Source organism: Rhinolophus sinicus, linkage group LG05, assembly GCF_036562045.2.
Source record: "Rhinolophus sinicus isolate RSC01 linkage group LG05, ASM3656204v1, whole genome shotgun sequence".
Lineage (NCBI taxonomy): Eukaryota > Metazoa > Chordata > Mammalia > Chiroptera > Rhinolophidae > Rhinolophus > Rhinolophus sinicus.
The window spans coordinates 127,855,091-127,999,269 of NC_133755.1; the positions used below are offsets into that span (position 1 = coordinate 127,855,091).

The following is a 144,179-nucleotide window of genomic DNA, read 5'->3' on the forward strand; positions in this document are numbered from 1 at the left end:
CCATGGGGGAACCAATCTAGAAGGTGATGAGCAGTATGTACTCCAGGATCTTGGATTGGACCCAATATCTTGGTAAGGTCTATCTCCTTCTCTTCCTCTAAACTATTCTCTGCTGGGGTTAAGTCTTGTTCATTGCCTATCCAATATCCATTCTGTCCTTTTTTCTTAGTAACGGAGATCTGCTTTTATTTCCGGGGTAGGGTAGTGAACCCTGGTAAAAGGCCACGTTTCTAAGACTCCCTTGCAGCTGGGTATGGTTAAGTGACTCAATTACATTCAATCACATAAGAGCATAAATTGTTGAATGCTACTTCCCAGAAAATTCCTTTAACAAGTAGCTGGAGGAGCAACCCTTGTCCTTTCCAAAATTCCCTGCCACCACCTTCTTTCTACTTCCTGACTGGGATTCAGACAAGATGTCTAGAGCACAACAGCCATCTTTAATTATAAGACTATAAAATATGAGGATAAAAGCCAGAATATTGAGTGAGGATGGAAGCCAGCAATAAGGATGGTGGAGCAAAAACAAATAAATAAAATGAAAAAATGAAATAAGGAATCTGGCTCCAACAACTGGCTCAACAGTTGTTGAGTCACATATGAGCCCAGGAGTCCTTTTACAGAAGAGAGGAGCAAAGCTTTGTCTTGTTTACAGAAATGTTATTTGAGCTTTCTGTTTTATACAGCTAAATCTGATCCTAAATGGCATACGATTTTGTATATGTCTGTGGCTCGTTGAAATGGAGGCAGGGAAAAGGAGGGCTGTAGGCATAAATGTTTGCATAGGCCTGGGAAATAAGGAGAAGAATCTTTATCGCTACTTCCAAAAGTGAAACGGGTGCTGCTTTTCTGGCAAGATCAACCCCAAGGATCTTGTGGGGTGGAGACTATTGTAATAATAAATGGTAATTAGGAGCAACTAAAGGCTACTATTAGTTTAACGTGTTAGGAAGTTCTCAACAAGAATTTGATAAACAAGAGAGCATTTACACTTTAAAAATACATTAGGATCATGTACAAATTAATTTTCAAAAACAAACAAGCCAATTAAAAATGAGCCAAAGATTGAGAACAGGCATTTCACAGAAACACAAATAGCCACTAAGCATATATAAAGATGCGCAACCCTATTAGCAAGGGGGAAATGCAAATTAAAAGATGCTGTTAATATTTCCAGGCAAACTTTGTAAATCTAACAGTAGCAGGTGTTACCGGTAATGATGTGCCAGCCCAGTCCATGTGAAATAGATTTATGCACAGATGAATCTCAAAACCTGAATTTGTACTGAAACAAATGCAGCATGATTCATTAAATAAAATACAACACCAGGACAACTTATTTTTATATAAGCATACATATATAACTATTTTCAAAAAAAGCAAGGAAATGAGTAATCCAACATTCATCATGATGGTCATTTCTGGGTGGGAGGGAAAGAGATACTTTAGGAGAGTATCTTCCTAGAAGGCTTCAAAACCACTGCTTTTTCTGTATCTTCAGCTTCGTAGTGGTACCTGGATATTATTTTTATTATTCTTCTTTAAAATGTGCAAATATGAGATACATTTATATATGTACATTACACAATTAAAATTTGTTTAAAAAATTCAGTGAGATCTTAAAGAGAGCCCTAAAATGTATACATACGCAAGTTCTAGACTACGTCAGGATTTTCTTGTTACTATGTAACCAAGCAAAATAGAGAATTCTCTCGGCTTCTGAGGATGATGCAAGATGGAAACCTTCAGCTGTAACCGCTGTTTCAAAAGTTCTTGTTTTTCACACCTGCCTCATCGTTATCAATTATTTCTATAAGTATTCCAGTACAAAGGTGATTTTATATAATACATCTTCAAATTAAAAATGCCATCTTTTATATGTCTACTTTCAGTCTTCCAAGTAAAGTTCCATTTTTTTCCAAAGGCAAAATAGTTCCTCAATTTAAAAAGTTTGAAAACAACCGGTGTACTCGATCGAGTTCGATGCAACTTCTGAATGCTTGCTATCAAAAACAGCTGTCCTTTATTAGGGAGAGCGTCCCTAATAAACGGAACCTTAGACGACCAACAGTTTCTAAAAGAGGGGCGGGCCCTTGCAGAAAGAGGATGGGACTTCAACCCGACTCTGCTCTTTTTCTCCACTAGTACAGGACAGCCTGAAAAGCCCTTCCCTCTTTCATCCACGCCCCTCCCACCTCTCAAAGATAAGAGGGGCCTGTGCCCGGGGACCCAGAGCCCCGCCCACCCAGTAAGCCCCGCCCCCCGGGGCTCCCGGAACTCGCCGCGCTTGTCTTTTGGGAGGCGCGGTTGCTTGAGCTTGCAGCCGGGAGGCCCTGGGTGCTGTCTCGCTGTACTTCCATCCTCAACAGCTTTGGCGGCGGAGTCCCTGCTGGTGACCGGACTCCCAGACCCGGGTGAGTAAACTGAGGGCCTCAGGGCCCCGCAGACGCGTTTGCGGCGGGCACGGGGCCCACTCCCAGCGCCTGTGCGCTCCTGCGCCAGCCAATCTGCTCGCCGCTCCCCTGCCCACGGCCTTTGACCCGGCGCCCCTCGGGCCAGCGGCGGGAGGCGGCGAGCTGCGAGCCTGGGGATCCCGGGCCGCCCTCTCCGTCACTCCTACCCTTGTTTTTGTCTAGCTTAGTCCTGTTGCCTTGTACCCTGCCTTATCCCAGCCCCGCCGGCCTTGTCTCCGCCACTTTGGAACGGAACCTCTGGTCGCCTCGGTTTCTTTCTTCTCTCCCCACCGCATTGGGATTTCGGGAGTGGCGGAAGCCTTTCAACACTTGGCTTTTTAAACCCAGACTGCTGCTGGGCCTGGAGCCTCTGCCAAGGGGGAAGGGTCGAGGCCTACCCGGCTCGGGTTGCAACGCGAAGGTCGAGGTCGCGGGTCTCCCGGTGCCATGGGGCGTCCGGAGCTTAGAGCGAGGATGGGAGGCCCCGCAGAGATGGTTTTTCCGTTCACCTGTTAACTTGTTCAGCACTATCATCGTAGGCTTATCTTTGGCTAAGTCTCGGGGTGCAGCCGTGCTGGACTAGTCTTTTTCCATTGTCTAGAGGAGCACGTTGAAATTCAGGGAGTTACGATAGTTTGTTTTGGTTTTATGGCAAGACCTTACAGATAAGTGTTAAAGGAAAATGGAGTAGTGTTGTTTTTTAAATGGAGGATAATATGTGAATTTTAAAACAGACAAATAGTACTGGAATGGGTTATGTTAACGTATTTAAACAATAGTTTGAAAAAATACAAAATAAAAAGTATTGGTAATATTAAGTAACATGGTTTGCAAATCGTTTTCATAATCTGTTAACCCGTTCATATTAAGCTATATGTAAACTCTGGAAAAAAAACAGTCCAGTGAATCTTAGGATTTTCAGGCTCCACGCATAAAACAGTTACATTATGAATAGTAAGAGTATGATCAGAAAATAAGCTGTCTTGAGATTAAATTGGGGCTACAATTTATGAGTAGGTAAAAGATAATCATTGTTTGTTGAGTCCATGCTGTTTAAATGAAAACATGACCACATGTCAGCAGTTTTTATCTGTGTCACAAAAATCACGGTGTTATATTCTCTAAACTTGGTTTGTCTAATGTGTTACAGGAAAGTGGAATAGGAGTTCTAGAGCCAGACTTGCCCTGCTCCTTGCTACTTGCTTAACCTCAGACAGGTTGCTTACTGTTGGCTAGCTCAGGTATTTGGATCAAGTAGCCAATTGCTCTGTACCTTATTTCCATCACCTGTAAAATGGTGTTAAAAAGTTCTACTTCATAAGTTGTGTTGAAAATTAAAATGAAAGGATGAGATTATACTTAATTTTTGTTAACCCAAGGGTGCAGGTGTTTCCATTAAAACGACTTGGGTGGGATTCTTGCTACAGAAACTGATTTTGAAAGTTCCAGATGTGTCTTCTAGTACTAGTTGTTTATTTCCAGTGGCGTCTTAGAAAATAAAATTAAAGGAAACAATACCAAAAAAAAAGCACCAGAAGTCTGTATAATAATAGTTAAAGGTGAAATTCTTTTGGCTTTTGAGTGACAGGATAATAGCAAATACTTTTTGAGATGATGTTTGACATCATACTGCTTCTGGATCACTTAGACCTCCCTAGACCTCCAAGTCAAAAACTAGCATTTCAAAGGTTAAATGCACAAAACACAAAAATAGAAGCCATAAAGTTGCAAAAGAACCTATTATGTAAGGTAAACTGCCCTTTGAAGATAACAGATTTTTAATAGGTAGTAGTACCTTGAGTAGGTTCTTGTTTTGAAAACCTATACATCTGCAATTAACTTGCAAAGTTTTTTTTCTCTCAGGTGACTTCTGAAACGTCTTTCTTTTGTTGAAGCCAAATAAATAGTTCCCCTACTCCTTTCCTGTGAGATCATTAGACATTTTAGGCATCTCAAGGGTTATTATGGTTTGCTATGTTGGACATGATAGTTTTTATTAAAATTGATTTTTTAAAAATTGGATCTATTTATTATTGCTCGTGTATAAGTTCCGTATAGACTATAAACATGTCGAGCATATGTATTGTCAGTAGAATCTGTTTATATACCCATTGCCCCAAGTTTACACCAATGTCCAAAATAGGAGAGCCAGAAATTAAATTGTTTAAGCTGAACACTTAATGGTCACTGACTATGTATAGGATATATTGGGCCTACTAGAGTGTGACGATAAGGACTCCATTTCTGGACCTTAAGGAGCAAAGTAGTAGGGGATATAATACATATAAACAAATAGCATGGTGCAAGACATAAAGAAATGCCAATTTAAAAAGCATGTAATGCTGTGACAATAGAACATAGGAGAAAGACATATCAAGAAGAGACAACATTTGAGTTGTGTCTTGAAGAATGAGTAGTATTTCAAAAGTTAGCCATATAACAAATAGGCATTTCGAGAGAATAAATGTTTTGGTTATTGATTGTTTGCCAGACACCCATCTTTCATAGTAATCATCATCATAAATCCTGTTCATAATTATTCAGTATCACAATAAGCCAGAAATGATTCTAAGCATTTTATAATATTATTTCATCCTCAAGAAAAATTCTATGAATGAGTTAATAACTCGTACAGATAGGGAAAAAAACAGGGAAAGATAAGGTCACTTGAATAGGTGAAAATGATTTAAAAAATGGCAAAGCTGGAATTTGAATTCAGGTATTGGACCTGCAGAGCCCATACTTTTAATCACAATGATCTGCCTTAATTTTGGTTGTGATAACTTGCAGTCCGGAGATTGCTGTAGAACCAGTGGATCATCTAACATGATATGATAAAAAAAAAAAATTCTTAAGTGAATGAATTAAGTAATGTAAAAAGAAAAGAGTGACCAATTTAAGAAGCTACATTGACAGAAAAGGGAAAAAAAGGCAGCGACTTTAATGAATCGATATTTTATGTTTTATGTTCTTGTGTAGATCTGAGAAATGAATATACCAAATGTGAAAGAAGTTTCAGAACTAGTTGTTGCCTTACATTTCTTTACTTTTTATTTATTTTTAAATCTAGTTAGTATTTACCATTTGATTGAAGCATTGCCCTTTTACATTTTCTTTCACATACATTATCATGCATCATTCACAGAACAACTTTGTTAGAAAACAAAACACGTAATATGTTTTTTTTAAGAAGAGATGAAGTGACTTTCTTGGGGTCACACACATCATGGCTGATTTGAACTTAGATCTTCTATTCCAAGATCAATATTATTTCCATTATATATCCTGACTCATGCATTTCACCACTCAGCTGATCGCATCTCAAAAATCAACGTCTTACTGATTTCTAAATCCAGTAGTTATCTCTCCCGTTCGTTGTGACTCACCAGTGTTTGTTACCATAGATTATTTTCTTATAAAATATCTACCCCAAACAAAATTTTCTTCTTTATGAAGGATTATGTTGTAATTTTAAAAGGCAGTGCTAAGAATATATCACTATTTTCACACCTAGAGGTAATCATTATGTTTACATTATTTCCTTCCTCTGTGTGTATCTTTAATATAGTTGAGATCATATGTTCGTAACTTTCTTTTTCTTCTTTATGGGAATTTCAGGACAACAAGTCAGAGGCAGGCTATCATGGTCATGTCATTCCTTTATTCCTATCTATAGGACTGTCACATTGCACAGGTAGGAATTTCATTCTCTGGAGTCGTGCAGTGCAGAGCTTGAAGGACTATGAATTGACCCTTCCCAGATTAGCAGGTATTAGGTTATCTAGCAGCTCAAGTCCTCCATTGTGCAGGTGGGATTCTTTATAAATTTTTCCCTTATTAATTTTTGAATAAGTGTAGACTTACAGAAAAGTTTCAGAAATAGTGCAAAGAACTCAATAATCCTTGTATGTTTTCCTACAGATTGATCAAATGGTAATATTTTACATTTGCTTTATCATTATACACACACATACACACTTATATAGTACATTGTATACAATTACGTATACATTATGTGTAATGTATATGTATGTGTATAGATCAGTGTGTGTCTAATGTTATCTAATATTTTCTCATGATTAAATCAGATTTACATTTTTGACAAATACTATGGCAGTGATTCTGTGTCCTTAGGGCATTCTCTCAGGAGGCTCATATCTACTTCCAAAATTAAGTGATGGAGTTAATTTTGATCACTAGTTTAAGGTGGTGTCTGCTAGGTTCTACACTGTTAAGTTACTATTTTTCCCTTTGTAGTTAATTAGGTATCTTTTGGGAGATACTTTGCCAATATGTAGATATCCTGTTATCAAATTTTTTCTCCCGCATTTAATATACATTGATGATTTTTGCCTGATACAGTTATTGTGGTAGTTGCCAAATGGTGATATTCTAATTTCATTATTCTATTTAAATGTATTAGTTGGCATTCTTTATTCCATTTCTTTGTTTTTGCATTTTAAAATATATCAGTATGGATTTATGAATTCTTTATTTTAATGCCTATAATTTATTATTCCTCTTTGTTATTTTGATACTGAAATTGTCCCAGATTTAGCCAGTGTTTGCCCCTCCAAGCTGGTTCCTGTGTCCTATGGATGTGCCCCCTACATTTTTTAGTATTTCCTTACTTGCAAGATGTTCTAGGCTCATCTTATACTTTCCCATCCACAGTCTTAGAATCAACATTTCTCCAAGGAACCTGATTCTTTTCAGTGGATATGGGTAGTATTTGAAAACCAAAATCTTGATGTAAGATGTGTTCATTGCTGCTGGAGTTTCTTTGGTTCTAGACTCCCGCTGTGGACAGAGCAAGGAAATAATGTGAATATATTTATGGGTACACACACACACATACACCCCTACACCTGTTTATTGATCTGATAAAAGCCACACATCCATACTGATACTGCCAATTACAATCTGACAACACGTTTCATTCTGGCTTCCCACTTTCTATAGTTACAACCCACGTTTTTTGTCATTGAAAACCCTGGGCCCCATTTTCCAGCATATAGCTTATTTGCTTACTTTTAGGATATATATTAAATATTTTAAGAATTGCTAACCTGTACCCTTGCAAAAAAAACAGAGAATTTACTAACTAGAGTTCAACATGCAATATTTGTTTGTTTTGAGTGTGAAATCTAACGTGGCTCAAAAAGACAAAATTAGGCCAAAAGGTATACTCAGAGAAGAGTCCTTTCCATTCCCCAACCCTCTTATTACTCTACATTCTCATCCCCCCATGTTTTCTATCCTGTTTCTCTAACCCTTGTAAATAATCAACCTATTAGATTCTTGTTTATTCCTTCTGTGTTTCTTTGGCTCACTTATATATTTTCTAACTGCATTTTGCTTTTTTCACTTAGGCGCAGTATATCCAATACATTATGTGAATTCAAAGAGCTCATCCTCATTTTTTCACCTAAATACTCCAATATTTTACAATTACAAACAATGCTATATATGAATTTATGTACTATTGGTTGTGTATTTTCAAGGTGAATTCTATGAAGTAGGATTGCTGACTCAAAAGGTAAATGAGTGTGTAATTTTGTTACATAATATATTGCCAAATTCCCAAGAGTTGTACCAATTTGCATTCACTCACAGTGCATGTGAGTGTTTTCTCTTGCCGACAGGATGTATTTCATACTTTTTATTTTTTGCCAACATCATAGATAAGAAAGGATGTCTTTGTGTAGTTTTCATTTGCATTTTTCTAATTTTGAATGAGGTAGATCTTGCAAATACATTTTCACTCAGTTTGTCAATTGTCCTTCCCCTTTGTTCATACATAGTGTTTTTTGATACATATGTTTAACATTTTATGTATTTAAATTAATCTCTTTTCCTTTGTTGCTTCTGAATTTTTAGTGATAGTTATAAAGTTACTACCCTCAGGTGACAAGGGAATTGAGGTGGGATTATTTAAGCATTTGAATAATTCTGAGCCCTACAATGTGTATTATTATTCTTTGGGAGATTGGGGTAGGAAGTAGAGAGGTTGTTTAAAACCCTTGATTCAAAAGTGGCAAAGAAGCCTAGACTGTCAGTGGATTGTGGCAGCTGAGAAAATGAACAGTTTTTGGCAGTTGCATGGCTTTGTGTGGATCAGAATTGGAATTCAGGGCCCTTCCTGTGGCCATAAATGAGACGGGATCTTGAGAAATACCTGTGGCTTTGATTTCAGAACCCGTGGTTGTCAGGGAGTAAGGATGAATGAGGAATAGACCAAATATTCAGAGGGACTTAAACCCAGTTTTGAAGATGTTAATTTGTGATTAGATAATCTTCCTCTACTCTAGCAGGCTTTGAGAAGCAAAAATAAGCTTTCTCTGAATGAAAATAATATATAGACCCTCTCATTGTCTCTAAAAAATTTCATATACAGTGTCCGACATTCAGTGAAAATAAACCTAGCTTAACACCCACACAAATAAAAGATAGCGACTGTCCAGATATTAAGAGAAAAACAACAAACAAACAGGCAATAGAAACAAAACAACATCAAACTCGGGTTATTTGAGGTGGACTTTAAATAAATGGGATTAAAATGTTCAAAGAATTAAGGACTAAGATGGAAAATTATAGCGGAGTACTGATGTTCTTGGACAGAGTCAAATGGAAATTTTAAGACTAAAATTATACCTGAAATTAAGAAGTTACAGCTGAAGAGAATTAAGAAACTGAAAGAATATTCAGAATTAACTATTCAGACTGAAGTATAGAAAGAAAAGGAAGGAAATAATTTAGTTTTTAAGAACTAAATGGGACATAAAATTCTAACATATATGTAATATAGTCCAAAATGAGATATGAGAGCAAGACAGCAATAAATAATGGAGCAAAAGCAATATTTGAAGAGATAATTGACAAGAATTTTACAAAGCTATGGAAAGATATCAGCCCAGAAATTTCACCATTTGAACCTAAAGCAGCTTAAATATTAAGAAAACCGTACTATATACACGTTTCATGGGAAAACAGCTGAAAACAAAAGATGAAAAAATATTAAAAGTAGCCAGAGAAAAAGAAAATGTGTTGTCTTTACAGAATCGGGGGGGGGGGGGGGGACCCACACAGGTGAGTTTTCAACAGAACTAAAGATAGAAGATGATGGGTGGTGCTAAAAGAAAATCATTGCCAATTTAGAAGGCTATACATATTTGTCAGAGGGCAGGAAAAATAAAGGTATTTTCAAGCAGATTAATGAGACAGTTTATCAGCAGCAGACCTACACTAAAAGCCCTATTAAAAGAAATTATTTCTTCACTCTAAGGAAATTATTTTGAACGGAAGTATGGAGTTGCAGGAAGACATGACGAGCAAAGGAAGGGATAAAAATAAAGAACATTGACTCTACAAAACAATATGATATCTGGTGTGGTTTACAATATATGTAAAAAATAAAATACCAAAATGAGAGCACAAAAGTTGGGAGTTAAAGTCTTCTAAGTGTGCTTTCATTGTTTGAGAAATAGTGAAGTTCTAATTCATACTATATTTTGACAAGTAAGAATACATTCTGTAATCACTAAAATAGTAGCAAAAAGAATATATAATTAACAAGCAAATAAAGAAAATTGAAACAATTAGAAGGTAAGAGAAAATAGACTATGTAAGAAAGGCCCATAGGAAAGTAGGATAGATTTAAGGCTTTAATATCCCTATATGCAAAATTTTAAATGTACTGAATACTACAATTATTGGACAAAGATTATAAACAATAACAATAAAACTCATTTCAAAAAAACCTAATTATTCAAGGTAACAATAAAATGATGAAAATGACACTCACTGCCAACATGAACCAAATGAAATGTTATAGCTATATTAATATTAGAGTAGAATTTAAGTCAAAACCCATCAGTAGAGAAAGAAAGGAACATTTCATTATAAACCAAAATTTAATACTTCAAGAAAATAGAACAGTACTAAATGTCTCCACCTAATAACATCAATTAAAGTTATATAATATAAAGTTATAGACATGCCACAGTGATATTGGGGGTTTTTAACACTAGTAGAAGAAAGTAGTGAGGATATGAAACATAAACAACATTCTTATTGTATTTGATCTGATAGACACACAAAACTCAGTAACCACTAGCTGCAGAGTATTCTTTTCAGGTGCATATGGGACACTTATTGAAATTGGTCGTAGGTTGAGCCTTAAAGCAAGTCTCCACATATTTCAAAGGATTCTAATCATACTGGCATTGTTTCCAGTAGATTCACACTGAAAATGAGTAACAAAAAGATGACTAGAAAATCCCCTTAATATTATACATTTATCAATAAGTCATCAAAGAATAAGTCATAATGAAAATTATAATACATTTTCAGCTAAGTAGCCATGAAAATACAAGAGTACAAAACTCATGGGATACTGCTAAAAATGTGCTTAGAGGTAAAGTTATCGTATTAACTCCATTTTTAGGAAAGTACAAAGGAGAGTTCAGGGATGATGGCAGCAGCAGAGATACAGTGTTTGAATCTTCCTGGAATAATAACAGAGCAGGAAAATAGTAAAACCAAAAGGAACATCTGCAACAAAACTGAACTGACAAGTTATTCCTACAGATCACAAAGTCTGAATGGATGGAGACAGCTCACTAACCAGGTACAAGATTTGTATTGCGGTCGTTCTCTGTGCAGAAGAAATCAGAGGGAAGCAATAGTGCATCTGCTTGATCTTAACACAGGAAAATCTCTAAATACAGATATTAGCTGGAAAGAGTGACAGTCTAATTTGAGAATAGTGGCTGAATTGGAGGTGGGGAGTGTCTTTGATCCTAACAAGAGGCTGGAGCATCTTGCTTTCTAAGAACTCTGTGAAACTAAGCTAAAACTTGTTTTTCAAGAAAAAACTCTATATTGAAGAATAAGGTCTGGAAATAACTTTCAACTTAAGCAGGGGGGAATAAAATAGAATCTAAGGAAATAAAAAATTCCACATAAGCATGGGAATAGAGAAAAAAACCCAACTGATTTCAGGAAAATTTCCAGATCATATTAAAACTTCACAAAAACAGCAGAAGAAAGATCTTGAGAGCTGTGAAGCTGTAAGAACTACCACGATTCAATATCACTGCCAAAAATTAAGGGGAAATTATTTCATGTAATACAGTAAGTCCTCACTTAATGTCAATAAATTCTGCAACTTTAAGCAAAACAACTTAGAACAAAACCAGTTTTGCCTAAGGGTAATTGATATAAATGAGTTAAGTTCCTACATCTCATCAGTTTTATAGTGAAACGACATTGAATAAAATGAAAACATGTGAGGACCTGCTGTCTTTACCAACAGAAAAAGATTGCAGCCAAGTCCCATACAAAATAATTTCAAGCAAAAAAGTTAACACCAAAAGCATGCACAAAATACATGACAACTGTAATCTAATATCGAAACAGTAAAAATAATTATATGAGATAAATGAATAGGTAAATTACAAATATGCAAACTGAGAAATGAGGTTATCAGAAAATAATTAAAATCAACAGAAAAATTACTTCATAAATTATTTCATAAATGAATACTAGGAAACAAATACAAGAGATAATCTCTTATGAGAAATAGAGATTGAAGAGAAAGTTAAAATATTAAAATGAAGAAAGTGATAAAAAAATGCGGTTGTAAAAACAGCAAAAATTCAATAAAAGTAATGGGACTTGCTATAGAAGAAAAGCAAAGCAGTGAAACAACAAAGTAAAATTGAAAATATTTGCTGACAAAGAAGTTGTCAAAGGTTTATTTATTTTATTTTCAATTACAATTGGCATTCAGTATTATATTAGTTTCAAGTGTACAGCATAATGGTTAGACATTTATATATTTTATGAATTGATCCCCCCGATTAGTCTAGTACCCACCTGGCACTGTACATAGTTACGTTATTGACTATGTTCCCTGGGTTAGCTAACTTCTTAATAAGAGAGTTCCTATATGATTGTGTTTTCTCTGAGTTGTAAGGCATGGCTGTCTGAAGAGAATAGAAGTTGGTGATGGAGTAGCACGTTTGATTTAAAAAATGAGAAGGAACAAAATAATTCTTTTGAGGTTAGAAAAGTGAACCTACTGGGGTGTAGTAATAGGATTGTTAAGCAGTCTGAAGTGTTGGTTTGAATATTATGGTCATGAATTTGAAGTGATGAAAAGTCAACATGGTTGTGCGTTTTTTCTCCAATACTCTGTGATTCTGGCTCAAGATCAAGATAGGTATCATTTATTTGAGGTTTTCCCAGGTAACTACTATGAAAGGAGAGAAGTAAAGAGAGTTAAGGGTATTTGCAAGTGAGGAATTGCATTGCTGGACTGTGGTGTCACTAGAGACAAAATGTAAAGAAAAGGAGAAATACAGAAAAAGTGATAGAGTCAGTGGAATGGACATCCCAATGAGGTCAAGGTATTGCTAGAATAATACTAGTTAGAGGAGCTTCTAGTAAAAAGGTTATGTTTACAAAATGAAAGAAAAACATGAAATAGAGATTTTGGAGTAGTAAATGATTGTAAATGACAAGATCAAGAGTATGAGTATGACGTTTGAGTTAGTGAAATGGGTGGAACAGATCATTAGAAGCGAGGCAGTCAAGGATTGTGCTTCTAAACTACTGAATGGATCATCCAAGTTGGTAAAGTCACTACTGATTAGTAACAAGTAGGGTAGGAGGGAAGACAGTAAGTCAGCTTCTGTAATCATCAGTGAATGGGAGGGAGATGGTTAGATTCAGAACATGGTAAAGTTAGATGCCTTGAATGTCATTTTTATTGGTGCTTCATCCTGATCTAAACTATGCCAATATTTTGTTTACAAGTCTTCAGTGGTCCCCTGGTGACCCAAATAAGAACTGTCCTCTCATTTAGGTACAATATGGGTTCAACATGCCACTACAGCTTTGCTTTATCACACCACCTATTCTGTGCTACAGCCAAAAGATGCCTTATTTTTCATGTCCAGTATATCTCTGGGCATACTGTTTCTGACACTTATGGCTATTTTCTTTTTCCTATCTTTTCCACCAGCTTATGCATATTATACTCATTCTTCCAAGATTTTACTGTTTTTCCTAACAATTTTTCCCCAACTCTTTGATTTATATGGCATTTCATTCCTTTATATGCCTTCCACTTCTCCTTTGGCACTTTTCTTTGAGTTTAGTTTTTTATCTTTTTGTTTTCTAGAGTTTTTTCCCCCATATTCTAACTAAAAGAAATAAAATTTTGTTTGTTCCTTGGAGAACGATAAGGATTCAATTGTTTCTTATTTTAAAGTCATTTATGTCAACTTTTATAATGCTTGTTTTAGCTTTTGTATTATTTATTGACTACGTGACATACTTTAATGAGTTCAGCTTGTTGATGTGGTTACAGTATATTCACATAATAGCAGTATTAAAATATAATAAAGGCTTTATGGGGAGGGGATCCCTAAATTAGAGTACTAGTAACAACAGAAAGTGTTATTTTAATAATCTTATTTTCCAAGTTTAGGAAGGAGAATATTTGACATAAAACCAGAGAATTTAATATAATTCTAAAACAAAATCCCCAGAAACATCTGCCTATTCCTTTGCTAAATGTCCATTTTCATGAGTTTTTATGAGAAAGAAGGAACTGATGTGATGGAATGCAGGGATGGCGAAGAGGCAGGACAGCAGGTAAAGTGTCAGAGTAGCCTTAGTAATCGGTACTGTTCCCAAGAATTTTGTATATTTTATATACATCTAATTATATCTACAATTATACATATTTATATTGTTTGTAAATACATATAAAGCTTACATACATCTATATATGAGATTAATATACATATTATATATTTGTGTGTGTGTATACACGTATGGTGTATATATGGATATACCACATCTTCTTAAACAAAATTTTGAAAACATAAAACCAAATTAATTTTAGTTAGGTATGTTAATGTTTTGGAAAAACTGTAAATAAAGGAGGGAATGGTAAACATTAAAGTGACTGCCCTTAAGGAAAGAGAAGGGGTAGGCCTGGTGACTGGCAGAGTGCACAAAAGGTGGAGATGGGCTTTTAAAAGCTGGCAGTTTTCTTTTTTATGTGTTTCAAAAACTAATATATACGTCTTTTATAGTAATCTTTAGGTGTGATATATTTCACAATTAAATAATGTTGACTTTGAGGAGAATCTCTGAATTTCAGCCCTAAAAGATATATGCTTGCTCATATTGGTGTTTCTTACATATATGCATAATAGAAGAATCAGTTTGTAGAAAGTTTATCTGTGTGTGACAGAATTACTTGCTAATTAGATTAAGTTTTACTCATCTATCTTTTCTCTTAGGGTTAGTTTAACTTAATGCTCCAGAATAACAACAGCATGGTATATAGTAGAAAGTTATATTTTGTAAGTATAATCAATGTCAACTTTTCACCAAATACCTTTTTAATAAAAAACTACATAAAAATTTAAATATTTTATCTATGTGTATGTATATGTATTTATCCTCATGTATATGTACTCACCTATCTATACATACATGTATATACACACACTTATTAGAATATAAAAACACACTGAAACAATTTTAGAAGCTGTCAATATATTACTTTTATAAGCTCTGTTCAATAAGATTTTGAAAGTTATAGAGTAATGATGTTTTTAAAAATTAGATATCTCTAACTTATCATTTTTAAAAATTTTATCTCATTCTAGTTTGTCTAAAAACTGTCATTTAAAATGTGTGATTACTGCCTTCTTGTGAAATAATTATTTTAGTTAAATGAGTTTGTTGAAAAATCCATTTAAAGACTAAGCTTCTCGCGCTTTTAAAGATTTCCTTTTTAAAATAATGACCTTTAATTTCATATTTATATTTAGAACATTTTCGTCCATTTCCTTAGAATATTCTCTTTATATTCAGTATATGCAAAATCTGCCCAAATGAAAAATATATTTGTTTTGTTAAGTAAAATTTCTAAAATGTATATCTGACAACATGTATTTGTGGTATTGTCAAATAAATACCACCCTTTAGTCTAGCCATATATAGATCCTGTTGTAGATACCAATATAGTGATTAACATCCTCATGCACTTTAAAATTGTTTCAGTGTAATGAACTTGATGGATTTGAGTTTTTGTTTTGAATACATTGGAAAATATTGTTAATACCAATTACTAATTACTGTTTTTCAATAAATTACAGCTAAACATTTATCATTTGGGAATTTAAAGTATGTCATCATGGCAAAGTTTCGAAGAAGGACTTGCATCATTTTGTCACTTTTTATTCTGTTTATTTTCTCTCTGATGATGGGTTTAAAAATGCTGAGACCAAATAAAGCTGCTTTTGGAGATCCTTTTGGACTTGACCTTCTTCCAGAAGTTCGTCAGCGAACTCCTCACTTGGTGAAAAATGTTGATTCCCCAAAGAGTGACAAAATCAACAGTGAAACAAATATCAAGAATTTAAAAAGTGTTGAAATTTCTGTGAAACCTTCCAAAGCCTCTGAACCTTACCTGGAAGAACTGCCACCTTTGAATTATTACTTACATGCATTTTATTATAGTTGGTATGGGAATCCACAATTTGATGGTAAATATATACATTGGAACCATCCAATTCTGAAGCATTGGGACCCTAGAATAACCAAGGATTATCCACAAGGGAAGCACAACCCCCCAGATGACATTGGCTCCAGTTTTTACCCTGAGTTGGGAAGTTATAGCTCTCGGGATCCTTCTGTCATTGAAACTCACATGAAACAAATGTACTCAGCTTCAATTGGTAATTATTTTATTTTATATGTGTGTGTGTTTAGATATGTGTGTTTAGGTATGTGAGTGTGTATGTGTGTGTGCATATATATATATATATATATATATATATATATATATATAATTTTTGTAGAACATTAAATTACTAACCAGTCTTCATAGTATTAATTATAACTGTAAACTTATAAATTCCAAATTAAACTGTATGTATGTTCTTAAACATTCAGACAACGGTGTTTTAACACTATAGTATGTTGTTTAATTTTTAAATTTTGTAGGATTTCTGGATATATTATTTTGATTGATTTCTAATTTACTACTGCTCTTTCCGAATTTTATTAAATTATGATTTGCATCACAGACAGTGAATTCTCCTACTTTCAGTATACAGCTCAATAATGTTTTTCAGAGGTATACACCTGTTGAAATACTACCCCAGTCATGAAGTGTAATACTTTATAGCCCAAAAAGTTTTGTCGTGCTTCCCTTATTCTGCCCTTCTTCCACCCCAGGAAACTATGAATCTGATTTCTATCACTGCAGAGTAGTTGAGAATGTTCAGTTACTATATAAAAATAGAATTATCCAGTGTGTGTGGAGGGATGGTCTTTTGTTCAGCCCAATGTTTTGAAATTTACCCAACTTAACTATATCAATAGTTTAGTCATTATTATTGCTGAATGGTATTCTATTGTATGATTATAGCAATTTGTTTCTGCATTCATCTTCGTGGACATTTTGGGCTGTTTCAAAATTTAGGCATGTAGCATATAATTTGGTCTTGGTTTTCTGTTTTTAAAATTAGTCTGACAATCTCTTCTTTTTTAATTTCTGTGTTTATTTCCTTTATATTTGGATATGGTTGATTTTAAATGTTTCATTTTGCTTTTTTCTGTTTATCCTATCCTGTTCCTTTTCCCCATTTTCTGCCTTCTCTTATATTAAATATGTTTATTCCATTTAATATTCTCTTCTGGTTTATTACATGTATTCCTTCATTTTATTTATTTTATGATTCCTCAAAAGTTTACAATATGCACCTTTAACTTAACGGATGAGAAATCACCAGTTATTCTTATTCTTGTTCTACCTTGCCTTCAACTTTCTCCTCCCTCTAACTTTCCCATTCCAGTTACACATGTTTAGATAGAGTGATATTATCCCACAAGTAAATAGTACTAAAATAATATAATTTGATACCTGATAATTCTTCAATTCATTAACATACCCTTTATAAAAACCTCCCTGGTTTGGTTCTCTCAGTCTTGTTAATGTTCCTAGCGTTAGGGCCATAAGAAGGAATTGGGTGTTCACACATTTTTCTAGCTCTTGCACAAACTCAAAATCGAGCTGATACGTATTATATAGAGAGGCATGCAAGGCTCTTTCATGAACAAAATAATACAGAGTTTTGTGAATCTATAGCAACTATGTGCAAGATGGCTTGTTTTTCTTCTGTGAGGTATTTGTTTTCAGCTATTTAAAACAAATTTACATTTCTAGTATATGCTGTGTTTCACCAAAAATAAGACTGTGTCTTATATTAAGTTTTGCTCCAACAGACGCATTGGGGCTTATGTTCAGGGGATGTCATCCTGAAAAATCATGTTAGGGCTTATTTTCCAGTTAGGTCTTGTTTTCGGGGAAACACCGTACTTACAGCTCTAGTTTCTATATAACATAAAATAGGATTGGTAAATTTAGACAGCATTAACTGCTGCATGTGAATGATGTATCTATTTACTATTTACTTTTGGGAGAAAGACCTTTCAGATGACTTTTTCCGGTTTTCAAAAAAGGATTTGTATCACATTCAATTCTTTTTTGTTATTTCAAAGTTGACTTGTTGGTGTCTATAAAAGTTATGCTTGATTGACAGAAAAGAATGGATATTCATGGGAGTTTTAGTTTTCTCAATGCAAACTGAATTGTATACAATGAGGATTTTCCCCCTAAGATCAGATATATAACTTTGTATGTGTGTGTGTGTATATATATATATATATATATATATATATATATATATATATAAACACACACACACATATATATATGTGAGTGATATGTAAATGGCATACTGCATATATTATAGTTTAATTGCAAATAGGGAAAAAAGTTTCAGTTAATATTTAGTTTTATGCCTATCTAATGTTTATGAAGACCTTTCCCCTATAAATTATTTACTACTACAATACAGATATGAGCATGAATTATTTCAAAACATTGTCAACAAACAATTACTTTAATTTTAAATGTTGACAATTTCACTATTGATGCAAATATTTTATTTGTTTGGTAGATTTTCTGCTGGGGACGATAAAAAAATACATGATTGTGAAAAAAAGTGACGTTACAATCCATCTGTAAATTATTTCCTTATTAGTTAAATATTGAATTATTTTACTTATTGTTTTTTATTGAATATAATTGACAATTAACATTATATAAGTTTAAGGTGTATAGCATATTGATTTGATACATTTATATTTCAATATGATTGCCATTGTAGCATTAGTTAACGTCTCTATCACATCACATAATTATCATTTATTCTAGTAGGGGGAACAGTTAAGATCTAGTCCTTAGCAAATTTAGTGTTTATAATACGGTCTTGTTTATAATCACTGTCTATTACATCTCTAAGTTGTCTAATTTATATACTAGTTGCAAGTGTGTACCTTAAACAGCATAGTTCCCATTTCCCCATTCCCAAGTGTCTACCTAGTAACCACCATTCCACTTTCTGTTTCTTTAAGTTTGTTTGTTTTTTCAGAGTCCACATATAAGAGATATCATAATATTTGTCCTTCTGTGTCTGACTTATCTCACTTGTCATGATGTCCTCAGGATTCATTCCTGTTGCGCAAATAGCACGGTTTTTTTATGGCTAAATAGTATTTGTGTGTGTGTGTATGTGTGTGTGTACCAATATCTTTGTTCACTCATTGATAGACAGTTAGATTTTTTTCCCCATATCTTGGCTGTTGTGAACAATGCTATCGTAAGCATGTGAGCTATATATCTTTGATAACCTGTTTTCATTTCCTTCGTATATACCCAGAAGTAGAATTGCTGGATTATATGATAGTTCTATTTTTAATTTTTTGAGGAATCTGTATAGCAGGGGTGTCCAAACTTTCTTCAACGTTTTTCACCAAGGGCCATATGCAGTAAAATACACAGACAGCTGGGCAACTCACTCGAGGTGAAGTACGTATTGCCTCACCTGGTTTATTTAAATAAACTAAATATATTTTTGGAATTTGCTGCGGGCCACAGTTTGGACACCCCTGCTCTATACTGTTCTCCATAGTGATTAAACCAGTTTACATTCCCATCAAGACTGCACAAGGGTTCCTTTTGCTCTACATTCTTGCCAACAACTGTTGTCTTCTGTGATCTTGTTTATAGCTATTGTTATGGGTATGAAACAGTTTCCATTGTAGTTTTGATTTGCATTTCTATAGTGATTAGTGACTTTTTGGATTTTTTCATGTACCTGTTGGCCATTTGCATGTGTTTGTAAAAAGGCCTCTTTAGTTCCTCTGCCCATTTTTTACTTACATTGTTTTTCATTTCCTTTAGCTATTGACTTACAAAATTTGGATATTAAACCCTTGTCTATTACATGGTTTGCAAATAACATTTCTCATTCTGTAGATGCCTTTTCATTTTGTTAATTTTTGCTTTTGCAGTGTAGAAGCTTTTAACTTTAATGCAGTCCTACTTGTTGAATTTGTCTTTTAATATTTGTGCTATGAGCATCATATCCAAAAAATCATTGCTAAGACCAATGTCAAGGATTTTTCTCCTGATGTTTCCTTCAGATGTCATTATGGTTTTAGGTCTTATGTTTAAGTCTTTGATCTATTTCTTTTTTTCGTTTTTTTATGTTTTCAATTTTTTTAAAAATTAAAGTATATTGGAGTGACAATTATTAGTAAAGTTACATAGATTTCAGGTGTACAATTCTGTAATACATTTTCTATATCTCACATTATGTTGTTCACCACCCAGAGTCAGTATTTTTCCATCACCATATATTAGACCCCATTTACCCTCTTCTAGAGCCTCGCTCCCCTCCTTTCCCCTTTCCCTCTGGTAACCCCTAAACTATTGTCTATACCAATGAGTTTATTTTCTTTCAGTTGTTTGTCTTATTCCTTTGTTGTTTTGGGTTTATATATCACATACCAGTGAAATCATATGGTTCTGTACTTTTTCTGACTTATTTTGCTTAGCGTTATAATCTCAAGATCCATGCATGTTGTCACAAATGGTCCTATTTCATCTTTTCTTACCACCGAATAGTATTCCATTGTGTATATATACCACAACTTCTTTATCCATTCATCTATCGAAGGACATTTTGGTTGTTTCCATGTCTTGGCCACTGTCAATAAAGCTACAGTGAACATTGGAGCACACTTGTCTTTATCGATAAGTGTTTTCCAATTTTTTGGGTAGATACCGAGGAGAGGGATTGCTGGATCATATGGTAATTGTATTCGTAATTTTTTGAGGAACCTCCACACTGCCTTCCATAATGGCTGCACCAGTCTGCATTCCCACCAACAGTGTATGAGGGTTCCTTTTTCTCCACAACCTCTCCAACATTTGTTACTATTTGTCTTGTTGATGATAGCCATTCTAACTGGGGTGACATCTCAATGTGGTTTTTATTTGCATTTCTCTGATGATTAGTGATGTAGAATATTTTGTCTTATGTCTATTTGCCATTTGTATGTACTCTTTGGAGAAATGTCTCTTCAGTTCCTCTACCCATTTTTCAACTGGGTGGTTTGTTTTTTCTGTTGTTGAGTTGTAGGAGTTCCTTGCATATTTTGGATATTAGCTCCTTATCGGAGGCACTGTTTGCAAAAATCTTCTCCCATTCAGTTGGTTGCCTCTTTATTTTGTCGATGATTTCTTTTGCTGTGCAGAAGCTTTTAAGTTTGATATAGTCCCATTCATTTATTTTAGTTTTTACTTCCCTTGCCTTTGGCGTCAAATTCATAAAATCCTCTTTGAACCCAAGGTTCATAAGTTTAGTACCTATATTTTCTTCTGTGCAGTTTATTGTTTCAGATCTTATGCTTAAGTTTTTGATCCATTTTGAATTAATTTTGGTACATGGTGATAGATAGCAGTCCAGTTTCATTCTTTTGCACGTGGCTTTCCAATTCTCCCAGCACCATTTAATGAAGAGGCTGTCTTTTCCCCATTATATGTTTTTGGCTTCTTTGTCAAAAATTATCTGTCCATATTTATGTGGGTTTATTTCTGAGTTCTCAGTTCTGTTCCATTGGTCTACGTGTCTGTTTTTCTGCCAGTATCAATCATGCTATTTTGATTATTGTTGCCCTGTTGTACAAGCTAAAGTCAGGGAGTGTCATACCTCCAGCATTGTTCTTTTTTCTTAGGATTGCTTTGGCTATTTGGGGTCTTTTGTGATTCCAAACAAATCTGATGATTTTTTGTTTTATTTCTTTAAAAAATGCCATTGGGATTTTGATGGGGATTGTATTGAATCTGTATATTGCTTTGGGTAATATGGCCATTTTAACTATGTTGATTCTTCCAATCTATGAGCATAAAATGTCTTTCCATTTCTTTGTGTCTTCTTCAATTTCTTTTAAAAATGTTTTACAGCTTTCAGCATATAGGTCTTTCACATCCTTGGTTAAGTTTATTCGAAGGTATTTTATTCTTTTTGTTGCAATTGCAAAAGGAATTTTTTTATTTCTTTTTCTGAGATATTTCATTGTTAGTATATAGGAATGCAACCTACTTTTGTACGTTGATTTTGTAGCCGGCAACTTTACTGTATTCGTTGATTGTTTTTAATAGCTTTTTCGTGCAGTCTTTAGGGTTTTCTATATATATCATCATGTCATCTGCAAAGAGTGACAATTTAACTTCTTCATTCCCAATTTGGATGCCTTTTATTGCTTTGTCTTGCCTGATTGCTCTGGCGAGGACTTCCAACACTATTGAAAAGCAGAGGTGATAGGGGACAGCCCTGTTGTGTTCCTGAACTTAGAGCCAAGGGCTTTAGTTTTTCCACATTAATTATGATATTAGCTGAGAGTTTGTCATATACGGTGCTTATTATGTTAATTTGTTTTCTTTCTATACCTATTTTGTTAAGTGTTTTAATCATAAATGGATGTTGTATCTTGTCAAATGCTTTTTCTGCATGACTTGATATAATCCTATGATTTTTGTCCTTTATTTTGTTTATGTGATGTAGCACATGGATGGATTTTTGTATGTTGAATCATCTTTGTGCCCATGGAATGAACCACACCTGGTCGTGATGAATAATCTTTTAAACATATTTCTGCATTTGATTTGCTAGAATTTTGTTTAGGATTTTTGCACCTGTATTCATCAGAGATATTAGTCTGTAGTTTTCTTTTTTTGTGTTATCCTTCCAGGTTTTGGTATCAGGGTAATGTTCACCTCATAAAATGAGTTAGAGAGTAATGTCTCTTCTTCAATTTTTTGGAAGAGTTTGAGCAGGACAGGTATTAGATTCTCTTTGAAGATTTGGTAGAATTCACTAGTGAAGTCTTCTGGTCCCGGACTTTTGCTTTTGGGAAGGTTTTGGGTGACTCATTCAATTTTGTTACTGGTGATCAGTCTATTTAGATTTTCTAGTTCTTCATGGTTCAGCCTAGGAAGGCTATATGTTTCTAAGAACTTGTCCATTTCTTCTAGATTATTGAATTTGGTGGCATATAGTCCTTCATAGTATTATTGGATGATTTTTTGTATTTCTGTGGCATCCGTGATAACTTCCCCTCTTTCATTTCTGATTTTGTATATTAGTGTCTTTTTATCTTAGTGAGTCTTGCCAGTGGTTTGTCAATTTTATTAATCTTTTCAAAGAACCACCTCTTTGTTACATTAATTTTTTCTGTTGTCTTTTTGTTCTCTATTTCATTTAGTTCTGCTCAGATTTTTATTACTTCCTTTCTTCTGCTGACCTTGGGTTTCATTTGTTCTTCTTTTTCTAGTTCTTTAAGGTGTAACGTGGAGTTATTTATTTGGGATTTCTCTTGTGTCTTGAGCTAGGCCTGTAATGATATGAATTTCCCTCTTAAAACTGCTTTTGTTGCATCCAAAAATTTTGGTAGGATGTATTTTCATTCTCATATGTTTCTGCATATCTTTTGATCTCTCCTCTTATTTCTTCTTTGACCCGGTCGTTCTTTAAGAGTATGTTGTTTAATCTCTACGTATTTGTGGTTTTTCCTGCTTTGTTTTTGCAGTTGATATCCAATTTCAAAGCCTTGTGATCAGAGTATATGCTTGGTATTTCAATCGTCTTAAATTTGCTGAGGCTAGTTGTATGTCCATGTGTCGTTTATCGTTGAGAATATTCCATGTACTCTAGAAAAAAATGTATAGTCTGATGTTTAGGATGAAGTGCTCTATGAATGTCAATTATGTACATTTCACCTAATGTGTCATTTAGGGCAGCTATTTATTTTTTGTTTGGATGATCTATCCATAGCTGTCAATGATGTATTTAGGTCCCCTAGTATAATTGTGTTTTGATCAATTTCTCTGTTTAATTCTGTTAGTAGATACTTGGTATATTTCAGTGCTCCCTGATTGTGGGTATAAATATCGATGACTGTTATGTCTCCTTGTTATATAGTCCCCTTTACTATTTATAAAATGTTCATCTGTCTCTTGTTACCTTTTTTATCATGAAGTCTGTTTCATCTGATATCAGTATTACTACATCTGATTTTCTCTGGATACCATTTGCTTGGAGTGTCAATTTCCACCCTTTCACTTCGAGTCTGTGTTTGTCCTTGTAGCTGAGATACGTCTATTTGGAGGCAGCATATGGTTGGGTTTAGTTTTTTGATCCATTCTGCTGCTCTGTGCCTTTTTGTTGATCCTTTTACATTTAGGGTGATTATTGATATGTGAGGATTTCCTATTATCCTATCTTTAGTTTTCTGGTAAGACTGTGTCTCCATTGTTTCTTTCCCTTTTGTTATTGTCTGTTATTTCTGTGTGGCGGTACTCTATGACTTTTTCCCTCTGTTTCTTCTTTTATTATGTTATATATTTTAGTTCTGAATTTTTTTGAGTGTTTACCATTAAGTTTATGTAAAATAAAGTTTGATATTTAGAGTATTCCATTTTCTTCAGCATGCTTACTTTGTCCAATCCCATATTCCAGTTCAGGCCTTTACTGCCCCCTTTTGTGTTTTGGTTGCCACAAATTATCCCTGTTGATGGTGGTGGAATGACCTCCTTTAGTATTTCTTGTAGTGAAGGTCGTGTGTTAGAAAATTTCCTCATCTTCTGTATGTCTGGAAAGGTCTTTATTCCTCCTTCATATCTAAAGGATATCTTTGCTGGATATATTATTCTTGGCTCATAATTTCTCTCTTTCAATTGTTTGAATATTTGTTTCCACTTCCTCCTGGCTTGTAGAGTTTCTGCTGAAAAATCTGATGATATTCTAATAGGCTTTCCATTGTTAGGTTACTGTCTTCTTTTCCCTGGCTGCCTTGAGGATTCTTTCTTGGCTGTTAACTTTTGACAGCTTCAATACAATGTGCCTTGGAGAAGACCTGATGGGGTTCAGGTAGTTAGGTGTTCTATTTGCTTCTTGAATTCGAGGATCTAGTTCTTTCGACAAGTTTGGGAAGTTCTCGTAGACTTTGTTTAAATATACTCTCTGTTCCCTTCTCCCTTTCTTCTCCTTCTGGTATGCCCATTATTCTAATGTTGCTCTTTCTGATGGAGTCAGAAAGTTCTTGTAGAGTTCTTTCATTTCTTTTAAGTCTCAAGTCTCTTTCTTCCATCCGTGTCATTTCCAGATTTCTGTCTTCAATGTCACTGATATTTCCTCCATCTGGTCAACTCTACTACCTACGCTGGCTATTTCATTCTTCATTTCTTTTATTGAGTTCTTAATTTCCAGAAATTCTATTTGGTTCTTTTTTAAAATTTTAGTCTCTTTGGTAAAATGTTCATTTTGGTCTTTGATTGTGTTTCTGAGTTCATTAAACTGCCTCTGTGTTTTCTTGCATTTTGTTGAGTTTTTAAAGAACTGCAATCATGAATTTGCTGTCATTTAAGTCACATTGTTCCATATTTTTAAGTTCCTTTTCTGGAGACTTTTCACTTTCTTTCTGAACTGTCTTGTTGCCTTGGTTATTCATGCAATTAAGGATTTATTATTCCTCTTCCTAGACATCTACAGGAGTGGGTTCTACAACAGGTTGATAGGAAGAGGTCTTTGATTTTCCAATAGGTGTTGGTAGAATGTTTTATTTTCTCAGTGACTTCAGCCTTTTATTTTTTCTTACACTGTAGTGTTATTTTTTCTCTGCACTATTCTGGCTTCTCACATAATGTGGGGGATTCCCTGGAAGGCGGCCTTCTCCTCTGAACAGTTCACATGGGTCTTAGGGTGCCACCTCTATTTGGGGATGTGGAGAGCTCCTGAATTTCCTAAGCTCTTCCTGCACCAGATTCAGAGCCTGTGTGTTTCAGCAGTTCTGTTTACTCCTGCAGGGAACCTCCCAGATCGGTGAGGACAGGGACGGGTTAGGTTGTGAGAGGTGGCCCAGAGCAATGGCGGCGACCACCATCACAGCCAGTCCTGCTTCCACTGTTCCCTCTTCTTTGCCAGAACTAGTTGTACTGTGACTCTGTGTCTGCGGACCACAGTTCTCAGAACTGCAAATTTTCTGTTGTTTTGCTCTGACACTGCTACTCTTCCACTTCTAACACTGGGCAGGTGGGGGCGTGTGAGCTCTGGGAGGGTAGGAAGGGGGTGGCTAGTCTTAGTGCCAAAGGCTTCTGTTCTCTGCTAGGCACTGAGGGCTTAAACCACTTTTTTCAGCCTTCTTCCCTCAATCTTTGCTCCAAGGTCTCTGCCGTGAGCGTTGGGTTCAACCGTGTTATATGGTATCCCCTCAGTTCTTGGGCCATAAGCAGAGCCCTAGCAGTCCGAGTTCTCTCCTCTCCCGCAGCTGCGGTAGTTCCGGGATGCAGCCAGCTTCGATCACTGAGCTAGGTCTGCGTCCTACTCCCGCACGGCTCTGTCTCCGCACTTCTCCTTTCCCTCTTCCCCTGCTCGTGCAATTTGCCCACCTTTAGGTGATTTCAGTAGTGAGCCTCTGAGTCTTGCCTGTCTGCTGCTCAGGGAGTTCTTTGTGGAGTTATAGTTCAATTTGTTGTAAATTCAAGTGGAGATTTCCGGAGGCTTCCTCATGCTGCCGTTTTTATGACGTCATTCATCTTTGATCTATTTCAAGGTGATCTTTATGAGTGGTGTAAGATAGATTTTCTTTTTCTACATATGGTTTTCCAGTTGAAGAAACTATCCTTTATCCATTGGACATTCTTGACTCTTGTCGTATATATTAGTTGGCAGTATATGTGGGGTTTAATTCTGGGCTCTCTATTTTGTTCCACTGTTCTATGTGCCTATGTTTATGCCAGTACCATAGTGTTTTAATTACTACAGCTTCATAATGTAGTTTGAATTCAGGAAATATGATACCTCCAGTTTTGTTTATTCTTTCTGAAAATTGCTTTACATATTAAGGGTCTTTATATGGTTCCATATAAATTGGAGGACAGATTATTTTATTAGTGAAAAATGCCATTGGATTTTGATAGGGATTGAGTTGAATGTGTGTGTTGATCCATCATTGAATCTTGAGAATTTTTGCAACTGTGTTCATGAGGGACGTTGATGTATAATTTTCTGATGTTCTTATCTGGCTTTGGTCAGTAATGCTGGCTTTATAGAATTAGTTTGAAAGCATTCCCTCCTTTCCAGTTTTTTGGAAAAGTTTGAGAAGGATTGGCATTAATTATTTGAATGTTTGGTAGAAATGGGGCGGACGGTTAGCTCAGTTGGTTAGAGCGCGGTGCTCTTAACAAGGTTGCTGGTTTGATCCCCACATGGGCCACTGTGAGCTGTGCCCTCCATAACTAAATTGAAACAACTACTTGACGTGGAGCTAATGGTTCCTGGGAAAACATACTTAAATAAGTGAAAGTTTTATTTAAAAAGTATTTTAAATGTTTGGTAGAATTAAGCTGTGAAACCAACTGGTCCTGGGGTTTTCTATTTTTGAAATTTGATTATTGATTCAATCTCCTTACAAGTTATTGGCATGTTCAAACTTTTAATTTCTTTCTGGTTCAGTCTTAGAAGAGTATATGATCCTAGGAAATTATCCATTTCTGCTAGGTTATCTAGTTTGTTGGCATACAATTGATTATAGTAGTCTCTTATGATCCTACCATGTTTCCCCAAAAAGAAGACCTAGCCGGACCATTAGTTCTAATGCGTCTTTTGGAGGAAAAATTAATATAAGACCCAGTCTTATTTTAATATAAGACTAGTTATAATATACAAGACTAGATATAATGTAATATAATATAATATAGTATTAGATATAATGTAATATAATATAATATAATATAATATAATATAATATAATATAATATAATACCAGGTATAATGTAACATAATATAATATAATGTAATGTAATACCAGGTCTAATATAATATAATATAATATAATATACTGGTTCTTATATTAATTTTTGCTCCAAAAAAATGTATTAGAGCTGATGGTCTGCCTAGGTCTTATTTTTGGAGACACATGGTATGTATTTCTGTAGTATCAGTTGTAATATCTTCTCTTTCATTTCTGGTTTTATTTATTTTGAGTCTTAGTAGTCTAGCTAAAGACTAATCAGTTTTGTTTTTCTTTCAGAAAAATCAGCTCTCAGTTTGGTTGATATTTTCTGTTGCTTTCCTGGTCTCTATTTCATTTATTTCTGTTCTGATCTTTATTATTTCCTTCCTTCTGCTAACTTTGGGCTTCGTTTGTTTTTCTTTTTTCCTTTAGGTGTAAAATTAGGTTGTTTACTTGCAATCTTTCTCATTTTTTTAATACATGCATTTGTCTCTATATACTTCTCTCTCAGAATTGCTTTTGTGCATCCTGTAGGTTTTGGAATATTGTGTTTCTATTTTTGTTTTGATATATTCTTTGATTCTTGTTTTGATTTCTTGATTGCTCCATTGATTGTGTAGGAGTTTGTTGTTTAGTTTCCACATGTTTGTATATTTTTCTGCTATTTTGATTAAGTACAGCTACTCTGCTCCCTTTTAGTTTCCACTTGCATGGAATATCTTTTTATCCCTTCACTTTGAGTGCATGTGCATCCTTAAAGCTGAAGTGGTTCTATTGTTGACAGCATATATTTGGGTCTTGTTTTTTTACCCATCCAGCCACTCTGTGCCTTTTGACTAGTTAACTCAATCCATTTATGTTTAGAGTAATAATGATATATAAAGACTTAGTAATGCCATATGATTAATAGCTTTCTGGTTTTATATTTTCATTTCTTTTTCCCTCTGTTTCTACCTGTCTTGTAAATTGGTTATTTTCCATGATGGTATGTATGCCCTGTTCCCCCTTCTTTGTCTTTTGTGGATCTGCTGTAGGTTTTGCTTTGTGGCTACTTTGAGGCTTACATAAAAGAGTCCATTTTTGGCTTGTAACAACTTACCTTGATCTCATATGAAGTCTCTGCCTTTTTACTCCTCGCTTTTATATCATTGATATTACAATTTACCTCTTTTTTTGTTGTGTATTTGTTAACAATTTACAGCAACTATAGGTATTTTTCCTACTCTTTTCTGTTAACCTTCTATACTCTCACTGAGCAGTTAACATGACATTCTAATATAGAATTAGTTTTCTAAGTCTAACTTGTATATTTTCACCTTTACCAGTATGTTTTATACTGATACAGAAGATGCCAAAAAAATGAATACACATTTTAAGAAAGGAAAAAACTGTATTAAAATTATAATAATATATACCGATAACAAAAGATAAATACAAGTCATGTGTATACATTTTTTTGGCACCCCCAATATATTTTCATGTGCCTGCTTAGCCTGTTTTCATTTCAACTTGAGAAACCTTAGCATTTCTTGCAAGGCTGGTTAGTGGTGATGAACTCCATCAGACTATTCATCTGGGAAAGCCTTTAAGTCTCCTGCTTATCTGAAGGATAAGTTTGCTGGATAAAGTATTTTTGGCTGGCTGTTTTTTTAAATTATTTTATTAAAATTTATTAGGGTGACAATGGTTAGTAAAATTACATAGGTTTCAAGTGTACAATTCTGTAATACATCATCTATATATCACATTGTGTGTTCACCTCTCAGAATCAGTTCTCCTTCTATCACTATGTTTAACCCCATATATCCTCTACACTATTGTCTGTGTTTATGAATTTTTGTTTCTTTTATTCCTTTGTTGCTTTCACTTTTATATCCCGCATTATCAGTGAAGTCATATGGTTCTCGACTTTTTCTGACTCATTGCACTTAGCATAATAATATCAAGATCCATCCGTGTTGTCCCAGACATCACTATTTCATCTTTTCCTATGGCAGAGTAGTATCCATTGTGTATATATACCACAACTTCGTTATCTAATCATCTCTGGTTGTTTCCATGTCTTGGACACCATAAATAAAGCTGCAGTGAACATCGGAGCACATACATCTTTACAGATAAATATTTTCCAAATTTTGGGTGTATACCCAGGAGAGGGATTGCTGGGTCATGTGGTTTAAGTCTGTTCTTAATTTTTTGAGGAACCTCCACACTGCCTTCCAAGGCGGCTGCACCCATCTAGATTCCCACCAACAGTGTATGAGGCTTCCTTTTTCTTCAGTCTCTCTAACACTTGCTGTTATTTCTCTTGGTGATAATATTCTAACCAGTGTGAGGTGACATCTCACTGTGGTTTTTATTTGCATTTCCCTCATGATTAGTGATGTTGAACATCTTTTCATATGTCTGTTGGCCATCTGTATGTCCTCTCTGGAGAAATGTCTATTCAGGTCTCCTGCCCATTTTTTAACTGGATTGTTTGTTTTTTGTTGTTGCGTTCTATGAGTTCTGTATATATTTTGGATATTAGCCCATTATCGGAGGCACTGTTTGCAAAAATCTTCTCCCACTCAGTTGGTTACCTCTTTATTTTGCCGGTGGTTTCTTTTGCTGTGCAGAAGCTTTTAAGTTTGATATAGTCCCATTCATTTATTTTAGCTTTTACTTCCCTTGCCTTTGAAGTTAAATTCATAAAATGCTCTTTGAACCCAAGGTCCATAAGTTTAATACCTATGTTTTCTTCTATATAGTTTATTGTGTCAGGTCTTATATTAGGGTCTTTGACCCATTTTGAGTTAATATTGGTACACGATGACTGTTGCCACGCAGCATCCTACGTGTCTGTCTCCTCGTACCTGCCCCTAAAGAAAGGAGAGTCTGTGTGACGGATCCTCTCAGGGATTTTGTTTCACCTTTGTGCTTACACCTTATGTCTCCCTGTTTGGCCCCAGAATATGTCTGGTCAGCCAATGATGGGTAAGACACCCTACGGGGCGGGGGGTGGGGAGTGCGGGGCAACCCAAGCCAGACACAGTAGCGTGGGAACGAACAGGGGAACCCACAGGGTTGATAGCGGTGGGCACAGCCGCCCACCTTCCCCCAGCTAAGGAGAGCCTCTGCCTCTGTGGCTGCACTCCTTTCCACAACCTGCGGGGGTAGAGATTCAATGATGTGCTCTGCATCTATTCAAATGCATAAGGATTTTGTCCCTAGGGGAAGGACATACATCCTGAGACTTACAGTTCTGCCTGCAGGCAAGGGTGATTGGCTTGAATCAGTTTCCTATTTTAATGTATGGGATTCACAGATATTGAGATTGACAAGCTTTATCTCCTTTACTTCCTCACCTAACTAATAAAAGCTATGCCTAAAGCTTTGCATAGGCCCGACTGGGGCGCTCAGTCCTTGAGGCTGGAGTCCCTTGGCCCCACTTGCACTCTATTGTGGTTTACTGTATTTCTTAACCCTGCGTCACTCTCCTCGCTCCCCGCAGGAAGTGGCAGATGACAGATAGCCTTATAGTTTCATTCCTTTGCATGTGGCTTTCTAATTCTCCCAGCACCATTTATTGAAGAGGCTGTCTTTTTTCCATTGTATGTTTTTGGCTCCTTTGTTGAAAATTATCTGTCCATATTTATGTGGTTTTATTTTTGGGTTCTGAATTCTATTCCATTGGTCTATGCATCTGTTTTTCTGCCAATACCATGCTGTTTTGATTATTGTTGCCCTGTAGTACTAGCTAAAGTCAGGAAGTGTGATACCTCCAGCATTGTTCTTTTTTCTTAGGATTGCTTTGGCTATTCGGGTCTTTTGTGGTTCCAAAAATATCTGATGATTTTTTTGTTCTATTCTTTCTTTTTCAATACCATTGGGATTTTGATGGGGTTTACTTTAAATCTGTATATTGCTTTTGGTAATATGGCCATTTTAACTATGTTGATTCTTCCAATCCGTGAACATGGAATGTCTTTCCATTTCTTTGTGTCTTCTTCAATTTCTTTTAAAAATTTCTTATAGTTTTCAGTGTATAGGTCCTTCCTATTCTCGGTTAAATTTATTCAAAGGTATTTTATTATTTTTGTTGCAATTGCAAAAGGAATTGTTTGGTATTTTTGTTTATTTTTCTTTTTTTTTTTCCTGGGAGTTCATTGTTAGTATATAGGAATTCAATGGATTTTTGTATGTTGATTTCATAGCCAGTAACTTTACTGTATTTGTTTATTGTTTCTGATAGCTTTTTGGTGGAGCCTTCAAGGTTTTCTACATGTAGCATCATGTCATCTGTAAAAAGTGACAATTTAACTTCTTCATTCCCAATTCAGATGCCTTTTATTTCTTTCTCTTGCCTGATTGCTCTGGAGAGGACTTCCAATACTATATTGGAAAGCAGTGGTGATAGGGGACAGCCCTGTCTTGTTCCTGAACATACGTAGAATGTTAATTATGATGTTAGTTGTTGTCATATATGGCCTGTCTTATGTTAAGGTATTTTTCTTCTATACCCATTTTATTAAGTGTTTTAATCATAAATGGGTGTAGTATCTTGTCAAATGGTTTTTCTGCATCTATTGATGTAATCATGATTTTTGTCCTTTATTGTGTTTATGAGGTGTATCACATTGATCGATTTGCATATGTTGAACCATCCTTGTGCCCCTGGGATGAACCCCACTTGATCTTTTTAATAGCAGTATAATCAAGTACAATCTTTTTAATGCATTGTTATACTCAATTTGCTAGAATTTTTTTTGGATTTTTGCATCTGTATTCATCAGAGATATGGGTCAGTAATTTTCTTTTTTTGTGTTATCCTTACCAGGTTTTGGTATCAAGGTAGTTAGCCTCATAAAATGAGTTAGGGAATAGTTTCTAAGAACTTACCCATTTCTTCTAGGTAATTGAATTCGGTGGTATATAATCCTTCATAGTATTCTTGGATGATCCTTTGTATTTCGGTGGCATCCATGGTAACTTCTCCTTTTTCATTTCTGATTTTGTTCATTTGTCTTTTCTCCTTTTATCTTAGTCTAGACAAGGGTTTGTCAATTTTATTTATCTTTTCAAAGAACCAGCTCTTTGTTGCATTAGTTTTTTTCTATTGTCTGTTTGTTCTCTATGTCATTTATTTCTGCTCTGATTTTTATTCTTCCTCCTGCTAACCTTGTGTTTCATTTGTTCTTTTTCTAGCTCTTTATGGTGTAACATGAGGTTGTTTATCTGGAATTTTGCTTGTTTCTTGAGATAGGCCTTTAATGATATTAATTTCATTCTTATTAGTACTTTTGCTGCATCCCAGTAATTTTGATAGATGTATTTTCATTCTAACTTGTTTCTATGGATCTTTTGATATCTCCTCTTATTTATTGATTCTTTAAAAGCATGTTTTTAATCCCTACGTATTTGTGGTTTGTCCTGCTTTCATTTTGCAGTTGCTATCCAATTTCAAAGACTTGTGATCAGAGAATATGCTTGGTATGATTTCAGTCTTCTTTGGTGAGGCTAATTTTATGTCCCTATACATGGTCTATCTTGGAGAATGTACACTAGAAAAGAATGTATAATCTGATGTTCTAGGATGAAGTGCTCTATAAATGGCAATTAAGTCCATTTTGTCTAATGTATCATTTAGGGCTGATATTTCCTTATTTATTTTCTGTTTGTATGATCAAGCCATAGCTGTCAATTCTTTTTGTTACTAAGTATTTTGTTTTAGGTCTTACATTTACATCTATGATCTATTTGAGTTACATTTTGTATATGACATTAGAAAAGAGTCCACGTTCAGTCTTTTGCATATGAATGTTCGGTTTTCCCAGCACCATTTGTTGAAAGGACTATGCTTGCCCCATTGTATGGGACCTTTGTCAAAATAATTTGAACAAATATGTAAGAATTTATTTTTGGTCTCTCTATTCCATTGGTCTGTATGTCTATCTTTATGCCAGTACCACACTGTATGGATTACTGTAGCTTTGTGGTAAGTGTGAATCATCCAGTTTTATTCTTCTTTTTCAAGATTGCTTTGGCTCTTCAGAGTCACTTGAAATTTCATATGAATTTCAGTATTGATTTTTTTTTTTTGTGTGGATTTATTTATGCCAAAATGTCATTTGGTTTTTGATAGGGAGTGTATTGAATCTGTAGTCCAGTAGTATTGACACATTAACAAGATTAATTCTTCCACTCCATGTGAATGGGATGCGTTTTCATTTATTTATGTCATCTTTAATTGTTTTTAGCAATGCTTTCTAGTTCTCATTATACAAGTCTTTCACTTCCTTGGTTAATTAAAGTCCTAAGTGTTTTCTTCTTTTTGATATTACTATATTGGATTTTTTTTGTTCGTTATTTCCTTTTTATATTATGCATTGTTAGTGTATAGAAATGCAGCTGGTTTTTATGTTTTGCTTTTATATCCTGTACTTTGCTGAAGTTACTTATCAGTTTTAACATTTTTTAATGGAATCTTTAGAGTTTTCTAAGATCATGTCATCTGCAAATAAATTATTTTACTGTTTCCTGTGTTTTGTTCCTTTTTCTTTTCTAATTGCTCTGGCTACAACTTCCAGTACTTTATTAAATGGAAGTGGTGAGAAGGGGCATTTCCTGATCTTAGAGGAAAAGCTTTCAGTCTTTTACTGTTGAGCATGCTGTTCATTGTGAGTTTTTTATATATAGCTTTTATTGTATTGTATTTTCCTTCTACTCCTAATTTTTTAGTATATTTTTTGTCATAAAAGTGTTACATTTTATCAAAGGCTTTTTCTGCATCAATTCAGAGTATCATTTTTTTTTCTATTCTACTGATGTGGTGTATTACGTTGATTGACAGTATGTTGCACCATGCTTGCTTACATTGTGAGAATAAACCCCATTTAGTCGTGGTATGCTGGTGAATTTGATTTAGTATTTGGTTGAGAATTTTTGCATCAGTTTTTATAAGGGATAATAGTCTGTAGTTTTCTCATTGCATACTTATCTGGCTGTTGTGTTAAAGAACTGCTGACTTTATAGAATGAGTTTGGAAGAGTTCCCTCCTCTTCAAGTTGTTGGAACAGTTTGAGGAGAATTGGTTTAATTCTTCTTTAAATATTTTGTAGAATTTACTTTTGAAGTCATTGGTCCAGGGCTCTTCTTTATCAGGATATTTTTGATTACTGAATTCAAAGAGTTGTTTATATTATTTAAGATTCTTTTTAAAAATATACCTAACATACAATATTATTAGTTTCAGGTGTATACCATAGTTATTCAACATTTATATACCTAAAGAAGTGATCACCATAAGTCCAACGACCATGCGACACAGTACCACGCTATCACAATATTATTGACTATATTCCCTATTCTGTACATTACATCCCCATGACTTATTTGTTTTATACCTGGAGAGTTGGACCTCTTACTTCCCTTTAACTTTTTCTCCCCTTTTTACATTTTTCAATTAGTTGACATTCAGTACCATTTTATATTAATTTCAGGTGTACAGCATAGTGGTTAGACATTTATATATTTTAAGAAGTGTTCGCCCTGACTAGTTTAGTACCTATCTAGCACTATACATAGTTATTCCCATATTATTGACCATGTTTCCTATGCTTTACTTTACATCCCCATGACTATTTTGTATCTACCAATATGTACTTTTTAATCCCTTCATTTTTTTCACCCGACCCCCTCCCATCTATTACTCCAATAAATCCAGTACCCATCTGACACCATACCTGGTCATTATAGTATCATTGACTATATCCCTTATGCTATACCCACAAGCTCCATGACTGCTTTGTAGCAACCAATTTGTACTTCTTAAATCCCTTCCCCCATTTTACCCAACCCCCAACTCCCTCCCATCTGGCAACCATCAAAATGTTCTCTGTATCTATGAGTTTGTTTCTGTTTTGTTTGCTTGTTTATTTTGTTCTTTGAATTCTGCATATAAGCAAAATCATACTGCATCTGTCTTTCTGTGTCTGACATACTCCACTCAGCACAATAATCTCCAGGTCCAACCATGCTGCTGCAGGTGGCAAGAACCCATTCCCTTCCATGGCCGAGCAATATTTCATTGTATATTTGTACCACCTCCTCTTTATCCGTTCTTCCATTGACAGACACGAAGGCTGCTTCCACATCTTGGCCATTATAAACAATGCTGCAATGAACAAACGGATGGATACATCCCCTCAAAGTAGTGTTTTAAGTTTCTTCAGGTTCCCAGAAGTGGGATTACTGGGTCTTTCTTTGTCTCTTGTTAGAGTGATTGTTTTGAATTCTGTTTTATCTGGTATCAGTACTGCTACCCCAGCTTATTTTGTTTGTTTGTTTCCATTTTCATGAAATATCTTTTTTCCTATTCCTTGACTTTGTGTGTGTCTTTCAATCTGGATTGAGTCTCTTGTAGGCAGCATTTGTAAGGGTCTTGTTTTCTGATCCATTCAGCCATCCTGTCTTTTGATTGGAGCATTTAATCCATTTACATTGAAAGTAATTGTTGATAGATATGTAGTTGTTACCATTTTATTCATATATATATATATTTTTTTTCATCTTAATGAAGTCCCTCTAATATTCCTTTCAATGCTGGTTTGGTGGTGATAAACTCCTTTAGCTTTTTCTTCTTTGGGAAGCTCTTTATCTGTTTTTTCGATTTTAATACCCTCGCTGGGTAGAGTATTCTTGGTTTTCATCACTTTGAATATTTTATGCCAGTTTCTTCTGGCCTGCAAAGTTTTTGTGGAGAAATCAGCTGACAATCTTATGGGAACTCCTTATAAGTAGCTAGTTGCCTTTTTCTTGCTATTTTTAGGATGTTCTCTTTGTCTTTAACCTTTAGCATTTTAATTATGATGTGTCTTAGTATAGGCCTGTTTGGGTTCATCTTGGTTGTGACTCGGCACTTCCTGGACTTGTATGTCTATTTCCTTTGCCAGGTTAGGGAGGTTTTCTGTCATTATTTCTTCAAATAGATTCTCAATTCCTTGCTTCCCTATTCTGCTGGTACCCTATGATTGGAATGTTATTATGCTTGATGTTGTCCCAGAGGCCTCTCAAACTATCCTTTTTTTTTTTTTGAGGTTTTTGTTTTCAGTGTTTTTTCCTTTTGCTGGGTGTTTTCTACCTTATCTTCCAAATCACTTACTCATCCTCTGCTTCATCTAGTCTGCTGGTGATCCTTTTGTTTAAAGATACTGATCCTCACAAAAATCCACACATGAATGTTTACAGCATCTTTATTCATTTTTGCCCCAAATTGGGAACAACCAAAATGTCCTGTAGGTGAATAAAAAACTGTGGTACATCCACACAATGGAATATTATGCCTCAATACAAAGAATGAGCCAGAAAGCCGTAAAAACACGAGCATGGACCTTAAATGCATATTGCTAAGTGTGAGAAGCCAGTCCAAAAATGTTACTTTTTGATTCCACCTATATGGCATTCTGGAAAAAACAAAACTATAGAGATAGTAAAAAGATCGATTTTTTTCCCAGGGAATGGAGAGGGAAAGAGACAAGGGATAAATAGGTGGAGCACAAGGGGTTTTTAGGTCAGTAAAACTATTCTTTCTATATGATACTGTAATAGTGGTTTTACTATGCATTTGTCAAAAGCCATAGAACTGTACAACACAAATGTAATGTAATCTCTGAACTTTAGTTGATAATGATATATCAATATTGGTTCATCTGTTGTAACAAATGTACCACACTAATGAAAGATATTAATAATAACTGAAACTGTATGTGGGATAGAAAGGGAGTGGTTGGGAAAGGAGTATATAGGAGCTATGTACTTTCTGTGCGATTTTTCTATAAACCTAAAACTTATTCTAGAAAGTAAAAACCTATTAGTTAACAGTTACTGATGCTTGATAAAGAGTTCATAAAAATTGACTATACGAAGTAACAACCCAAACTGGTATCTATGTGACAACACAACATTAATTGAAGATATGCTTCTTTTTTATTGTTAAAAATTTAGTTCTCATCTGCTGCTCCCCACTTTTTTGTTAAAAAAATACCTACAGTCATTCCTGTTCCAGTGTTCATTTTTCTTTTTGGTCTTTTCTGTTAGGTGTGCTAGCCCTTTCTTGGTACCCACCTGATTCAAGTGATGAGAATGGAGCACCTACTGATGACTTGGTTCCAGCTATTTTGGACAAAGCTCATAAATATAATCTGAAGGTATTTTATTTTTTTATTGCGATATAATTGACATATCACATATTTCAGGTGTTCAACATAATGATAGATATGTATATATTGTGAAAAGATCATCACAATTAGTCTGATTAACATCCATCACCATACACAGTTTCAATTTTTTTTCCTTGTGATGAGAATTTATAAGATCTGTTTTCTTAGCATCTTTCAAATATAAATGCAATATTATTAACTATAGTCACCACGTACTTTTTACATCCCTAGGACTTACTAATTTTATGAATGGAAGTTTGTACATTTTACCATCTTCACACATTTTCCCTCCACCCCCGCCTCAGGTAACCACAAACCTGTTCTCTGCAGCTATGAATTGTTGACCGTGTGTGTGTGTGTGTGTGTGTGTGTGTGTGTGTGTGTGTGTGTGTGTGTGTGTGTGTTTTAGGATTCCACATTAAAGTGATATCATAACAGTATTTGTCTTTCTCTGACTGATTTATTTCACTTAGCGTAATACTATCAAGGTCCATCCATGTTGTAATGTCACAAGATTTCCTTCCATTTTTTTAATAGCTGAATAATATTTCATTGTATATGTAAACCACATTTTCTTTATCCATTCATTCATTAATAGACTCAGATTATTTCTGTTGCTGCTTGGCTATTGTAAATAATGATGCACTGAGCATCAAATATCTTTTCTGGTTAGTGTTTCTGTTTTCTTCGGATAAATACCAGAAGGAATTGCTAGATCATACAGTAGTTCTATTTTCAGTTTTCTGAAGAATACCTATACTGTTTTGCATAATGGCTGCATTAATTTATATCCCCACTAACAGTTCACAAGGGTTACCTTTTTTCTACATCCTTGCAAACACTTGTTATTTTTTGCCTTTTTAATAGTAGCCATTCTAACAGGTGTGGAGTGATATCTTTTTGTGGTTTGTTATTTGCATTTTTCTGATGATAGTGATGTTGAGCACTTTTTCATTTGCTTGTTGGCTATCTGGATGTCTTCCTTAGGAAAAAAATGTCTGCTTAGAACCTCTGCCCATTTTTAAATAAAATATTTTTCTTGTTTGCTTATTTTGCTTTTTTGTTAATGAGTTGTATAACTTCTTTATATATTTTGGATATTAACCTCTTATCAGATACATGGTTCGCAAATATTTTCTTCCATTTGGTAGGTTTTCTTTATTTTGTTGATGGTTTCCTTTGCTGTACTTGTTAGTTTGATGTAGTCCCATTTTATTTCATTTTTCTGAAGGTAATTTTTTATTTCTCTTTTGGTTATTTTTTTTGACTAGTTATTCAGTAGCATGTTGTTTCATGTACCCATATTTGTGAGTTTTCTAGTTTTCTTCTTGTAATTGATTTCTAGTTTTATACTATTGTCCAAAAAGATGCTTGATGCAATTTCAGTCTTCTTAAATTTATGAAGACTTGTTTTGTGGCCTAACATCCCTAACACATTTCCCTGAAAAATAAGACCTAACTGGAAAATAAGCCCTAGCATGATTTTTCAGGATAACATCCTCTAAACATAAGCCCTAATGTGTCTTTTGGAGCAGAAATGAATATAAGACCCTGTCTTATTTTCGGGGAAACACAGTATGATGTAGCCTGGAGAATGTCCATGTGCACTTGAGAAGAATGTGTATTTTGGTTCTTTTGGATGGAATGTTCTGTTTATGTCTGTTAATTGTATCTGGTATAACTTCATTTAAGGTCAATGTTTCCTTATTGATTTTCTGTCTGGATGATCTGTCGTTGATGAAAGTGGGATATTAAAGTCTACTATTATTTTAGTTTTGCCTATTTCACCTTTTAGGTTTGTTAATATTTGCTTTTTATATTTAGGTGCTCCTATATTTGCTGGATAAATATTTAGAAATGTTACAGCCTCTTGTTGGATTGACCCTTTTGTCATTATATACTGATCTTTTTTTGTCCCTAATTACAGACTTACTCTTAAGTTCTATTTTGTCTGATATAAGTATACCTACCCCAGCTTTTTATGCTTTCCATTTGCCTGGAATATCTTTTTTTATCATCCCTTCACTTTCAGATTGTGTACATCCTTACATCTGAAGTGAGTCTCTTGTCATTAGCATATAAATGGGTCTTTTTTTTTTTTTAATCCATTCTGCCAGTGTCTTTTTTTTTTGGTACTTAAAGTAGTAATTGGTAGGTGTGGCGTTTTGCTCTTTTAATTGTTTTATAGCAATTTTGTAATTCTTTGCTCCTCCTCTTGCTCACTTCCTTTGTGATTTAATGACTTTTCTGTAGTAGTAGGCTTATATTCCTTTCTCTTTGTTTTATGTGTATCTACTATAAGTTTTTACTTTTTGGTTACCATGAGGCTTGTTACCTTGTTGATATTTTGACCTCTTCCCATAAATTACAAATATATATATTTTTTCTTTCTTTGTATCCTTACAGTTGATGTAAAATGTTTATTAGTTACAGGTGTATAACATAGTGGTTACACATTTGTATAACTTACAAAGTGATCACCCCCGATAAGTCTATGTCTGACACCATACATAGTTATTACAGTATTATTGACTACATTTCCTAAGCTGTACTTTACACCCCCATGACTATTTTGTAACTGCCAATTTGTACTTCTTAATCCCTTCAACTTTTTCACTCTGCCCCCTAACTCCACTCCAATCTGGCAACTATCAATTTGTTCTCTGTATCAATGAGTTTGTTTCTGATTTCTTTGTTCATTTGTTTTTTTAGATTTCACATATAAGTGAAATCATATTTGTCTTTCTCAATCTGACTTAGTTCACTTAGTATAATACCCTCTAGGTCCTTTTTTGTTTTCTCAAATGGCAAGATTTCATTCTTTGTTATGGCCGAGTAATAATTACATTGTATATATGTATCACTTCATTATCCATTTATCCTTTGATGGACGCCCAGGTTGCCTCCATGTCTTGGCTATTGTAAATAATGCTGCAGTGAACGTAGGGGTTCATATATCTTTTCAAATTAGTGATTTGGATTTCTCCAGGTAAATACCCAGAAGTGAGATTGTTGGGTCACATGGTAGTTCTATTTTTAAAAATTTTGAGTAACCGCCATACTATTTTCCATGGTGGCTGTACCAGTTTGCAATCCCACCAGTAGTTCACAAGGATTCACTTTTCTCCACATCTTCCTTAACACTTGTTTGTTGATTTGTTGATGATAGCCATTCTGACAGATGTGAGGTGATATTGTGGTTTTAATTTGCATTTCTCTGATTATTAGTGATGTTGAGCAAGTTTTCATATGTCTGTTGGCTGTCTGTATGTAATCTTTGGAGAAATGTCTGTTCAGGTCCTCTGCCCTTTTTTTGTTGTTTTTGTTGTTATTTAATATATAATTTTATCCTTCATTTGTTTTAGTTTTTTTTGTTTGTTTTTATATCCCTCACTCAGTGACAACCCCCTTCCCCCATCCACTACCCCTCTGACATCACACACAGCCGTTACATTTCCGCTATCTCTATTCCTAATGCTGTACTCCGCTTTTTGTCACCATATATATATATATACATATATATGTGTGTATATATATATATATGTATATATATATGTGTATATATATATATATATATATATATGTGTATATATATATATGTGTATATATATGTGTATATATAGTTGTAGTTGACATTCATTATTGTTTAGTTTCAGGTGTACAGTGCAGTGATCAGGCATCTACATCATCCCTGAGGTGGTCTCCCTAATGAGACAAATGTCCATTGGATAGTCTACAAAATCTTTACAACATTATTGATTATATTCTCCAAATTGACTTTCGTATCCCCATGGCAATCTTGTGGTAATTGGCTGTGCTTTCTAATACCCTCAACTTTCCCCTTATCCCCACCCCCTTCCCATCTAGCAACGCTCAGTTTTTTCTCCATGTCTCTGAGACTACTTCTGATTAGTTCATTCATTTATTCTTTCTTTAGATTCCACATATAAGTGAGATCATATGGTATTTGTCTTTCTCGGTCTGATGTATTTCACTTAACATAGTGTTCTCTAGGTCCCTCTATATTGTTGCAAATGATAAGATTTCATTCTTCTTTATGGCTACGTAATACTCCATTGTATAAATGTACCACAGTTTCTTAATCCAGTTGTCTACCGAAGGGCATTTTGGTTGTTTCCATGTCTTGGCTATGACGTATAGTGCTGCAGTAAACATAGGGGTGCATACATTTTTTTGAATTAGAGTTTTAGATTTCTCCAGATAGATACCTAGGAGTGGAATTGCTGGGTCATGAGGTAGTTCCATTTTCCGATTTCTGAGATACCTCCATACTGTTTTCCATAGTGGCTACACCTATCTGCAATCCCACCAACAGTACACAAGAGTTCCTTTTTCTCCACGTCCTCGCCAGCACTTGTTGTTTGTTGATTTATTGATGATAGCCATTTTCACTGGGGTGAGGTGGTATCTTATTGTGGTTTTTATTTGCATTTCTCTAATGATTAGTGAGGTTGAGCATTTTTTCATATGTCTGCCATCTGTATGTCCTTTTTATAAAACATGTCTCTTTGTGTCCTCTGCCCATTTTTTAATTGGGTTGTTTGGTTTTTTTGGAGTTGAGTTGGGTGAGTTTTTTATAAATTTAGGATATTAACCCCTTATCAGATATATCATTGGCAAATATTTTCTCCCATTCAGTAGGATCCCTTTTTGTTTTATTGATGGTTTCCTTTGCTGTGAAAAAACTTTTTAGTTTGATGTAATCCCACATGTTTATTTTTTCTCTTACTTCCTTTGCCCAGTAAAAATCTTACTCCGGGTAATGTCTGTAAATTTTCTCCCTATATTTTCTTCTAGGAATTTTATGGTTTCAGATCTTACATTTAAGTCTTTAATCCATTTTGAATTTATTGTTGTATATGGTGTAAGGAGGTGGCCCAGCTTCATTTTTCTTGCATGTGTCTGTCCGGGTTTCCTAGCACCATTTATTGAATAGACTCTCTTTACCCCACCATAGATTCTTGCTTCCATTGTCATAGATTCAATGACCATATAGGCATGGATTTATTTCTGGGCTCTCTATTCTGTTCCATTGATCTATGTGTCTGTGTTTATGCCAGTACCATGCTGTTTTGATTACTGTAGCCTTGTAGTATAATTTGATGTCAGGTATCGTTATACCTCCCACTTTGTTCTTATTTTCCAAGATTGCCAAGGCTATCCAGGGTCTTTTATGGTTCCATATAAATTTTAGGATTATATGTTCTATTTCTGTGAAAAATGTCCTTGGTAGTTTGATGGGAATTTTGTTGAATATGTATGTTGCCTTATGCAGTATGGACATTTTAACAACATTAATTCTTCCTATCCATGACCATGATATGTGTTTCCACCTATTTGTATTCTCTTTAATTTCTTCAGTGTCTTATAATTTTCTGAGTACAGATCTTTTACTACTTTGGTTAAATTTATTCCCAGCTATTTTGTAGTCTTTGAAGCAATTGTAAATGGGATTGTTTTCTTAATTTCTCCTTCTGATCTTTTATTATTGGTATATACAAATATGACTGATTTCTGAATATTAATTTTGTATCCTGCTACTTTACTAATTCATTTATGAGTTCTAATAGTTTTTTTGGTGGAGTCTTTAGGGTTCTCTCTATATAATATCATGTCATCTGAATATAATGACAATTTTACTTTCTCCTTACTGATTTGGATGCCTTTTATTTCTTTTTCTTGTCTGATTGCTGTAGCTAGAACTTCCAGCACTATGTTGAATAGAAGTGGAGAAAGTGGGGAACCTTGCCTTGTTCCTGATCTTAAGGGGAATGGTTTTAGCTTTTCCCCATTGAGTATGATGTTAGCTGTGGGTTGATCATATATAGCCTTTATTATGTTGAGATATGATCCCTCTATTCCCACTTTCTTAAGAGTTTTTATCATAAATGGCTGCTGGATTTTGTCGCATGATTTTTCTGCATCTATTGATATGATCATATGATTTTTATTTTTCATTTTGTTAATGTGGTGTATCACATTAATTGATTTGCAGATGTTGAACTACCCTTGCATACCAGGAATGAATCCCACTTGATCATGGTGTATGATCTTTTTAATGTATTGTTGAATTCTGTTTGCTGATATTTTGTTGAAGATTTTTGCATTTATGTTCATTAGAGATATCGGCCTGTAGTTTTCTTTCTTTGTAGCGTGTTTGTCTGATTTTGGGATCAGGGTGATAGTGGCCTCGTAAAACGTGTTTGGGAGCCTTACCTCCTTCTGGATTTTTGGAATAGCTTGAAAAGAATAGGTGATAATTCTTTTTTGAATATTCTGTAAAATTCACCTGTAAAGCCATCTGGTCCAGGGCTTTTGTTTTTTGGGAGCTTGTTCATTACTGATTCAATTTCCCTGGTGGTAATCAGTCTATTCAGGTTTTCTGTGTTTTTTTCTTGAGTTAGCCTTGGAAGGTTGTATGCTTCTAGAAAATTGTCCATTTTTTCCAGATTGTCTAATTTGTTGGCATATAGTTACTCATAGTAATTTCTTAAAATATTTTGTATTTCTGTGGTGTCTTTTGTCACTTCTCTTTCATTTCTGATTTTGTTAATTTGGGTCCTCTCTTTTTTTTAATGAGTCTGGCTAAAGGTTTGTCAATTTTGTTTATCTTCTCTAAAAACCAATTCTTGGATTCATTGATCTTTTCTATTGCTTTTCTGGTTTCTATTTCATTTATTTCCGGTCTGATCTTCATTATCTGCTTCCTTGTACTCCCTTGGGCTCATTTTGCTGTTCTTTTTCCAGATCCCTAAAGTGTGAAGATAAACTGTTGATTAGTGATTTTTCTTGTTTCTTTAGGTAGGCCTGCAATGCTATGAATTTCCCTCTTAGGGCTGCTTTCGTGGCATCCCATAGATTTTGGGTCGTAGTGTTTTCATTTTTGTTTGTCCCGAGATATCTTTTGATTTCTTCCTTGATCTCATGACCCGTTCATTATTTAGTAACGTGTTATTCATCCTCCATGAATTTGTGTGTCTTCCAGTTTTTTTCCTGTAGTTGATTTCTAATTTCATAGCGCTGTGATCAAAAAAGACAATTGGTATGATTTCAGTTTTCTTAAATTTATCAAGACTTTATTTGTGGCCCAACATGTGGTCTATCTTGGAAAATATTCCATGTGCGCTTGAGAAGAACATGTATTCTATAGCTTTGGGGTGAAATGCTCTGAAAATATCGATTAAATCCAACTGTTCCAATGTGTCATTTAAGGCCGTTGTTTCCATATTGATTTTCTGTCTGGAAGACCTGTCCCTTGTTGTTAGAGGTGTTGAAGTCCCCTACTATGATAGTGTTATCGTTGATCTCTGTCTTTGTCAGTTAGTGTCTGTTTTATATATTTAGGTGCTCCTGTATTGGGTGCATAGATGTTTACTAGGGTTATGTCCTCTTGTCGGATCGATCCCTTTATTATTATATAGTGCCTATCTTTGTCTTTTAATATAGTCTTCATTTTAAAGTCTATTCTCTCAGATACAAGTATTGCAACTCCAGATTTTTTCTCATTTCCATTTGCATGAAATATCTTACTCCCACCCTTCACTTTCAGCCTGCGTGTGTCTTTTGATCTGAGTTGAGTCTCTTGTATACAGCATATACAAGGGTCTTGCTTTCTTATCCACTCAGCCACCCTATGTTTTTTGATTGGATCATTTAATCCATTTACATTTAAAGTGATTATTGATAGGTACATAGTTATTGCCTTTTTTTTTTTTTTTTTTGTAGTTAGATTGTTTTTATCTGTCTTCTGTTTACAGAATCCCTTTTAATATTTCCTGCAATGTTGGCTTGGTGGTAATAAATTCCTTTAGGTTATTCTTTTCTGGGAAGCTCTTTATTCTTTCCTTCAATTTTAAATGATAGCCTGGACAAAGCAATCTAGGTTGTAGGCCTTTGTTTTCCATCACTTTGAGTATTTCCTGCCACTCCCTCCTGGCCTGCAATGTTTCTGTAGAAAAGTCAATTGTTAGGCTTGTAGGAGTTCCCTTGTATGTAACCCTCTGTCTTTCTCTTGCTGCTTTTAGGATTCTCTCTTTGTCTTTAACCTTTGCCATTTTAAGTATAATGTGTCTTGGTGTGGACCTGTTTGGGTTTATTCTGATTGGAATTCTCTGCACTTCCTGGGCTTGTATGTCGGTTTCCTTCACCAGGTTAGGAAAGTTTTCGGTCATTATTACTTCAAATATGTTCTCGATCCCTTGCTCCCTCTCTTCACCTTCTGGTATTCCTATGATGCACATGTTGTTGCGCTTGATGTTATCCCTGAGGTCTCTTAAACCATTTTCATTGTTTTTTATTTTTTCTTTTTGTTGTTCGTTTGGGTGATGTCTGCTAACCTGTCTTCTAAGTCGCTGATTCGATCCTCTTCTTCATCTAACCTGCTGGTAATTCCTTCAAGTGTGTTCTTTATTTCAGTTATTGTATTCTTTAGTTCTAACTGGTTGTTCATTATGATTTCTCTATCCTTCTTTATGTTGTGACTAAGCTCCTTAAACATTCTTATCATCAGTGTTCTGAACTCTGTCTCTTATTGGTTAGTTACCTCTATTTCATTTGGTTCCACTTCTGGAGGTTTCTTCTGTTCTTTTATCTGTTTCCCTGTTCTGGCTGTCTCTCTGTGTTTGCTTCAATGTATTAGGTAGATCCCCTGGGGTTGTTGGTTTTTGCTGGGTTATCTTATGTAGTATGTGACCTTTATATTTCACTTGCACCACTTCCTTATTCTCCTGTGTGTGTGACCCAAAGGTCACTCTTGTGTTGTGTATATTGTCCTATTAAAGTTGATCTTTAATTGCTTTTGTCTTGTCAGTAGGTAGGATTGACTTCTAGGCTGAATAGTTGTGAGACTTGGCTCTGCCCACAGTGGATGTTCTGCTGTGAGGGTTGACTGCTCAAATGAGGCTTGGCCCCTATGGGCTCTTGTGTCTGTGGAGAATTCCCTCTGGTTGTGTCACTTGTAGGTCAAACCCAGTAATACTCTGAGTTGGTCTGGAATTGTCCTCTGGGTGTGTTGAATCTTGTGCCTCTTGAGCTGGGCCCTTCAAGTAATCCTCGTACAAGTCTCTTACCTGTTGTATGTGATGAGCAAAGAGTCCTTTGATGGGTTATAGATGTTCAATTTGTGGTAAGTTCCAGAGGAGAACATAAGAAGACCACCTCGCTGCCGCCATTCCTATGACGTCACTCCCCCCATTTTTAAATCAGATTTTTTTTTGGTGGTAAGTTGTATGAGTTATTTGTAAATTTTATATATTAACTCCTTACTGGATGTATCATTGATGAATATCTTCTCCCATTTGGTTGGTTGTCTTTTTGTTAATGGTTTCCTTTGCAGTACAAATATTTTAGTTTGATCTAGTCCCATCTCTAGTCTTTCTTGCCCAAGGAGACCTATGAAAAAAAAGTGAATAAGAGGAATATCAGAGAGTTCATTGCCTGTATTTTCTTCTATGTGTTTTATGGTTTCAGGTCTTGCATTTAAATCTTTAATCCATTTTTAGTTTATTCTTGTATATGGTGTAAGAAAGTGGTCTAGTTTTACTTTTTTGTATCTATCTAGTTTCCCAGCCCCAGTTATTAAAGAGACTGTCTTTACCCCATTGTATATTCTTGCCTTCTTTATCGTAGATTAATTGACCATACATGCGTGGATTTATTTTTGTGCTCTCTTTTCTGTTACATTGATTTCTGTGTCTGTTTTTAAACTAGTGCCATGCTATTTTGATTACTATAGCCTTGTAGTATAATTTGATATCATGTAGTGTGATACCTCCAACTTTGTTCTTCTTTCTCAAGATTGCTGTGGCTATTCGGCATCATTTGTGGTTCCATATAAATTTTAGGATTATTTTTTTCTACTTTCCTGAAAAATGCCATTGGTATTTTGATTGTGTTGAATGTATAGATCGTTTTGGGTAGTATAGACATTTGAACAATGTTAGTTCTTATCCACGAGCATGATACACACTTCCATTGATTTGTATCTTCTTTAGTTTCTTTTTTCAGTGTATTATAATTTTCAAAGTACTAGTCTTTCACCTATTTGGATAAATTTATTCCTAGGTTTCTTAATTATTCTAATACAATTGTAAATGGGATTGTTTTCTTAATTTCTCTTTCTGATAGTTTGTCATTGATGTATAAAAATGCAACTGATTTTTGAATATTAATTTTGTATCCTGCCACATTGCTAAATTCATTCATTATGTGTTTCCCCGAAAATAAGACCTAGCCGGACAGTCAGCTCTAATGTGTCTTTTGAAGCAAAAATTAATTAATATAAGACCCAGTATTATATTATGTTATATCATGTCATGTCATGTCATATCATACCCAGTCTTATATGATAATAAAATAAGACCGGGTCTTATATTAATTTTTGCTCCGAAAGACACATTAGAGATGATTGTCCATCTAGGTCTTATTTTGGGGGAAACACAGTGTGTTCATAAGGGATATTGCCCTACTGCTTTCTTCTTTTGTAATGTGTCTGTCTGGTTTGGGGATCAGGATAATGCAGTTCTTCTGCTTCATCTGCCTCCTGTTGAACCGTCTGGTGCATTTCTGAGCTTACTGCCATCTTCAGCTCTCTGACTTCTGTTTGATACTTTCTTTTATTTTTAGTTGCTTTGTTGAAGTTCTCATTGTGTTCATCTATTCTTTTCCCAAGCCTGTGAGCAACTAACTATGACCATAATTTGAACTTTATGTCAGCTAAGTTACCTATCTCTGTTTTACTAAGATTTTTTTCCTGAGGTTTTTATCTTGCTCTTTCGTTTGGAGCATATTCCTCTACTTCTTCATTCTGCTTGACTCTTAGTGTTGGTTTTTATGAATTAAATGAAACACTTTCTCCCAGTCTTGAAGGTTTTACCTTGTGTAGGTGATGAAACTTATTGCTCAACCGTGCCCTAGCTCTTGGTTGTCTCTCGTACCTTTTTTGATTTTCCAAGCAGCCTATTTTATTTTTAATATCTCCCAGTAGTTCAGGATGTGCCAAAACAAGTTAGTTTCCCATAGTGGAGGGTCTCAGTCAGCACCTAGATTCAGGCTTATTATAAGCCAGACACTCTGACAGGTGCGGCCCCGTAGGACCCAATAAACGCAATCTCTCTGACCTCCAGAGCCAGGCGATCAAGGGCTGTTCCCTGAGTGGCAGCCAAAAAAAAACAGGTCACCAAACATACAAACTGATGCACCAGACGTGTGTAGAAGATCCTCCCTGGGAGACACTGTCACTTTGGAATACTACTGTGGGAGAGCACAGAAATGGTGCCTACTGGATGGACTGAGTACAAAGTAGCACCCACCTGAAAAACAGAAAAGAAAGAAAAAAAATAAGATAGCACCGCCCTGTTCCTCAGAGCAACGTCCTAAAATTAGCAAACGAGTCTCTTTCACATAAAGACTGGGTGCTTTTCCAAGGACCTCTTTTTGCACTGGGCAGCTGGGCAGCAGAGTCTGCACATAGCCCTTTAAGAGCTTCTCAGTTGTCCACAGTTCCATGGGAACTGTGAGCATGAGCCCCATTCGTCGTTAAAGGTAGAGAAGCTACAGTACAGGTTTTTTTTGAGTTCCTTCCCAAGTGTGGGACCCAGTGCCAGGGGGGCAGTTTAAAGTGAGATTATGTCTCAGCCTTTCCTACATACTCAATGTACGTTCCCTCTTCTTTGCCCGACAGGAAGGGGTTGCTTCGCTAGTTTTTAGGGTTTTCTTCAGAGGAAATTTGTTCCATATGTAGATATAGATTCAGTGTTTGTGAGAAGAGGCAAGTTTAGTATCTTCCTATGTCTTGAAATAGAACCCTCATTTTTCCTAAAAGAGATTTAGTTATTTCAACAAAATTAAAAAGTAAAAATATAAAGAAAAGCATTTTACATTCCCTGAGACACAATATCATAAACAAAAGTTGACAGTAATCAGCATTAGTACAGTCAGTTATAAAGATCTGTTGACATTTTAATGGGAGAAAATAACTAACAAAACACAAAAAACTTCAAATGTACTGTCATTGCCACAGGACATGAGAACATTTCCTTAAAAAATTAACAGTTTCTACTCGGGCGTTTCATTTCTTTGCCCTTTTTTATTTATATTCTGTTATTTGATGTTCTACTGCAGTTTCTACTTGCATGTAATATCTTTTCTATCCCTTCACTTTCAATGTCTATGTATCCTTAAACCTGAAGTGGGTCTTTTCTTAGCAACATATACCATGTTTCCCCGAAAATAAGACCTACCCGGACAGGGAGCTCTAATGCATCCTCTGGAGCAAAAATTAATATAAAACTTGATATTATGTTGTTATGTTATGTTATATTATGTTTTATATCATATCATATCATATCATATATCATATATTATATTATAGTATAAGACCCGGTCTTATATCGTAGTAAAATAAGACCAGGTCTTTTGTTTTTTCTATTTTTTTTTTTTTTAAGTTAAAGTTTATTGGGGTGACAATTGTTAGTAAAGTTACGTAGATTTCAGGTATACAATTCTGTATTACAGCATCTATAAATCATATTGTGTGTTCACCACCCAGAGTCAGTTCTCCTTCCGTCACCATATATTTGATCCCCATTACCCTCATCTCCCACCCCCCACCTCCCTTACCCTCTGGTATCCACTAAACTATTGTCTGTGTCTATGAGTTTTTGTTTCTCATTTGTTTGTCTTATTCTTTTGTTGTTTTGGGTTTATATACCACATATCAGTGAAATCATATGGTTCTCTACTTTTTCTGTCTGACTTATTTTGCTTAGCATTATAATCTCAAGATACATGCATGTTGTCACAAATGGTCCTATTTCATCTTTCTTAACACGGTAATAGTATATATACCACAACTTCTTTATGCATTCATCTGTCGAAGGACATTTTAGTTGTTTGCATGTCTTGGCCACCGTAAATAAAGCTGCAATGAACATTGGAGCACACTTGTCTTTATGGATAAATGTTTTCAGATTTTTTTGGGTAGAAGGGTTTGCTGGGTCATATGGGGATTCTATTCGTAATTTTTTGAGGAATGTCCACACTGCCTTCCATAACGGCTGCACCAGTCTGCATTCCCACCAACAGTGTATGAGGGTTCCATTTTCTCCACAGCCTCTCCAACATTTGTTACTATTTGTCTCGTTGATGATAGCCATTCTAACTGGGGTGAGGTGATATCTCATTGTGGTTTTTATTTGCATTTCTCTGATGATTAGTGATGTTGAGCATTTTTTCATATGTCTATTGGCCATTTTTATGTCCTCTTTGGAGAAATGTCTCTTGAACTCCTCTGCCCATTTTTCAATTGGGTTGTTTGTTTTTTTGTTGTTGAGTTGTATGAGTGTCTTGTATATTTTGGATATTAGCCCCTTATCAGAGGCGTTGTTTGCAAAACTCTTCTCCCATTCAGTTGATTGCCTCTTTATTTTGTCGATGGTTTCTTTTGCTGTGCAGAAGCTTTTAAGTTTGATGTAGTCCCATTCATTTATTTTAATTTTTACTTCATTTTCCTTTGGAGTCAAATTCATAAAATGCTCTTTGAATCCAAGGTCCATAAGTTTAGTACCTATGTTTTCTTTTTTGCAGTTTATTGTCTCAGGTCTTATGGTTAAGTCTTTGATCCATTTTAATTAATTTTGTTACATGGTGACAGATAGCAGTCCAGTTTCATTCTTTTGCACGTGGCTTTCCAATTCTCCCAGCACCATTTATTGAAGAGGCTGTCTTTTCTCCATTGTATGTTTTTTGCTTCTTTGTCAAAAATTATCTATCCATATTTATGTGGGTTTATTTCTGGGTTCTCAATTCTTTTCCATTGGTCTGTGTGTCTCTTTTTTCTGCCAATACCATGCTGTTTTGATTATTGTTGCCCTGTTGTACAAGTTAAGTCAGGGAGTATGATACCTCCAGCATTGTTCTTTTTTCTTAGGATTGCTTTGGCTATTTGGGTCTTTTGAGGTTTCATCCAAATCTGATGTTTTTTTATTGTGTTACTTTTAAAAATGCCATTGGGATTTTGATGGGGATTGCATTAAACCTGTATATTGCTTTGGGTAATATGGCCATTTTAACGATGTTGATTCTTCCAATCCATGAGCATGGACTATATTTCCATCTCTTTATGTCTTCAATTTCTTTTAAAAATGTTTTGTAGTTTTCAGCATATAGGTCTTTCACATCTTTGGTTAAGTTTATTCCTAGGTATTTTATTCTTTCTGCTGCAATTGCAAAAGGAATTGTTTTTTGTTGTTGTTGTTTTATTTCTTTTTCTGAGATTCCATTGTTAGTATATAGGAATGCAATGGACTTTTGTATGTTAATTTGTAGCCGGCAACTTTGCTGTATTCGTTGATTGTTTCTAATAGCTTTTTGGTGGAGTCTTTAGGGTTTTCTATATATAGCATCATGTCATCTGCAAAGAGTGATAATTTAACTTCTTCGTTCCCAATTTGGATGCCTTTTATTTCTTTCTCTTGCCCGATTGCTCTGGCAAGGACTTCCAACACTATGTTGAAAAGCAGAGGTGATAGGGGACAGCCCTGTCGTGTTCCTGAACGTAGAGCAAAGGGCTTCAGTTTTTCACTATTATGAGATTAGCTGAGGGCTTGTCATATATGGCCTTTATTATGTTAAGATATTTTCCTTCTATACCTATTTTATTAAGTGTTTTAATCATAAATGGATATTGTATCTTGTGAAACACTTTTTCTGCATCAATTGATATAATCTTAAATTTTTGTCCTTTATTTTGTTTATGTGATGTATCACATTGATGGATTTGTGTATGTTGAACCGTCCTTCTGCCCCTCGGATGAACCCCACTTGATTATGATGAATGATGTTTTTAATATATTGGTGCATTCAATTTACTACAATTTTGTTTACGATTTTTGCGTTTGTATTCATCAGAGATATTGGTCTGTAGTTTTCTTTTTTGTGTGTTATCCTTACCAGGTTTTGGTATCAATGGTGGCCTCAAAATGAGTTAGGGAGTACTGTCTCTTCTTCAATTTTTTGGAAGAGTTTGAGTAGGATTGGTATTAGATCCTCATTGAAGGTTTGGTAGAATTCACTAGTGAAGCCATCTGGTCCTGGACTTTTGCTTTTGAGAAGGTGTTGGATGACTGATTCAATTTCGTTACTGGTAATCGATCTATTTAGATTTTCCAGTTCTTCATGGTTCAGCCTAGGAAGACAAAATGTTTCTAAGAACTTGTCCATTTCTTCTTGTTTATTGAATTTGGTGGCATATAGTCCTTCACAGTATTCTTGGACGTTCCTTTGTGTTCCTGTGGCATCTGTGATGACTTCCCCTCTTTCCTTTCTGATTGTGTTTATTAGTGTCTTTTCTCTTTTTATCTTAGTGAGTCTAGCCAAGGGTTTGTCAATTTTATTAATCTTTTCAAAGAACCAGCTCTTTGTCACATTATTCTTTCTATTGTCTTTTTGTTCTCTATTTCATTTAGTTCTCTGATTTTTATTATTTCTTTCTGCTGACCGTGGGTTTCATTTGTTCTTCTTTTTTAAGTTGTTTAAGGTGTAACATGGAGTTATTTATTTGGGATTTTTCTTGTGTCTTGAGATAGGCCTATAATGATATGAATTTCCCTCTTAAAACTGCTTTTGCTGCATCCCCAAAATTTTGGTAGGATGTATTTTCATTCTCATTTGTTTCTGCATATCTTTTGATCTTTCCTCTTACTTCTTCTTTGACCAGGTCTTTCTTTAAGAGTATGTTGTTTAATCTCTACGTATTTGTGGTTTTCCTCCTTTGTTTTTGCAGTTGATATCCAATTTCAAAGCCTTGTGATCAGAGAGTATGCTTGGTATGATTTCAATCGTCTTAAATTTGCTGAGGCTACTTTTATGTCACAATACATGGCCTGTCCTTGAGAATGTTCCGTGTACACTAGAATAAAGTGTATAGTCTGATGCTTTAGGATGAAGTGCTCTATAAATGTCAATTATGTCCATTTCACCTAATGTGTCATTTAGGGCTGCTATTTATTTATTTTCTGTTCGAATGATCTATCCATAGCTGTCAATGATGTATTTAGGTCTCTTAGAATAATTGCATTTTGGTCAGTTTCTCCCTTTAGTTCTGTTAGTAGTTGCTTGATATATTTCAGTGCTCCCTGATTGGGGGCATAAATATTGATGACTGTTACGTCTTCCTGTTGTATAGTCCCCTGTCACTGAGAAATGTCCATTTTTGTCTCTTGTTACCTTTTTTATCCTGAAGTCTGTTTCGTCTGATATCAGTATGGCTACACCTGATTTTCTCTGGATACTATTCCCTTGGAGTGTCAATTTCCACCCTTTCATTTTGAGTCTATGTTTGTCCTTGTAACTGAGATGTGTCTCTTGGAGGCAGCGTATGGTTGGGTTTAGTTTTTTGATCCAATGTGCTACTGTGTGCCTTTTTATTGGTGAGTTCAGTCCATTTACACTTAGGGTTATTATTGATATGTGAGGATTTCCTGTCATTCTACCTTTAGTTTTCTGGGAAGATTGTGTCTCCATTGTTTCTTTGCCTTTTTGTTTTTGTATGTTATTTCTGTGGTGGTATTATGTGATTTTTCCCTCTGTTCTTTTATTACAGTATATATTTCAGTTCTGAATTTTTTTTTTTTTTTTTTTGAATGTTTACCATTAAGTTTATGTAAAAGAAAGTTTGATATTTAGAATATTCCATTTTCTTCAGCATGCTTACTTTCTCCATTCCCATGTTCCAGTTCAGGCCTTTACTCTCCCCCTTTTTATGTTTTGGTTGCCACAAATTATCCCTGTTGATGGTGGTGGAATGGCCTCCTTTAGTATTTCTTGTAGTACAGGTCATGTATTAGAAAATTCCCTCAGCTTCTGTATGTCTGGAAAGGTCTTTATTTCTCCCTCATATGTAAAGGATATCTTTACTGGATATATTATTGTTGGCTCATAGTGTCTCTCTTTCAATAGTTTGAATATTTGTTTCCACTCCCTCCAGGCTTGCACAGTCTCTGCTGAAAAATCTGATGATATTCTCATGGGCTTTCCGTTGTAGGTTACTGTATTCTTTCCCCTGGCTGCCTTGAGGATTCTTACTTGGTCGTTAATTTTTGACAGCTTCAATACAATGTGCCTTGGAGAAGACCTGATGGGGTTCAGGTAGTTAGGTGTTCTGTTTGCTTCTTGAATTCAAGGATCTAGTTCTTTCGACAAGTTTGGGAAGTTCTCGTAGACTTTGTTTGAATATACTCTCTGTTCCCTTCTCCCTTTCTTCTCCTTCTGGTATGCCCATTATTCTATTGTCGCTCTTTCTGATGGAGTCAGAAAGTCTTGTAGAGTTCTTTCATTTCTTTTAAGTCTCAAGTCTTTCTTCTTCCATCCATGTCATTTCCAGATTTCTATCTTCGATGTCATTGATTCTTTCCTCCATGTGGTCAGCTCTACTACCTAAGCTGGCTATTTCATTCTTAATTTCTTTTATTGAGTTCTTAATCTCCAGAAATTCTATTTGGTTCTTTTTTTAAAAATTTCAATCTCTTTGGTAAAATGTTCATGTTGTTATTTGATTGTGTTTCTGAGTTCATTAAACTACTTGTCTGTGTTTTCTTGCATCTCATTGAGTTTTTTAGGAACTGCAATCTTGGATTCTCTGTCATTTAAGTCACATTGTTTCATATCTTTCAGTTACTTTTCTGGAGACTTTTCATTTTCTTTCTGAGCTGGCTTGTTGCCTTGGTTATTCATGGCAATTAAGGATTTATTATTTCTCTTCCTAGACATCTACAGATGTGGGTTCTGCAACAGTTTGATAGGATGAGTTTTTTCGTTTTCCAATAGGTGTTGGTAGAATGTTTTATTTTCTCAGTGACTGCAGCCTTTTATTCTTTCTTACACTGTAGTGTTATTTTTTTCTCTGCATTATTCCGGCTTCTCACACAATGGGGGAATTCCCTGGAAGGTGGGCTTCTCCTCTTTGAACAGTTCACATGGGTCTTAGGGCGCCACCTCTGTGTGTGGATGCAGAGAGCTTCTGAATTTCCTAAGCTCTTCCTGCACCAGATTCAGAGCCCACGTGTTTCAGCAGTTCTGTTTACTCCTGCAGGGATCCTCCCCAGGTAGGTGAGGACAGGGGCGGGGTAGGTTGTGAGAGGTGGCCCAGAGCAATGGCGGTGACCACCTGCTTCCACAGCTCCCTCTTCTTTGCCAGAACTAGTTGTACTGCGAATCTGTGTCTGGGGACCACAGTTCTCAGAACTGGAAATATTGTGTTATTTTGATCTGACACTGTTACTGTTGTCGTTCTAGCACTGGGTAGATGGAGGTGGGGCGAGCTCTGGGAGGGTATAGAGGGGGTGGCTAGTCTCATTGCCTAAGGCTTCTGTTCTCTGCTCAGCAGTGTTGGCTTAAACCACCGTTTTCAGCCTTCTTCCCTCAGTCTTTGCTCCGAGGTCTTTGCCATGAGCATTCAGTTCAGCCGTGTGATATGCTGTCCCCTCAGCCCTATTGGCCATAAACAGAGTCCTAACAGTCTGAGTTCTTCCCTCTCCCACAGCTGTGGTAGTTCCAGGATGCAGCGAGCTCAGAGCACTGAGCTAGGTCTGCATACTGTGCCCGTGTGGCCCTGTCTCTGTACTTCTCCCTTCTCTTCTCCCCTGCTCGTGCAGTTTGCCCACCTTTAGGTGATTTCAGTTGTGAGCCTCTGAGTCTTGCCTGTCTGCTGTGCAGGGAGTCCTTTGTGGAGTTATAGTTGTTCAATTTGTTGTAAATTCAAGGATAGATTTCCAGAGGCTCACATCACGCCACCATTTTTATGACTATAGACCAGGTCTTATACTAATTTTTGCTCCAAAAGACACTTGGAGGTGATTGTCTGGGTTGGTCTTATTTTCAGGGAAACACGGTAGTAGGGTCTTGTTTTTTATGCTTCCAGCCACTCTGTCTTTTGATTGCTGAACCCATTTAGAGTAATTATTAATGTGTAAGGATTTACTATGCTATCTTTTTCTGTTTCTACCTACTTTGTAATTTGTTATTTTTCCTTGTGCTTTGTTTCCCCCCTGCTCTAGATTTTTGCATTGTGGTTAAAAGATATAAAACATCTTTTAGATAAACAATCCATTTTAGGCTAATAGCAACTTATCTTTGATCTCCTGTAAATGCTGTACCCTTGTGTCCTTCCCTTGTATATTATTGATATCACAGTATGCTTTTTTGTTGTGTATCATTAATTTATAGTAGCTATAGATATTTTTTCTACTCTTTTTCCTTTAAACTTTATATCATAGTTGAGTAGTTAATGCACCATCTTAATACAGTTTTCTATTTTTCACCTTTACCTGTGTTTTGTGTACTTTTCTATGTTTTCATGTGCCTGATTAGCCTATTTTCATTTCAGCTCAAATAACTCTTTTCAGCGTTTCTTGCAAGACCAGTCTAGTGGTGGTGATCTCCTTTAAATTTTGTCTGAAAAAGCCTTTACTTCTCTGCCTTGACTAAAGGATAAGTATATTGGATAAAATATTCTTGGATGGTCATTTTTGATTTTCCAACACTTTGAATGTGTCATTCCACTCTCCTCCCTGGCCTGTAGAGTTTCTGCTGAAAAATTGCTGATAGCCTAATTGCTGATAGCCTGTGTAGGTTAATTTTTTTTTTTTTCTTTTTTAAACCGTGCTGGCTCTAAGATTCTTTATCACTGATTTGTGACAGTTATATCTTGGAGAAGGTCTTTTTTTATTGAGATGATCTATTAGCTTTGTAGACTTGTATGTCCATGTCATTCCTCAGGTTTAGGAAGTTCTTAGCCATTATTTCTTTAGACAGTCTCTCTGTCCCCTTCACCGTCTTTTCTTCAGGAATCTTGGTCATTCTGATAATGTCGTTTTTATGAATAACCATAGCTGACATAGCTTTCTTTGCTGTTTTTAAATCTGTGTTCCCTCTTCTGTGTTATTTCCAAATTCTTATTCTCCAAGTTATTACTTGTTCCATGTGGTCTGCCCTCTATTGCATTTTTTCTTTTTTAAATTATTATTAGTTTCAGGTGTACAATACAACATAGTGATTAGACATTTACACAACTCAAAAGATAACCCCAAACGTCTACTACGCATGTCACACCATACATAGCTACTACAATACCATTGACAGTATTCCCTATTCTGTACTTACATCCGTTACTGTTTATTTTTTTAATTATAGTTGACATTCAATATTTTATTAGTTTCAGGTATACACCATAGTGGTTAGGCATTTATATAATTTATGAAGTAATCCCCCTGATAAGTCTAGTACCCACTTAGCACTACACGTAGTTTTTATAGTATTATTGACTATAATTCCCATATTGTATTTCACATCCCTGTGACTATTTTGTAACTACAATTTGTACTTCCTAGTCCCTTCACTTTTCTCACCATCCCTCCATCCCCCCTCCCATCTAGCAACCATCAGTTTGTTCTCTGTGTCTATCAGTCCATTTCAGTTTTGTTATTTTATTCTGTTTTTAGATTGCACATATAAGTGAGATGACATGGTATTTGTCTTTCTCAGTCTGACTTATTTCACTTAGCATAATACCCTCCATCTATTTTGTTGAAAATGGATGATTTCATTCTTTTTTATGTCTGTTGCATTCTTAATCTCATTCGTTAAATTTTCAGCTCCAGAATTTGGTTGGTTCTTTTTCACAATTATGTTTCTTTTTTATAATTTCATTCTTTTTGATAAAGAACTAATTTTGCTCATAATTTTTATTCCTGATTCCCACTAAATTGTCTTTCTGAGTTTCCTTATAATTTGTTGAGTTTCTTCAGAAGAGCTATTTTGAATTCTCTACTCATTAGACTGCAGTATTCTGTACCTTGGAGCTCGATTGATGAAGAATATACTTTTCTTTTTGTGATGCCATAGTTCCTTGATATTTCATATTCCTTGTAGCTATGTGTTGCTGCTTTTACATTTGAAGTAGTAGATAACCTTCTTAAGTCTTTTTCTCATTTCCTTCAGCAGATGAGGTGTTATGTTCTCTTGTGTTGTTACTACCTGAGTTTTTCTCAGTGAAGGCATACCTGCTCCCTCTTTTGGGAAAATGTTTAGCTTTTATATTTTCTCCGGTTCTTAAAATTTACCAGGCTGGCTATTTTGGAAACCTCTCTTTATTTTTTTTAATTTTCAGTAAAGTAGCACAATACCCCAACTATGTGGTTCCTGAACATACTTTATGTCTAATGGAGCTTGCTCTTGCAATAGCGCTTGGCCCATGCAAGAAGCTCTGACATGGAGCAGAGGGAGCTGTGGGGTTAGCACTGAGTGCATTGTGGGTGCCTGCAGGCCCAGGATCGTCTCCCAGCACTGTAAAAGTACCTGTATACCCTTGTATTCTTCTTTCAATTGGAGTTAAAAAGAAAGTATCAGAGCTACTGAAAAATCTCACTGCCCTACCAATACTTACAGTATAATATTTCTGAAATCTAGTTTTACTAAAAGTAGAGAATGATATTTTCACTAAGTTGTGACTTTAAAATTAATAATACTGATTAGTGTAAAATATGTTTTACTTTAATGGTTAATTGAAACAAAGGTATTTTATATTGTATTAGCATAGAAGTCCATACCTGCTTCCTAGAGATCAAACACTAAATTTAATATCAGTAAGTTTATTATATTGCCATAAAGATTTTTAATGGCTACTGGTAAATCAGTAAAATGAGTAATAAAAGGAAAATTCGTACATTATTTGTTTAACATATCTTTAACAAATACAGATACTGTCCTTAAATGACAATCCATACTACTAGTTAGAAGGGGCATATAAGATGGTTTTACTAGCCATAATTAGTTTTTGTTGATTTATATATAACTAACTTTTTTAGTTTAAAGAAATGGAATCTTTGAATATCATGGCAGAGTGAGACAACCTTTTTTGATCTCCCCCTCAGTCTGCAAGTACTCAGTCATCTGTAATCCAACAAAGGTAACTATGCTTGATACACTAGGACACCTAAGAGATGCACATATTAGTACACCTGAAGTCGGGTGTATAGGAACTTGTAGGGGAGGCAAAATGGGGGGAAGGGAGGTACAGTGCCCCCAGGTGCCAGGCAACTGTGGCTGAGCCCACAGCCACAGTGAACACAGAAGCAGTGGAAGAGCAACCCCCACACCACAGCCCAGTTGAAAGTAAGAGGGGCACCTGCAGCATTGGCACTGGACAATCCAGCTCCATCCCTAGTTGCATCTGTGTTTGCACCTTGGAAAGCCTAGTGGCAGTGAAGACATTTCAGGGCCTCCTGGCAATAGCATAGTGGTGCCAGGGTGCATAGAGAACCACGTCGCTGTGGGCGTGAACCCTTCTCCACCCCAGCTGGCTACATCCCTCTACCATGGTGGCGGTGCTTCTAGACCCAGCTATCCCACACACAACTGGGGTGCCCACCACTCTGGCTGTGACTCCCATGACCACGGTGGCACTACTCCCACTGCAGAGACTCTGATAGTAACAGCATCAGCAACCCCAGAGGCTCAGTTAGCACAGGTAAGAGAAGACAACATCTTGTGCCATAGCACCATCTGCCGTGTTTCCCCGAAAATAAGACCTAGCTGGACAGTCAGCTCTAATGCATCTTTTGGTGCAAAAATTAATAAGACCCGGTCTTATTTTACTATAAGACCGGGTCTTTAATATAGTATAATTAATATAACATAACAACACAATACCAGGTCTTATATTAATTTTTGCTCCAAAAGATACATTAGAGCTGACTGTCCAGCTAGGTCTTATTTTCAGGGAAACACGGTACTAGAAAACGAAAGACCTCTAATTATGAGCCTGCTGAATTGCTAAAATCAAAATGGTAGCCAAATAAGAAAGGTGTTCACTACTTCAAATGCCCCAGCAGAGGAACAACCAAGGTAACAAAAAATGTTAATTCTTCAGTAACTAATCTCAAAGGCATGCAAGTTTGTGATGTAAATGATAGAGCATTCAAAACAGCCACCATGAAGAACTCAATGAGGTATGAAAAATAGAGGGACAATCAGAAATACTGGAACTGAAGAACGCAATGAGATGAAAAATTTCTTTAAAAGCTTTGGAAATAGATAATAAAAAGACAGCCAAAACTATTAATGAAAGGAAGAGCACGTTCTTTGAAAAGGTCAACAGAATTGACAACCCTTTAGCTATACTCACTAAGGAAAAAAGAGAAGAGTCAAATAAAATCAGAAATGAAGGGGGAGGAGTTATAACGGATACCACAGAAATACAGATGGTCATAAAAGAACGCTATGAAAGGGTATACACCACCAAATTGGACAACCTGGGAGAAATGGATAAATTCTTAGAATCATACAACCTTCCTAGACTGAATCATGAAGAAACAGAACATCTGAATAGACCGATCACTAGCAAGGAAATTAAAACAGTAATAAAAAAATTCGCTAAAAACAGAAGTCTGGGATCAGATGGCTTCATTGGTGAATTCTACCAAACATTCAAAAGAGATTTAATGCTTACCCTTCTCAGACGCTTTCAAAAAATTGAAGTGGAGGGGAAGCTTCCTAACTCTTTCAGGAAGCCAGCATTACCCTGATACTATAACCAGTCAAGGACAACACAGTAAAAGTAAATTGCAGGCCCATATCTCTGATGAACATAGATGTAGAAATCCTCAACAAAATATTACAAATAAAACAATACATTAAAAGGCTCTTAGACCATGCCAAGTGGGATTCATTCCAGAGATGCAAGGATGGTTCAATGTCTGCAAATTAATCAACCTGATACACCATAATAACATAATAAAGAATAAAAATCATATGATCCTCTCAGTAGATGCAGAAAAAGCATTTGACAAGATAATAACCATTTATGATAAAAAAAAAAAAAAGGACTACGGTGGATATGTAAGGAAAGTACTTCAGCATAATAAAGGCTATATATGACAAACCTACAGCTAACATCATACTCAGTGGTGAAAACTGAAAGCTTTTCCTCTAAAATCAGGAACAAGACAAGGATTTCCCCTCTTGCCACTTTTATTCAACATAGTACTATAATTCCTAGCCAGAACAATTAGGCAAGGAAAAGAAATAAAAGGATAAAAGGCATCCAGACTGCAAAGGAAGAAGTAAAACTGTCACTATATTTGTGGATGACATGATTTTATATATAGAAAACCTTAAGAACGTTACAGAAACACATATTAGAAATAGTAAATGAATACAGTAAAGTTGCAAGCTACAAAATCAATATACAAAAATCTGTTGCATTTTTATATATTAACAATGAAGTTATCAGAAAGAGAAACGAAGAAAATAGTCCCATTTACAGTTGCAACAAAAAGTATGAAATGCCTAGCACTAAACTTAACAAAGGAGGTAAAAGACCTATATACACTGAAAACTACAAGTCATTGTTGAAAGAAAGTGAATTCACAAAGAAATGGAAAGATATTTTTTGTATATTCATGGATTGGAAGAATTAACATTGCCCATATTACCTAAAGCAATTTACAGATTCAGTGCAATCCCTATCAAAATCCCAGTGGCATTTTTCACAGAAATAGAACAGAATACCCTGAGTTTTTAATTGAAACACAAACGACCCCCAATAGCCAAAGCAATCCTTAGAAAAAAGAACAAAGCCAGAGATATCATACTCGCTGATTTCTAAGTATACTACAAAGGTATAATATTCAAAACAGTATGGTATTGGCAGAAAAGCAGATACAAAAATCAATGGAAAAGAGTTCGGAGTCAAGAAATAAACCCACACATGTAAGGCCAACTAATTTACAACAAAGGAGCCAAGAATATATAACAAGGAGCCAAAAAAAAGAAAAGCCTGTTCAATAAGTTGCTGGGAAACCTGGACAACCATATGCAAAGGAATGAAACTAGACCACCATACACAGAAATTATCTTAAAATGGATTAAAGACTTGAATGTAAGGCCTGAAACAAACAAACAGAACAAAATGAAGAAAAATAGGCACTAAACTTAATGGACATTAGTCTTAGTGGCGTTTTTGTGAATTTGACTCCAAAGGCAAGGGAAACAAAAACATGAAAAGGACTACATCAAACTGAAAGCTTTTTCACTGTAAAGGAAACAGTCAACAAAACAAAGTCACCCATCTGAATAGGAGAAGATATTTGCAAATGATATGTCCAATAAGGGGTTAATATCCAAAGTATATAAAGAACTCATACACCTCAACCACAACAACAAAAAGAAACAATTAAAAAATGGGCAGAAGATCTGATTAGACATTTTTCCAAGAAAGATCTATAGATGGCCAACAGGCACATGAAAAGATCTTCAACTTCACAAATTATTAGTGAACTACAATGAGATGTCTCCTAATGTGTTAGAATGGCTAATACTATCAGAAATACAAGAAACAAATGTTAGAGCTGATGTAGAGGAAAGGAACCCTCGTACACGGTTGGTGAAATATAAATTGGGACAGCCATTGTGGCAAATAGTGTGAGGTTCTTAAAAAATGAGTAGCACTACCATATGATCCAGTAATTCTTCCTCCAAAGATTTTGAAAACATTCAAAAAAATATTGTACCCACCCTTATGTTCATTGCAGCATTATTTACGGTAACCAGGGCATGGAAATAACGTAAGTGTCTATCGACAGATGAATGGATAAGAATGTGGTATATATGTACAATGGAATGCTACTGAGCCATAAAAAAGATGAAATATTGCCATTTATGACAGCATGGATGGATCTTGAGGGTATGACGATAAGTGAAATAAGTCAGATGGAAAAGGACAAAGAACACAGGATTTCACTCATGTGGACTATAAACAAAAACGTAACAAATGAACAAACAAAACAAACTCATAGACAAATATTCGTAGTTACTGGTGGGGAAGGGGGGTGAGAGCAGGGCAAAATCAGTTAAAGGGGTCAAATGTATGGTGATGATTGGAAACTAGACTTTTGGTGGTGAGCACGCAGCAAATGTTGAATTATGTTGTACACCTGAACTTTTGATAATGTTATTAAGCAACGTTACCTCAATTTTAAAAAATGGAGTTTTTTGTTCACAATATTTTTTTTAAAAGTGTTTTTGGTTATTGCTTTGTAGTATTACAGTATCAATAATAGCAAACGTTCTGAAAATTAATGTCTATTATAGTACTAGTGGATATTAATAGTACAAATTAACCATACATTTGGTAAAATGCTATTTTAATTATATAGAAGAATTTGTCATTTGCTGTTGGCTCCATTTAAGTGTAAACTTAATGATCACACCTGAGAATCGGATTTTTCTAGACCACTTTTTGTTTTTGGCCTTGATTTAAAAAGATATGTCTGAATATAGAATATGTCCCTATTCTTTATAAGGAGTAAACATACAGGAAGAAGTATTGCACACTGGTTGAATATTTGAGCTCTGAATTCAGATTGCCCATATTGCCTCCAGCTGGCTCGGTGTGACAAGTTACTGCAACTATGTTAACTTTGCCTCATTTAGAAAATTAAGATAGTAATAATAGCTACCTTATAGAATTGTGAGAATTTAACTGAGGTAAAATGTATAAAATATTTAGAAAGCTTCTTAATAACTGTTATTACTATTAGAATTCTTCAGTAACTTCTATGTTCAATGTTCGTTTTAAATTAACATTAGTAAATCATAGGATTAATTTAAAATATGGGATATACTTTTATCTTTATATCACAGATAATTTTTTCTCTAATCAGTATTTTTGTTTTAGGTCACTTTTCACATCGAACCATATAAAAATCGAGATGATCAAAACATGTACAAAAATGTGAAATATATTATAGACAAGTGAGTTTCTTCTGTGTTTACAATTACTGGTTTGTGATCCAATGATAATTATTGTTATAAGAAAAGTACATTTGAATTATATTTGAGAGATTTAAAGGATTTGTAGTCTGACATTAAAATTAATTTAAACTAACTTTTAATGAATATTACAATCATTTTGAAGAACGTTTCTGAAGTTCCTTACAGTTCACTTTCTGTATGAATAGTTAAAAATTACTCTTTATATGTTTATTAGGCTAGTTATGATTTCTGTCATAGTGACATTTTCAATGCATATTCTTTAAATCTTATGAGTATAGAGTTTTGGCTTTTTAAAAGAAGGTTCAGATTATGAAATGTGAACTGCTTTTATAGCAATGGACCTACATCTAATATTTTCATTTATATTAATCTGATTACTGGGAACTTATTAATATAGATTTATTTTGTTCAAGGATCTTACTGATAATAGTCTGTGTTAGATACCATCCTCTTACGAAGAAAGTTGTCAGCAACAGTGGGCCATTTATCACTGATACAAAAAAGTAATTTATATATTCATGTAGAAAATGGGCTATTCATGATGTTAGTCAACATTTGTAAACCTCAATATATGGTAATTAATTTCGTGTTCAGTAATACCTTAATGTATCCAGTATTTCATTTCCCAATGTATAAAATTAAAAATGCACTTTTAATCATTACACTTATATAACTGACTCCCCAAAGGTGAACAATGTGCTTAAACCGTACTGATTAGCTTCATTTTCAGTACATAAGCAATTACTGTCTATGGCAAATGAGTTGTGAATATTCATTGCACTTTTACCTATGTTTGTATTCTAGATATGGAAATCATCCAGCCTTTTACAGGTACAAGACTCAGACCGGCAATGCTCTTCCTATGTTTTATGTCTATGATTCCTATATTACAAAGCCTGAACAATGGGCCAATCTGTTAACTATCTCAGGGTCTCGGAGCATTCGCAATTCTCCTTACGATGGATTGTTTATTGCACTTCTAGTAGAAGACAAACATAAATATGATATCCTTCAAAGTGGCTTTGATGGAATTTACACATATTTTGCCACAAATGGCTTTACTTATGGCTCATCATATGAGAACTGGGCTAAGCTAAAATTATTTTGTGATCACTTCAAACTAATATTTATACCAAGTGTGGGCCCAGGATACATAGACACCAGCATCCGCCCATGGAACACTCAGAACACTCGGAACCGTGTCAATGGGAAGTACTACGAAACCGCTCTGAGTGCTGCACTCCAAGCCCACCCCAGTGTAATTTCTATCACCTCCTTTAATGAGTGGCATGAAGGAACTCAAATTGAAAAAGCTGTTCCCAAAAGGACCAGTAATACAGTGTACCTGGATTACCGGCCTCATAAACCAAGTCTTTATCTAGAGCTAACTCGCAAGTGGTCTGAAAAATACAGTAAGGAAAGAGCAACTTACGCATTAGATCACCAGCTGCCTGTTTCTTAATGCATTGATTAAAGTTTAATAATTACAGAAATCACCTAATTTCAACCAATGCCTTTTGTTTTTAGTTATGGAAAGAAAACTGTCAAAATCAGTATGCATTGTTACTATTATCTTTAGTAAAAATAATTTGTACTTTTTTTAAAGGTAGTAATGTTCTCATTGCCACCCTTCACAATGCTGCACTGAGAAAATACTTGAGAGAAAATTGTGCAAAAAACATTCCCTGTGTCATTTGCTAAATTTCTGACTGAAATTGAAATCCTGCTTTCATGGCAATTTAATTTATTTCACAATAGATAAATGCTTGTTACATAAAGTAGTTAGAACACAGTTAAGTTCTACTTGTATTCTGGGCCCAAAGAAAAAGGATTGTATGTATATTTGGTATATCTGTTGAAGAAAAAAGACCTAAAAGATAGTTTCAATGATTCAATCAATGTTATTGTTTGTATCAGTGTTTAGATTCTGGATAACTCGCTAGTAATAATTCTTAAAATTTAAAATCATAGACCTTAAATCTTACTGTGAACCCTGTTGTGTGTAGGAAGTCCTGCTTTCTGCAGCTCGATACCTATCATTTGTAGATTTTTGATTACCTATAGCATGCTAGGTGTTTTGCATGTCTAATGTTTCTGCTTTACAATGTCGAATTCCAGATTTTAGAAGCTATAGAAAGTTATTTTATAAAAGTTAACGATTGCTTCTCAATTATTAAGAAACCTTAGTTGTTTCACAATTATGAAGGTATAATATCCACACTGTTAACCATTTTTAGAGTCAGTGTTTAACTTCTTATTCTATTATTCATGTTTTTCAATTTACTGTTAATCAGAGACCACCTGTTAGATAAGAAAAAAGTTGATACTATTTTTGGATTGTCTTTTAATATTTTAAGCTATTTTTACGAAAAGTAATAGAGAACATTTGCTTCGCTTTTTTTAGATTTTAGGGACATGGAAATGAAAATTCCTTTATATGTTGTTTATTCCTAAAGTTTGACATTTGCTTAAGTTTAATACTTAATGATACAAATAATATTTCATTTAAAAGACAGTAATTTTAAATTGTATATAATGGTATTCTAATAAAAACATACTTTATGTTTCCTATCAGGTTAAATATTTGTGATCAATTGTTTGTCATATTGTGACAAATTAATCACCTGTATGCTAAAAATGAATCTCTACTTTAAAACTAGAAAAAGGATAGACTTTATTATTATAGTTAGCTAGAATTATAGTAAAAAATATATGCTCTTACATGAATATTACTTCTTAGATATTTATTAAAGAAAGCAATAGGGTAATATTAAACAATAATGCATATAAATCTTCAGAATATAAAGACATTCTTACAGAAACTAGCAGTGGGATTTATCATAAAATAGCTCATCAGACGATGAAATTTATTTCTAAGCAGTAGTTTTGAAGTAAAATACTATTTTTGAAAAGGGGCATGATTAATGTTAAACTTATTTATAAGTGAAGAATTTACCATTTCTCAGAGAATGATCAGGCCACGGGAAATCACTACAATAGTAATAATCTACTTTCTGCAGGAAATTACTAGAATAAAATCACTATACTGATATAACTAAACATCTTCATAGGAACACTCACACAGATATAACCTGTGGATTTTGTCTTATATCCATTTAGCCACTATCTTAAGGATAAACTCCATATCATACCTTATAATATTTTGTATGTACTATGTCTTATTAAAGTTTAGTTAGAGACCTACCTACTACAGAGGAATTTTTGTCATTGCTTATGTTGTATATTTGAACCCACCGTGACAGAAAATTAATTTTATGAAATAGCTCTAAGATGAAGGGAAAGTGTACAAAGACACGGCGAGCAAATCCTGAACCTGGATACCGCCGCTTTCTATCTTGCTCCTATTGTAGACATACATAATCTACTACAGCACAGTTTACCGCTGACCTTTGTTGTGGTTCCCAACATATTACCCAAACTAGCCAGTAGCAATCAGTCAGATTTCAAAGTAAAATACAAGATTCTGTCTTCATTGCAGAAAGTTATCAAGGGAAGAATGTTCTGAATCTGATCACATAACTGTTTACTAATTTATAATTATATGACTATCATGTTTCTTTTCTCCTGTTTTAAAAAACATTTATTAGAAGGAATTATCTCTAATAGTTTTGTTATTCGTAGAGAGGAATGCTTTCAAAATCTTCCTCAGATATTCATTACAGCTGCCTTATGACTTGTAACACAAGTCATAGTGACCACAATAAGAGCAAAGAATTGATCATTATGACCACAATAAAAGCAAAGAATTGATTTTCTAATTTTAAAAACTATAGGTTTGAATTCAGTAAGCTAAAATAACTGTTAAAAGAGAAAGTGTAATATATATGCAATGCGTGAATCATAATGAATTCTTTTACAGTTCAATCAGTCCATCTGTTTTGCCTGAAGAAACCAAATCTTTCCTTCACTGCTCCTAAGGACTAATATTGTCAAAAACTGCTGTTATTAATGTTTATATCAGTTGTATATTAACTTATTTCCATTTTAAGGGTATGTAACTAAAAGATGACTATTTTGTTATACGGAGTAGCTAACTTTAATAAAAGCATTCATGAAATATATTGTGTCTTAGATATAAAAATCTACATTCTATTTATGAAATGTTTTATTTAATTTCTGATCAATAGATGAAAAGTAGTATTCAGTCACACTCTGTATATTTTCTGTTTGAGATATGCAGCATTAACAAAGGAAGTATCTTTAACTGTACATAGTTTTAAAATCTGAATTTGTTATACACACACACACGAATACAGTTGTTTTTCTTTTTTAATTTGAGAGATGTTTTGTTATTCTTTGGGCCTAATCAGATATTCGCTCTGACATCATTTAGGAAGTTGATCTTCCCCTTAAACAGCAAAGGTAACAAGCAACTTGAAAACCTACTAAGTTCAGAACCTTATGCTTTTTCAAACTGATGTGTTACTCATTTTAAACAAGATGACTGCTCTTAAACTCTATAGTGCCTACAGAAATAGTCCTTGAAATTCTATATATAAAATCTGAATTTAGTCAGGACTCTCCTGTCCCATAGTACAGAAGCCGTATACTTTATTTATGACCAGCAAAATTTCAGTTATTTTTACAAATTTATACAATTTCAAAATAAAAAAATTGACCTAACCACAAGCAAAAGCATCTTTTGGCTCAGATAGTCCTTTTCTAAAAACTATTCCAAATTAAATTTTATACTAGCATTATTATAATCCCCATAATGGTTAAATGTTATTGCATGCTTAATGTAAGGTTATATTTTTGAGAATTCAGATACTACTTTGGCTTAATTACAGAGGTTCATTCTTAGTCAAATCCAAAAAAAATCTAGTCATAGTGCTGTTATTTTCCAGTTATTAATAAAAGGAGAAGCATTTTTCAATGTGATTAGCTTTGTTGTTGTTATATAGTTACTGTTTAATTTATGATAAGTTGAGACCTATTAAGCAAATAGTCATATATATAAAATTTACTAATGTCAAGCCATAGTGGCACTTTTTCTATTGGATGTTCTAGAATTCATTTCAAAGTATCTTAGATACTGAATTTCAAGTTTCTCAATTTATATAAAAAATATAAATTTAAACATAAAGATAAAAAGCCTTTTGGAATCTACCCCATTTAAATAACTATTTCATGACAAAACTGTGTACCATGGTGATACAATTCTACATAGAGTTCAACTTGTGGTATGTGATTGTATCATCCTTTTTTGGTTTTGACTTTTTGAAACAATTGTTAAAAATCTGAACAAAGATCATTATAAACAACTCAAAGTGACGAAACATTAGCTACTCAATCACGTTTAAAATAATTACGGCTATGCATAAAAGTATTTATGAGTCACTTTTACAAACGACATTATCAAACCACTATATCACCATGTTAATTCGATAATTGTGTCTAATGTAATGTGGACTTTACCCTGATCTTGAAAATATCAAATGCAAAAGAGAAAAATATTTAGAAGAAATTCAATTGTAATACATGGAGTAACTAGAAATCTGTGAACAGTCACCTAAGAGTAGCATGGCACAACTTGTTATTGTTTGTATATATTAAATGTATATTAATTGAATACTGCTGTTCTGTATATCATTTTTTAATTACTCAGACTTATATTAGTTACATGGCAGACTATTAATATTAAAGACCATTAATAGACCATTAATATTAAAATAGAGCAATCTAATCTCTGACTACATGTAAAATGTCAACTGCAAATCTGGTTGCTATATTCTTGAAAATTTGCTATGTTGCTATATTTAATTATAGTGCATTCTTGAAAATTATGCTCTTTTTAGATAATTTTTTAAGAAAAATATTTAGTGACAATGATATGAACAGTAGCCAAGCTCATATTCTGTTTTATTTTTCCTCATAAGAGTATTAAATGTTTGTAGCTAAAAATTTAATCCTCAAATAAAATATTCTGATAATGCACATTATTTCCTCATTTCATTTTTTCGAGTCTGTCCTTAAATAGAGTTTAGGTAATGTTTCCTCTTATTATAATGTGTATTGTGACTTTGCAAAAAGGATTTGAAGTATTTTTCTACAAAAAATAATTACAAAATTAATATATAATGAAGTATGGAATTTTAAAAAGAATGTGCATACAGCAGTAGCACAGCACGTATGGTTGACGACACATTTAGTACGGAGCTCTGAGTAGCTAATGCAAGATACTATGTTGTTATTGCCAGAAAAGCAGCACCTCCTTTCCTTCCTGTATGAGGCAAACTTTACTTTGTTGATACATTTTAAAATAAATTTATCAAAAAGGCATTATATCTAGGGTCAAAATGCAAAACCTACAGGAAACTATCAGGTATTGTAAACAAACCTGCATCAGGTTGAAGACCCTAGAGATCCTAGGACCTGAACAACTCTCACCTAAAAGTAGTTGCTAATCAGCTCCTGTTCGTGTTGCCTTTTGTAGTTATGGGTCATTAAAATGAGGGTGTGTGTGTGTGTGTGTGTGTGGTAATTTTTCTAATTATAACATGGCAAATATTGCAAAGTTTTTAAAAAGATTTGCTGATTGGATCTATTTCACGGGTCGCTGATTTGTGGCCTCTGATAGGAAAAGAATGTAAAACTATTGTGAAAAATGTCCTCAACCTTTTGTGTAACACTCAAGGGGAATTCATATGACTAGTCATCATGATGATTATTGGATAAATCCCAAGCATGTAACAATAAAAAACAAGTCAATGAAAGTGAATCCATGAGGGCTCTGATGTGATAGCCTTCCTCAGGTCTTATCTGATGCAAGATCAGAAATTAAAGCAACTAAAAAAATGAGTTAGGTGCATATCTCTTAGCCAATCTTCTCTGTTATTCCTCCTAATTTAGCTTTTGAATAGCTGATTTGAATTTCTTTATATTTACTAAGAGGGATCTGGAATGCTTTTATTCTGTTGCTTATTAAATTTGGATCCATGTTTGAAGCCTGCCAGGTAGGCAGAAAAAGTAATAATAAGTAACTGGGTTTAATTCTAGCCCCCACTTCTGCAACCTACTTTTTCCCCTTTTGCTGCCTGTCTGCCATTCAGCCTTTCTGTCTTACTCTCAATTTACCTATCTTTCTTACCTGATTTATTTCAAAAAAGCATACTAGTGATTTGTTAGAATACATAACGTGACAATATAGTCTCAGATAAAAATAGAGCAAGAATAGGAATACACTTGATTCCTATTTATTGAGCCCAGCATAAAATGCAAACTAATATTGTAAACACACTGCTATCCCAGTGGTCACAAATTTAACGAGCTTTTGAGTAGCCAATATGAAAAAGGACATCTAATCTACATACTGTGTAGTGTCCATAGTGTAAAATACAAATACATTTCTCAAGAAAAGTATAGGCCATGGTATTAAGAGATGAATTCCTTCTGGGGATTCTCATAAAGAGGACACTATAACCCAATGAACAATATCAGCACCTTCCCTGTAATGCATCAAGACCAAATTTCATATCCATCCCAAAGAGTGGAGGGTCCATGTATTTATCCTTCAAGCAGCTCTCCCACAGTTTTTGAGGGTATTCGTTAATTATATCTTGAATTTCTGCCAGAGCATGTAGTGGGAAAGGGTATATACACATGACTATGACACTAGCTTCTGCTCTCAAGATACTTAGTTTTTATTTTTTAACTAATAAAGCATTATGTTTTACGTGATGCCGTTTACATTTTTTTATTCCTTATGTCTAATTGGCTACCATGACAGAACCTTTCTCATAAATAATTGAAAAAATGAAAAGCAATTGAGTTAATTAAATATATATTAGTTCCAGAAGGGAGAATAAGATTAGGTACTTAACTCAGAATTTCACCATGTTTCCCCGAAAATAAGACCGAGCCAGACAATCTGCTCTAATGCATCTTTTTGGAGCAAAAATTAACGTAAGACCCCGTCTTCTTTTACTATACTGTAAGACTGGGTCTTATATAATATAATAATATAATACCGGGCCTTATATTACTAAAGATACATAAAAGCTGATTGTCTGGTTAGGTCTTATTTTCAGGCATACGGTATGTAGGAAGGGGCTTACAGTTGCTGAATTGGTAGTCTGTTAACCATAGCTCACCATTAACAAAAAAAAAAAAACACAAAATGTTTACTAATAACTAATCTGCTCAGTTTCCATGTCTTTAAAAAGAGAGGATTGGGCTGTAGGTTGGCTAAAAGTGCTATTTAGCACTAAAACTATTATGTCACTGGTATCAATAGCATCAAAACCAAGAAAAATTAAAAACTCTGCATTTCTATAATAAAGACACAAGAATGGTCAGGGAAAAAGTAGTAATTTTATAAAATACAAATCTTAAAATTAACATTTGTCATCCACTCTGAATTTTATTACTCTAATCTTTGCCTTTCAAATAACATTGTAGGTATTAAATATGTTAATACAAATAAAGTGCCTAAAACAGTCCTGAGACATGGTAATGTTCAATAAATGTTGGCCATTACTGTCGTTTTTATACTCAAATTGGGAGCAATCCAAATGTCCTTGAGTGGGTGAAAGAATAAATGAACTCTGGTACATTCATACAATAGAATATTGCTCAGCAGTAAAAAGTAATGAAACACTAATACACGCAACCACGTGGATGAATCTCAAATGCATTTTGTTAAGCGAAAGAAGCCTCCAAGGATTATCTACTTTATGATTCTATTTATATGACTCTGGAAAAGGCAGAACTCTACAGACTATAATAGAGTAGTGGTCCAAGCTTTAGGAGTTGGGGCGGGGTTGGTTACAAAGGAGCAGCACAAGATAATTTGTGGGGAGAGGAGGAAACTACTTTGTATCCTAATTGAAGTACTGACTACTGGACTATATTGCCCAATTCACAGCTGTATACCCCCCAACACAAAAAAAAATATGAATTTTCTGTATAGTAGTATTTTTTAAAACCTACAGTGTGGTACTACCACACACTCATACAAATGGCTAAAATCAAAAAGACTAACAATGCCAAAGATCTTAAACATTTCCTGTGTAAAATATTTTACTTTTCAAAAACGGTTTGGCAATTTCTTGGAAAGTTAAGCACATCTTTACTATATGAACAATTCCACCTCCACTAGTAGAATTTCTCTCCTCTTCCCTCCTTATTCTCTCTTCCCTATCTCAATTCATGACATTGTCATTCATGCCACACAGCCAGAAACCTGGGGTCATTCTTTGCCTTGTCTCACTCATGCCCTACATCCCATCAAACATTAAGTACTGGTTCTTTTTCCCCTAGATATCTCCTAAAGATTCATGCTATTCTCTATCTGTACTACCTGACTATACCCAGGACATAATTATTTTTTATTTGGCCTATTATATCTTCTCAACTAGTTTGTATACCTACAATATTGACTATTTCAAATCATTATCTAGATTCAGAGTCAAGGTCATTCTCTTGCTTCAAATCCTTTAAGTGACTCCTAATTGCCTAAAGAATAAAGCACAAACTTCTTCACAACATATCCCATTACTGTTCTAGGCCTACGGTGATAGCCTCATTGCCTAGTTCTTTATTTGTTTCTTAAAGTTTCTGCTACAATAATATTTTACTTCAGAAGGATCACCAAATAACTTGTTATTTCATAACCCTGTGGAGATCTTTTTTATTTATTTTTATTTTTTGGTAATGTATTTTCCATTGTTCCTCACTTTGTTTCCTTTTACTGCAAAGATAAGAGTTGGACAGAAAAATAGAGGAAGGGAAATATTTCTAACAAGTATCTAATGTGTATCAAACACTGTATTAAATGTTGTACATGTTATTTTATGTAATATGCATCCAACATTCTGAAGTAGCTTTTGTTTGTTATACAGTTAAGGAAACTATAGTATGGAAGTTGCCAATGTCCCACAGTTGAGTAGAGATGTACCTGAACAAACTGCCATTTAACTGCAGGGTCCATTTATCTAGACATATTTCCTTACACCCCCGCACTGTCCCTACACTCACAAAAGTTAGGCACTCAGAATACATTTCTATTCTAGCACTTACTATTAGGTTGGTGCAAAAGTAATTGTGGTTTAAAAGGTTAAAAATAATTGCAAACACCGCAACTACTTTTGCACCAACTTAATACTTTGTGTTGGGATAAGTTTTTATACATGAGTATCTTTTCTCTGTACTATAAGCACCTTGAGTGTAAGGAATATCTTTGTTTACACTTTTTTAAAGAATATAAAATATACATAGAAAAGAACCTAATAGATATACATAAGTTTTTTCAAAAAATGCCATGGACTCAATACTAAATTTAATGAAATATAGCATTTTCTGTAGCTTTGAAGTCTAGCCCCAATTAGTGAGTGTGTCTTTTCTACCTTTACATTGCCAGTGCCTGGCACACGGTAGGTGCAAATTAAATGCTTATTGAACTGATGATACATTCATGTGAAGAGTTGCATATACAAAACACTGTGTTACACAGTGTTACACAGAAGTTCATGAACATTTCTAGATGTTATTCTATTCCTCTCCGGCTACTTGAAAGAAGATTGAAATCTGTTCAATGATTTGATGGTTGTAGCTAAATAACATTGGCATATATACATAAATACATTATATATATATATATGTGTGTGTGTGTGTGTGTGTGTGTGTGTAATTTCCTTTTACCTTCATTAACTAAAACATTAAAAATAAAACTGTAGTTCTATTTCATAAGGTGTTTTTTTTTTTAACTTTTATTTATTTTAATTGTGTTTTTCCAGTATCCATCAGCTCCAACCAAACCAAGTAGTTGTTTCAATCTAGTTGTGAAGGGCGCAGTTCACACTGGCCCATGTAGGGATCAAACTGTGTTAAGAGCATTGCGCTCTAACCAACTGAGCTAATGGGCCACCCCATTTTGTTTTTTAATGAGCCCTTTACACAAAGTCAATTTCAGGCAAGTTCTATAAAGCAAACAAACAAAAAACTTTATTACCTAAAACTTTATTACTACCTAAAAGTAAGTATATTGGTGTTGATTTAACATATTAGTGGCAGAAATTCTATAAGTGTCCCAGTTAAACAGACTTTTAATCCGTCATTTACTCTAATAAGTACAATGTTTGAGATAGTCATAACTCCTGAACTATTTGCATAATCTCCGTGCTCTTTCCATTAAATGTTTTGCTAAATTTAGTACTGCTATTAAAACAAAACATGCATCAGAAATTTTTAAAATGTAAATATTGACATGCTTTTCAAGCAATATTAAGATTTAGAAAATGTGTTGAATATTAACCTCATTTCTCCATTATTCATAATTCCTCACAGATCAATAAATCTTTAAAAAGATAGTAGAATCGATTATTTCTTACTATTTATGACAAAAACCTCACAATTACCATTCAGAATATTTAGTAATTGATTAAAATATGAGGACTAGGTTGGATAACCAGTTATCTTAGGAAACCACATGCTGGAGAAGCCCTACAAATCTTGAAGAGATTGTTTAGAGTCAAAAGGTACACTCATTCTTGGATATAGTTCATTTTTTTTCCCATTTTTCTCAAACCTCCACTTCTCCTCTGTTTAAACAATGCATAATCTTGCTTCCTACTTAATTAAGAAAGTAGAAGCAAATGAAGATGATGCCCATTGAGCCCTCATGTAATCTCCACCCTGCGTGGGCAGGATTATAATTTACTTCTAATAGAGTATGGCAAGTTAATGGGTTATCGTTCCTGAGATTTGTATATAGCAAAGATGAAGGGGTTTTGAGGTAAAAATTGAGATCCCTAATCAGTTGACTAAATCAAAAGGTAGGTAATCCTCAGTGGACTGACCTAATAAGGTGAGCCCCTTAAAAGAGGTTCAGAGATTAGAGACAAGACACTAGAGATCCTCTCATACGGGCCTGAAGGAGGAAACCACCATAGGAGTTTACAGCTTCGAGAAAATGAATTCCCCCAACAATTGTGTGAGCTGGGAAATGACCCTTGACACCTTAATTACAACCCTGTGAGACCCTGAGCAGAGAGTTGAGTTAAGCCATGACAGGTATCCTGACTCATGGAAACTGAGATAATAAAATATATGTTATTTTAAGCTGCTAACTTTGTGATAATTTATTACACAGCAATAGAAAAGTAACACACAATCAAAAGAAAATGTACGTAAGCTTCTGCCACCATACGTACTCTTTTGAATGTATCACCTGTGTTCCTAAGCTCTCAGCCCTTCTTTTAACTATGAATAAACTGTCCTTATTTTCATCTAAGGCCAGTCTCTCCCCCTGGGTTCTAAATCCAATTTCCTCTTGTCTGCTCAAAGGCATAACTCTGACAATAGTTCTCACTCCCACATCATCAAATCTCCCCTTTTCTAGTGAATCATTCCCATCAGCAAACAGGATGTTTTCTTCTAACTTCAAAAAAACATGCTCTCTCTCTGGTATTCTTTCAAAAAAAGAAATAACCCCAGTCTAGACATGAGAAAAAATCACCAGACAAACTCAAATTGAGAGGCATTCTGCAAAATACCTAACCAGTACTCCACAAAACTGTCAAGGTCATAAAACAAGGGAACACTGAGAAACTGTCATAGACAAGAAGAGACAAAGGAGTCATAATAACTAAATGCAAATGGTATCTGGGACTGTATCCTGGAATAGTAAAAGGGCATTAAGAGAACAACTGCTGAAATCTGAAGTCTAAAGTATGCAACTGATGTTAAGTTAGTTCCATATGGCACTGAATATTGCTTAATCTGACTCAAGCTCCCATTCTTTCCTGCAGACTCTAAAATAACCCATTATCCCAACACCCTGGTGCTCAAGTTCTTGTGTAATCTCTTCCCTTTGAGTCTGGGTGATTTGCTTCTAACCAACAGTATAGGTGGCTAGATGTCACATCTCTGATTATGACATATAAGATTGTAATGTCTGTTTTGTTGGAAGACTCTTCCTTGATGGTTTTGATGAAGCAAGCAGCCTTATTTGAAAGGTCTACATGACAGAAAACTGAGTGCGGCCATCCAATAGCCAGCCAGAAACTAGGATCCTCAGTCCACTAGTCTGCAAGTACCTGAATCCTGCCAACAACCCCAAGTTTGGAAGAGAATCCTTCCCTTGTCACGTCTTGAAACATAGCTTTGGCCGGCACCTTGATAATAGGCTTTCAGAGGACCAGACTCACTGTGCTTAGACTCCTGACCCCAAGAAATTGGGAGATGAAAACGTTGTATTGTTTTAAGCTGCTAAATTTGTGCTATTATTGTTACCCAGCAACATGCAACTCATATACCCCTGAATTCCCCAAACTCTCTCTGTGCCCTCCGGAATTCACTGATGAAATAGAGGCTATCAGAAGAGAGGCCCTACATTCATCAGCAAGTATTCCTGTCTTAGTTATTCAACTCTCTCCTGTTAGTGTATGAACTTCCCATGCTCCTAAGGCCATCCTCTGAATTGTGCATTTGATCCGATTTCCTCTCTCCATCCCAAAGACGTTGCTCCTAGAATTATTTCTTCCCTCAACATCATCAAATATTCCCTATCTATTGGATAGTTCTCATTTGCATAAAGCATGTATAATATGCCCATTATAAAACAACAAAACCTTCCTTTGACTTTACCTCCCACCAGATACATCCCTCAGTTCCTTTACATAGCGAATATGTCAGGAGAGTTGTTTGTACTCTCGTACCTACTATTTCTCCTGCTGTTCTCTTTTGGATCCAATTAGTCTGTTTCTCCTACCACTGCACTAAAAGGGCTCTTATTAGAGTCCCTAATGACCTACGAATTGCTAAATTTAAAAGGTAATTCTCAGGCTCCATCTTATTCAGACTCTCAGCAGTGACACAGTTGATCACTTCCTCCTTCCTGAAACACTAGCTTCCCTTAGTTTTGGTGACGTTGCCCACTTCCAGTTTTCCTTCTAACACGGACTGCTCCTTTTCAGTCTGCTTTGCTGCATCTTCCTGCCTTTCTTAACCAGTGCAGATTACAGTGATCTGGGCTCTATCCTTGTACCTTTTTCTCTTCCCTATCCACATTCCTTTCCTAGGCAATCTTGTTTAGTTCCACGGTGTTCAATCTCATAGATATGTGTATAACTTCCAAACTGTATTTATAGCCCGGATTTGTCATCTGAACTCTAGGCTTGTATATCTAACCTGCACTTGGATTTCTAATTAATAACTCAAATTTCCCTTTTTCAAAATTGAAATCTTAATTTCCTGCATCCCACAAACATTTGCTTTCCCACAAACATGGCATCCACAGACTTTTTGTTCCTCATGCCAAAATCTTTGGAGTCAATCTTGATTCCAGTCTCTATTTCATATCCAACATCCATTCTTTTGTTGAGAATCTACCAGTCATAACTTCAAAATGTGTTCTCAATATGAACCTTTCTCACTCCATTCACTAGGACCACTTTGATTCTCACCACCCTGGCTATAGCTTCTCAACTTGTTTCTATTTTTTTGGACACATACCCTCCTTTTAGTAGCTGAATGATCCTTTTTAATATGTTAAGTGACATCATGATATTTCATTTCTTAAAAACATCCAATGACCCCTCAACACTAAGAATAAAACCCAAAGTATTTCAGTAGGCAGCTAAGCCTCCTAATCAAGCCCTTGCTTCTGCTCTGTCCTTGTTTCCTCCATTCTTTCCTTGCTCACGCGTCCCCTCTCCCTCACCTCCCCCCAGCCACACAAACCTCTCTGCTGTCTATACAGCACTCTCTGCAGGTGTGTTCATCAGGTTCCTCCTTCCTTTTTCCCTTCCTGGAATGATCTTCTCCAAGATATTTACAAGGCTCACTGCTACCCTCATTTTATTTATGTCTCCGCCTAAAAGTCTCAAAATTCCCTCCTTACTATTTAAAATAGCAGATACATCACTCTCTATTCCCTTGCACTACATCACTTTTCTTCAAGACTCTTTTACTGGAAGACAATATTATAGAGCTGTTTTTAAGGCCTGCCATCCCTTCTGGAAAGCAAGCTCCGTGTCCTGGTGGGTCCTTTGTTTACTCACTGCTGCATCACAATGCAGACAAGTCCATAGGGGTCCGTGAATCATGAGCAGAACAGAAAATCATGAAAATGGAAATAGCAGAATATCACAACTTGAGGTACAAAAAAAGACAGCTTTCTGTTATTTTTTTATATATATCTTGATGAAGAATGTGCTGTTATGCTATAGATCCAGCACCCATGTACTAGAATTAATTTGTAGGTGTTTAAGTACTTTTGATGACCTTATCACATTTCTGATAGGCTCATTCTTTTTTCATCTGGGAAATAGGGGATGTTGTCACCATTATTCTTGTCCCTGACCACCCTCATTTACATAAAATAACCCTATTTTTAACCCAGTAAACTATCATAGTGGTAATTATCTGGGCTTTTAAGAAATTTTCATCAACAGATCCTTTCCTGCTCCAAGACTTTCATTGAAGAAAAATAATTAGTTAGGACATTTTGTCAGATTCATTACCTAATCAGTAACCCTCTAGTTAGCTTTGATCTTTCCCAGATGGTAAAAACATTAAAAAGTTCTTTCAAAACTTTTTAAAGACGTTTTCTTTGTTCTAATTAGCAATACCTCCTACCTCCTTACAACTTACTTTTTAAATGTGTCAACGTATGTCTATTTTTGAGACTGTCACAAAGCTTCTGCTTTTTCTCTTTTTCATTACAAATTTTACAAAAGAATCCTACTCACTTATTGTGAATCTTTATTTGTTTAACATACTTCTCCCACACCTGCCCATCGTCTACATTTTTAACACATTTGTCATTTAATGCCTAACAATGGTATTACGTTTCCACAGAGATGAGTCTATGCCAAGCTTTTATAAACCAATTGTGCATAATCAGAAAATTGTCTCTTCAAAGTGCTTTTCCTTTTAAATGGCTTTCTCAAATTTCCACTAAAAATGAAGATGGAGAGTCTCTTACAGAAAATGCTTCATTTTCAGTGTGCTTGGACCTTTGACAAAATATACTTGAATGCACTTTTGGTAAACTATATACATACAACAAATATAAATTTAGGATGAGGTTTTAAATATGTAGAAAACAATCACTCTCTGCCTTCAAATTAGCATGTTTTTTCCCATTACTCCATCCCTCTTCTCCATTTAGAATGTGTAGTACTGTGCTTCTTGCATTTGAGATTAAAATCTGGTTCTAAGAGTTTTTCTTAAAACTGCAAGTAGTTTCCATGGAAACACAGCATGGTTTCTTAAATGTCAGCTTTCTCAAACTAGCACTTGCAGTTTAGGAAGAATCATTTATTGAAGTGTGACAATCTCTTCCACCTCTGTGAAGTAAGTAGGGAGTATCAGAACAAGAAGAGAGATAATCATGGACAAACTATATAGCTAAGTAGTATTTCCACACCTAAAAATACGAGTTAAAAACCCATCAATTAAAAAATTGGTGTTTTACGAAAGAATGGTTACCTTCCTGCATACTAATGAAAAAGCAGTGACAGAGAACAAGCACAGGAAGTATATTGATTTTCTTTTCCATGAAATATATTAGAACAGCTCTGTCCTCCAGCCTCTTCCACTGCTCTCAAGTCTACTTCACAAAACCGAGGGGTTACTTCACACAGCGTAGCCTCCTACCCCCACTGAGAGCTCCTGGGCTTGGAAAAGGAATGGGTTAAAATGTGGAAACTGGGCATTGACCAAGTAGAAAGTGGGCAACGGGGCCTGGGGACAGCACCCACTAAGCAGGCCCCTGTAAGAGACGAGCTGTGCTTGGGCTCCTGCTTCCCCCTGCACGACGCCACAGGGCTGAAGATCCAACAAATGGATCCACGTACACAGGGAGTTCCTTTCATGAGCAGAGTCAGGTGCTCCCCACTGGGGCCCCAAACCATGGAGTGAGCCTCTCCTCACCATCTGGTGACTGTACCGTTGTCTCAGACAAATCGGTCCCCATCCTTGCTAGCTCACACCTCCAACACGTCCTCACCACAGTATCCTGGGAGGACAAGGAGGGAATCAGTGGTTCCCCCAATGTGGGCATGGCTCTAGCACCCAGAATTGCCGCTGCACTTCCTCCAAAGGACCTCTAGAGATATGAGGCGTTATTTAGAGCTGTCCTTGGGGGTCAGTTCCAAAACAGGCAAAGAAGAAAGAATTCAGCATGTTCCTGTCACTGCAGCCAGAATTCTGCTAGTGAAATTGAGGCCACGCATCCTAATAACCATGACCAAAAGTGGCTTTTAAGTAAAAGCTCATTGTAAGTTCTTAGTTTAGGAGTTGCTTTGAATATTCCTAAAGTCTGAAATTTACCTGCCTGGTTATTTTGTTTCTGGATTTCTTCATATTAAAAAGAAGTGAACTGGTCAATAACTTAACAAAGTTTTCTTTGGGAACATTGTTTGATTGAAATTTGGCTCAGTTTATATCAGTTACCCAGAGAGTGGCTCTTCCTTCTCCTCCCTCCGTCTTTACATTCCTCAATCCCTACATTTAACCCTCATCTTTCCAAACCTTTTTGGTAATTCTCTGTCATCTTGCTTTTTTTTTTTTTCCTTTAATTTGGTTTTATTTTTTTTTAATGTTTATAAAACTTGAAGTTAAAAATAGTCATTTTGAAGTTATTTTATTATTATTATTTATTTATTTATTTATTTATTTATTTATTTATTTTTGTCATTGACTAGTTTCTCTTTCTTCCAGTTTATTTTTTTGTTCTGCTTTTGTTTTCCTTTTTTGGCCTTGACTGTCATAGTAAATACATTCCTCAAATGTCAGATTACCCTTGGCTGTCCACTTATATTTCCGAGTGGACAATAAAGAGCTGGTAGCAATGTTGGGAAAGGACTTAGTGAGTATAGTTTAAATGGGGGTGTTCATCTGAAGCATTTATCGAGCAACTTCCTGTCAGCATCATTAGGGCTTTTCTCTTGACTGATTCAGATGACATGGAGAAGATTCTTTCAGTCTCCTGCTGGCTGCTAGCACTCTGGGGGCAAATGAAGAAGAAAGTTTGGGGACTCAACAATCAGTACATGCACTTTTATTTACTACTTCTTTTATGTATGGACCCCAACTTTCAACTTGGTCTGCTGTTCCCCAGTTCAGTCCTCAGCCTGCCCCCATCCAGACACTTCAATCACTCTCCGGATGAAGGAGAACCATTGCTTAGTTGCAAGAGTAACAAGGATATGTGGAGGTCCAACACCTTAAAGAGATTTTCAGTCAGCTCTTATAGCCCTACTTTCTTACTGATTTCCAGAGGTAAGTATGAAAGTGAATTCTGGAGCCTATTGAAGGCATACACTGTAAATATAATAGTTTTTTCTCTGCGTTCCACATTGTTGGCTTAGGGTTCAGTTTTCCTGGGTGTACCAAGTCAGTAGTTCCACATGTCTAAGCCTTCCAGCTTCTAAATTTTGTTGCTATTGTGTCTTCTCTCTTTCTCATTGTTCTTGTCATTTTCTACCTTATCAACATTCTTTTGGTGTCATTTAATGGGATTTTAGAGGAAGGAGCAGAACATAATGCATATATTGAACCTGCCATCATTTGTGGTTTTACTCTCTATTTTGTTGCTACTATATACGCATGTAGTAATCTGTAATCTTTAATGTTATACCTGTGAAAGCCTATGGAGATCACATACCGTGTTTCCCCGAAAATAAGACCTAGCTGGGCAATCAGCTCTAATGCGCCTTTTGGAGCAAAAATTAATATAAGACCCAGTCTTATTTTACTATAAGACTAGGTCTAGAATAGAATAGAATAGAATAGAATAGAATAGAATAGAATAGAATAGAATAGAATAGAATAGAATAGAATAGAATAGAATAGAATAGAATAGAATAGAATAGAGCAGAATAGAATAGAATACTGGCTCTTGTATTAATTTTTGCTCCAAAAAATGCATTAGAACTGATTGCCCGGCTAGGTCTTATTTTCAGGGACACACGGTACTCTCTCGTTTCAAAGATGAGAAACCTAACTTTAGGGAGGTTGATTAGAAAATCAATACTTTGTCAGAGTAGATTTGAGATTTGGATATAGATCTTTTGATATTGAAATTTCAGCTCAGAATTTTAAAGCAACACTGGGCCCTAGATATGACCTCATCAACATCTTCAAATTATAAACCAAATATGAGAGAAGTTAAGAGACTTATACATGGTCAGACTGCCAGGTAGAAATTGGGTTTTTTGACAAACAATCTATATTGTTACAAATGCTTTTTAGAATATTTTCTTCAGTTAGCAAAGATGGATTAAGAACAGAGAGTAGACATGGTCTATGTTTTAGAAAGTAAATGCAAAGTAAATGATATCTGTGTTTTGGTGTTCTCCTTGAGCCTCTAAACTTAGTAAGACTGGATGAGTCAATATTGGTGTTAGTCCTTAGCAAAGTTCTGGTCAGGTCTATTTTCATCGCAAGAAGACCACTCAGAAATAGTTGGATTATTCAGAACCCACGCAAATCATAAGATAGGACGGGTGATTTAACAGAAAAGATTTTCAGATACAGAATGTTGATTCAGATACATCTAACCCAAATTACTTGTAGCAGTGATAAAATAACTGTTAATGAAAATATTCAATCATAATGCTGGAATAAAATTCAACTTGAGGCTAAGAAATGGAAGCAAAAATACAAAACTTTCTAAACTTTTTACCATCCTCACACTTGGGGAATACACACACACGTACATCTCAATTTATAAAAAAGAAATGCAAATAACTGTGTAGGTTAATATTAGCTTCAGGGAATATTTACTGTCTTGCTATAAAACTTAGAAATAGGATTTTACAAAAAAGTGCTAACTTTAATTGTAGCAAAGAGAATGGCAGTATAATAATTAACATGTAAAGCATATGCAAATAGACTATTATATGGAAAATCAAGCTGAGTTTCAGAGCTAAAAATCTGCACGTTTAGTGAAAACAAAAAAAATTATGATTAATTCATCCCCCATAGCCTCAGAGTACCTTCAGAGAATATCCTAGAGGTTCACAGAATAGAAGAAAAAGGAATGGGATTAATGATGTGTTTTAGTAAAACGAATAACTCTATCTTCTGGATACAACATACCAAATTGACCCAAGTATTGCTTAAGAAATAGAAAATGACTTCTCAAATTGATTAAATCCTTAAGTTGGTATCAATCTTTTAAATATGTTATTCTTCCATGTAATGAATATCAGCTAATTGTGTGAGAGAATTTCCCATCTATTTATTAAATCTGCTTTACTGCATGTGACTTGGAAATCATTTGTGCTAAAAAGAAAAAGAAACATGTTAGAGGTCACCTGATCTGGTTCCTGTAGTAAGCCCTTGTCCTGGCACCATCAGGAGCATTGAAACCAACACCCAAAGTTAAGAGTGATGTGAGATAGATGTATCTTACTTATCTTGCTGTGCGTTGAATAACTTTTCATTGGCCCTTGATAAAATATACGTGGGTGCCAGAGTAGGACTGATTTTTTCTTTTCTGGGTCTGAGATCAAGATGTTGCTTTTTAGAATGAAATACAAGCTAGTCAAAGAAAGCATTCAGGAAAATTCAGATTGTTTTCCTTTCAGCCATTCGTTTACTCTCCCTTTCGGCCTATATTGTTGGTTGCTATTTCAACTGGTCAGGACAGTCCCCCACTTCGTTTTTGTTTGCTTGTTTGCTTGTCTCTCCACCCAGGAATTCTTATTTACAATCTTTTCCAAACTCCAAATTAGGGAAACTTTCTCAGTAGTTTCTATGGTTTGAATGTTTTGTGTTCCATCCCCCACAACCTAAATTCATATACTCAAAGATGATGATATTAGGAAATGGGGCCCTTGGGGGGTCCTTAGGTCATGTGGGTGGGGCCCTCACGAATGGGACAGTGATCTTATGAAAGAGTCCTGAGAGAGCTCCCTTGTCCCTTGTATCACGTGAGGGAGGACACAACAAATCTGTGACCTAGAAGAGAGCCCTCATCCGAACATGGCACTCTGTTCTCAAACTTCCCACCTCTAGAACTCTGCAAATACAGTTCTGTTATTGCTAAGCCACCCCACCTGTGCTATTTTGTTACAGCATCCCAAACAAGACAGTCTTCATCATACTGGTGGTTATGATTCGATAATAATGTGAGTCTGTAACTAGGCTCTTTCTAGTGTCAGGCACTGGGCTTTGGGTATGAAGTGAACTGTGGAATTATATCCTGAAGGATTAATTAATATAATTATATTCTCTAATTCCCCACCCCTCTTCTCTCACACTTGTAACCCAAGGGACATTTTCCCTCCTTTTATCTTATAGTAAAGGGGAAAAAAAAGATTGGGAAAACAAAAAACAAAAAAACTCTGCCAACCTAAGGTTGGAAAAAACATTTTTCTATTCAGAGACAGTCTTTCCTTAGGTAAAACAGGATGGCAAAAATGAGAGGGAAAAACTGATGTGACATCTAAAACCTAAAGGAGAGACTGTATTGTTAGGATCCACCACCAAGATGAAACGGTGGTGGGTCATGAATTCCCTCCCCCGCTTCCCCATCAAGTTGTCAGTAGTGAACACCTGATGTTCCCCAGTTCGGATGCATGTAAGCTCCCCATTGAAGAGACAGCATGAAATTTTGACATCCTGATAAAAATAAAGCTGAAGAACCTAACCCCTGACCAAATCAGCACTAAATTAAACCAGCAGGATAGTCCCCTGTGAGCACATACAACATAGACCCGCTACTATTACATGTATGTCAGGAAACTGAGCTTAAGTAACTTGTGCCAGATCAACTATCCAGTCATTTTTGGAGCTGGGATACATACACGTGCATGTAGTCTGGCATCAGAGCTTTCATTTTACCATACTCTTCTATAACTTCTGAATATCCACTACAAAATAAGTCAGGATAAGGATTTACCAATATAGTGACATCCCCTTGCCTCTAAAAAGTATCCATCTTCTCAGAGGACAATGTGGGGCTTCATTTTTTCGTTTGTTTTTTTTCTCTCCATTAAATACTTATTTTCCTCACAGAGAGATCTGGATCAAGGGCATTTCTGACAATAAAAAATAACTTGCCAATTTCTATGCAGCTTGGGTTTTAGAATGTCAATATCACTTGTAGGTGTTCACATTTCAGATTTGTGGAAAACCTAATACGATTTAGATAAATGGGTTTTTCATTAACAAAAACTGAATTCCAACCCCAAGGAGAGTACTTCAACCTTAGAATTAGGTGTATAATAAATATAGTTTTTAAAATGTCAACCATAACTGTGCTGTGGTTTTGCAAGGAGCTGTCTGTAAATCTGGCCTCCTGATATCAGTTGCTGAAGTGAGATTTGCACAAGAACAATGTAATTTTAGTTTTTATAATAAAGTCAAGTTACTTTTTCTTTTCTTTAGCATCAAACCCGTGTTACTTTGGGTTTGGTGATTAGTTTTTGATGCAACACTAAACACATAATCTACAAAAGGAAAGAATCAATAAGTTGGTCTTTAATAAAAGTGAAAACTTTTCTGTAAAACATTCTATTAAAAAAATGAAAGAAAAGCCACAGGCTGGGGGAAAATATTTACAAACCACAGTTTGGCAGTTTCTTAACAAAGCTGAACATAATCTTAACATTTATTTTAGTAATCAAGCTCTTAGATATTTACCTGAATGATTTAAAAACATAAATCCACACAAAAATCCACACATACATTTTTATAGCAGCTTCATTTATAGTCACCAAAAACTGGAAACAACCAAGATGTCCTTTAATATATATATTACATTTATACAATGGGTTACTATAGAGGAATGAAATGAAATAAAGTATCAAACCACACAAGCACATGAATGGATCTTAAATGCATTTTAATAAAGGAAAGAAACCAGTCTGAAAAGGCTACCATTCTCCAAAAAAAAATAAATAAAACAAAATAATAAAAAACAAAACAAAACAACAACAACAAAACTAGTTGCTTCTTGAAACAATGGCTAGGCCTGGGGCAGGAAATACATAAGATGAGCCTAGAATATTCTGTATTTCAGAAAGGAAGGAAATGCTTACCAAAACAATAAACATATAAAACAAAAACAACAAAGACACAGTGTGAGAGTATGTCAAAAGGGCACAGAAAACAACTAAATAGTTCCCAGTGGTGGAAGCTGGAACAATTTGAGCAACATAGAATATAAATATTGGATTCAATCTAAAGTATAGTATAAATATTTATAAGTTCATATTGATATAGCTAAATGATAGAATAAACAAACAATAAAATAAACAATTCTGTGGCAGAATTCCAAATAATTTATGTAGGTATTGCAACCTCAAGTTAAGTAGAGCAAAATTTTCCACTCACTAAATCTGAGCTGCACACAATGACTTCCTTCCATCGATCACAGTATGGAAAGGGAGAGAAAAGAAAGAGTCACTTTATAGTGGAAAAACCTGATAATCACCATCTTAGGCAGGTGATGAAGGTTAACAATAACAGTGATGAGTCATGTTGACAGTATATACTCTTGATGTGATGGGAAGGGCACTTCTTCCCCCAAACCCAAAACCCCAGTCTAATCATGAGAAAAATCTGAGACAAATGCTAATTGAGGGACATTTTGCAAAATACCTGACCAGTGTTGTTAAAAACTGTCAAAGTCATCAAAATTAAGAAACACTGAGGTATTGTCACAGCTAAGGAGACATGATGCCTAAATGCAATATGGAATCCTGGGTGGAATCCTGGAACTGAAAAGGGGTAACCAGTAAAAACTAAGACTATCTGAATAAATGAATTGTGGCAAATGTAAAATGTTAGTAATGGGGAAACTGGGTGTGAGGTTTATGAGAATCCTCTCTACTAGCTTCACAATCTTTCTGTAAATCTAAAACTATCCTAAAATATTTCTTTTTAAACAAAGTACATGTCCTAAGTATAACTCAATGTATTTAAACCTTTGTACATCCAGCTCCCAGATCAAGAATTAGGACATTACCACATCAACAAAGTCCCCTCATCCTCCCTAGAACCCCATCTTCAGGCACTGCTACCCCTCCCTCAAGGGCAAACACAATCCTGACCTCTAACATAGGCAAGTTTTGCTTATCACTGAACTTAATATAAAGATGGACTCACAGAGTGGGAAGAAGATCCTTTTTCAAATGACAAATTGGCTCAAGTCGCTTGAGGTTCCTATGGGAACATATTTATTTTCCCTTGATTATGTGCATTCATAGGCATAAAATTAAGGTTCTTGTCAACAGTTGGCACAGTCTTGTATTTGACTTCAGATATAATTTAAGCTATTTGGAAATGAATTAATTAGGGAGAGTGGAAGAATATATAAAATTTTGTCTTATTTTCTTTGTATTATTCATTATCCCTAAACTTTTTAATTGCACAGACTTTGCCTTTTCTAAAGTAGTTCAACTTATTCTGGTTACCAGTTAACACAACAAGTATTGCTTATTAGGTTTTGAGATCATAAGCCGATAGCATTTATATTTTCAGTGGTTTACTCCCCTCTTTCCAGACAGTGTAAAATCTAGGCATCTTAAGCTCCAGTGGAATGGTCCTGTGAAAGCTCCTTCTTAATTTATCATAGCTACCAGGTTGAGAAATCTTTAGGACACAGAGTTTTACTTAAGTTTAGTAGTCATACAGCCTGCCATATGACTGGTCATCTAACAAGTTTTTAAAATGCAGATTCCCAGGCCTACACAATCCTACTGAATCGGCCTCTGTGGAGTTAAAGACGACATATTTCTAATTGTATAATATCACGATGCTATTCTTTCACCCACTCAAGTTTGAGGACCTCTCTTTTGGTGGTAGAGATGGCATAATTGGTGAATTTTCTTCATAGTATCTTTAAAAATTCCTATTTAGAACAATTTTAAATAAGTGTGTGAGTGTGTGTGTGTGTAATTTAAAAATTTATACACTATGACTCAGATTCATTCTGTAATCTTTTTGTTGTTGTTTTTGTTCTATTCATTTTATCTTGCTATCCAATCCCGATTTAGAAAGACAGGAAAAGAAACAAATAAAAAAAAAAAAGCCTTAAAATTGAATTTAGTTTATCCATTCCTTCTGGTTTAAAATTGCTTTTCATCTATATAAAGCCTCTTTTGGGAGACTACCCAATCTTTTCATGAGGCAATCTTAGGAATTCTGGCATTTATCTACCTTGCCCTTTCTTTCTGAGAATCTTGCATGCCATTATGGTGTTTTATTCCATGAAAGTCAGTCACTGTCTCCTGGATGTTTTTTAAGCCATTTCTAAGTCAGCACATGATCATGGCCAGTTTTTTCAGAAGCCATACTGAAGGAGTCATTTTAAATTTTCTATTTTGACATGAAGGGAGTAAAGACTATCGATCACCACTCCCCGTCCTGCCACCCAATACTAGCGTCCCTAATTTTTAAAAAGACTGGTAAAGATACAGGCAGCTCCCAGCTCTTTAAGAAAGACTATGTTGCCCTTTCTTCATTTTTTTTCTTTTTAACCATCTTGCCTGATAATAACTAATGCTCACTGACTGCTCATTATGCTGGGCTCTGTTCTAGTCATTTAATCTTCACAACAAAGTTATGAGATTGGCCATTTAACATTTCCATTTCACTGAGGCACAGTGAGGTCAAGTAAATGGCCCATAGTATACAGCTAGTGGGCAGTGGGGTTATATTCAAAAGCAGTCAGTCTGACTGTAAAAGCCCACGCTCTTCCTACCATGCTGCACTGTTTCTCATTCGTTTATTCAATGGAGGTTTTTTTGAATACCACCTGCTATGGGCAGATCATTAGGGAGATATTGAAGCATGCAAAAGAAAAGGTCGCTGCTTTCATGGACCTGATGGGGCAGAGAGAGACAAGGAAAGCTGATAATCAACAAGTAAACGTATCATTTAACGTCAGAATATTAAAGGTGCTGTGAAAGAAATGGTCAAAAATGGTTTCATTAGATATGGCTGTCGGGGAAGAATTATCTTAAGGAGGTAACATGGAGCAGATACTGAAGGATAATATGGACTCAGACATGCAAAAAGGTAGAAGAGCACCCCAGAGAGATGGAAATGGGGTGAGGACCCTGAAGTTAGTGAGGGTTGGAATGTTAGAGAACACAGGACTGTGTGCCTAGCACAGTAATCAAAAATGGGTGTGAGAGGTGGGCTAGGCAAGTCAGTCAGATCATAAAGGGCTGTGTAGTTCAGGGTAAGGAGGTGGATTTGTTCCAACATCCTGTTTTAAGCATAGTAATGACATGATCACATATTCATTAAAAAAAAAATATCATGGCTGCTGTGTGTGGAAAATTAACTTCAAGAAAGTCAAATGGGAAAAGGGAGGACAGTTATATCTCATAATTCCTTAAAATGAAAACTGTTGAGATTTGGAAAGCTGACGAACCAATAGATAAGTAGGATTTTTTTGCTAGGAAGTCTTCCTCTTTACTGCAGAACCTAATGAAATAAAGGCAAAGAAAAATGATGGGGTTGGTGTCTTCCTTAACGTAACCCGTTTCATTTTTATGCCTGACAATTAAGTTCGCAAACTTGTTGCACTGATGTTGCTAACCTTTTTTTGATGTCAAAGGGATTATTCATTATGAACTTGTACCAACTGGACAAACAGTTAACCAAGTTTACTATTTGGAAGTGCTAAAAAGGCTGCGTGACAAAGTTATAGGACAAGAACTTTTCACCAACAATTCATGGCTCTTGCATCACAACAAAGCACCAGGTCACACGGCACTGTCTGTGAGGGAGTTTTTAGCCAGTAAACAAATAACTGTATTGGAACACCCTCCCTACTCGCCTGATCTGGCCCCCAATGATTTCTTTCTTTACCTGAAGATAAAGAAAATATTGAAAGGAAGACATTTTGATGACATTCAGGACATCAAAGATAATACAATGACAACTCTGATGGCCATTCCAGAAAAAGAGTTCCAAAAGTGCATAGCTTCCCAAGGGAAGTACTTTGAAGGTGACCTTAGTGACATTCAGCAATGAGGTATGTAGCACTTTTTCTAGGATGAGTTTGCAAACTTAATTGTCAGACCTCATATATTAATCTGGTTATTATTTATTTTCTTTTCCCTGATGTGATATAGACATAGCCTCATATGATCCTCCTAAGATGCCTGGGCTTCATAAAACCATAAAATTCCTGAAAGTTCCCTATAAATCTATGGATATAATTTTCCAGAAGAGATGCTTCTTGGCAGAATTTGCATCTGTTTTGAGAATTTAGTTTTACACAATCTGAATTTGATTTGTAACACCAAATGTTTATGGTGCACATTTCACAAGGCAGATACTTATCTGGTTTTGGAGACAACATGCATATGTATTCGCTATATTATCTAATTTACAGAATTTAAAAGTTATGTCTTCATTCAAGAAATGATTGGAAACCTATGATGTGGAAAACACTAGGGTAGGCCTCATGGCTATGAAGATAAAAAGCAGAGTTTCTACTTTAAATAATTTTACAGCCAAGTACAAGAAGACATTATACGAGCCACATAAAAGACCTACTGTAATAGAGAAGAAAGAAGTGATTGCTTTTCATCAGGGAGAATGTCATACTGAAGGCATCCACCTAGAAACAGAAGCTGAGACTGTTGCTAGTAGGCAAGTAGTTTATTTTCAGAAATAATGCCAAGGAAGAGGAGCAACAGACCAGGCAGAGTGAAACAGTTAAGAAGGGAAAGCCAACTCCGGGTGCATTCTTGAATTGGTCACCACTGAGGTCAACTTAGCTTGATTCTGCCTGAACATTCTGTGGAGCCATGAAGGTTAAATTCCAGAATTGCCTGAGGGACAAAAGAGATCAGAACTTAACAGCTGAGAGTCTCTCTCTACCAATCAATAGTTGCCCATTGGGACATTAACTCCCTCATATTTCCAGGTTGCACATAAGTAAGTAGTCATATTGGTTCTGACAGGTGTCCTGTGTCAGAGAGGCTTGGTATAGAAAGTAAAAGATAATTGGTACATCTGTTAGGCTGTATCTGTGTGAAGCTGGTTGGCAATAGCTGAAGTAAAAGGGTAGGCTGGGAGAATGTAAGGGGACAGGAGGAGGGGGGAGGGGGTGGGGAGTAGATATCCTTAATACAGAAAACTTAAACATGAGGTAGCATTTGAGGTAGAACTCAGATATGTATCAGAAAAAATTAAAGAAGATATAGTAAGGGGGGAAATTATTTAGAAATGTATTTCAGGCAGAGAAAATCTGGTAAACAAACACATGGGTTTGGGAGAGCACAGAGCATAAGGTGATTATGACAGATAAGAGTGGATATATCTCCAGGATTAAAGAGTGAGACTTAATAACTTGCTTCTGCCAAATAGTGATAGAGAGTCACAGTTCTGAGACTAGGTCATAAAAGGCCTTCTCCTTGCCCTCTCCCTCCACACTCCCGCCATGTCAGAAGGACATTAAATCTTTCCTATGGCCCATATGGAGAGGTCCCTATGGTGAGGAATTGAGGCCTCTTGTCAGTAGCCATGTGAGTGAGCTTGGAAGCAGATCCTTCAGCTCCACCAAAGCCTTTGGTTGACTGCAGCCTGGGCTGAAATTTTATTGTAATCTTATGGAAAACTCTAAGCCAGAACCATTTAATGAGATGCACCCCCGCAATTCTTGATACACAGAAATGGTGTGTTTTAAGTATTAAAATACATACTTAATGTTTTTGTTTTGTTTTAAGTATTAAATTCTGGGGTAATTTGTTATGCAGTTATTGATAATTAATACAAAAATGATGCTGAAGATACAAAAAAAAAAAAAAAATGTATGACCAATACAGGTTATAAGGGCCAAATTTAGGGAGGGGGTAGTGGACAAAGAGAAAACAAAGACACATGAGAGACTACAGGAGACTAGATTTCTGTGAGAACAGTAACAAAGAAAATTAGACTATTGGAGAAGAGACATTAATAGAATTCGACCACACTCAAAAAGTTGAGTATTAAAATTTTGTTTTTTCATCATATAGTTAGCAGATCATCCCTGAGTTACATGTTCTTAAGGATAACTGATGCTACATAAGGAAATCAATTCCAGATTTGGCCTGAGAAATGCGTAAATAATAGGAAAATGATAAAATGTTGGCCCTCCTTTCTTGGTACTCCTAATTTAAAAGAAGTTAGTGAAAAGTCCAGGAGACATTGGTCGATAATAGATTTCAAGTTCAAATCAATTCCACCCTAAGTTTACAGTTTCTTAAGTCCAATATTTTGAGGTATATTAATATACTTTGTTTTATTTTTATGTGCTGTTTTCATGATTGTCTCACTCGTCAGCTAGAAGCAAGTCATCCCTTGGGGCTTATACATAGGGAGTAAGAATTGATGCAGCAGGAATACAAGAGAAATGAAAAAGTTAATGCTCTATACAGTTTATAATATTCAAAACAGTATTTTGGTAAAAAAAACAAAGCAAAAGTAGATTATCTAAATATCTAAGTTTTTCTCTGTTTGTGTATGGCAATTAAGTCACAAGTATTGTTCGTCTAAGGTAGAAAAGATTGTTTCAGGTCTGCAGCTCTTTTCTTCTCTTCCCACTAAGTCTCCAAATTTTAAGGTGCGTGTTTTGAGAAACATCCAGACTCCTAGGTTAGAGTTTAAAAACATTGTGTCAAGTGGCGTGATTCCATGGGAACTGCGTGAGGGAGGCTGCAAGCCCCTGGGAAAATGCTCTGGATCCATTTTGCCAAGATGGTATAAACATATTGACTCAGAGGTGATGGCCAGAGGCAGATAGATAGTCTTCAAGAAGTACTCTTGTTCCTATAGTCCCTTACTTATACTTAGGCTCTGAGAGTTCCTGCATCCCCAGTGAGGGGATGCACATGTGATAAGAGGGACACTAGGTGGCCGGTCAAATTTGCGGTTTCAAGACAGAGCTACTGCGGATTGGAACTTTGAAACCTAGGACGAATATCCGTAGCCATAGTCTCCAGAACCAGCTGCCAATACATGACACACATGGAGTGATAGATGGTCAGTCATACTTCACTAAATCAGAGAGCTGACAGACCAAAACCCTCTATAGCCAACATTCTGGAGGGCACCATGTCTGTCCATAGCTTGAGTCTCCTCTGCTAACATGTGATACCATAAGTCCCGCCCTCTCTCAAAACGGAAGAGACAGAAATCTGAAAGAAAAACATTTTATTCCAAAGAGATGAATTACTTAGACTGGTTTAACGTTATTGATCCAAACTAAGATTACTGGAAGAGGTAAATTTAGTTTTGTTTCTTTCAGCGGCCCAGGCGGATGGAGGCTTCTGAGCAAGAACAGATCAGATAGAGAATAAAGGATCTGTGTACTCTTTGTTCCCCTGAACTGCAGGGGAACTGAATATGTGATCCTGCTGCACTCATCTCCTTGTGAGTGTGATTATGTACCAAATTTTTCTGATTCCAGGAAACCATAGATGAAATTGGTTTATCTGGTTTCGTTACATTATTTTGTAATAGAATGAGAAGTGGCAACATGGGCACAGTGTAATTTTTGAACCTGGAATCTACTGCTGCCATTATGAAGACATGACCTCATGAGTTGTCAGACATGCCGACTGCATTGTGGTTTTATACCATTTAGTGTATCTATATTACAAGAACATAAGAGGCGATCTTTCTTGAAGGAGATATCTGTAATTTTTTTCCCGTTTAAAATGTGTTCTTATGAGTGAGGAGCATTATTTACTACTTTCTGAATGCATATCCACTGAGATAATTTATTTTTATGACAACAATTTCCATGCATTGAGGCATTTTATGTTTTTAGTTAGCTTGCATTTTCTGAAACATAGATAAATCAATTTTAATTCTTTTTTCAAGGTCTTTTTTTTTTTTTTTTAAGTTTTTGTTACAGCTATTAAAGAACTCCTGAGAAACAAATTAACTTTCCTAAGGCTTTACATATTCAACCTATTAAAATTTGCATCAAAAGTTTATAATGAAAACCACTCAGATAATTCCAAGATGAAGCATTGTTACAAAGTTAAAGTAACGCCTTAGCTCTTAATATGGTTTATTATGTGAGCCAGGGACACTATAGAGACAGAAAAAAATTAGGCGATTACTTCTGTTACTATCAGTTGCCTGATATTAGTTCCTCTCCCGACCATACTTCAGAGAATTTGAACTACTTTTCTTTCTTTACCAAATCCTTGAAACCCAGAGTGCTAGGCTTGTTTCTTCCAAAGCACAGAACATGTATTCCTATTGTGTCTCCAGCAGTCCACCAAACACTTCACTGAATACAGTGTTCCTATTTTTAACCTCCCATGTATTCCTTCCTAGTAAATCTACTCAACACCATCATTACTTTTACTTACTTTTTTTCTATCCTTCCTATCACTCCTCTTCTCGTTCATAAGCTTTACCTCTAAGCTGGAGCTGTACCACTTGTTTTTTGTAATTGTGGTAAGAACTCAACACGAGATCTACCCTCTTAACAAAATTTTAAGTGTATAATTCAGTACTGCACCTGTAGGCACGATGTTGTACAGCCAATCTCTAGAATGTAATCATCTCATATTACTGTAACTTTATACCCGATTGAACAGCAACAACTCCCCATTTCCCACTCCCCCCAACCCCTGTCAATTAGCACTCTACTCTACCACTTCAGATACCTCATACAACTTCTTACTTAAAATAGAAAGTCACAAAAAGACACTTTTTATTTTTTGAAGATGGCCTAGCAACTTACTTTAATGAAGGTTGAGACCAACTGGTACAAGCTTATTCAATTTCTCCATTCCACTACTTAAAAAACAAAACACAAAAAACAGGAAAAAAAATCTATGAACTAAGTCTTTCTATCCCCTTTTCTTCCTAACCCACAAATTTCCTTCCAGTGTCCTTCACAAATTTTTCTATCAACCATATCTATTTTGTCTTGCATTATCAACTCATTCCACTCAACTAAAAACACTCAGCTCTTTGCACCCAGAAAGAAAAAAGATAGTCCTTTCAATCTTGTTACACTCTCAAATTACTATATACATGTCTTCATCTCCCATTCAACCACTCAGTCCTAAATCCTTCATATTGTCTCCTAGTCCTGTCACACTAATAAACATTTTGTTTATGAATTCTATCATTTATATTTTTTAAACTCTTTCTCTTAGATCTCTCTATAATTAAGTACAGATATTCTTCATTATGACTTTCTTGACATGTTTTTCTCCCTCTCCCACTGTTACGGGCCAAATTGTGTTCCCTCAAAAATTCATATGTTGAATCCTAATACTCAGAAACTCTGTAACTAAGAATGTTTAGAGATAGGTGTCTTTGAAGAGGTGATTAAGTTAAAATGAAGCTATTGGGTGGCACTAATCCAATCTGACTGGTGTCATTCTAAGAAGAGAATATTAGGACACACAAAGAGACCTCAGGGATACTTATGCAAAGAGAAAACTCTCTGAGTGACACAGTGAGAAGGCAGCCTTCTGCAAACCAAACAGAAATGCCTCAAAAAATCTAAATCTGCTGACTCTTTGAATTTGGACTTCAGTCCTCAGAACAGTGAGAAAATAAATTTCTGTTGTTTAAGCCACACAATCTATTGTATTTTATTATGGCAGCCCAAGTGTTCTGCACCCAATTAGAATATAGGGTGGGGGTTCCCCACACCACCACCAATTCTTCAACAGCAGCTGGGTATCCTACTTAACTCAATTGTGACACTGTCTATCCGGAGATAGCATCATATTCCACAGGTTAAGGGTTCAGTGCCATAAGACTACGTGTGTGTGTCCTATTTTTTATTTTTGTCTCTCTCCCCTCTAGTTCTTTCTCTTCTTGTAAAAAGAGGGTAACACCCCCACTTTCCTTTTAAGAAAGTTTATCCTCGTCCCCACATCAAACTTTAGAAAACAACACAGGAACAAGAAGGGGTCCTTGAGGAGAAGGAACATGAACTATTAGGTTGGTATAAAAGTAACTGCGGTTTTTGCAATTATTTTTAACCTTTTAAACCACAATTACTTTTGTGCCAACCTAATAGAACGCTTAAAGGCTATCTACTATACAGTAGATTTTCTACTAAATAATGTGGAAGTTCAGTAAGACGCCTCTACTTTGCCTGGTCAGAACTCAATATATTTTATCTCTGTAAAAATTTCATTTGGCAATTTTTCAGCGATCAATTTCCAGAAGTTGTCCTGTCCTAGTAATTGTTCTTTGCAGGGCCTCATGTACTCTTACCACATGCAACAGTTTCATAGTTAGAAACTCAGTGGATCCACTTATGGAAATTCTCAAACTCTCTTCTTGTGTTGCTCCCACTCCAGCAGTTCAACCCTTCAAATCCAGCTGCCTTAACTTCCCTGATCTCTGCTCGCTAACTCAACTGAGCAAAAGGGGAGCATTTATATAGATCCTTCTCCCTGCTCCATAGTCTGCAACATGCATTCAGGCAGAACGCTGGAACAATTGTAGACCTCAGCATGTTTTCTTTCCCCCTAAGAGCAAACAGTCCTGTTTTGGTTATTGCTTAATATCTGAAAACAATATAGGTTGCTCACATTTTTATCTAGTTCTTTATATAATAAGGATATATAATAACTTGATCATGAGCAGAAGTGGAATTACTCAGATACAAATTTTACTCCCACTCTACAGATGAGAAAACTGAGGCACAGATAATTAAAATAATTTGCTCCAAATCACACAAATATTAAATGTTAGGCCAAAATTCAGTTACTGATCTTTGTGACAGGCCTATTATCAATCAATGGCACTGCACCTCCTTTCATGGATAAATAGGATCCTTTAGGGTTCCTTCAAGCTCTATAAAACCCAAATATTAACTGTGGTAGTAGTGGTAGCAATAATACTAATGATGATAAAAATGGCAATACTTATACGTAAATAGTAATTTATAATTAAGTTATTTTATGTTCATTTCATCGAACCTTACCAGGCTTCCAAATTTCCTCACTTCTCTCTTATTATTACTTCCACTGTCTCACCTGTGCTGGGGGAAAAGCTGAAACTTGCTATGTTTCTAAGAAAAGATGTGCATTCTCTCACTGACGTGATACTTAAATTAAGCATTGTTAGGTGAAATAAGGGGATGATGAACTTGTGAAAAGGGATTCTTAAACTGTTTTAAAACTATTCAGGGGTTGGAAAGTAGCCTCTTGTATTTCTCTGTGGGTAGAGATAGTCTAGATCAAGATGATGTGATCTTAGTTTGATAGCCTCTGAAAGTCGGTCAATGACATGGTGGGTTTTACAGACTCATAGAATTTTATTTTTTGAAAAGTCGCTCATGGGTGCTTCTAACTGTTTCAATAATCACATTATTGATGTCAAACAAAAGCTAAAAATCAAACGAAATAGGAAGGCATTTAAGGCTTTGACCATTTGAGACTATGCACACAGAATCAGACATATTGAGTTTCCTAGATCCAGAAATCTAGGTTAGAATTATACTATCACAAAGGTGTGACTAATATGAAAATCACTATGATATTATGTGTCTTAAATTGTGGTATTTATAATTTTCTCAATCATGTACACTGTATTGTCTAAATGCATTAGTGTTTAAATCATTCTTTTAAGGTTACAGTTCCTAAAGAAGGAATAGTAAAAAGTTAATATTAAAATGTCAGCACAAATAGAAAAGCAAAATATTGCCATGCTAACTGAAAAGAAGGTGATTATTTTAAAATGTAGGTCTTTGAAGGGAGGAGGTACTTAAACTTAATCTCTGCTCTAATCACAAAAGAGCACAATGATTGCTCTTATTGTTCTGTTGTTGCTGACCTTGAGTTTATAATGTTTTTTGTCCTTTAAAAATCAACCTTATTTATCTGCCTCTTACTTTTTGAATGTAACACCATTAAAAAGAAAAATTGGTCTCCAAAAAAGGAAAGACGAAAGAAAGAAAGAAAGAAAGAAAGAAAGAAAGAAAGAAAGAAAGAAAGAAAGAAAGAAAGAAAGAAAGAAAGAAAGAAAGAAATCCTCTATTTTGACTCCTCCTGAGGAAGTCTTGTTTAGAATCAAGTATTTATCCCATGATGTGGGGGACTACATTGTATGACATATTTTCATGAATAAAATGCACATGGATTATTCTAGAAAGAACAATTTTATTGCTTACTTAAAGGTGTCTATGTCTTCAATAAAAGGTTAAGCACTTGGTTCTAATGGGAAGACATGGGGTAATAGGAAGGGTGCCAGTTTGGGAGTCACAGCCATAGATGCAAAATTCTGGCCACATTAATTATTAGTTTCATGATCTGACTTTAGTATTCTTGTTTGGTAAAAATTACATTAAAATCCAGAGCATAGGGTTACAGAGGGGTGAAAATAATAACTGTTTAGTACAAGATCAGTTTCCATCCCTCACACTGCTGAAATTAAAGCCATACTTCACTCATCAGATAGTCTTGCATTTTTAGACATCAGCTGTACTGAGCTCACCATGGGACACATGTAAGGGTCACAGAGAGAGGGACTGTCTTCAAAATATCGACACAGGATAGAAAAGCATCATTTCAAAGTGTGTTTCATTGTTTGTTCTCTTCCAACACAGCTCTACTCATGATCACAAACCTTTGGAAGGTTTCTACAACAAAGTTACTCCCTGGGGTGTCTGGCAGGAGGGAAATTCCCTCACGATGGTGGGAGAGCCTGGCCACATCTTACTGGCCTCATGACAACTTGCTTCATGTGTGAGGAGAACAGAGCTGTTATTGCATTTATTGTATGCCCTCACTTGTCCTTCAATTAATATTTCTGCCAAATTTTTGACTAAATTAAAATTAAAATTGCCAATATGACATAGCAGAAGTCATTATTTGCAGTCCTAAAGGACTGTCTTTGCTCATGTGAAGTCAGGAAGCAAAAGAACCTCTTCCTGGAACCAATCTTTGTTTACAAGGATTACAAAGATTAAGGTGGTTTACAACGATTAGGAAAATAAAGTGATCTAGCATACAATATGGGTTATGGCAAATAAGTGTGTGGGGAAATGGAGAAGGGGAAAGGAAAATGGGCCTAAATTTGTTGTAGGACACTGAAATATTATCTAGCCCTTGTACCATTTTTTATTCTCTTGCTCATTTCAACAGTCTGCATCCTTATCCATCCTGTTCTTCCCTTATCCTGTCCTTTTTTTCTTCTAGGTCACACTTCCTCCCCTTTTCAGTAGGTTCCTGAGTTCATCTTCCATTTAAAGCAGCACTGTCCAAGCTGCGGTATTATACATAGCCAATTAGCATGTGGTTTGAACATCACTTTTGCACTAAAAGAATGTGGACATAGATCTATGACTATATTAGTGTGTAAAAACTCTCAACATATAAATCTATGCAAGGTGCACCCACTGTGACTATTTGGGCAAGCCAGGCTGCCAGTCACTGGAGTACAGCTTTTCACTCACTATCGAAGGCCCATATAGAAAGAATATTTTAGGATGGGAAATATTGCCCATTTCCTTGCTTTCTTTCTTTTCTTTCTTTTTCTTTTCTTTTTTTTTTTTTTACATTTCACCCTAGATTGCTACAAAGAACACCACAAACCATGGTGCATGGAAATTTCCATTGAGTGAGTAATGCTAATTTTTCTCTCTTGCCTTAATTTCAGTTCAACTTGCCTGGACTGTTTCAGTCAAAGCAATAGAAAGTAACAGCAATGCCAACTCATACCTTTTTCAGAGCATAAAAATTACTATACTCCTGAGTGCACAATTCCAAAGTAAAGAACATGTTGTATAAAATGATATTCTGAAACAAATTAAAGAAATTATTACTTGATGATGAATTTGTTTAATGTTTTTTGAAAAAACATGATCTTAGTTCTAATGCTATTGCGAGGATACAATTAATGTGACTTCTGATGTTTATATTATTGATATGCATTTTAAGCACATGCAGAAGAATAATATTTGAAAATAAAGGCTAAATTATTTTTCTTTATACAATGTTAAAAAAATGAGTCAAGCAATGGTGTCTTTATTCTGGCTAATTCTAGTGATCTATGAGAAAGTTACTCCACTGACACAGGTTGTAGCTACATTAATTGGTGATCTATTTTATTCTGTTTTCTTATAAGTATCTGAGGTTTTAAGTTTCTTCTTGAAACAGAATTCTGATGAAAATAACCATAATAAAATAGCAGATTTGTGTTTTGTTCTCTGCATGTAATTGGGTCTTCAAGTATCCTGTTTTTCTTATCCAATATCTATTCCATAAGTCTATGTGAATAAGAGGAATTATCTATTATGGTGTCATAAGTAACAAGCATATATCTTCTCCTTCAGAAATTAATAAATAATTGAATTGATATTGAAGAGTTATTATCAACTTTGGAAAGTATTCCAACAATGTTGCCATTGTTGGAAGAAATTCAATGTTCTCTTTGCTAACAGAAGTCATATATGTTAAAATGGTTGCAGAAATAAGTCAGACATCCAAATAATAATTTAAAAATTAGTATAAACTTTTCATCTTCTCATTCATAAGTGTACATGAGCTCCATCTTATAAGATGTCAGAGGTTTTCTCTATAGTTGATTTAAGGGAATGATGTAACTTAGAACAGAAATTTCAAATGATCATACCCTAAACTCCCATAGTTCTTCCTACTTGCTTCCTAACTATAGACCTGTAATGAGAAGAACATCTATGCCCTCGAACTCACAAGTGGCTAATAGAAATATATAGCTCTGATCGTTTTAGTATAAGAATGCAATGCTTCTTTTAAAAGGGTAAAGGGAGATTAAGCTTATGTCCCTTTTTGCCCTATTTATGTGAAAGAGTTGAAACAGTATATATTAATTAAGTGGTAAGTATTGTACAAATTTAAACATTAATTCATTAATTTGCTCAATAAATATTTTTTTGAGAAATCACAGTGTACTATACAGTGCTTCAGGAACCTCGACTGTGAATGTGAAGCTGTAATTTCTCCCTTCAAACAGCCTGCATTACTAGTGCCAAGGACAGTCAAATACAATGATAATTATAATATAGAGTACTCAGTGCTACAATAGAACTAAGACAAATGTGATCCAGGAACACATGGTAGGGCCCTGAGGACAAGGCATAAAAAGTAGCATATGGCTACCAAATGGAGTCATAAATTAAGAAAGGCCATAGATACTTTGAAAAAGTCAGTAACTATTTCAGAACCAATAAGATGATTTTCAACAATTATTATTTTAGATAAAACAATAAAACAGTATTAAGGGATAGATAGTGATGGGAGAGTGGGGCTAGGAGCTGTTTGAGGTCAGAGAGTTCTCTGTGAGGTATGCTTTGCTGTGAGATCTGAATAATGAGAAGAAATCATAAGATCTGAAGGAAGGTAAAGGTAACAGCTAGTGCAAATAGCCTCAAGAGGTAAAAGATTGAGATGTTCAAAAACAAAGAGAAGGACAGTAGAAGAAGAATGTGGCTACTACAGAGTGAGCTCAAAGATCTTCTGTGACTTCAGCTCATAGACGTAGGTAGAGGCGCAACTATTGATTTGGCTTTGCAGGCAATGTAAGAATCCTATTGCAATTGTATGAAGCGTTTCAAGGTGAAGAATGAACCCTATTTCAATTATTCACTTCTGTACCAGTGCACCTAAAGTAGGCCACCCACAAAGTAGCTGCCGAGTGAATATACGCTGAGTGAATAAATGATTCTTAACATCAATGTTTGAGGAATGATGATTGAAGTATCATGAAAAGAGCACTCAGATTCATTACTGATAGTCTCCATATGTCAGGCTGTCATTATTACATGATGAAAAAGGAACATTTAAAAATAAAAAAAAGACACGCTCAATCAAGTTGGTCCAAACAATCCAATTTCTTTTCTACAACCATAGTGTATAGCCTATGGTTTCTATTTTTAAGTAAAAATACTGATAGTGGCCCTGGAATTACTCTGAGTATCTTCTTTAAAGGATGATATCAGCTAAAAAAAAACCCTTAAGATTCTTGGATAAGGTGAGACTGAAGATGACGGATCGCTATTAAATTTTCATTTTTGAAGAAATTGAAAGAGCATAAGAACAAGGCTGTTCATCTTCACCTAATATGTTTGGCTAATTTGAGAACCCCTCAAACAACAAGAATTCAGAACACCCAAATCTTCTCAAACTTTCTAATCCCTGTATGCAGTGCTGTTCAAAATTGGATTTCTTTGGAATTATTCCATTGTATTTATGACAACAGGTAATATTTTTTCTGGTCCACTAAACTAAACTTTATTCAACTTTGATGGATACAAAATAGCTCCCTTTCATCTCAGAAGACGATAGCACATCATGCTTATAATTTGCCCTCAGAAAAGCTTATTTTGTTCATATTGTGGAACCAATACATCAATTCTACAAGGTTTTGGCATGAAAATCTCACACAGACTCTGTCCTTCCATATATAAGTGGGATTATTGAATGAAATACTAATCAGTGCAATTACCTGGACTGACAACAATGAACAATGAGAAGCGAGAGTAAGGAAAGGTATATAAGCAATGAGTATTTACTCATTTACTCAGGAGGATCCTTGAAGAGTTCTTGTTTTTTTAAAGACTATTTTTTAGAGCAGTTTTACATTCACATCAAAACATGTTTGTTTTTGTCTTTTTTAAAAGACTATATGCAAAAGATGTAAGAAAGGGGTATATTAGCCAGAATAAGTCTAAGAAAGTGGCAAAACATGTAAGAATATAAAAATAATAATGGCAAATACTTATTGAGTCTTTGCTCTGTTTCAGATACTATTCTGAGTACTTTACATATATTATTTAATTTAACCTCTACACTAACTCTGCATTAGTTCTGTCGTTTTTCTCATTTTTACAGATAAGGAAGCTAAAGACAGAGAGGTTAGGTACCTTACTTACAACCTCTCCTCCTTAGTTAGTGGAGGAACATAGGCAATCTAGCTCCCCAACCTAATGTGGCCACATGAGGGGTATCACTTGGATCTCCATTCAAGAAAGAGCTTGCTATTTGGCTGTAAGGAGTGCAGTTGGGGACAGTGTCCAACAATAATGTCTAAATTTTTGAACCAACACTATACAATTTCCCCAGCCAATGAAGAGCATAACAGCATGGCGGAAGTACTACGGTCTGGCACGTCTGTTCAATGTGAATCTTTTCTAATGGGTAACTTTGCTCCAAAGCCACTTTAGCCAGATAGATAAGAATTTGACAGATCTTTAACTCAGTCTGAGACTCTCTTTTCTTTTCATAGAAGACAGATCTGGATTGCAGTCTGAAGGCTTTTCCTGTCTCCCTGCCCCCAAAAATCCTGTGCAGGCTTAACTCCAGCTTAGGGTCTGCTTCCCAGAGAAACAACTTACACACAATCACTCTTAATCACTCTGTGATGATGACCCCCTGAAAGTACAGTATTAAAATGCTGGTTCAATTCCCACATGGGATGGTGGGCTGTGCCCCCTGCAAGTAAAGATTGAAAACAGTGATTGGACTTGGAGCAGAGCTGTGCCCTCCACAACTGGATTAAAGGACAACGACTTGAAGCTGATGGGCCCTGGAGAAACACACTGTCCCCAATATTCCCCAATAAAATTAAAAAAAAGAACTTGCGACTTAATGAAATTAACAATTTGCTATATCCACTATGTTTCAAACACTGTGATAAATGTTTTATATTTACATCGCATGTCCTTTAAGTCCTTATCACAAATGTGTACCATATATAGTTTTATCAGAATTATAGATGAAGAAGAGAAAGCTTCTAGAATTTAAGAAATTGCCCAAACTAGTGAATGAAACAAAATTAGGATTCACATCCATGTTCTCTTGAGTCCATGAAACCACCTTATTTCAGTAGAAGACAATCCACAGCCTTCTAAAGTTACTTATAAAGCGATAAGAAGACAATCATAGACGTACTACTTAGTGAAAATGGTATTATAACAAATAAAAGAAGGAAAAATAAGCAAACATTCTTTGGATTCCATCTTTTCTAGCAAAGAAAATGACCTTTGAACAAGAACAATATAAAAAAAGATATTGCTGGACCGGTCCAGTGGCTCAGGCAGTTGGAGCTCTGTGCTCCTAACTCCGAAGGCTGCTGGTTCGATTCCCACATGGGCCAGTGGGCTCTCAACCACAAGGTTGCCGGTTCAACTCCTTGAGTCCCGCAAGGAATGGTTGGCTCTGCCCCCTGCAACTAAGATTGAACACGACACCTTGAGCTGAGCTGCCTCCCGGATGGCTTAGTTGGTTGGAACATGGGCTCTCAACCACAAGGTTGCCAGTTTGATTCCTCAAGTCCCGCAAGGGATGGTGGGCAGTACCCCCTGCAACTAAGACTAAACATGGCACCTTGAGCTGAGCTGCCACTGAGCTCCCGGATGGCTCAGTTGGTTGGAGCGCGTCCTCTCAACCACTAGGTTGCTGGTTCGACTCCCACAATGGATGGTGGGCTGTGCCCCCTGCAACTAGCAACGGCAACTGGACCTGGAACTGAGCTGTGCCCTCCACAACTAAGACTGAAAGGACAACAACTTGACTTGGAAAAAAAAAAAAAAAGTCCTGGAAGTACACACTGTTCCCCAATAAAGTCCTGTTCCCCTGAAAAAAAAAAAAAGATATTGCTGCTTGAGATAGTATATAAGTGGTCTGAGGCTGGTCTGAGGCAGTCCCTAATTACTTTTAAATTAATCCAAGTCTTGAGACCCTGAAGATTTATATTCTAGGGAGCTGTAGAAATGTACAAATGTGATCTCAGAGTCCCTGCCAGAAATATTTTATTTTAATTATGCAGGAAGGGAGATGTGCAGGATAACTGAAAGGAACAAATGTCTGCATTTTCAAAAAGAAGGGTGGCTATATTAGATGTTGACCTCTGGATGGAAAAAAAAAAAAAAAAAAGTATATATATATATATATATATATATATATATATACACACACATGTATATATGTGTGTATGTATATATATGTATATATGTGTATATATGCACATATATGTGATGTATATATACACACACACATATATGTATATATATATCTGAAATGGCTATCAATTAGACTTAATTTGTATAAAGTCTAAGTAAAAAGATTCAGAAAAACAAATGAAAGACTATAAAATATATGGACAATAGATATGTACTATCAGGCATCTATATGTCTACATGTACAGACACATTACAAGAGAAATTTGATTTTCCTCACAAATTATCTTATGATTATTTGAAAACTGCAGAGTGAATGGTATCTTAGAGTCATTACAGTCTAGGTATCAGCAAGAAATCACACATACAGGGCCTTTTGCCCCCATTTTCTATTGATTCCCTGGGTCCCTGGTGAGAATTCAGGAGGTTGGGTGTTATCGTACTCTGTTCAGCTGCTATAACAAGATACTACAGGCTGGGTGGCTGATGAAAACAGAAATTTATTTCTCACAGTTCTGGAGGCTGGACGTCTGAGATTGAGGTGTTAGCATGATCATGTTTAGGGGAGGACCCTCTTCCTGCTTCATAGCCAGTGCCTTCTTTCTGTGTCCTCAAACAGTGAAAGGGACTAGGAATCTCTCTCTTTTATAAGAGCACTATCCCATTCAAGAGGACTCTACTCCCATGACATACGCACGTCCCAAGAGCCCCACCTCCTAATACCATCATCTTTGGGGATTAATATTCTAAAATACTTAACATATTTGCAGGAGGCAGGGGGGAGGGAGACACAGACATTTAGACCATAGCTGGTATTCTCAGAAGACTGGTACTAGGGCTTTCATTGTGGCAAGCTCAGAGCAAAGACGATAGTGAAATTATATTTTTGTTGAGTTGTCAAGTTTTCAAAATGATTAGGTGACTCAGATTTTTTTTTGTTTTTTAAAACATAAAAGTCTCTAGAAAATAAGACTCTTAGACTAAGTCTTATTTCTGGGTTTAAATTCCAGGCTCTCTCTCTAACCAGTACTGTGACAAATCACTTAATTTTTCTAGAACTAAATTTTCTTATATGAAAAATGAAGTTGACTTGGAGATGGAAACTTCTCTGCATGTGTCTGAGTTCTATTAAATACATCACTATTGCAGTGAGTAGAGCTAGCTCTGAGCAGAAGCACATCTTTTAGTTCATATTTCTTTTTTGTTTGTTTGTTTTTATATTTGTCATCTGCACAGGGCAAGAAACTTAACAAAAACTAGTAGATCACCAAAGGAAGTATCGTCCCGAAATGCAATGATGAGGGAGAGAGAGAAAGAAACCAGACGCAAAAGAATATATACTTAGGATTCTGTATAAAGTACATAAACAGGCAAAACTGGGCTACTGTTAGCACATATAGCACCTTTGTGCAAAGAGCCAAAAGGCACCCTTTCCTCCACAGATGATGGGCACTAGGCATGGCTGGTGGAAAGGGCTGAGTTTCAGCTCGTGCCAATGTCCTCACTGGCCCTCTACACAGGGCATGATAATATGTACAGGTTCTGCAGTCTCCTCCAACGACCTGTATGAAACCATGCTGTGAGAAGTAATACTGTTTCCTTTGCCCTATGAATAGCACTGATCTCTTCTCTTCTACTCTTCTCACTATCTTCTGAAAACCAAGGAGATACTTCACATTCACAGATAAAATAACCACAATCAATGAGAATTGTTGATGTCACAGTGCAACCTGATAGTTGGCATCCCCAAAGCAGAATGCTACAGGCAGAAGAGGAAAGGATAAATTCTTGGAACCCTTAATCTTAGGATCCAAAAAAGCAGATGACTATCAAGAGAGAATAGGATGCAAATATAATTACAAAACAGGTGAATGCATCACAGAAATTTAGGATTAGAATGTTTACAGCAATCTCCTCTCCAACTGGTTTACAAAGAGAATTCATCAACCAATCCAGAGGACAAAACAGGCAGAAGAAAGCCTAGTTACTCTGTGTGATGGCAATCATTGAGTACGAACAAATCTCACCCTATTAAGAGTGGGTAAATACAAATTATATCAACAAATTGTAAGTGACTAGTTTTATCTAAAGCATATTTTCAGAATGTATGGCCTCTCTGAAAGAGGAACAGAATAAGATAAAGAAGAAACAAATTAGATAAGTCTGAAAATAGATGAGAAGGCAGTTTACAAGGAAATTAAAACAACCAGATCCCTGTTCGCGATGGCAAGAGTAAAATTAATGCCAAGGAACTCTAGATCAGGAAAATAAAGGATACCAGTGACCAGTTTTTCGTGTATATAGAGAAAAAGAGCAAAGTAATAAATGTAATAAGAGAAGCTGATAAAATCGGAGGATAGACACAATAAGATAGATGTTGTAATCGATTGTATTATTGTTTACAACCATATGCTCCCTGCCCTGTAAGAAGATGATACATTTCTCTCCAATTCAAAATGGCTTGTAGTGCCTCCTTGTGGGTGGAAAATGCTTCTCTATTTTCAGATTGGTCATGGAATGCTTGAGCCAAGAAAATGTGGTGCAAATAATACTTCACTTCCAAGAAGAATTTCTAGAAAGCATTGCATGTCTCTACCATCCTCCTTGCTTTTCCCTCAAAGAATGTCACAAGAATGGCAAAATCCAGAAAGGATCTGCTGTGTCAGCCTAAATCACAGAATAAAAAATATGTAAAGGGTAACATAAGTGACATTTAACATAAGGAAGATATAAAGGCTTACACGTTGCTGAATCTGGGTTTTTTGTTTGTTTGTTTAACCACAGTAAACTCAATACAAAAATCAAACATTATTTTGGAAGAAAGATGGGAAGAACCACATGACTTCAATAGGAAAAATAGAAAACGATAAAATAAAACATTTCCTCAAGAAAGGATCGGGCATGTAAGTTTAAAGGATTTGTTGTTTGTTGTTGTTTTTTTTTCCTAGATAAAATCGATTAATGGAAATACTCACAAATAAATACCTAAGAAGAATTTTTAAAATACATTGATAAAAGAAAGACTTTTAAATACATCCAGGTAGAGAGCATATAGCTTACCTACATGAATGAAATCAGAATTGCTATTTAGTTCTCTTCTACAAAATTATGTGCCCCCAAAAAAGCACAATACATGGGATTTTGAGGAAATTAGGTGGTGACATAATATGCTACGTGGATAAGTTGTTTATAAGTGAGGCTAATAGAAAGGCATTCTAAGATATGTGTACATTCAGAACGTACATTAATGGCACTTCTTAAACTTTTCTATTGCAAGTGTCAAAAACATCAGATGAACGAGAAAGAATGACATTTATCAGTTGTCAAAATTCTGTTCATCAACCAAACTGCAAGAAAGGCAAGGACGCAGGGTGACTCAGAAACACCTGGAACCCAGGAACAGAACCTGACCAGGATTCCAATTTCTCTCTGCCTCTCTCCACATGTCACCTTCTTTTCCCCGTCAAAGAAGTTGTGTCTAATTATGAATAAGAAATTCACAGCTTAGAAAGCCCGGTAAAAACTCCTAAAAACAAGAAAGTAATAGAGTGAAACGGGGGGGGGGGGGGGGAGAGAGAGAGAGAAATTAATTTGTTATAAAACAAAATTTAAAAGTTAAAACAATTTCAAAGGAAAAGCTCTGCAATGGTAAAATAATGTAATGCTGTCTAGATTAAAAATTCCAAATTATATTCTTAGAAGTAGAGACAAGGGTTAGAGATAAGGACTGACAGTAAAAATGTACTATAATGAAAATATTCTAAGAATCTCATTCATGAAAGAGAATAGTTATCAAACCTTAAAAATTTAGGAAGACTAAGTAAGATAAAATCAGGAATAAATTAGAAAAATATTATAATTGATAAATAAATTTAAGAATTGATTTTTTAAAAAAGATGTTGTCAAATCTATAGGAAAATAGAGAAGTAAAAAAATATAATTAGAGAAGATTTGAAAATTAATAAAAACATGTTTAATATTCTGTAAATATATTTGTTTTTCTACAAAATTGTTTTCTAGAAAAATATAAATTATGAAGATAGATTCAAGCAGTTATAGAGAACAACAGTGATGGAAGAAATGAAAACATATTGTCAAAACCCCACACCCATACAAAGCTAACACTATACTCTTCTGAAATACAAAAAAGGTGCAGCTTTTTCTAAGTAGGCAGTACAATCAAATTAAAACTTAAAAATAACAAAATCTTATATAATTCTAATTGCTCAAAATGAATTCTAGGACTATAGATTTAAATTTACATGGTGAAAATTAAGAAAACACAAGAGAACAGACTAATACTCATTAAACATTAAGATGAAATGGACTTTGTAAACTTGACCTAATCAGATGAAAATATGGGGAAAGCATTGCCTGATTTTACTATGTAAACATGAAAAAGAATTAGCAAGATTACAAAGTAAATAACCTATCAGGAAACACTCTGCAAAGTATTATTATAGAAAAATTGTTCTCATTATCTAGCAGATGGATCAGAAAATAAGAATACCCAATTTAAAATGAAAATTTATATTAGGATATGAATGGGTAATTCACAACAGAAAAATTGTAAATAACCAATGAAAGATTATAGATATATTCAACCTTGCTAGTATTCAAAGAAATGCATATTAAAGCTACACTGACATACTATGTTTTCATTTACATAACTGGCAAACGATTACTATCTAGGGTGTGAGAATGCCCCTATAATGGACTTTCTTACACACTTTTGTATAAAGATAGTATAAACTTGTAACATTTTTTAGAGGAAAATTTAGCGGTATGTGTAGAAAGCCAAAAAAACCTGTAAAGCATTTATTCTAGCAATAACATTTTAGGAATATATCCTAAGGATAGCGTCTGAGGTTGGCATTAAGCTTCATGTTTAAATGTTCTTACAAAAATATTTAAAATAATGATGAGAATTGGGACAAATCATAAAGTCTGTTAATAGGAATCTGGTTAAATTATGAGCTGCCACATGATATAATACGGTTTAGCCACTAGTGTCAATAATAAATATAAGTATCTATTTACATTTTTTAATTTTCAAATGTTTCTGAAATGGTAGACTACCACTGTAAATAAAAAATTGGAAACTTATCTACAGTAACTAATAACCACTATTAGCACTTGGTATGTAACCTCTTTTGTATGCATATTAATGTAACATTAGAAGATAATGGTTATTCCACAAAGACTATTTTGATTTAAGCAAAGGATTGGCTTTTAAAATGATATGTATTTGTGTATATAAAAATATAGCCTAGATGATACACTTTGATGTATATTCACAGTTGTTGGAACAATTGAATCTAAGTAGTATTGAATCAAATCTCTGTGTCATCCTAAGAGACTGAAGTGTTTGTCCTTGTGTTCAACAATTTCATCACTGTTTTAGAGCAAATGACTGGAGGTGTGACAGTTGACACACAAGTGTAGAGGGCAGAATGTGAAAAAACAAGCAGTAATTGAGGCTGGGTAAAATGAAAGCATGTATGTCCTTTGTGAACATATTCTACTTCCTTTTTTGTCCTTTTATACACTGTACAGGCCAAACCAAACCCATCGCCAGGCCCCTGCAAAGCTACCGAAGCTTGGGACCATGATAAGGGAATGTTGAAGCTCATTCAACCAGGCAGTTGGCCTGCTCAACACATTACATAGATGTCAATGTATTTCATCCTTCTGCTGGGGGTCTGAGGCAGGTAGTATTATCATCTCTATTTTATAGATGAGAAACCTGAGGCACAGAGAGATTAATTACTCTGTCTGAGGACCTACAGTTAGTAAATGGTAAAGCAGAAATTGAACCCAGGTTTCCGGCCCCAGAGCTAGTCTCTTAGCCATCAAACTACCAACAGTTACTGAGCCCCTGCCTTGATCCCTGTGCAGATACTGTTGATGCAGAAGGGATTGAAATAGCCTCTCAGCAAAGATGCAATTATTGGCAAACATCATACCATGCAGTGTGGAATGTGTCTGAGTGGAGATGCCAGAGGTACATGTGCAGCAGGGGAGGCTGGAATCATCTCTGCCTCCCGGAAGCTAGTTTCTCACCTGTGATTTTTTCCCCAAAACAATAAGTTCTCTTCTAGCCACTCAGCCCCTCATACCCCTCCATAGGCTTCCTTTGGGCTCACTTCCCAGGCACAGACACTGTCAGATGTACATGAGTCCCAGCTTGGGTTCTATGAAAAGGGTACAGGAAGTAGAGGTGTGTCCTCACTAGTTATGTCTGTTTATACCACATTTTCCATTATCAGGTGGTAAATTCCTTCAAGTCAATGAATGATGTTGGATCCAGTTTTCCAATCTTTGTTACAATTCTGTGTCTAGTTAGTTGTCCTTAAAAACCAGTGGGGTGTCATGGAAAGAGCAGTGGTTCTGTGATGACCTGGGCCTGAGCTGAAATCCTGCTCGGTCAGGGCCATGCTGAGTAATCCTGCAGATGGTACTCAGCCTCTCTGACACTCAATTTCCTTTGTGTTAAGTGGGAATAATGAAAACTACTACAAGGCAGGTAGGTTTTAGAAAATAATCTGTTTTTCTTCCACCTTTGAAATATTAATGAACTCATATATACATGGCTCAGAGTGAAATTGAACCTAATAAAAGTATAAAAATCTTGGAAGAATTCTTTATATGTCATGGAATTAAAGCCCAAGATACAGAAAAGATAAATAAAAAAGAAAATATTATATTAAATTCCATCTTCTTGCCTAAGGGGAGGACAAAATTGTGTTTTGTGCTATCCCCAAGACTGAGGAAGCAGTAGAGTTTCCAACCTAAAACCAAATTAACAGTCTATGGTTTCTGAGAAAAATTATCCCAAAAGGGCACCAGATATCCCAGACCAGGAAACCAGGGGTACTCTTGGGCTTTAGGCAATATAAAGTTAGATCTATGCAAACATGTGGTCTTTTGTGAGAAAGAAGCTTCCACAAACTCCTTTCCCAGGAACACTTAGTCTTAGGAACACAGAGCTATGAGGAGACCATGGGAAATGGAGGCACTAGCTATTTCTAGCAGCTAAATTTTACCAACTTGCTCTGGCTACATTATTTCTAAGAGCAGACGCACCAGTACTGTCTGGCCCATGCCCAAATTGGGGTAATTACATTCTGTCATATTTCAGGTCTTCTGGAACTTTCAATTAGCCATAATTTATATTCTTCCCAGTTTACAAATAAAACTCTCTTGTATTGCAGCTGTGAAATTACACAGAGATAGCAGCTAAATTAACAAACAACTGGTAAATTATTGTTATTTTTCATTTCTCTTTTGCCTTACATTCCTATAGAGTGTTAAAGGCCAGAGATTATCAGTTTCATTTTATAAGAAAGACCACTGAAGCTACAGTGTAACCTAATATTCACATCAATGAGGAGTTAGATTACAAATTAAGAAAAATAAGTAAATAAAATCCTCTTTGGGTATATACTTATAACTTAGGACTGAAATAAAGGAAATGACAAATCTTTTCTAAAAAAAAAACCACCTACATACAAATAAGGGGAATAATATGCTCATTAATTTTTTTTCCAATATTGTTTCAACATGTACCAAGTACTGTTCCAGGTATTGAGGTCCAAAGGTGAACAATCAATGGCATTTCTCAGATCCTTAAAATGTGCCAGTCCCTGTTTAACTCATTTAATATTCACTATTCAATATTATATACTATTGTTACCCTTGTTTTACATGTGAGAAACTGAGGCAAAGTAAATTTCGGTAACTTTCCAGAGATAACACAATTATCATCAAAGCTTTAGACCTCGGCCATTTGATGCCAATAACGGCTCTCTCCACCACTGTGATCATCTCTTCCAAAGACAGGACAGTCCTGGGCTTTAATATTACATGAAGGAAAATGGACAATAAACAAATAAACAAGCAAGAGAACTCTCTGCCAGTGATTGCATAGAAGTGCTGTGAAGAGAAAATACAGTAGCTGGATAAAGAATAATGAGGCCGCTGCTTTAGGCTGGATGATAAGACGGCTTTTCTGTTTAAGCTTGGGTATCTGAAACACAAGAACACAAGAGCTAGCTAAGCGGATGTGAAGGGAACATCATTCAAGGAGGAAGCAAGAGCTAGTGCCAGAACCCGAAGATGAAAAGAGACTTGGCATGCTTGAGGATGCAGAATGAATCCAGAATGGCTGAAGCACAAAGACTAGAGGGAGAGTGGGGACTCAGGTTGGAGACAGGCAGACAGGATTATGAAGGACTTGAATCGTGTAAGGTGTTTAGCTTTGGTTTTATGTGTAATGAGGGCCTCTGGAGGGTTTTAAGTAGATACATGGAATATTCTGTCTTAAAGGATTATTCTGAAGAGAGAATCTATTTAAGGGGTGGGCAAGAATGCAAGAAAAGAGACATTATTCAAGGCCCCAGGTAAGAGGTGACTATTACTTGGACTAGGGCCCATTGGAGATTATGGGAAGAAACGAGGATAGATTTAGAGTATGTTTTTGTTGACTTTGCTGATAAATATTGGAGAGGGGTAGGCAAGGAAAAGAGAAGGATCAAGGGAAAATCACAAATTGCCATTATTTTGTGTAAACGTAAGTCTCTATTTTATCAAAGAATTTTGATGTTTTCTTCTGAGAATTTTAGTCGGACCCAAAAAAAAGATTAAATGGAATTTAAATTTGACTTTTTAAATTTTGTTAATTGATTCAAAAGACCTTCACATTTAATTCATTGTATTTATTTTAAGAAATTACTTGAGGTACATATGAGCATTATTAACCTTATTTAACTTATTTACCAATTTGTGTAAAATATATTTTTGATTTTATAAAACTGATGAGAAATCTGTTCATTTGAGATCATTATTTACTATCATCACAGAAAGGTCTGTTCAGAAAGGTGTCTTGAACATGTTATTTTGGTGAACAACCCACAAAGTTACATACAAATAAGACAACATTTTCAGCAACTGAATAAGATATCAAATTATCATTATTAGCTCACACTCCCTAAATGGAAGACATTGTATTTGTTTTCTAAATGAAGTTGTGAGAGGATACATCATAGCCCTTAAATGGTGTGAATTTGAGAATAAAAGATGTCCAAAATAATTTAAATTGGATGTATTAAGCATTAGATTGTTTAAATAATGACTTTGGAAAAATTGAAAGTATTCACCATAGGTTTTAATGGGACCTGAGATATGTTAATATATTTTGATTATTCAAACAAATTTTAAAAGGACTTTATGTGTTTTTTTTCTTTTTCTAATATGCAATGTGTCCTCATCGGTTTGGGCTGGTGCTTTAACAGCCCAAAACTGGTGCTTTGACTTTCTGTCCTGAGGCTCTTTTCCAGCATAATTTCACAGTTTTAAAATAAACGTAATTTCATAGAGTTTTGGTTAATTTTGGGTGGTCAAGAGATTAGAGAGAGGAAGGAGTCATGAGTGTACAATGGTAGAACATCTGTAGTAAGCGATAGCTGTAGATGATCTATGATAAACCACACATTTTATATCTCCCTTTCTTTCCTGGGCTCCAAAATTACTAGAAGAGGGTTTCCACCTGGATATTGTGCAGGCTGTCCCAGCCTGGCTAAAATTGCAAATAATTTAGTTCTTGCATTCCCTGCTCCATTTGATAAAATTGTCATTCACCTAGTTCTCCAAGGTTCTGCATTTGAGCCTTCCTTAGCAATTTTATAACTCTTACACTCAATCTTTCACTAAATCCAATTAATTTTACTTTTCAGCTCTTTCTCTAGTTTATTCCCTCATCTTCTTTACTATCACCACTGACTTAATTCCTTCTTTTCTCCATACTCTGGCTAGATTATTGCAATAGTTCTCTAACTGATCCATTCTAGTTCTTCCCCACTCCAAAGCAGTATCCACACTGGTACCAGTTATTGTTCAAAAACATAAATTCAATTACCATTTTTAAATATTGACTTTTCTTCCTTATCAACACCAAATTCATCTTATTGTGGCCCTTCACAAAATGGCCTCACCCAATTTTACCATCGTGTTTCATCTTTCAATATTTCCCAACAGAAAGAACCTTAGCCCATCTTCCAAAGAGTTTGGCTACACTGAACCTCTTTCACATTCCTGAGCATTTTAATGTCTTGATTCAGTTTGTTTGAATAACTTCCACTCTCTTCCCACTTGAATATATTTATCACAAAGATGGATTTTCACTGATTTCCTATCAGAGAATCTTCTCTTTAAAGGTATGAAAAGTATAGGCAAAGATTATAAAGAACAGCCCAGGTGGGAAGCGAAAAACAACCACAGCTCCTTCAGATCTCCCTTTCAGGAATTGTTATTATTTTGTTCGTTTGTTTCCTTTTTGTTTCCTGTTCATTCATGCCTAACATTTCTCAGATTTCCAGTTGGAATAACTGCTGGCCGCAGCATGAACTCTGACTTCTCCACATTCTTTTATATCAGGTTCAGTTTTTGAAGGTCATTAGGCCTGTAATTTCTGATTTAGTAACTCTGAGGTTAGGGACATGCGTGTGTTTTTTCTTTGCTATCAGACTTGAGAACAAACCTGCAAAAGCATGAGAATTTAATTTAGGCATAGAAACTGGAACCCTTGGTTTGCTGTCATAAATTAAATCCAGTTACAAATGCTCTTGGCTGGTCGAAAGCCTCTTTCCAGTTCTTTGAGGCCTATTTGCCCCAAATTTTATCTAGGTGATCTCATCCCTAAAGCACACTTCTTCTACTCCCATGCCCTCTTCATCCTGAGGGTTTTTCACTATCCCAAATCTCCACCATTTTTTTGCCCTTTGAACCAGGAATCTTCTGGTGAGGAATGATTACTAAACAGACATTCACATTCCCCTATAGGAGCATACCAGATATTACAAACAATTTGCTATTGTCTCTTTCTGCCTGATAAGGAATAGGATTATTTCTTAATTTTCTTGGGTAAACTGTGGCTCCCAGAATATATCATAAATACTAAGGATGTTGTTGTATCAAAATGATATGACAGATGCAGACAGATGACAGATTGACATTAAGCTCAATGGTCTAAAATATGCAGAATACAAGCTCTTAATTTTTACTGTAATTAATTACTCTAGTTGTATAAATGCTTGTCATCTCAGTGTTTTTTTTGGTTTGTTTGTTTTTCGTTTTTTTATCCTAATAGGGATTTTTTTTCTTCTTTGCAATTTCTCACTCAAGGGAGAATAGAACCCAGCAAACATATTGCAAACAACATAATGAAATTTATATGGATATGGAGTCATGAAATATGTATAGAAAATCTTTTGGAGAACTACATAATACTGTCTTTATCATTTGGTCTAGACCTTTTATATTTTACTCATGAAGAAATAAAATCTGGGAAATTCAATGACTTTCTAAAGGTTACACAAAGACCTGACTTCCAGGTTCCTAGGAATCTGAACGCTGAGTCCAGTGCCTTTTCCATCATACCACATAGCTTCACTACTTTTTAAAGTTTTAGTAAGATCTTTCCACTGTTCCACAGGGTCTTTCTTCTTCTCAAGCATCTCCCCAGGCCCTGTACCTGGTGTACAGAGGAGTTCGTCTGAGCTGGCATAGTTAGAATGGCCTAGAAGAGAGCTCTTCATCCAAATCTTGCTTGCTTTTGTGACTATCAATTCTGATCAGGCTTTGATGTGAACTGTAAAGCAAGGAGGGCGATGAAACTTGAGAGGCTACTGATGACATAGTGCTGTGGATAAAGCAGGATTTGTTTCCTTTTCATCTTTTTCCAAACAAGGTCATGTTTCTAGATTAAGGGACAGTCCTGGAGGACCAATGCCTTCCCAAGATCCATCCAGATGCGATGACTCTCCCTGCAGAAGTCTCGGTTGTCCTAGTACTCTGGAGTGTGCTGTCCATGGTGCCGAAGAACCAGTGTTAAATGTTAGTGTAACTCTGCTATAAAATCCTCTCCCTTCTGGCCAAGTAGTCAGTTAGATGGAGCAGCATCTAACTGTTTCAGAGCTTTGCAGGGGCCTAGAGGCAGCTATGAAAGACCTAAAATGCTTTCAATAATGTAACAGCTCAAAAAGACAGCTATGAGAAAATTTTGTTTATGACCGCAACTGAAGTTAAAATGAACAATTCACATCACCAGAAGAAATAGATTTAAATTTATTTGTAACTATCCTGCTTTTCCTAAAATAATATCCCTAATATTTCTTTAAAATTAAAGCAAGAGCTTTGGTTGTTGTGCCCCTAGTTATATTTACCTTCAAAACATTAAAGTGATGTATCAAGATATAGTAGAACTGTCAACCACAATAATAAAATTATCCTGAGAAAATTAGGTACAATTTACCCTGTGGCTATAGGAACACTCAATAGGCATTACAACTCAGCTTTAGACTGGGGTCTATGTGAAATGACCAAGCAGGAACAGTATGGACAAAGAAAGGTGGAAGCATTTCACAGCATGTTATTATAATTTGCATGGTGTGAGTTACTGCATATTTACAAGACACCCTCCATTTGCAGTCCATCCATGTAAAAATACCTTCTCATTCAGCTTCATATGCTCTAAAATGAATATTCATAAGAGAGACTCCTGCACCAATTATTCTAAATGGCCTCGGCTGCTTTGTTGTCCGTTTTTCTGGCATAGGTACTCTGTATTCTAATTAAAGGCATTCTCTGTGATACACGTAGAATCAGGATTGTAAATTGCAGTTGTGTCCCTCACCTCTCTCAAATATTCAGTGATAATGTTGTATTGGCATCCAAGCCTACTGACCTTGGTCTCTGCTAGTGCTATGTGATGTCTCCCAAGGAAAAAAAAAAAAAAAAAAAGATTCTCTGAAATGAGAAGTTATGTGTCTAGTGTGGGTTTGAGCCTCTCTGCCTGACATACTTTGTTTACAATTGCTTTTCACCTGGGAGGTTCTTCTAACAAATTTCTAACAGGTAGTTCTAAGATGTACCTTAGAATACTTTCGCCATGTTATTATCATAATCGTCATGCCCAATCTTTTTCTCTGAGTTTCAAACTGTCTAGAATGTGAAGGAAGACCATTGAGAGAGTAGCAACACCAAAAGCAATAATCACCATAAATGTCACTGCAAGTGAGGTGCTCAAAAGCCCTACCTAACTGTACTACTCGTCAAATATTGAAATTTTTCTCCGTAAACACTTCTTTCTACACTTTTCTCCACTTCCTCATGCTTTGGGCATTGCTGACCCTTCCTAGGAAGTGTGTCCATTTTTGTAAAAAATCTTTACTGTTTACACTGTTGATGACATTACTATTCTCACATTCTTGTTATTTCTCAACTCTCACCATCCCTGTTGCTGAGCATTTCCCTATTAGAGTTACAAACATTTTAGTAGGTACTAGTGACCTCCTCCTTACTAAATCCAAAGGACAATTCTAATTCTTCTCTGCCTTTCTTTCTTTTGGAAGCCCTCACACTTTGACTCTATGACACCACGTTATTCTTTTCTTCCACCACTCTCCATAATCTTTAAATGTTAGTATTCCTCAGCTTTCTGTACCAGCCGCTCTTTTCTTACCACTCTACATTGCCTAAGTGGTTTTGTCTATTCTCAAGTCTTCAGTTATCCTTCATGTTACTGATGATCTACCCCAACCACTTTACAAAACTTTTCTCCCAGATGTTCAAATATCTTTTCAACATTTCTGCCTGAGTATCTTGCTGGCCCCTCAACTCAAATCAACATATCCAAAATTGAACTCATCACCTCATCCCCAAGACACACACACACACACCACACACACGCACCCTTTATTGTCATCTCAATGTTTACTCTCAAAGAATGAAACCAATATCCACAGTTATCCACATCAGACTTCTGGCAGCCATCCTTCACACCATCAACAACCGCATTTCCCCCAATACTCATACACGGAAACACACTATCTCCTGTCCATTCTCGCTTCTAAATAACTACTGGATGTTTTCACTTCTCTTCACCTGCAGTACCATGAGTCCAGTGCAGCCACCATCAGTTCTTACCTGAATTGTTGTAACAGCCTTGCTTTTATTGATGCCCAGAACTATTTTCCTCATCTATTCTTCACAAAGAAGCCATGTAATGTTAAAGCATATTTTATTACATTGATTCTCTTATTTAAACCCTTGAGTGGCTTTTCATTGCCATTAGGATGAAGACCAAACCTGCCAGATCTGACCCCTGACTATCTCTGTGGCATTTCTCCTGCCCCTTTCTTACGTCTCTTTGTTCTGTGTTCCAACCATATTGACTGCTTAAAATTCATTGAATTTAGGCCATATTTGCTCTTGACCTTTGATCTTTACCTGCTCTTCTTCCTATGTGGAAACCTTTTTTCTCTTCTCTTTATGTAGATAACTTGTATTTCTCATTCAGGTCTCAGTTTAAAAGTCACATTAAGAAACTGTTGTTGTGATTCCCTCATTCCCTCCACACAGGCTCAAATGCTTTGATTTTCTTGCTCCTAGTACATCCACATCATATCATTTAGTTATGATCATTTCTTTCATTTCCTTTATTTCGTCTCCAAATATCTAGCACAGTGCTTAACACAGATGGTCACTTACTGTTCATTGGAAGAACAGAAAAATGAATAAGGGTACAAAGATCTTTATTTCCATATATATATATATATATATATATATATATATATATATATATATATATATATATATATATATATAATTTTTATTTCCATTTATATATATTATTTTTCTATGATACATAATGTTCCCCTACATGCAGAATATATACTCATGTTTATGTTTAGCGTGTCTGCAAAGGGGTGATTAGGAGGGGAAGGAATAGAGGGTGAGCTTGTGGGAATTGGGGATGGAGAGTGGTTTCAGGCCAGATGCAGTTCTTTGAGGCTTCAAGTCAATTAAAATTGATAAAATTCAAAATGCAGTTTTGGACTTTTTTTTATCATGGAAAAAGCTGTTTATTTTGAACTTCTGCTTTCTGCCTTTCAGCATTTTAGGAATATTTATTTAAGAGGAGTAAATGAACTCAAAAGACCAGAACTCTGCAGATTTCAATGAACACTTGTTGGAAAAAAAAAAAAAAAATCAAAGAAAATTTTTATGTTTTTCTTTTTGTTTAGTCTCAGTAGAAAATAGATAAGCTATAAATGGCACCTTGGGGTACTCTAAACCATTTTATCTGGGTTTGGAATTAATAGTATGACCTTTATAAAGATCAGAAAATGTATGTTGTTAAATATGATTTGCTTAGATAAAGATTAAAGAGACTTTGCATTACCTTTACATATATCTGCAAGAAAGGCTATGGACAGTTCAGGAAGTAAACATGGGATTTGGAATTTTAACTACAAATTTATCTAGAATGGATAGCTTATAAATAATTTATCTAGAATGGATAGCTTATAAATAATCAAAATTGTTTATATATGACTTTAATTGCATACCTGTAGCAAGTACTATACATACACATCTATACATAATTAAATTTTTATGTACTAGTTGACATAATAAAAATATGAAATATAACAATAATCTAAATTACATGGTTTTGGTTCAACTAATTTTTAATTTTTTTTTTAGCTGACAATAAGAATGCCATAAATATATATATATATATATATATATATATATATATATATATATATAATTTTTTTTTTTAAACAGGAACCATACATATAAATAGGCATTTTAAGGTAGACTCTTATGTATGCCTGTGTGTGTGCATGTGTGTGTGTGTAATTAGTGAGGATGTAGGTTACATCTGCTTTGCAGATCCTGCACAGAACTAAGCTGAATCCACTTAGTGTAGGGATCATAATACCATTTGTCTTGTGTTTTCCCTACATTGGCTTAATGCTATGCAGAGATCTGCTCCTTCTCAAGTCCCACAAAATAAGCTATATTTATATGTGTTTATGTATATTGAAAATTTTGTATAAGGTGTTTGGAAGATGAAGAATCTACACAGGGCTCAAGTTCTTCACCAGTTTGCTCTCTTCCTTTCTCTTCTTTCTCTTCACTTTTCTCCAAACCCCCATTTATTCCTCATTGAGGGAAATTCTACTATCTCTTTCATCGCTTGCTTTGTGCTAACCTGTGTCCCTTGCCTCACGGGTTCTTCTTTCTTCCCTCCCCCATAAGGAACTTACTAAGAGAGTTCCCTAAACAAAAACTATTCTTTCACTAAAAGCTTTCTGTTCTCAGCTTCTCAAAAAATCAAAATCAAAAGACTTTACCATGTTACAATAAACCATATGTCTGTTAAAAACTAATAATAAGTCTTTTAGGTCATTTATACTTTTTGCCATTTTTAATGAAGTAATAAAGTTATACTGATTTGCAATAATAACAGTTTGTGGGGGAAAAGTAGTACCAGTGGTCTTTTAATGGTAATGAAAATATGTAATTAACCAATTTAAAATTTCAAAATCTAAGATAAATTGGTTAATTTTACATTTCACAGTAGAGGAACCACACTTTCAGATAGACTGTTTAGCATCCTTTTTTCCAAAAGAATGTACAGTAGTTAATAAATGAACATTTGAATGGCTGATTATATTTGTTTGTGATTGGCATGCATATGACATGAAAATTATAACTGCTTAAGAGCAATTACTCTAAATAATACTTCATTGACTACTTAAGTATATATTCATGACTAAATATCTAAGAGTTTCCCTTTTATTACTTTTTAAATGAATATTACTTTACTTTCTTAGGGTACTAATTTAGAATTAACATCGCTTTATTGAATAAAGTAGATAAGCTTGAGATGAAAGCAATCTATTGAATTCATGCCTTAGAACAACCAGAGAAGAAAATTCAGTACTTCCTGGATGTAGATGATGTAGGTGATGTAGGATCTACAGGCAGTTTCTGAGTACCGGCTGGGATCGTGTTTCGTGAAGCTGAAGAATGGAAACACGGACCAGGGAGAGGCAAAAAGTTTTAAAACAAGGAGAGTTTATTAGAGGCAGGAGAAGAGATTGCAGCTCCCGAAGGGGAGGGGGTCCCGAATGGGGAGTGCCCCATGACTGAGGCAAAAGCTCTTACTTTAATACCTTCCCTTGCCTGCTTGGGAAGGGGAGCTGTTTGAAGAAGAAAACTTTTTTGAAGAAGGGAACTGGCGCCTTCTAATGAAATTCGTCTACCAGGTCTGTTCTACTTGCTCATCCTAAAGGAATGAGCAAAAAAACCCACTCTTATCTATCAGATCTGCTCCGTTTGTCAGGCCAAAATGAATTTTATGATTAACTTCAAGGCCTTGTTACATTATGTCCTGGAGCGAAGGAGTGATGTCAAAACTTGGAGTTTTAGAATATAGCTGTCTTTGTTTATTTCACCAAGGACCTCCCTGTCTCCTAGGGACATGCTAACTCTCCTGTATCATAGACACAACATAGTAGATTACAGATACAAATTAAGAGCAGACAATTTGGTTCTGATATTTGAATTGGGCAAGCAGTGAATACAAAATTTGAATTCATTTTAATTCTGCCCTATTTGAAAAAGATTATTAATATTATATAGTCTCCTTTTTATTTTTAACATTTCTTTTTGTTTTGTTTTGTTTTATTTTGTTTTTTACTACCATCACTTTAATAGTCAGAGGGGAAATTAGAGAAAAACACTGACAAAATCGAAACGAGTCATTTACGTTCTAGTTTGGCAGCATAAACTCTTCTTTCTTAGTTGTTGAGAGATTCTTTTATATGAGAGAGCTGGTGAATCATCCTCACAATCAATAAATATCTTTTCATGGAGGTATGTTTTTGCTCAAGAGTTGATAAGCTAGCTACTGTCCCTATAGTTTCTAAAAAACTGTTCAGGTCTGCAATACAATGCTATTCTTTAGAACTTCCTAGAATAAAGCAAAGGATAATTACTATCATTAAATTGGGGAGGAAAAAAGTAAAGCTATTACCCCTAGTCTGTAAAATGTAATCCTGGAACAACTGGAGTTAGTTAAACCCTCACATTATTGCTCCTATGTGTTTTCAGTCTCAATGTGAGACTTGTGCTGGCCGAAGTGAGAGAATCTCACCATGTGAGTCATATAGAATGGTTGGAAGGATGGCAGATGAAACTAGAATGATCAGAAGTACAATCTGAAAACAAATTAATGAGACTACATTACCTATTAAATATTTAATATCAAAATCTTGACCCGTATTATTTAATGTAAAGAAATTTCATAGGCACCACTTTTTCTTCATGGAGTTATAAGAGGTATACCAAAGATCATAGACCATCTACTCATAGACTTTTTCCCTGATCCCAATCTATTTTTTGTGATCCAGTGGTGAAAAATTAAATACTGATTTTCTTTTTTTTACCCTTAAGCACAAGAACAAAAAACAGTGATGACAATATAAGAATCACTTTAAATTGTTTGATTAAGTAAAGATTCTAACATACATGCAAAACAACTGCATTAAACTTAGATTCTATATGTTAAAATACATGTTATATTTCCTACCTATAAATTGAAAAAATAAAAACTTCATTGGAAGACCTAAGTCACAGAGAAATATTTATATAAAAGAAAATCCACTTAAAAATATATATGTATTCTGTATAAATGGGAATACACAATTTTTTTTTCATCCTCATAACTTATGGTTATTTTTGCCTTTGAGAGTTTCCTACAGTACCAACCTAGATTACTAAGGATTTATATTAGTTCAATAGTAAAATATCTTTTTTTTCCCCTGTGCCTATGTTTTATAAGAAGACTTTGATAAGACAAAAATGTGGATTGGTCACTCATATCTTCCCACATAACTAAGCTAAAGTGAAATTTGAAAGTTCTGAATATCTACTTCATGTTTAGAAATATAAACACACAAAATACTTTCTTAACTATTTTTCTCCAAACTTCTTTCTGCCATTGGATGGCCTTCTATAATTTGAGTTTTAGAAAGAAAAATCAGTTACATTGTAAGTTAACTTCCCTATAATTAGATAAAAGGAAAATATGTCTACTCCTTCATTTGTCATTGGCTGTTCTGGTCTCCTTCAGGAAAAACTACCCACTGGTTAGTAAGGAAAAAAACAACAACTAAATTTCCTATCCAGATTAAAACTTGGAATAATCATACCATTAAACCATCCTTTGAATAGCCTTTCAAGTAACTTCTCTACCTCACTGATTCTCACCATAAGGCAAGCATCTAGTTGTGGGTTAGGGCTCTATGTGTGTTGGGGGGACAAGGCCCCTGGCTTCCTGCTGGTCCTGGGCTGTGCACTGACTATGCTGGTTGTGAGGTAAATCCTATGTCTCTTTTGTCTTTAGTTAAACTTTGTTTTATGCTCCAATCTAGAAACTGTCCTAGTGGTAGCCCCTGATCTACCAATTTATCTACCTAAGGAGCCTATCTACCTAAGGATTTGTTTGTGAGCTAATCAGAGATTTGGGTGTGACTGTCATTGATCTTAGAGTGGTCTCCTCTGTACATGACTTACACTCCCTCAGGGCCTCCAGCAAGTATTTCACTTGCTTCTGGTTCTGTAATATGGGAAATAAGGTTTCCTCTCGAGAAATAAAATTCAATTGATTCCTTCTGCGAGACAATGCAGCACTATCAAAATTGCTTTAATGAGTCTGCTGCCAGGTCTTTGATCCCAGGCTCCTCAGATTTCCAAGTGAGTAGTACCCTGACTATTGTTTTTCATCCTAACAGAAACGCCACTTTCTGAAACAACACCCAGAAGAAGGAAATCAAGACACACATCTGTAGTCATCTCTCTGACCTCTGTTTCTAATCCATTCTTCCTCTGATTTCCTTAGGGTCAGAAAAAACCGGCTTCCTGTTTCCTTTTCCTATTTGGACCTCTATGGTTTACCCAACACACTCTAGCTGTTGACATGCTAGAGAGAGAAAAAGAAATTTGACAATCTTTTCTCATGCAAATATCCTATCTCTTAAGGTTATTGATTTGCTTCCAAGTAATACTTTTAAATGGCAAAAGCTGAATCGTTTTCTTTGATTCCTTCTATAAAAAAAAAATCCTAATCTTCTTCAGGCAAAAGGATAGAGTTGGGCAGGAGAATATGGTACAAAGTTTCAAAAGGAAAAAGGAAAAGCACTTAAATAACCATAGACCATCACACTTATTACAGATTCTTTTCTTTTTATACTTCTAAAAGTAAATCATGAATATAAGGTATATATAAAATTCAAGGGACAATGTCCTTTTAGAAAACATATGGATATTGATAGTTTAAAGAATAAAAACTTAAACATATTTCTATGGTAAAAATAATGGTGAAAAATTAACAATTTATTGGAGAAAATACTGTTAATATAATTACAAAAGCATTGACACCCATAATTCTTAAAAGCTCTTACAAATTAATAAGGAAAATATAGGTATCCTATTCATAAATAAGCAGTTTGTAAAAGTAGAAATAAAAATAGTCAAAAAACATTTAAATAAATGTTCAGGAAACTTCTGATTTCCAGTTCTTTATGTTAGCAGGTTAGAAGTTACCGCTCCATGCTAACTTCAGGTAAAAAGCTAAACAGACTCAAAAGTTAACAACTTATATAAGAGAGGGACAGATACAGGGGAAATTTTTGCCCCCAAGAGGTGAGAGACAGATAGGCAAATATGGGGATTCGTGGTTCACCAGAGCAGAGACTAACGAGCAGAAACCACTATGGAAATCACTGCTTAGGTTCAGGAAAACCTGAATTATAATTGATGAATTACTGAAGGCTCGATGCAGATTATGCTGAGAGTCAGTCTCCAGGTATACTCAGTCACAGAGGCATCTCAGTTGTAAACTGACCAGATCAATTCGGTGAGCTTTAGCTCCAGGAGCCCAATCAGGTGTCCTCAGTAAGTATTAGAGAAAAATCTACTCATGTTCCCCTCAGGAATAGTAGAAAAGGAACTATTTTGAAGTACACCAGAACACTCTGTTTTTATTAACAAGGTCTGAGCTCAGAGGAAACTAGTTAATCAGCGCCTAACCTGCTAGGGTTTTATCAGAGCCTAATTAACTTGAGGAAAAGGAAATACCCAACTTCAGCTAGCTCTAGCCATTCTGTCCCACCTAAGGAGGGAGAAGAAAACTGAGAAACACTTGTGAAATTCACAGGTCAGAGTTATTGGCTCACTAGAAGCCTGAGAACTAGTCATGGGACTGCAGCATGCTACCCCTTTCCCCACACCTCACCACCATATTACTAAAGGACAATTCACAGCAGTTCCTTGTACCAAGTACATCATACATGGCTATCAAGAAAAAATTACAAGCCATACTAAAAAGAAAAATAAATACACTCTGAATACATAGAACAAGAATCAGAACTTGACATGGCAAGGATGTTAAAATTATCTTACTGGGAATTTGAAACACCTATGATTAACATGATAAGGATACTAATGGATAAAGTAGACAGCATGCAAGAACACATGACCAATTTAACAAGAGAACTGGAAATCCTAAGAAAGACCCCCACAAAAATTCTAGTAATAAAACAAACAAACAAATAAATAAGTAAATAAAAATTAAAATAGAAAAACAAACAAAAAAAACACTGTAACAGAAGAATACCTTTGATAAGCTTATTAGTAGACTGGACACAACTGAGGAAAGACTCCCTAAACTAGAGGATAGATCAATAAAATCCTCAAAAACTGAAAAACAAGAGAAAAAGGATTTGAGGAAAAAAATAGAACAGGATATGCAAGGACTGTGGGACAACTAGAAAAGGTATAACATATGCATAACGGAAATAACAAGAAGAAGAAAGACAGAAAGGAACAAAAGAATATTTGAAACAATAATGACTGAGAGTTTCCTCAAATTAACATTAGACAGCAAACCACAGATCCAGGAAGCCAAAAAGAACACCAGGCAGGATCAGTGCCCAAACTACTACATCTAAGCTAATCATTTTCAAACTATAGAAAATGAAAGATTATTAAAAAAAAAAAAAAAAAAAATCCTGAAAGAAGACAGAAGATAAAACAACTTCACACAGATGTGGGATATAAAACTGAAAGCAACAAAGGAAAAAGACAAACAAATGAAGAAACAAAAATTCATAGACACAGGCAATATTTTAGTGGTTACCAGAGGGTAAGAAGGGAAGGTGGTGGTAGAAGAGGGAAAAGGGGGTCAAATATGTGGTGATGGAAGGAGAACCGACTCTGGGTGGTGAGCCCACAATGTGATATGTAGATGATGTATTACAGAATTGTACAATTAAAACCTATGTAAGTTTACTAACCATTGTCACCCCAATAAATTAATTCAAAAAGAAAAAAACTAGCTTAATAAAGAAGAATAAATATAAGAATTACATCCAGCTTCTCCTCAGAAAGCATACAAGAAAGAAGAGTGTGGACAGTTTGGGATGGAAGAAATAAAACTTTTGTTTACAGATGATATGACTGTCTATGTAGAAAATCTGAAAGAATTAACCAAAAAAATTGCATTAAGTGATTATAGCCAGTTGCAGGGTACCAGGTTAACATACAAAAGTCAATTGCTTTCCTATATACCAGCAATAAATAAGTGGAATTTAAAATTAAAAACACAATGAAATTTATATTAGCACACTCAAAAATAAAATACTTAGGTATAAATCTAACAAAATATGTACAAGATCTATATGAGAAAAATTATAAAACCCTGATGAACAAAATCAAAACAATAACTAAATAAATGGAGAGATATCAACAGTCATGGGTAGGAATACTCAATATTGTCAAGATGTCAGTTCTTCCAAACTTGACCTATAGATTCAATACAATTCTAGTTAAAATCACAATAACTTCTTTTTGTGAGTATGTACAAACTAATTCTAAAGTTTATTAGGTTAGGCAAGAGACCCAGAATAGCCAACACAATATTGACGGAGGAGAGCAAATTTGGAGGACTGATGCTATCTGACTTGAAAACATAATATAAAGCTACATAATTATGACAGTGCATTGGAGAATGAACAGATATATAGATCATTGGAGCAGAATGTAAAGCCAAAAATAGACTGACACAAATGTAGTCAACTGATTTCGACAAAGGAGACATGTCATAAAAAAAGGCAAAGATAGTCTCTTCAGTAAGTGCTGGAAAAACTGGACATCCAAATGCAAAAACAAACAAACAAACACAAACAAACAAAATAAAACTAGATGCGGACCTTACACCCTTCACAAAAACTAACCCAAAATGGGTCATAGACCTAAATAGAAAATGCAAAACTACGAAACTCCTAGAAGATAATGTGTGAGAAAATTTACATAAACTTGGGTATGGTGATGCCTTTTTAGATGCAATATCAAAGACATTATCCATGAAAGAAAGAATTGATAAGCTGGATTTCATTAAAATTAAATTCTTCCATTCTGAGGAGGAACATTTCAAGAGAATGAAAGAAAAGACACAGACTGGCAGAAAATATTTGCAAAAGACTCATCTGAGAAAGGAGTCTTATCCAAAATATACAAACAACTCTTAAAACTCAACAATAAGAAAATAAACAACCTTATTAAAATTAACCAATAACTCAACATACACTTCACAAAGTTATACAGATAGCAAACAAGCATATGAAAAGATACTCCACATAATAGATCAGTTGAATACAAATTACAATAAGATACCACTACACACATATTAAAATGGCCCAAATCCAGAACACTGAAAACACTAAATGCTGATGAAAATGTGGAGCAACAGAAATTCTTTTTTCCTTGCTGGTGGAAATGCAAATTGTACAGCCATTTTGGAAAACAGTTTGGCAGTTTTTTATAAAACTAAACATACTTTTCCATCTGATCCAGCAATCACACTGCTTTGTATGTACCCAAAGGTGTTGAAAGCTTGAGTCCACACAGAAGCCTGCACATGGATGTTTAGCAACTTTATTCCTAATTGCCTAAACTTAGAAACAACCAAGATATCCTTCAGTAGGCTCATATGACATACGCATTTTTAGGACTTTTGGTATGTATTGCCGAATTCCTGTTCACAAAGGCTTAATTTACATTCTAATAATGACAATAATTCCTTATTGACACTTACCATATCAAGTAGATTACATATATTATCACATATAAGTCTCCCAAGGACTCTTTGAGGTTCATATCATCATCTCCAGTACAAGAGTAAAAGCCAAAGATCACATGTTTAAAGTTATTTGCCAAATGTATAGTTAATAACCAGCAATATAGTAATTTCAATCCACAAATTATGTGATTTCCAAAACCAATGATCTCAATCACTATATTCCTATAATGCCATCATGAAGAGGAGGGCCAGTTTCTCTCTCTGTTTCCCTTTTCTGGCCTTAACTGTTCTTTTAAATCTTTGCCAATCTATAGGAGGTAATATCTGATTCTAATTTGCATTTCTTTGATAACCATTCAAAGCTGAACATGTAACCCATTTTTTAACTTCATTTTTGAAATTAAAACTTTACTTTTTTTAGACAAATTTCAGGTTCAGAGTAAAATTGAGAGGAAGGCACAGTGAGTTCACATACGCCCCTGCTCTACACATGCATGATTTCCAAGTCGTTAGCAACAGCCATCTCCAGAGCATTACGTGTGTTACAACTGATGAACCTATACTGATGCGTCATTATCACCCACAGTCCGGAGGTGAAATTACAGTTCACTCTTGGGGTTGTACGTTCTATGGATTTGGACAAACATATACTAACATACAAGCATATTTATCATTCTGGTATTGTGCAGAGTATTTTCACTGCTCTGAACTTTATCTGTGCTCTTCCTATTCAGCCCACTTCCCCCTCATCCCCACTCCCAGGAACCACTGATCTTTTTACTATCTTCATAGTTTTGTGATTTTCAGAATGCCATATAGTTGGAATCACAGTATGTAGTAGTTTCAGATTGCTTCTTTCACTTAGTAACATGCATTTAAGTTTCCTCCATGTCTTATCATGGCTCAATCGCTCATTTTATACGGTGGTGAATATATTCCATTGTCTGGATGGACCACTTACTTTCCTATGTTTTGAAAAACAAAATTTTCTCATTTGAACATATATTAATTTTATAATTAGAACTGCTTAATTAATGAATACAATGCATAGTCTTTTAGATGTATGAAAATGTACATACTTCTTATGACAATAAAAAATTCCATTTTGATTCTCTTCAGTACTTTTCTTGCACACAAACTTTTATTATTTTACAAAGTTATGATAGTACATATACTGTTTTGTTACTTGTTTTTAAAATAACATCTTATAATAGTAAATAAACACAATAAAGTATCCTGACATTCAATACGCAGTTCATTCTGATTCCGAGCTACCTTTCTAGCCTTATTTTCCACGACTACTGTACGTGCTCTATCTGGTATTAAGCTGACCCACTAAGTGTTTTCCAAACATACATTGTCACCTCCCACCTCCTTCCTAATTACTAAATATTAATCTGTTGAAACATACTCATTATTCAAGACCAACAGAAGTATTAACTTCTCCATAAAGTCTTCTACTTTTCTTAATGCTCACAGGATGAAATAGTATCATCTTAGAATTCCTATACTTTCCTAAATCATGACTCTTATAATACCAATCACATAGAATTATACACAGTAGCTTTTTGCAAACAGCCCTTCTCCCCAAGGTGTTAAATCTTTCTATAGACAGGGATTACTCTTTATTTAGTTAGCATTTATCATGTTTCTGACAAAGAACAGATGCTCAAGAAAGTTTGGTTGTTGACTGAATGGATACTTGTCCAAGTTGGAGATTCCTTGCTGGAGATTAACAACAACAAAAGTACTAGTAATTGTATTTGGGAAGTCAATTATGAATTATAAAAAAGCAAAGCCCCTAAATAATTTCTTAGAATAATAATTATAATTAAAGTGATTAAAATAAACCCAAATCTTTATAGTAGTCAATTCATCTCACTCTGTCTAATAGATACAGTTATTAGTATTTAATGAATTTAATGATTTTTATGAATCAGAGGTTTGAATATAGCATTTTGATCCTATACAGTGTTCAAAGTCATGTAGGATATTAAGGGATAACTTAATATGTTGTCTCTGGGTCATTCCTTCTGAGTAGCTTGAACTTCAATTAGCATGACTGTATTAAGGAAAAGAACTACACTAAAATCAAAGACTGGACAGGTCTTTCAAGAAGACAGTATTTAATTACGTTGTATTCTTTTGTTGGTAAGATTTATTATTGGTTTTGGTCAGTTGTTGTATAGCATTATCATATCAACGTGTCTGAATTCTAATTTACCTTAAAAACTAGAAAAAGCATTTGCCAGCTGCAAACAGGATTCCTGAAAAATAGCATTCCCTTTACATTAAAAAATTAAAAAGTTCTTATTACAAAATAGAATGAAATATAGTTTAAAACTAGAATCCATGAGTTTCAGGCAGGGAGGAAAAGAAACCCCTGGGAACATGATAAAATTAGATCTGATTTGTGTGCATTGTTGATTCATATATTGAGGTCAGGAACTGTGGTTGAACTGCACCAATTATGAGTTGCTGTTATTTGCCTCAGAAATAATCTGAAACAGTGCCGCAGAGGCTTCATAGCACTATTTAATTGAGTTATCTTGAGCATAACTTTCTAAAGGAAAAGGAGAGCTGGAAATTCATCAGAAGTCTAATTAGTCACAGCTTTTGTTTTGCCATACAATTATCATTGTAGCATATATTCTCCCAACTCTCAATATGTAGAAAGAATTTGTCTGTTTTGTGTGGAATCCAGAATCTCTCTGTTCCATTGAAACATTTTATGATACCAAGAATAAGATAAAGTTATCAGAGAGGATAGAAGGAGTGAGTTTATATCTTTCTGAGTGATTTTTAAGAAATATTTTGAGAGTATGTGTGTGTCAAGGTATATATTTCCTATTGTAATACTCAACCATGCAACAGTACATTACTAATGTTTCGTGATACTGAGATCTGACAGAATATCAAGATGCATGGGTGAAAAAACAAGGTAAAATAAGACAAAATACAATAAAAAGAACAAATAAAATCCTTTGGAAACAAAAAGGAGAAATTACTGTTTTTTGTTTTATTTTTGTCTACAGGTAATATAGAGAGAAATCTAATGTAACTGCATGTGCCTACTAGATAGATGCCATTTTAGCAATATATCTTCACCTTTGAAATATATTTTAAGAAGTGCTGAACTTCGTATACTAAAAAGTCTATATGGATATATAGATAAAAAGATACATAAAATCTATCCTCATTGCTAGGCACTGAATAAATAATATATTTATCTTTTATTTTTAAAGTTATTTGTGAAATCTGTTCAAATATAGGCATGCAGCCCAGAATATGAGGACTACAATTTAAATGTAAGATGGCGTATTCACTTCTATTTTGCAACTTGTTTCTGTAAATAATTTTATTTTTTTATTATATAATTAATCAATATGAAATTTTCTTGTTATAAAAGAGTATGGGAGAAAATTGGGATTTATATTTTGTGTTTTTAAATAATTGATTAACAATGCATCAAGATATTGTTTCAATTACCAAAAGTTATGATGCATAGCTTTTTTAAGAGAAAATTCTGACAATATTGACCTGCATTGTTCCCTTGTGAAGACTCATGTGCTGCACACAGAAAAGAAGGCACATATGTGTAACCCTAAAAGTAATGTGGGTGTCTGCATCCAGGATTCAATCACATTCATTAAAAATTACCCATCTGAAACACAGTATGGGGAATACAGTCAATCACATTGTAAAGACTATGTAGGGTGCCAGATGAGTACTACACTTATCGGGGGGATCACTTCACAGATTATATAAATACCTAACCACTGCACAATACACCAGAAACTAATATAAAACATATTATTAAAATGTAAACTTGAAACCTATATAGTTTTACTAACCATTGTCAACCTAATAAATTTAAACAAATAAATAATATTGTATGTCAACTATAATTATATATATTATATATAATATAATTATATATATATATATAGTTACAGGATATGGAGTACAGCATAGGGAATACAGTCAATGGTATTGTAATAGCTATATACAGTGTCAGATGGATAGTAGACTTGGGGGGGGTATTTCTTTATGAAGGGTGTAAATGTCTAATAACCATGTTGTTTTGTACACCAGAAACTAATTTTTAAAATAATTAAAAAAATACCCATCTTCTAATTTTGTCATCACCTTTGGCTCTAATGAAGGACCTATTCCATTAGTGACAGGAAAATTTTTTTCCACTATCTAATATCCCAAATTACAGTAAATTTCTGTAAGGAGGAATGAAACTTGCACTTAGATGAACTCTTATATATCTTGTAATTAGTTTCTCAAAAGCAAGAGCGATATTTTGAAAAGTACATGTAGTTTTGAATGTGAACAATTAAAAAGGATTTCAGTAGTTAGTTCCTTTATTTTCTGCTTCCTGATTATACTGTTTTTGAAATGATTGATTTTGTAATTACTGAGTTTTACTTGATAATTAAAAATTCTTGCAAGCAATGTCCCTTATACAATGAAATTTGATGTGTTAACAATATGTTGAACGAATTTTTTGTATTTTTCTAAAACACAGACAAGGAAGCAAAAATGCTAATCCCAAATTTTACATTATTGCTCTGATTCATCATTTCAGGTTTAATTTTTCTATTTCTGAAAGGAGAATGTCCATTCCCCATTTGATATCAACTTTTAAAAGAATTTTCATATTTTTCATACTTTTTTCAAAATTTTCATACTTTTTTTCAGACTTCATTCTGAGATTTATGCTTGCTAATAATTTAATAGGAAAAAAAAGCAGAAGTAGGTTTTCTAGGTTGTAATAGAAGGGGTTGTATTAGTTTCTACAGCCACTGTAACAAAGTGTCACAAACTGGATTGCTTAAAACAACAGCAAATTATTGTTTCACAGTTCTGGGGCTAGAAGCCTGAAATCAAGGTGTTGGTAGGGCCATGCTCCTTCTGAAACCTGTAGAGGAATTCTTCCTAGCTTCTGATGGTTCGCTAACAGTCTTTGGTGTTCTTTGGCTTGAAGCCATAAAACTCCAATCTCTGCCTTTGTCATCACTTGGTGTTCTTTCTGTGTCACTATCTTCATGTGGCTATTTTATTATAAGGACAACAGTCATATTGGATTAAGAACCCACTGTGTTCCAGGATGGTATCATCTAACTTAACTAATTACATCTGCAATGTCTACTTCCAAATATGGTTACGTTCTGAAGTACCAGAAGTTAAGATTTCAATATGTTTAAAAATGTGAAGTAGGTCTTGGCCTTTTGACTGAGTTAAGGTATTGAACACCTTATCAAACTTTCCCTCAGGTCCCACTTCATGGCACCCTTCTTTTCCTCACAGAACCTTTGCTGAAGGTGTTTCTCAACATATGCACCTCTGCTCCAATTTGTACTTATTGAAATCCTGTTCAGTCCCCTTCTGTGGCTAGCATAGCCTTCATATCTGTTCTGTGAAGCTCTGGTTAGTTGCACTTATATATTTATTAATGTAATACAGATTTGATTGATGTATTTTTTCCTTAAATAGGCTGGAACTGATCTAAATGCTCTGATTCTTTTCCCATTATTATAACTCCATTGCCTGGCACAGCGCCTGACACAAAATAAATATTCTGTAGTGATTTGCTGAGGAAATTAATGAATATGTTTATCTTTGTGTCAAGGGCAAAGAAATGGTACCATAATTTGGTGTAGGAAATCTTGAAACTGCCTAAGAAATTATGGCTTACTGTATATGAGGTATGTAATTAATAATCATGGAAGAAAGACAAAGCTAGAAGTATTAAGTAAAGAAGGAACATGTATAGAAGCTTAGAAAAAGAAATGTAGGGGTAGGAAAATATAATGTCATAAAGTCATATAAAGTAGTAAGTTAAAGAAAATATACTGGAAATAAATACCTGTGATTTGAGAATCGTAAAGGCCATTTCTAAACATGGATTCCAATGTATCATGATATTGTGACCAAAATTAATTTCCCGGGAGTCATATGATCTGAGTTGAAATTCCAGTTTATTTGTTCTTTGCCTGACCATGGTCACGTTACTAACTGTGTTTCCTCATACAGAAAAATGGGGATAATGATGGCAACCTATTTTTATAGTGTTAGATTTAATTTAAGTCATTCAGTTAAAGCACCAGCAAATACAATTAGTAGAGCTTGAGCTCAATCTTGAAAGGTAATACTTGTTTTCCAAGAAGACAAGGAGAAAACAATCAGATGGAAGTATTTCTCATTTTAAATAAAATTTCTGGTAAAATTCTCAGAAAGGCCTCCAACAATTATTAAAGGGGACAAAGGGAACAATAGCCAGGGCACTGCACTACAGCAAAAACATAATAGGCTCTTTTCCGCAATCATTGTGAAGCACATATCAGCAAACTGTCATGTGTTTAATATGTTCTGGACAAAAGATTAAAGTAACCAACGATATGTATTTTTCAGAGTTTGTGTCAGAAGGTCAATGAGAAGAGATGTGTCAGGAGAGTGTTTCTCAGACTTTAATGTACATGTGAATAACTTGGAGAACACATAAAAATAAAAATTCTGATTCAGTGGGTCAGGGGTGGGGCCTGAGATCAGGCATTACTAATGAATCTCCAGGTGATGTCATGCCTGTTTGTCTTTGAATCAACTTTGAGCTTCAAGTTCCGGTTATACACAGAAAGGGAGAAGTCATTTTAAATGTTGTATTTGTCATACATTAAAATCCATCTTGGGATACTGTGAAATTTTGGTAAGCAGGCAAAAAATGGACATTGAACTAAAAGAATTTAGCTGCATTAATTCTTGTAGCATCTCATCAAGATTGGTTTTATAATTTATAGACATCATTGGGCACTTTTGCTCACAGGGAAAAGTATAGTAATAGTTATCTCAAATGTAACCACACAAATGTTATTTTCTTCAACAATTCCAAGAGAAAAACATCATAGATGCTTCTCCACATAAGAAAATAAAAACACCATGTATTATAGAGCAATTTTGATTTTATATATTTCTAGGCCAATAGATTTTTTAAGGAAGGAAAGATTTGTTTGATTTTAAGTAAATTGACAATATTTTAATGAGGATAGTATTTTATTATTCTTACATAAAATACTCTCATAGAGGAAAAATGCATGATGATATTTAATTTGATTCATTAATCTGTGTTTCTTGAAACTATATCACTCTATTAACAATAATATTGTATCATATGAACATATAATATTGTATCTATACTCACTTCAAAAGTCATTGAAAGTCAGCCCTGCATTTACACTAGATTTATTGAGACATTGGAATTTCATTTCATGAATGCCAAATGCTCAATTTTAGCTTGAGGAGATTTTATGGGTCTTCTAATTTGATTCTGTATGTATGGAAAATTGAAAAATTAGCAGCATATTGTCAGTACGTAATGTCAGCATACTGTCAGTAAGTTTTTAGGAAATAGCAATGACCAAAAAAAAAAAAAAAAAAGTAAAAGAAAAATAATCAATGTAGCTGGGTAATAAAGAATTAAGATGTATTTACCAAATAGGTTTTCTTTAACCTGTATACTTTCAAATACATTTTGGAATAAATTAATCTGAGCAGAAATTAGCCCATATTCTTTAATCCTGACAGATCCTAAGAGGAGACCTAATCTAAAAGCCCAAAAATGTACAATAAATTTGTATATTTTATTATAAATTTCACTACTAGCCATTGTGTGTAATTTAAGATGATTCTAACACCGGAGAGTTGAGTATCAATTTGTTCCACATATCAATTTTTGAATTCATGTCGATCCAAAATACCAGCAGCCGAAACAAACAACATAAGAAATCAACAACTATAGTTTAAAAGTTCAATAATTAACTATGTAGAATGTAACTGTAGTATACCTTTCTACAGACACACACACAAACCTTATAAACACGCATACACAATATAAGTGACAAATTGCATTTATATTTCTTTTCTATCTCTATGGTTTAGAATTGTTTGATTTTGGGTACTGAAATATTTGAACCTTACAAATTCACAGGAAACCAAGAATCACTACTTTAGCCCTCACTAAGGAGCTGGATTTTGTTTGTAAAAAGTTCAAAAAAAGATTGCTATAAAATTAAAAAAGAAATACAAATTTAGGTAAGGCATTTGTAGAAAGGAGCTCTGACAGCAGCCTAGAGCTTAAAAATTAAACTAAATTGAATTTAAATCCTCACTCGAAAATGTAATAGCTGAGTAATATTTAAAAATATCAGTAAATCGTTATGTGTTTATTTTTTATCTGCAAATGTGGGGAAAATAATTATTACCTCATATAGTTTTTGTGTAGATTAAATGGGATAGTAAATATATTAACTATCTTATATACTGCATAGTACAACAATAAATGGATAATAAACATTGATTCAGTTCACTTCTCTGTCTACCCTTTTGTGCTGTTTAATAAATTAACAGATTCTTTGATTCAGTTTCTCATTTGCAAATTAGAACAAACAATTAATGTACTACATGTGGTTTCCCTAAGAACCAGTACTTTGAAAATTTAAAGTGGTAAATATATGTCTTATCTGAAAAAAACAAAGGAAAGAAAATGAAGAAACAAGCCAATTCTGGTCACACTAAGACTTCTTTTATGTAAGGATTTAGTAGAGATCTAGCAATCATCGAGATAAATTTGAAAAACAGACAAGGTATTCAGAATAGTTTAGGACCTAATCTGGATATGAAAGCTCTGAGTGAGCAAGATGAGCAGTATATACAACCTAAAATTGGTAGAGAGCTGGCTTGCCCTACCATCTCTTGACATACTTGGCATCAAAATGTATGCCACCATCTTCAAATAAATTATCTCATGATTTTTCAACTGATTTTCCCCTTCCCAATCTTGTCCCCTTTAAGCACAGCTCCAAACAGCAAAGTGACTTTTTAAAATTCCAGTAAGTTCACGTCACCTCCCTGCTCAAAATCTTCCAGTGGTTTCCCATGCTATTTAGAATAGAAATCTAGACGCCTCCCTGAGACCTCCAAAGCCTTGTATCCTCTGGCCTTGCCGAACTCTTCAAACCTTATAGACTACCTCTTTGTTCCTTATTCACTCTTTTCCAGCTGCAAAGTCTTCCTATTGTTAGATGTAACAAACTGAAAGGTTGTGTTTTATGTAGTTTTATAAACTTTGCTTTTATTTTTACTCTTGTATCTCCAGCTCCTCAAGCAGGTCCTAACTCTCAATAAATATATATTGAGTAGATTAATTAATCTATCAACTTCACCTCTGTTTTATACAATGATGTACAGCCCAGTTAATTGAATTGAACTGAATTGAACAAACTTATTGAACACATACTATCTATAAGACACAGAGTTAGGTGCTATGGAGAAATATAGAGGCTGACAATATGTTCTTTCCCTCAAAAAGTTTACAGTTGATTAGAGACTCCTGATATAGGAAAAAAAAAACAATATAATAAAGTTTAAATTAATAAATGCTATTAAAACAGAGTGTACAATACAAATAATTTAGGAGAGAAAATTTATTTTTGTTTAAGAGGAGGCGTCTAAGCTATGTCTTAAAATATGGATAAGACTTATTCATTATCACCAACAGCATTATTGTATAAGCAATATTAGAATCACATTCATGAAAAAAAGAATATAAACATCCCCTATAATTCTAATACTTTAAACAATTAAGTATTTGTTTTTTCTGCTAAGCTCTGTTTATGAGGTCCGACAATTAAGTTCACGAACTTGTTGCAACAATGTTGCTAACCTTTTTTTGATATCAAAGGGATTATTCATTATGAATTTGTACCAACTGGAAGAACAGTTAACCAAGTTTATTATTTGGAAGTGCTGAAAAGGCTGCGTGAAAAAGTTAGGGGGCCTGAATATATGCATATACTATATTTGTTATATACAGTTGCCTGTTTTATTATTTCTTTGTTTCATGTGATTTTTAAGAATGCAATGAAGCGTTATATGGGTTTTCTATCTTTGAATTTTGAGTTAGTGTGTGTGTGTGTGTGTGTGTGTGTGTGTGTAGTTATTCATCAGATTATCAACAGATAAAACTTAGCTGTCTTTGCACTGTGATATCTACTTCCAGGAACATATATGTATAAACTGAACTATGAATATTCAACCACAAGGATATTTTATGTAACACATTAGATGTAATAATTTGGCCTTGTGATTCCTTTGCAAACAAATTAAGTTCTTCACCAACATTTGGACGATGATGCCGGTAAATGCTGTCTTCAGCAAAATAACAAATTTTATAGTCTAAATACCCCTTCTACTTATTGATTCACCACATTCAAATGTGAAATTATTTCCTTTGATTTCATTACTATATGTAGGTCAATGTGCATTACCATCTCAACATTTTTAAAACCAACCATCATTTTCAAGGGCTCTGACAAATTATGTTGTGTTTTGAACTTTGAAATTTTCTATTCAGAAAAAAATTGCTTTGCTTCAAATAATTGCTTGTTTCTCTGGAAAATATGCATGTTCTTTCTACATATAAGAACTTATGTAGAATTCTATTACTATGAAAGCATTTATTTCATAAATCCCAACACTTTGATCAGAACCATTTGCAAATTTTATAATAGAATCCTGTCTGAGATGAGCTGGCAAATTATTCCCAAACCTAAATCTTAATAACAATATATACAAATTCATTTTTTAGAGCACAGCATCTTCAATCCAATCATGAATTCAAAGCCACCTAAGCTATGCTATTTTGTGGTTATAAGTTGGTTTTTCAACACCCCAGAATTATTGTGTGGAAAGAAGATGTAACCTGCAAAATTTAATATGATAAATAGCAGCTATTTTTTTTTTTTGATGTAGCAGCAACCTACTAGATTTAAGGAGAGAGCTATGCTTTAAAGATCACTCCATAGATTCTACCATATGATGGTGAATAATGTTCTTCAATGTAATTACATAACTCACTGAGCTTCTTTTCAAAGTATGAAAATAAAGTTTTGACTATGTAGGAATAGAACAAAAGAAAAAATATTTTTTAAATAATGTACTTAAAGTATGTTTTGCAAAAAAAATGCGTATTATATATGGATATAGATATACATATAGATACAGATACCTATGTATATAAATATATATTAGGAATAGATTGTACATATTACAGATACTCAAATAAGTGCTTAACAGATTGAAGGTTATTACATAGGCATAATATGCTTTATTCTGATTGAGTTTAACTCATCTATTAAGAAAATCTACAGAGAAAATCATGTAGTCTTAGAAATAGAAAGTACTTCACCTAAGAGTTCAACTGTGAATTAAACAGTTGGAGATGAACTCTTCATCAAAATTAGGGAACAATTTGAGACTAGAATTCCTGTTTAACTTTCCTCCTACTAACTGTATGATTCTGTAAGATCACTTGATTTCCTGACATTCAGTTTGATCATCTGCAAATCTTGCATAATACCTCTATGGAAGCACAGAGCCGACTGCAACTGCCACAAAGAAAAAGGATTTCGCAGAACGATACCGCAGAATCAATGAGAGACTGAAAGACCAGCTAAATCTGAGGGGAAATTCAAAGAAGCCAAAAGGAAGAGCAGGCCCCTAACTAGAAACAGTCAAATCAAATCAGTTTTTTTGACTTCAAGCAAGATGTCACAGTCCTATCTTATTTGATTTCATTTCATCCAAACCCTTCCATATTCAAGCTATGAACTTATTCTTACTGAGTAACAGCAAACCCATTTCTTGGTCCAATTACTTAGCCTTATATATTTAATGTAAATACTGCACATGAAAACGTAGCTTGTTTGTTGCTTGTTTGTTTGTTTCTTTTCAGTACATGTAGATATACGGAATAGTTGGGTTATCCTTAATACCTTCATGAAGGCCAAAGCTTTATAGTGAGGGGAAAATACTATTAAAACCATTAGACTGAAACCATAGTGTTTTAGCCTTTAGGCATGCAAATAAGAAAGCAAAGAGTCGAGATTTATTTTGAAATAGCTAAAATTCAGATCACTGTGATCTAAGTTATCCCAGGAAGGAGTCATTGCCTAAATATTTCTCTCTCACTAGTACTTTACCATCTATTGACATTCTTATTAAAAATTTTTAAAGTGTTATTTAATAAAAAAAATCTTACTTTGATCTGCATCTCTTTACTAGTAAGATTAAACATTAAACTATTTCTTAACCTCTGCATTTCACATATTTTAAAAATGTATTATTTAACCATTTATCTACTGAAAAAATCAGCATAATTAAAAGTGGCTTAAATGCAAAAAACATATTAAAACAAAAAAAGAGTTATAGTAGAAAGGGTACTACTGAAACTTCTAAAAAAGTTTATAAGTTTTCATAGGATCTTTAAGTCTCTTAAAGATCATTTGTAACATAGCATAGAGAACTTAACAGTCGTTGTTAGGTTTTGCAAAGACATTAATAGTATTCCATTGTTTTGATGCAAACCAAAAAGTCTAGGATTTAACAATGTTGGGTGGAGAAACAAGCTGAAATAAACAGAGGCAATAAAATGTTTTGCTAACCATGATACATCTGCTACTACAAAAAATGCATTGGTTATTTTTTTTTACCAAGACAAGAATAACAGAGGTAAGAAATTTAAATGGTCACCAAGAGGAAACATTAGCTTTAATCACATTTGTTGAAATTATTAACTGCAATGCATTCTTACAAAATGTTCCTCTTAATTTATTCAGAATAATAAGTTAGGATAGATGCCATGTTTCTGTGACTCTATATTGCATTTTCCTAGGACATATGTCATCATGGTTTATAATTGTCTTCCAATAGTTGAGTGGCAGTAAGGTGTTGAAGTTCAACAAGATGGCTCATGGTTGGGTTCTGGCTTTGAGAAACAAAGTGAGTCAGGTGTTCCCCTTTCCCAAGTGAAAGAGGAAAATGCAATTCAGCAAACTGGTCTTGTAACACTGGCAGTTTTGACAGTGGGTTAGTGGAGTCAAAAGGTAGATTGATAATTTGACCTGTAACCCTACTAAGTTTTACTCCCACTGCAAAAGTTCATCCAAGTGTCTACTGCTGTTCAATGAAAATAAAGACATCTGCTTTCAGAAATTATGCAGACACTAATTCATTCATTCACCTAAAATGTATATTGAGACGCGATCCTCTGCTACCTTAAACAAATCAGACAAGCTGTCACCTCTTACAGATTTTTCAGGAGAAGCCAGTATTAAACAATTAATTATAATAAAATGTGAATGTGGTGGAAAAAGAATACAGGGACCTATGGTAGTATGGACTGAATGTGCTAACTGAGCCTAGACTATAAGGGGACGCTTCCTGGAACTAATGAAATACTCACATATACTTGAAGAAAACCTAATTACAAGCGGGAATAAATATTGGGAGGTCTTCAAGTTACTTTACTCTTTGTTTTATCAATAAAAGTGAACACAATACAATTTAACTTTTGTCTGATTTTCAAGAAAACCACCTCATGAAATCAAAACTGATCAAAATTTTCTTAAGAGTTAAATATTTTATTTTCATCAAAATTGATACAAATGGTTGAATTATAAAAATGGTGGATTTTAGATTGATACTGCAAAGTTTTGAGGAATGCAACACAGAAATTCTGAACAAGTTTTATATGT

At 34.9% G+C, this 144,179-nt stretch overlaps 1 protein-coding gene across 2 annotated transcripts; it reads left to right on the forward strand.

Moving 5' to 3' along the window:
* The first annotated feature begins 2,240 nt into the window (after positions 1-2,240).
* Positions 2,241-70,696, forward strand: MANEA (mannosidase endo-alpha). Of its 2 annotated transcripts, XM_074333311.1 has the most exons (6): positions 2,241-2,414; positions 10,900-11,082; positions 15,638-16,219; positions 37,767-37,876; positions 64,641-64,717; positions 65,543-70,696. In XM_074333311.1, exons 3-6 carry the CDS (start codon positions 15,676-15,678, stop codon positions 66,198-66,200), a joined length of 1,389 nt encoding a protein of 462 aa, XP_074189412.1. In that variant the 5' UTR covers positions 2,241-2,414; positions 10,900-11,082; positions 15,638-15,675; the 3' UTR covers positions 66,201-70,696. The 2 variants fall into 2 exon arrangements, with proteins under 2 accessions (XP_074189412.1, XP_074189411.1); XM_074333310.1 differs by lacking the exon at positions 10,900-11,082.
* Positions 70,697-144,179: the final 73,483 nt, after the last annotated feature.

Excerpts from the sequence above, each read along its gene's own strand:
- MANEA (XM_074333311.1), top strand. The coding sequence starts at position 15,676 with ATGGCAAAGTTTCGAAGAAGGACTTGCATCATTTTGTCACTTTTTATT. Across the intron at positions 16,220-37,766 it reads AATGTACTCAGCTTCAATTG|GTGTGCTAGCCCTTTCTTGG; the intron begins GTAATTATTTTA and ends CTTTTCTGTTAG. Across the intron at positions 64,718-65,542 it reads GTGAAATATATTATAGACAA|ATATGGAAATCATCCAGCCT; the intron begins GTGAGTTTCTTC and ends TTTGTATTCTAG.